We start from the raw sequence: 144,179 nt of genomic DNA, 5'->3' as shown, positions 1-144,179 counted from the left end.
TTCCGCTAATGGGTTTGAAGTTGATTCTTCCAAGGTGGAGGCCATCCACAATTGGCCTACTCCTATAAATGTTGGTCAAGTCCGAAGTTTTCATGGACTTGCCGGGTTCTACCGCCGCTTTGTGAAAGATTTTAGCACCATTGCTTTCCCTTTGAATGAGCTTACCAAAAAGAATGTTCCGTTTGTTTGGGACAAGGCCCAACAAAATGCTTTTGATGAGTTGAAGAAACGCCTTACCGAAGCTCCCCTTGTGCTTCCAAATTTTGCAAAAACATTTGAGATTGAATGTGATGCGAGTGGACTTGGTATTGGTGGTGGAGATCGCCGGAAGACGAGGTCGAAGGAGTGGGCGATTCTGCGCCCGGTCTGGGGCCCGGTTGGACCGGCTTCTGGACCGGCCCGGCCGGTTGTACGGCCGGTCGACCGGATTCTGGACCGGACCGGCCGGTCTGTAGCCCGGTTGACCGGTGCTCAACCGGATCGTGCGATTTCTCTCTCTTGTTCTTCACGAAAACCAAGCCAAATCGACCAAATCGAAGGGAAACGATGGAATTGGAGGCTAAAAGTTGGGGAAATAGTAGATCAAGCACAACAACACCAGATCCACGGACCAAAACCACTCAAAACGCAACCAAATCACAGATCGGTCAAGAGGCACTTTGTGGCTATTTTTGGGGATTTTTTGGAAAATTTTCTAGGGACGAAATCGAGTGGGTGGAAGGTCAAATCCGCGGTAACCAAGAGCTGCTGATACCATATGATGAGGTCTAAGACCCCGTTTGTGGCCCGATCTCACGGATTGACTTCGAAACCAAGAGGGGAGGTGGGAAAACGCGAGGAACACGAAGAACACGATGAACACGAGGAACTCCGAGACTCACGCACGCACACCAACCCGATACACCCGATACTTACCCCCGTGGCTCGATGGACCACGCCAATAGAATCACCTGGAAGAGGCACGCGGCAGAATTCCCGGTGAGAGATTGGTGTTGGAGAAAAGAGATTGGTGAGGGAGAGAGAGTAGCTTGTACTAGAATCTCACTCAACAATATCTAAATCAACAACAAGGATGGCCTTGATTACAGAGGGATGATACCCAAGGGAGACTAAGCTCAAAGGTAGGTTTGAGTTCAAAACAAGTCTAAGGAGCTAAAGGGGCGTCTGGGGTGCTTATATAGTCTTACAAGGCGTCACGGGCCGAAAAGGTACGAAGGAAACAAGTTCGGGCCGATTGGGTGACTTAAGTTGCGCAGGCCGGTCAGGGAGCCGGTCAGACCGGGCCTGGGACCGGGCAGGCCGGTCCAGACCGGGCCTGGGACCGGGCGGCAACCGGACGAGGTTCCGAGGCCCCGGGATGTTGCCCGGATGGCACGAGCGCAAATCCCGGTTTGGACCGGGCGGCCCGGTCAGGAGGCCGGTCAGACCGGATTCTGGACCGGGTGGCCCGGTCAGGAGGCCGGTCTGACCGGGTTCTGGACCGGCCGTCCAGCTTCTCTTCCTTGCGCTCTTCGGGCGACTTCCGGTCCGGCTCCATGTCCATCTTCGCGTCCATCTTCATGTCCAGCTGCTCCTCTCCTCCCTTTGACCATGGTGTGTCCTCCTCTTGGTGACCTTGATGTTCCTTGTACCTAATGACACATAACACGTCGGCATGAGGTAGCAATCCATCCAAAGGGGTACCAAGATCAAGGGTGGTGAGGAGCGAGTTCACCTCATCATGGAGAGCCTTGACTCGGGCTCGTGTCATCGGTCCACTTGGGGGACTTGTTGGTCTTGGTGTGGAGGTGACCGAAGGCCACCCCGCATCACTATATAAAGGAACGGAGGGAGTATTACTTATGTATGATCAGGTATGAAGAGGGAGCAAGCATCGCACGAGAAGGAGAGGAGCAGCTAGACGTGAAGCTGGACATGGAGCTGAACATGAAGCTGGACATGAAGACATCCCATGGACGCGCAAGGGAGGAGCGGGAGGCATGCGCGAGGGAAGAAGATGAAGTCCAGGCCGGCTCCAGGCCCGGTCTGACCTACCGGCGCGCCCGGTCGCAGGCCCGATCCAGCCGGCCACCACGTTGGCGCGCCCGGTTCCAGGACCAGGTCAACCGGGTGTCACGCCAGATCCGCCCGGCGCCGACCGGACCCCCAGTCGGTAAACACCGGGCCAATTCCAGGGTTTCTAGACCCTTAGCCAGGTCACCACCCGGCGCGAGGCCCGGTTTCGACCGGACTGGCCGATCCCAGACCCGGTCGACCGGCCCCCTAACCGGGCGACTCTGAGTCTGTCTCGACTAGATCCGATCTGGGTCAGTTTTCTATGTACCTTTTCGACCCCTTGTCATCCCGAACCCCTATATAAGTGCCCAGGATGTCCCCAGATTAGGTTTAGACCATGTTTAAGATAAACCCTAGTTCGTAGTTGTTTGCTACGCAAAACTATTGATACACTACTCTCCAATTCATTTCGATCTGGAGTTTTATGCTACTAAAAGTTTGTGTGATCTGGTGTTCCATTGGGGATTAGAAGATTGCAATTTACCGCTTCGTGGTCGGCGGCTACGTGCGCAAGTGTGTGGAGTTGCGACTATCTTGCAGGGTTGAGAGTTGTTGCATTGGCGACAGGGACCAATCGAGAGACTTCGTTGCGTCATACAAGTTATCTTCCATTTCATCATCGTGTTATTTCCGCTGTGTTCATCCCGTGATCATCATCACCACCGTTGCTGATGTGGGGTGGCCTTCGGACACCTCCACACCAAGACCAACAAGTCCCCCATGTGGACCGATGACGCGAGCTCGGGTTAAAGCGCTACACGATGAGGTGAACTCGCTCCTCACCACCCTTGATCTCGGTACCCCTTTGGATGGAATGCTACCTCATGCCGATGTGCTTTGTGTCATTAGGTACAAGGCGCATCAAGACCCCGGAGAGGAGGATACGCCATGGTCAAGGGAAGGAGAGGAGCAGCGGGACTTGGAGATGAGCACGAAGCTAGACCCGACGACACTCGAAGCGCACAAAGGAAGAAGAGGAAGATGGCCGGCCCAGGACCCGGTCAACCGGGCGCCCGACCGGATTTCCCTCAGTCGTGACCAGCCTCGTACCGGGAAGCAACCGGACGGAAACTTGCGAGGTTTCCGGTTGGCGCCCGGTCGACTGGCCCCATGACCGGACCACCCGGTCACAGGCCCGGTCTGACCGGCCCCAGACCGGATCCGACGGGGATGACTCACCAAACTGCCTAAGTTATCCACTTGTGTACCTTTTCGCCTTGCTGGCCATGTAGGCCTATATAAGTAACCTGAACCCCTTCTTTACCCCTTAGACTTGAATTGAGCTTAAACACTACTTTGAGCTTTGTCTCCCTAGGGTTAGCATCCCTTTGTAATCAAGGCATCCTTGTTGTTGATTTGGATATTGTTGAGTGAGATTCTAGTATAAGCTACTCTCTCCCTCACCAATCTCTTCTTCTCCAACACCAATCTCTCACCGGGAATTCTGCCGCGTGCCTCTTCCGGGTGATTCTATTGGCGTGGTCCATCGAGCCACGGGGGTAAGTATCGGGTGTATCGGGTTGTGTGCTTGCGTGAGTACCGGCGTTCTTCGTGTTCTTCGTGTTCCTCGCGTTCTCCCACCTCTTCCCTTGGATTTTGGGGTCAAATCGCGAGATCGGGTCAACCCCTAGATCTCAGATCTCATCATATGGTATCAACAGCTTTTGGTTACCGCGATTTTGACCCTCCACCCACCCGATTTCGTTTCTAGAAAATTTTCCACAAAATCCCCAAAAATAGCCCCAAATTGCCTTTGGACCGATCTATGATTTGGTTGCGTTTTGAGTGGTTTTGGTCCGTGGATTCGGTGTTGTTGTGCTTGATCTACCATTTCCCCAACTTTTAGCCTCCAATTCCATCGTTTCCCGTCGATTTGCTCTTTTGGTTTTGGTTTGGGGAAGAACAGGAGAGAGAAACCGCGAAATCCGGTTGAGAAAGCCGGTCAACCGGCCCCCAGACCGGACCAGCCGGCCCAGCACCCGCCCGACCGGGCGCCAACCGGACCAGCCGGTCCAGAGACCGGTCCAACCGGCCCCAGACCGGGCGCCACGCCGCGCCCTCCTCCTAACTCGATTTCGGCTACCACCACCACCACCACCATCGCAGGTATAACTTGCAGTTTTCCCTTGTAACCCTCTTCCTTTGGCGATCTATCCTATCGAGCATTGCTTGTTTAGTGTTGCGAGACATTGCACGTGGCCCCGATTGTGAGGTGTGCGTGTAGTGTGGAGTAAAGCTTCCAAGCAAACACTCGTGTGGCAAGATAGCAAAAGCGAGGCTAACGCTAACATAGTGCGTGAAAAAAGCCCCAAAAACACAAAAAGAGTGCAAGTAGCACCATACATCCATACATACATAAGAGTGCAAGTGCCACCGTAGATACAAAAGAGTGCAAGTGCCACCGTACACAAAAGAGTCATAAGCTTTTAAGCAAACGAGAGAAGAGAAGAGAGGCCACGTGTGAATCTTGTTGTCTCTTCATTTGCAACCAAAGCTTTGCCTCTCCTTGTGTTAGTGTGACACCGAGCACCTTTACATACACTTTTCCGCTCACTTTTGGTTGCACTAACCCCGTTTATCCCTTTGTGCGTTCCACAACTTTTCCGTGTTCATAGTGATCTTCACATTGACATTTGGATTTTTGGACCTCACCCACTTTTAACAACATACTTGATCTTGGATTTTGTCCTTTGGCTTTCCACCATACTCACCTAACACCATATTTGCTAGCTTTTGCGTGTGGTTTTGCGTGTGTCCCCGATACACTTGATCTTGCTTTTGGCTTGGTTGATTGCCTCAATACTATCTTACCTTGGTAAGAGTGCGAGGTAGTCTCCTTCCACTAACATACACAACATAGTTCTTGTCTTTCCATCATGGATAGGAACGGAGATGACCCAAGGGATGGAGAAGTCCTCCGCAACACCGAGAGGTTGGCTACTCAACACAACATATGGACGCAACGCCAAGAGTTCAAGGAGCAGCTCAGTCTCTTCGACACTCGCATCGATGAACAATACGACGAGGTGGCTCACAACTTCTCCGTTGTGAACCAAGACTTGTCTCTCCTTCGTGAAGCTACAGACAACTTGAATGGTCAAATGGTGGCCAATGATGCGAACATGGAGCGGCGCATGGATAGCCTCGAGCGCGCCATCACCAACTTGGGTCGTCATCGTCGACACCGCTCTACTTCATCATCATCAAGCTCGTCACAAGATTACTACTCTCATGGCGGCCATTCGTCCTCAAGCTCCACCTCAAGGCATGAAGACCATCCTAGACCTCATCGCACACATGTTCGTCATGAAGACTCTCGCTCCAACTCTAGGCGAGGAGAATTCCATCGCCATGCTCGCCCACATGAGCGTCCTCCACAAGATCAAGTTCTCCAACAAGATCGTCACCAAGCGGATCGCCATGCCCACCATGGGCGTGACGACCAACCCCAAGACCAAGGTCCTCAAGATCAACCTCGGCGAGATCTCCGACGTCACCCTCGCCATGACCAACGTGGAAGAGGAGATCCACCACATGATCAAGATGAAAGGGCCAACAATGAGCATCGTCAACAACCTCGACAAGATCTTCAACAACATCCTCACCGTGAATCAAGTGAAGCTAGTGTCCACCTTCAACACCAACCCAATGCTATGGTTGGCCGTGGAAGACCTCCTATTCCACCTCAAGCCGCAAGAGATGAAGGCATCCGTCCTCACCGAAGAAACTTGGAGGATGAAGAGAACATGTTTGGAAGGCTCAAGTTCACCATGCCGAAGTTCAAGGGTGAAGAGGATGCCGAGGCCTACCTCTCATGGGCACTCAAGGTTGACAAGATATTCCGCATCCACAACTACTCCGGTGCCAAGAAAGTGGCTATGGCGTCTCTTGAGTTTGAGGATTATGCCAACACTTGGTGGGAGCAAGTCCTCACTCTAAGGGAAGAAAAGGGTGAACCTCCAATTGACACTTGGGAAGAGATGAAGGAAGAGATGCACGCCCGCTTTGTCCCAACACACTACATGACCGACATCTTCAACAAGCTCCAAAAGTTGAAGCAAGGCACCAAGACCGTTGAGGAGTTCTTGATGAGGTCTCAGACCCCGTGTGTGGCCCGATCTCGCGGATTGACTTCGAAACCAAGAGGGGAAATGGGAAAACGCGAGGAACACGAAGAACACGACGAACACGAGGAACTCCGAGACTCACGCACGCACACCAACCCGATACACCCGATACTTACCCCCGTGGCTCGATGGACCACGCCAATAGAATCACCCGGAAGAGGCATGCGGCAGAATTCCCGGTGAGAGATTGGTGTTGGAGAAAAAGAGATTGGTGAGGGAGAGAGAGTAGCTTGTACTAGAATCTCACTCAACAATATCCCAATCAACAACAAGGATGGCCTTGATTACAGAGGGATGATACCCAAGGGAGACTAAGCTCAAAGTTAGGTTTGAGTTCAAAACAAGTCTAAAGAGCTAAAGGGGCGTCTGGGGTGCTTATATAGTCTTACAAGGTGTCACAGGCCGAAAAGGTACGAAGGAAACAAGTTCGGGCCGATTGGGTGACTTAAGTTACGCAGGCCGGTCAGGGAGCCAGTCAGACTGGGCCTGGGACCGGGCAGGCCGGTCCAGACCGGGCCTGTGACCGGGCGGCAACCGGACGAGGTTCCGAGGCCCCGGGATGTTGCCCGGATGGCACGAGCGCAAATCCCGGTTTGGACCGGGCGGCCCGGTCAGGGGGCCGGTCAGACCGGGTGGCCCGGTCAGGGAGCCGGTCTGACCGGGTTCTGGACCGGCCGTCCTTCTTCTCTTCCTTGCGCTCTTCGGGCGACTTCCGGTCCAGCTCCATGTCCATCTTCACGTCCATCTTCATGTCCAGCTGCTCCTCTCCTCCCTTTGACCACGGTGTGTCCTCCTCTTGGTGACCTTGATGCTCCTTGTACCTAATGACACATAACACGTCGGCATGAGGTAGCAATCCATCCAAAGGGGTACCAAGATCAAGGGTGGTGAGGAGCGAGTTCACCTCATCATGTAGAGCTTTGACTCGGGCTCGTGTCATCGGTCCACTTGGGGGACTTGTTGGTCTTGGTGTAGCGACGTCGGTGACCGGGGCTACATCATCTCCCCCCCCCCCTTGGGAAAGAGTCGTCCTCGACTCTTGCACCTCCTCATCTCCATGATAGGGTGACAAGTCCGAGACGTTGAACGTGTTGCTCACCAAGTACTTGGATGTTGGTATGTCGATGATGTAAGCGTTGTTGTTGATGCGTTTGAGGACCTTGAAGGGGCCATCTCCTCTTGGCTTGAGCTTGGAGTTGCGCTCATGAGGGAACCGTTCCTTCCGGAGGTGGATCCAAACGAGGTCTCCTTCTTCGAATATTCTTTCCTTCTTCTTGGCGTTGAGGCGGTTGGCTTGACGAAGAACATGTTCTTGTATGGTTGCCCTTGTCTCTTCATGTAGTTTCTTGACGGCGGCGGTGCGCTTGTCAAAGTCCATGTTGATGCGCTCGTGGAGGGGAAGCGGAAGTATGTCGAGTGCCGTGTAAGGTTTGAAGCCATAGACGACCATGAAGGGGCTCCTTGACGTAGTCTTGTGCTTGGCGCGATTGTAGGCGAACTCGGCGTGAGGAAGGCACTCCTCCCATGACTTCAAGTTCTTCTTCATGAGAATCCGTAGGAGGGTGGAGAGGCTTCGATTGACCACTTCCGTTTGGCCATCCGTTTGCGGGTGCGATGATGATGAGAACAAGAGCTTGACTCCAAACTTCGCCATGAGCGACTTCCAAAGATAACTCATGAACTTGACGTCTCGATCCGACACAATGCTTTGCGGTACTCCATGTAGGCGGACAATTTCCCTGAAAAACAATGAAGCAATGTGTGAAGCATCGTCGCTCTTATGGCAAGGTATGAAATGAGCCATCTTAGAGAATCTATCCACTACAACAAATATGGAATCATGACCATGCTTAGTGCGAGGTAAGCCTAGAACGAAATCCATGCTAATATCGGTCCATGGTGCATAAGGAATAGGCAATGGCATGTAAAGACCATAAGGGTTGGAGGTAGACTTAGCTTGTAAGCAAGTGGTGCACCGGCGGCAAAGGCGTTCCACATCTCGCTTCATCTTTGGCCAATAGTAGTGGGTTGAGAGCATGGCATATGTCTTGTCACGTCCAAAGTGACCCATAAGACCTCCTCCATGAGACTCTTGCAAAAGCAATTTTCGAAGCGAAGACTCGGGAATGCAAATCTTGTTAGCTTTAAACAAATAGCCATCATGCAAATAGAAATCATCCACTCCTCGCTCAACGGAGCACTTCTCAAAAATTGGAGCAAAGAAAGAATCGGAAGGATAGAGTTCTTTGATCTCTTCAAGTCCCAAAACATGAAAATCCAAACGAGTTAGCAAAAGGGTGTTTTTGCGGGAAAGAGCATCCGCCACGACATTGTCCTTGCCCTTCTTGTATTTGATCACATATGGGAAGGACTCAATGAACTCGACCCATTTTGCATGTCGTTTGTTCAAGTTGTGTTGGCTTTTCAAATATTTCAAGGACTCATGGTCAGAATGAATGATAAACTCTTTTGGCCAAAGATAGTGTTGCCAAACTTCAAGAACACGAACCAAAGCGTAGAGCTCCTTGTCATATATAGGATAGTTGAGGCGTGCGCCATCTAACTTCTCACTATAGTATGCCACGGGTTTGCCCTCTTGCATAAGAACACCACCAATACCAAGCCCACTTGCATCACACTCAATCTCAAAAGTTTTGGCAAAATTTGGAAGGACAAGAAGTGGAGCTTCGGTAAGGCGTTTCTTCAACTCATCAAAAGCATTTTGTTGGGCCTTGCCCCAAACAAACGGAACATTCTTCTTGGTAAGCTCATTCAAAGGGCAAGCAATGGTGCTAAAGTCTTTCACAAAGCGGCGGTAAAACCCGGCAAGTCCATGGAAGCTTCGGACTTGGCCAACATTTGTAGGGGTAGGCCAATTATGGATGGCCTCCACCTTGGAAGAATCAACTTCAATCCCACTAGCGGAAACCACAAAACCAAGAAAAACCAATTTGTTTTGAGCAAATGTGCACTTGGGGAGGTTAGCATAAAGCTTTTCATGGCGCAAGATGCACAAGACTTCTCTCACATGTTGCACATGGTCCTCGAGGTTTTTGCTATAAATAAGAATATCATCGAAGTAGACAACCACGCTCTTGCCAATGAGAGGACGCAAGATGTGATTCATGAGGTGCATGAAAGTTGATGGAGCATTGGAAAGACCGAAAGGCATAACGAGCCATTCATAGAGACCAAGTTTGGTCTTGAATGCCGTTTTCCATTCATCACCAATAGCCATGCGGATTTGATGGTAACCACTACGCAAATCGACTTTGGAGAAAATCGTGGCACCACTAAGTTCATCAAGCATGTCATCTAAACGCGGAATGGGATGGCGGTAACGGACGGTAATGGCATTGATGGGGCGACAATCCATACACATCCGTTGCGTCTCATCCGGTTTAGGCACAAGAATCACGGGAACCGCACAAGGGCTAAGGCTTTCGCGGACGTACCCTTTGGTGAGGAGATCTTGAATTTGGCGGTTGATCTCCTTGGTCTCTTTGGGGTTGGTGCGGTAGGCGGCACGGTTTGGGAGCGGAGCGCCGGGTATGAGGTCGATGCGGTGTTCTATGCCTCGGAGTGGTGGTAGTCCATGAGGGAGCTCGTCGGGGAAGACATCTTGGAATTCCTGCAAAAGAGACAACAAAGACGGAGGAATGTTGGTAAAGTCGTTAGTCGCCGACGAGGGTCCCTTGCATATGAGCACATAGTGCAATATGGTGGATGGGTTCTCTTGGAGCTCTCTCCACTCACTCTTGGTGGCTAGAAGGACACTCTTGGACTCACTCATGTATGGCTTGTGGCGCTCACTCTCTTTATGGTGGGTCGCTCCCTCTCCTCTCATCTCACTATGGGGGGTGTGGAGTTGTGCCCTCGCTAAAGCCTTCGCATTATCCGCGATGATTTGGCTAGGAGTCATCGGGCGCAACTCGAACTTCTTGGCGTTGACCTTGAAGGTGTATGTGTTGGAGAGTCCATCATGTATAGCCTTCTTGTCATATTGCCAAGGGCGGCCAAGCAACATGTGGCACACCGTCATGGGTACCACGTCACACTCGATAGTGTCCTCATAAGGTCCAATCTTGAAAGTGACGGTGACGGTATGTTGTATCTTGACGTTGCCCTTGTCACTCAACCATTGGATATGGTAAGGGTGAGGATGCTTGCGGAGAGTGAGGTGGAGCTTCTCACCCAACTCGGTGCTCGCAAGGTTATGGCAACTTCCACCATCGATGATGACCTTGATCGATTTTCCACCAATTCCGGCACGGGTTTGGAAGATGTTGCACCGTTGTTCTTCCATATCATGAGGTTGTGTGGTTAGCACCCTTGTGACCACAAGTGAGGGACTTGGGTCATGCTCACATAAGAGAGGATCTTCTCCACTTTCTTGCTCATAAGCTTCTTCACTTTCCACGGCGGCTTGCACAAGGGCTTCATATTCATCCTCATCAAGAGTCTCGATGTCACCATTCTCCATAGTGATCATGACCTTGGTGTTCTTGCACTCAAATGATTTGTGACCTTGGGTGCCACACTTGAAGCAAGTGACACTAGAGGGTCCCGTGGATGCCTTAGAGGAGGCGGTGGAGGAGACCGTTTGCTTCATGTGACTTTGGATAGTCGGTTTCTTGGATGGTGTAGAGGATGTGTCGGCCTTGGCACTTGTAGCATAAGGAGTTGATGTAGTAGGCGGAGTCGATGTAGCGAGCTTGGAGGAGAAATAGGACTTGGCCTTGGAGTACTTGATGTCCTCAATCACTTGGCGCTCGGCCTTCGACGCTTGGTGGACCAACTCAACCATGTTGGAGTAGGGTTGGAACTCGACAATCCTCTTGATGGGGTACGTGAGGCCATTGAAGAAACGAGCAATGGTTTGTTCCTCGGACTCTTGGATGTTCGCTCGCATCATAGTGAGCTCCATCTCCTTGTAGAACTCCTCAACGGTCTTGGTGCCTTGCTTCAACTTTTGGAGCTTGTTGAAGAGGTCGGTCATGTAGTGCGCGGGGACAAAGCGAGCATGCATCTCCTTCTTCATATCTTCCCAAGTGTCAATAGGAGGTTCACCCTTTTCTTCTCGAAGAGTGAGGACTTGCTCCCACCAAGTGTTGGCGTAGTCTTCAAACTCGAGTGATGCCATAGCCACTTTCTTGGCACCGGAGTAGTTGTGGATGCGGAAGATCTTGTCCACCTTGAGTGCCCATGAGAGGTAAGCTTCGGCGTCGTCTTCACCTTTGAACTTGGGCATGTTGAACTTGAGCTTGCCATACATGTTCTCTTCATCCTCCAAGTTTCTTCTACGAGGAGGGGCGTCGTCATCTCTTGCGGCTAGAGGTGGAATAGGAGGTCTTCTACGGCCAACCATAGCATTGGGTTGGCGTTGAAGATGAACGCTTGCTTCACTTGGCTCACGGTGAGGGTGTGGTTGAAGATCTTGTCGCGGTTGAGGACGATGCTCAATGTTGGGTCTCTCATCTTGATCATGGTGTAGCTCTCCTCGACCACGTTGGTCATGGCGAGGGTGGCGACGAAGATCTCGCCGAGGTGGATCTTGAGGATCTTGGTCTTGGGGATGGCCATCACGCCCATGGTGGGCATGGCGATCCGCTTGGTGACGATCTTGGTGAAGGACTTGGTCTTGTGGAGGACGCTCATGTGGACGAGCATGGCGATGTATTTCTCCACGCCTAGAGTTGGAGCGAGAGTCTTCATGACGAGCATGTGAGCGATGAGGGCGATGATGGTCTTCATGCCTTGAGGAGGAGCTTGAGGACGAAAGGCCACCATGAGAATAGTAATCTTGTGGCGAGCTTGATGAAGAGGAAGTAGAGCGGTGTCGACGGTGACGACCCAAGTTGGTGATGGCGCGCTCGAGGCTATCCATGCGCCGCTCCATGTTGGCATCATTAGCCGCAATTTGGCCATTCAAGTTGTCCGTAGCTTCACGAAGAAGAGCCAAGTCTTGGTTCACGGCGGAGAAGTTGTGAGCCACCTCATCGTATTGCTCATCGATGCGGGTCTCGAAGAGGGTGAGTTGCTCCTTGAACTCTTGTCGTTGCGTCCATACGTTGTGTTGAGTAGCCAACCTCTCGGTGTTGCGGAGGATCTCTTCATCCCTTGTGGTATCTCCGTTCCTATCCATGATGGAAAAACAAGAACTATGTTGTGTATGTTAGTGGAAGGAGACTACCTCGCACTCTTACCAAGGTAAGATAGTATTGAGGCAATCCACCAAACCGAAAGCAAGATCAAGTGTATCGGGAACACACGCAAAACCACACGCAAAAGCTAGCAAATATGGTGTTAGGCGAGTGTTGTGGAAAGCCAAAAGACAAATCCAAGATCGAGTATGTTGTTAAAAGTGGGTAAAGTCCAAAAATCCAAATGTCAATGTGAAGATCACTATAAACACGGAAAAAGTTGTGGAACACACACACGAGATAAGCGGGGTTAGTGCAACCAAAAGTGAGCGGAAAAGTGTATGTATAAGTGCTCGGTGTTACACTAACACAAGGAGAGCCAAAGCTTTGGTTGCAAAGGAAGAGACAACAAGATTCACACGTGGCCTCTCTTCTCCTATCTCTCTTTGCTTAAAAGCTTTTTCTCTTTTGTATATGGCGGCACTTGCACTCGTTTGTATCTTTGGTGGCACGTGGACACTTTGTATGTATGGGCGTATGGATGTATGGATGTATGGTGCTACTCGCACTCTTTTTGTGTTTTTGGGGCTTTTTCACGCACTATGTTAGCGTTAGCCTCGCTTTTGCTATCTTGCCACACGAGTGTTTGCTTGGGTGCCTTACTCAACGCGACACACACACCACACAATGCGGGGCCACGTGCAATGTCTCGCAACACTAGACAAGCAATGCTCGATGGGATAGATCGCAAAAGGAAGAGGGGTTACAAGGTGAAAGCTGCAAGTTATACCTGCGATGATGGTGGTGGTGGTGGTGGTGGTGGTGGAGATCGCCGGAAGACGAGGTCGAAGGAGGGGGTGTTGCTGCGCCCGGTCTGTGGCCCGGTTGGACCGGCTGCTGGACCGGCCCGGCCGGTTGTATGGCCGGTCGACCGGATTCTGGACCGGACCGGCCGGTTCAGATGCCCGTTGACCGGTGCTCAACCGGATCGCGTGATTTCTCTCTCTTGTTCTTCACGAAAACCAAGCCAAATCGACCAAATCGAAGGGAAACGATGGAATTGGAGGCTAAAAGTTGGGGAAATAGTAGATCAAGCACAACAACACCAGATCCACGGACCAAAACCACTCAAAACGCAACCAAATCACAGATCGGTCAAGAGGCAATTTGGGGCTTTTTTTGGGGATTTTTTTGGAAAATTTTCTAGGGACGAAATCGAGTGGGTGGAAGGTCAAATCCGCGGTAACCAAGAGCTGCTGATACCGTATGATGAGGTCTAAGACCCCGTGTGTGGCCCGATCTCGTGGATTGACTTCGAAACCAAGAGGGGAGATGGGAAAACGCGGGGAACACGAAGAACACGACGAACACGAGGAACTCCGAGACTCACGCACGCACACCAACCCGATACACCCGATACTTACCCCCGTGGCTCGATGGACCACGCCAATAGAATCACCCGGAAGAGGCACGCGGCAGAATTCCCGGTGAGAGATTGGTGTTGGAGAAAAAGAGATTGGTGAGGGAGAGAGAGTAGCTTGTACTAGAATCTCACTCAACAATATCCCAATCAACAACAAGGATGGCCTTGATTACAGAGGGATGATACCCAAGGGAGACTAAGCTCAAAGTTAGGTTTGAGTTCAAAACAAGTCTAAAGAGCTAAAGGGGCGTCTGGGGTGCTTATATAGTCTTACAAGGCGTCACAGGCCGAAAAGGTACGAAGGAAACAAGTTCGGGCCGATTGGGCGACTTAAGTTACGCAGGCCGGTCAGGGAGCCGGTCCAGACCGGGCCTGTGACCGGCAGGCAGTCCAGACCGGGCCGTGACCGGGCGGCAACCGGACGAGGTTCCGAGGCCCCGGGATGTTGCCCGGATGGCACGAGCGCAAATCCGGTTTGGACCGGCGCCTGGTCAGGGGCCGGTCGACCGGGTGGCCTTGGCCAGTGGAGCCGGTCGACCGGTTCGGGACAGTGTCGTCCTTCTTCTCTTCCTTGCGCTCTTCGGGCGACTTCCGGTCCAGCTCCATGTCCATCTTCACGTCCATCTTCATGTCCAGCTGCTCCTCTCCTCCCTTTGACCACGGTGTGTCCTCCTCTTGGTGACCTTGATGCTCCTTGTACCTAATGACACATAACACGTCGGCATGAGGTAGCAATCCATCCAAAGGGGTACCAAGATCAAGGGTGGTGAGGAGCGAGTTCACCTCATCATGTAGAGCTTTGACTCGGGCTCGTGTCATCGGTCCACTTGGGGGACTTGTTGGTCTTGGTGTAGCGACGTCGGTGACCGGGGCTACATCAGTTCTTCAAGGAGATGGAGCTAACTATGATGCGAGCCAACATCCAAGAATACGAGAGCCAAACCATTGCTCGTTTCTTCAATGGCCTCAACTACCCCATCAAGAGGATTGTGGAGTTCCAACCATACTCCAACATGGTTGAGTTGGTCCACCAAGCATCGAAGGCCGAGCGCCAAGTGATTGAGGACATCAAGTACTCCAAGTCCAAGTCATACTTCGCCTCCAAGCTCGCTACATCAACTCCTCCACCAAGTGTCAAGCCCGCCGTGTCCTCTACACCATCCAAGCAAACGACTACCCAAAGTCGCATGAAGCAAACGGTGTCTTCCACCGCCTCCTCTAAGGCATCTACGGGACCCTCTAATGTCACTTGTTTCAAGTGTGGCACCCAAGGCCACAAATCGTTTGAGTGCAAGAATACCAAGGTCATGATCACTATGGAGAACGGTGACATTGAGACGCTAAATGAGGATGAATATGAGGCCCTTGTGCAAGCCGCCGTTGAAAGTGAAGAAGCATGAGGAAGAAAGTGGAGAAGACCCTCTCTTATGTGAGCATGACCCAAGTCCCTCACTTGTGGTCACAAGGGTGCTAACAACTCAACCTCAAGCAATGGAAGACCAACGGTGCAACATCTTCCAAACCTGTGCCGGTATTGGTGGCAAGTCGATCAAGGTCATCATCGATGGAGGAAGTTGCCATAACCTTGCAAGCACCGAATTGTGTGGGAAGCTCAACCTCACCCTCCGCAAACATCCTCATCCTTACCATATCCAATGGTTGAGTGACAAGGGCAACGTCAAGATACAACATACCGTCACCGTCACCTTCAAGATTGGACCTTATGAGGACACTATTGAGTGTGACGTGGTGCCCATGACGGTGTGCCACATGTTGCTTGGCCGCCCTTGGCAATTTGACAAGAAGGCTATACATGATGGACACTCCAATGCATACACCTTCAAGGTCAAGGACAAGAAGTTTGAGTTACGCCCGATGACTCCTAGCCAAATCATCGCGGATAATGCGAAGGCTTTAGCGAGGGCACAACTCCGCACCCACCATAGTGAGATGAGAGGAGAGGGAGCGACCCACCATAAGCCATATATGAGCGAGACAAAGAGTGTCCTACTAGCCACCAAAAGTGACTGGAGAGAGGTCCAAGAGAACCCATCCACTATATTGCACTATGTGCTCATTTGCAAGGGACCATCGTCGGCGACTAACGACTTAACCAACATTCCTTCGTCTTTGTTGTCTCTTTTGAAGGAGTTTCAAGACGTCTTCCCCGACGAGCTCCCTCATGGACTTCCACCACTTCGAGGCATAGAACACCGCATCGACCTCATACCCGGCGCTCCGCTTCCAAACCGTGCCGCCTACCGCACCAACCCCAAAGACACAAAGGAGATCCAACGCCAAATTCAAGATCTCCTCGCCAAGGGTACGTTCGCGAAAGCCTTAGTCCTTGTGCGGTTCCCGTGATTCTTGTACCTAAACCGGATGAGACGCAACGAATGTGTATGGATTGTCGCCCCATCAATGCCATTACCGTTCGTTACCGCCATCCCATTCCGCGTTTAGATGACATGCTTGATGAGTTAAGTGGTGCCACGATTTTCTCTAAAGTCGATTTGCGTAGTGGCTACCACCAAATTCGCATGGCCATTGGTGATGAATGGAAAACGGCATTCAAGACCAAGCTTGGTCTCTATGAATGGCTCGTTATGCCTTTTGGTCTTTCCAATGCTCCATCCACTTTTATGCGTCTTATGAATCACATCTTGCGTCCTCTCATTGGCAAGAGTGTGGTTGTCTATTTTGATGATATTCTCATTTATAGCAAAAATCTCGAGGACCATGTGCAACATGTGATAGAGGTCTTATGAATCTTGCGTCTTGAGAAGCTTTATGCTAACCTCCCCAAGTGCACCTTTGCTCAAAACAAGTTGGTTTTCCTTGGATTTGTGGTTTCCGCTAATGGGTTTGAAGTTGATTCTTCCAAGGTGGAGGCCATCCACAATTGGCCTACTCCTATAAATGTTGGTCAAGTCCGAAGTTTTCATGGACTTGCCGGGTTCTACCGCCGCTTTGTGAAAGATTTTAGCACCATTGCTTTCCCTTTGAATGAGCTTACCAAAAAGAATGTTCCGTTTGTTTGGGACAAGGCCCAACAAAATGCTTTTGATGAGTTGAAGAAACGCCTTACCGAAGCTCCCCTTGTGCTTCCAAATTTTGCAAAAACATTTGAGATTGAATGTGATGCGAGTGGACTTGGTATTGGTGGCGTTCTTATGCAAGAGGGCAAACCCGTGGCATATTATAGTGAGAAGTTCGATGACGCACGCCTCAATTATCCTATTTATGACAAGGAGCTCTACGCTTTGGTTCGTTTTCTTGAAGTTTGGCAACACTATCTTTGGCCAAAAGAGTTTATCATTCATTCCGACCATGAATATTTGAAGTATTTGAAAAGCCAACACAACTTGAACAAACGACATGCAAAATGGGTCGAGTTCATTGAGTCCTTCCCATATGTAATCAAATACAAGAAGGGCAAGGACAATGTAGTGGCGGATGCTCTTTCCCGCAAAAACACCCTTTTGCTTACTCGCTTGGATTTTCATGTTTTGGGACTTTAATAGATCAAAGAACTCTATCCTTCCGATTCTTTCTTTGCACCGATATTTGAGAAGTGTTCCGTTCAAAGAGGAGTGGATGATTTCTATTTGCATGATGGCTACTTGTTTAAAGCTAACAAGATTTGCATTCCCGAGTCTTCTCTTCGAAAGTTGCTTTTGCAAGAGTCACATGGAGGTGGTCTTATGGGACACTTTGGACGAGAGAAGACATATGCCATGCTCTCAACCCACTACTATTGGCCAAGAATGTACCGCGACGTGGAACGCCTTTGCCGCCGGTGCACAACTTGCTTACAAGCTAAGTCTACCTCCAACCCTGATGGCCTTTATACACCATTGCCTATTCCTCATGCTCCTTGGTCGGATATTAGCATGGATTTCATCCTAGGATTGCCTCGCACTAAGCATGGTCATGATTCCATATTTGTGGTAGTGGATAGATTCTCTAAGATGGCTCATTTCATACCTTGCCATAAGAGCGACGATGCTTCACACATTGCTTCATTGTTTTTCAGGGAAATTGTTCGCCTACACGGAATACCGGCAAGCATTGTGTCGGATCGAGACGTCAAGTTCATGAGCTATCTATGGAAGTCGCTCATGGCAAAGTTTGGAGTGAAGCTCTTGTTCTCATCATCCTCGCACCCGCAAACGGACGGACGGACAAACGGAAGTGGTCAATCGAAGCCTCTCAACTCTCCTACGCATCCTAGTGAAGAAAAACTTGAAGTCATGGGAGGAGTGCCTCCCACACGCGGAGTTCGCCTACAACCGCGCCAAGCACTCGACAACATCAAGGAGTCCCTTCATGGTCGTCTACGGCTTCGAACCTCCCACGGCCCTCGACATACTACCACTTCCCCTTCATGAGCGGACGAACATGGACTTCGACAAGCGCACCGCCGCTATGAAGAAACTACATGAAGAAACAAGAGAAACCATTAAAGAACATGTGCTTCGTCAAGCTACCCGCCTCAACGCCAAGAAGAAGGAACGCATATTTGAAGAAGGCGACCTCGTTTGGATCCACCTCCGGAAGGAAAGGTTCCCCCATGAACGCAACTCAAAGCTCAAGCCAAGAGGAGATGGTCCCTTCATGGTCCTCAAACGCATCAACAACAACGCCTACGTCATCGACATCCCAACCTCCAAGTACTTGGTGAGCAACACGTTCAACGTTGCGGACTTATCGCCATATCATGAAGATGAGGAGGCACACGAGTCGAGGACGACTCTTTCCCAAGGGGGGAGATGGTGCGGGGTGGCCTTCGGACACCTCCACACCAAGACCAACAAGTCCCCCAAGTGGACCGATGACGCGAGCTCGGGTTAAAGCGCTACACGATGAGGTGAACTCGCTCCTCACCACCCTTGATCTCGGTACCCCTTTGGATGGAATGCTACCTCATGCCGATGTGCTTTGTGTCATTAGGTACAAGGCGCATCAAGACCCCGGAGAGGAGGATACGCCATGGTCAAGGGAAGGAGAGGAGCAGCGGGACTTGGAGATGAGCACGAAGCTAGACCCGACGACACTCGAAGCGCACAAAGGAAGAAGAGGAAGATGGCCGGCCCAGGACCCGGTCGGACCGGCCCCACGACCAGACCATCCGGTCCCAGGCCCGGTCAACCGGGCGCCCGACCGGATTTCCCTCGGTCCTGACCAGCCTCGTACCGGGAAGCAACCGGACGGAAACTTGCGAGGTTTCCGGTTGGCGCCCGGTCGACCGGCCCCATGACCGGACCACCCGGTCACAGGCCCGGTCTGACCGGCCCCAGACCGGATCCGACGGGGATGACTCACCAAACTGCCTAAGTTATCCACTTGTGTACCTTTTCGCCTTGCTGGCCATGTAGGCCTATATAAGTAACCTGGACCCCTCCTTTACCCCTTAGACTTGAATTGAGCTTAAACACTACTTTGAGCTTTGTCTCCCTAGGGTTAGCATCCCTTTGTAATCAAGGCATCCTTGTTGTTGATTTGGATATTGTTGAGTGAGATTCTAGTACAAGCTACTCTCTCTCCCTCACCAATCTCTTCTTCTCCAACACCAATCTCTCACCGGGAATTCTGCCGCGTGCCTCTTCCGGGTGATTCTATTGGCGTGGTCCATCGAGCCACGGGGGTAAGTATCGGGTGTATCGGGTTGTGTGTGTGCGTGAGTACCGGCGTTCTTCGTGTTCTTCGTGCTCCTCGCGTTCTCCCACCTCTTCCCTTGGATTTTGGGGTCAAATCGCGAGATCGGGCCAACCCCTAGATCTCAGATCTCATCAGTTGCTTAGTGAGAAGATCGGGCCAACCCATATCAAATACAGTATCAGATCCCCCGGTCGTCCCCACTATACAGGGGAAACTTCGGGCGAGCTGGACAGAACGTGAAAACGCGTCACGTCTCGTCGCGCATGGCCACGTGGCCATCCGCGCCGGCGTTATTACGGCCATCGCTCCCCGCTGCCGCTTCGCCTGCCGCCGTTGTATAAAGAGTCGTCCCCTCCTACCTTCGCGTCCCTTCCACATTCCATTCTTGTTGTGCCGCTCTCGATAGCGCCTCCTTCCTTCATGCACCTTCCTTGTTCTTGCAATGTCGTCGTCCCGCAAGAGCATGCTCGCCGCGAACGGCTTCGAGCGCGGCAGCCTCACGGTGGCGGAGACGTGGGCGATGTACGACACGGGCGCCTGGAGGAGCAACATTGACTAGGCGATCGCCATGTCCATCCGCGGCGCCGAAATGCCGCTCGTCCATCTCACCCACGGCGGCGAAGCTAGGCTCAACGGTGCGGTGAAGGAGGAGCTCATCGATGGCGACGCCAGTGGCGTGGTGAAAGACGAACCTGTCGACGAAAAGCAGGACGTCGTCGACGACAACATGTACAACTTCCACCAGTACTAGGACCCCTCTTGGCACCGCAAATACTACTAGATTAGTTTTAATTTAAATTTCATCAAATTTCATTTAAATCCATGTAATATAACAAAATTGAATGAATTCGTTTTCGATTCAATTTTGAAAATACTAGATTCCTGTTTTGGGGACATGGCTTGGTAGCGACGCGTCCCAAACGCGACATGAAGCAACAACATCCCCAAACAGCACGCTTTGGTGCACGGCGTGGGTTTCAAGGACAGCGCGAGGTTGGGCAGTAGAGGACGAGGTTGCCAGGTGGGCCTAGGGGCATCTGCCAGATGTTTTTGTGAAGGGGTTTTCTGTAAAAAAAATCATCGCCGAAGACTAGTCAAGGTATGCCACATCAGCAAGTACGACTCTTATGAATGAGCCAGTGACCTAGATGAAAAGCTAAAACGTATTTTGTTACCTAGCTTATTCACAAGCTCAGTGACCGTATCGATCTTGCACTCCAAGTTCACATACCATGAGTGCATTTTACTCAATTTTCTTTTGTTTTTCATCACGGCTCCTATGAACCAAAAGGCGATGCAATCCGTCAAACATCTTTTGGCCCAAGGGGATCAGGCGATCAGCGACTTCAGCTGGTGGCCAGAGAAAATACATTTGAAAGATATAAGCTACCTGAAATAGTAACACTAATCTACTGTCAAGTGAAATACTAACATTTGAAAAACAGACCCGCGCTTTGAAAATGTGCTTTAGGAACTGACAACCCTGCTTTAATAGTAAAGCCGGTGGGTCGCAATATATGAACGAAACATGGTCAAAACATGAGTACCTGAATTTCTCAGTAACCTATATCTGTATAATCTGCAGATAAAAACCCCAGGGAGTATTCCCAAAAAGTACTGTAGCTCATGAAATTTAGAAGTTGCATAGGGTTTATGCTTCACTAGATCTTGTTCTCATGTCATCAGCATGATCAGCTCTATCTTGGGTTTCATCTGCATCCACGCCACTATCTTGGGTTTCATCTGCATCCACGCCCTCGGCTGCAGCTATAGTTTTCTCTTCGGTAGTCGTAGGGGCATGGCTGTAACTGCCAGTTTCTGTTGCATTATCCTCAGCGTGTTTGTCCATCATGCCAGAAAGTGCTAATTTTGGGGACCACTCAAGGACATCATCAATTATATTAGAAACCTTCTTTTGGTACCTGACAATAAGGAAAATAAAATAGGTTACTGAACTAAAACAGAACATGCATCTGAATTTCATACCATTCATTACCAGACGTCCTTCCTGACAAGCATACTAACAGATATGCCCAGGCAAGACGTGTGGCCATTAAATGATTCGACAGATTTACCAAAGCTGAGTTTAGCAGAAAAACGATAAACCCACACCCTTGCCTTGACAGGCAATCTTGTGCACCAATAACATACCTAACTAATAGTTTTTCCACTTGCAAGGGACAAAAAAATGCAGTTTTGCAGACATCCTATAATGTCATCAGACATAAGTTGTATTTTCTGATCAATACACAAAAGAGAGAGCAAACCAACTAATACAAATTTGCTACCCATCATCACTTCAAGGTAGGATCGAGTCAGCTTCTAGTAAGACAAAATCCACTTAAATGCAATGACCGAACACTGTGCAAACCAAATGTGATTGATCCAATTCGAAAAATAATTGTGTTCAGTCAGAATAAGAATTACATAGGAGATACCGTGATAAGTAAACTACGTGCCAAAACAAATGGAAGGCAGGTGGCTGGAATAATTTGTTGAATGCACTGGACTCGTGTTTGATATAGCACTTCTATGACTGACTGTGTCACTCAGGAGACACTATGAGGCATGAGATAGGAAAATGTATCGTAGAAAAATATTTACCTGGCCCTAGCTGCTTCATCTGGAGCATGGTGTCTAAGCAGCAATATCACCAATACAGTAACAGTAGCATAGAAAAGTCTTGATGTCCACTTTGGTCGCTCTCCCTCGTCCTTGTCAGGCCAAAACCGAAGGAGTTCTCTAAATGTAGTCTCCTCTGCATTTATATTGGGGAAGAACCACACACGTTTTCCAAGAAGAACCCACAGAATGCCAAATATGGCAGCTCTTACTGCGATTCCATTGAACATACATGTAAGCAAGACATCACCATTGCCAAGTTAAAGCATCTAACAAAAGAATGCAAATGGTTTGTGGGGAAATCATGCAACATATAAAACAGTGTGGCAATAAAAGCAGCATTGAGATCAGTAAGTAGTAAAAGCAGGCTTGTAAATGATACTCCCTCCTTGCTAAAATGTAGTGCGTATTAGAATTTTTAAAAGTCAAACGATGTAAAGTTTGACCAACTATGTAGGAAAAATATCAATATCTAGAATACCAAATCAATACCTTTGAATTCCACATGATGTATATTTTCATGTGGTATACATCTGGTATGGTAGATGTAGATATTTTAATCAAAAAACTTGGTCAAAATTAACATCGTTTGACTTTTTAAAGATCTAATATGCACAACACTGTGGCAACGAGGGAGTATTGCACTAAGATGCATATGTGAATGTATTACTGAAACTGCAACGCTCAAACAATTCCTAGAGCCTAATTTTCTATGTTATCGCTAAGGAAAGTAAGAAAATGACATATTGCATGTGAAGATGAGGACTTCCAACTTTAACATATACAATACAAAAGACGAAAACTAATCGTAAGGAGACAAGGTAACAACTTGGTTTCCGAAACCACTATGAACCTGCCAGCAGTATTTGAAAAGGCACAAGGCAGTAGTAGTCACGCGGCAGGATCATGTGTAGCATTTAGTCAGGGCTAGGCAGCACCTTGGGTAGGTAGAAGTCTTTTAGAATAGTGTCTGCCAGGAAGAAGTTATGGGCACAAGCTATTAATCTCAGCTTTACAGTGTTTTTTGAGGAAGTGCACTGCCCTTAGGGCAGCGACAGTTGTGGGAAATGGAAAGTTGTTTAAAATAGCGTGCTAAACAAAATAGTGGCAGCTTCCTCCAAACGGTATGAACGCTATATCGTGGTAATAGCGTGCTATATTTCAAATAGCATTTTGAAAATATACATATAGTCTAAAAATAGAGGATTTTCGTCCAAAAGTGACAGATTTATGAATACATAACCACTTACAAAAATAGTTCTCCAATTTATTAGAAGCCTAACATCAACACTCCACGAGACAACAACATAGTATAAATTATTTATTAAGAATTCATCAGTATTAACAATATTATCTTCCGATTTAGAAAACAATTTCTTGTTTTCTTAAGGAGGAAAAATCAGATCCTTGTGCAAGTGGGCTGGAAAAAATAGTGCGCCAACAATATGACATTTTAGCGCGATATAGCATGTTATTTCGCAAATAGCGTCATAGCGAGAAAAAATACTTAAATTTAGCGTGGACTGTCCAGATATGCTATAGAGCGCTATTAACTAAAAAATAGCGCGCTATTTTAAACCTATGGAGGTGGATAAATAGCGCGCTATTTTAAACCTTGGTTGGGGTGGAAATTTATGTGAGCATATATAGTTCATAGTAACTTTCATTTATAGTGTTGGACAGACATTAGATGGAAGGAATAATTTAGCTAAGACATTAGATGGAAGGAATAATTTAGCTAATTTAAACTATGCCAGGCTAACTTAGCTGTGACTACCTCAGTATATTGTATTAGATGGTGAGATCTGTCAAAAGATATCACTTTTAACAATCATTATCATGCATGCAACTGGATTTGTATAGATAACTTGAGAAAAGTTATTAGAAGACTGAATTTCCCAGTTTAAATAGAAAGAATCAGTTTTTTGTTAACTTGAAATCAATGGGAGAAGTTACCATCCAATAGGAACTGAAATGCAAGTGGTAGGTGAACAGGTGTCAGCTAAATATCTATTTCTTTTTCCAAAACATGGCAATTATGTCATCTTCAAGGTACATATTATTGGCGCTGTCGACTTTGCAGTTCTGGATCATATAAGTGCAGCAGACACTGCTCATAGGGACAATTAGTTCTACTATCAACGGTGCCACTATTGACATCTTATAGGTTCGCAAGCAGCATGCAAAATTAATATTAGGGCGTGTTCGGCAAATTCCTGGCTTCCAGCTTCTCTATGCTCCACCGCGGAGCAGCACCAAACAGCCAAACTCCATGGAGCTAGATCCGAGAAGCTGAATCAATTTGATGTACAAAAATCGGAGCACCTCTTTTGCAAAGCGAATTTTTTTTAATAATTTTTTTCGTTAATTTCACATACTCCCTCCGTTCCTAAAAAGGCTTCTCAACTTTGTCTACATACGGAGGTACATAGACATGTTTTAGCTATAGGTACATCCGAATCTAGAAAAAAGATGCTTTTTTTGGAACGGAGGGAGTATAATACTCGATTTTGAACTTTTTCAAAAGTAATACTGCATCAGGGAAGCGTACCCCGATTGGGCCTCGTCGGGTTAGGCTTTCCCGAAAGGAGGATTTCTAAAGGCCTGGTCGGCTGGCAGCTCTGGTTGGCGCACTTTCCCCAAAAGGCCCCTGTCGGGTTGGGCTTTCCCGAAAAGCCAGGACCTGTCGGGTTAGCCTTTCCCAAAAGGTACATGTCAGGTTAGCCTTTCCCCAAAGGTTAGGCTTTCCCGACTTGTTCTGCAATAAGCGTGAAATTTTTTGGAAAAGTTCAAAAACAAGTATTATTCGTGAAATTTTCGAAGAACAATGTATTATTCAAAAAAAATCACGCTTTTGAAAATTCCCGGATTAGCTAAACGTGGAGCAGCCCAAAATTACAAAGGAATGCCACCACGAAGTGAAAAACGCGTCAATCCCAAAGCTTCTCTGTTTCCCCTCGCTCGCCCAAGACCCCCTTGCTCGCCCACAACTCCCTCCAGATCCCATCAGAGGCCTATCACCGCCCCATAGCCACTGGACCTTCCTAGCCAGCCACCCCAACCACGACAGCCACGACCACCCCAGCAGGTCATCCTCCCTGCCAGTCCCCCATCCCGGCGTCCTCACCTCGAGCCCCGCTCTAGCTCAAGCCGCGACCGCCTCATCCAACAGATCCCATCAATCAGCAGCGCCCCCTACCTGCTGCCTCAGATCGATTCCCTGGTCCAATTTCATGAATTGTTGGCCGCCAGCCAGATTCTTCCAGATCTGCTGGGAAGTGTTGTTAACTTGGTCTGTATGGGCTGCAAGATGTTGGTCGACTCCCTTCCCAATGGGCCACCACGGCTAAATGGTCCGCAAGCCCATCCAAAACCATCGAAGCTATGCCAAACGTTTTGAGCTCTGAACAAGACGCCAGATTCACGTTCGTGGAGCAGAATCTGCGGATTTGGAGAAACTGGACAAGTCCCGAACATGCCCTTAGATACTACAATTGTAATGTAACCATCTATAAAAGGGATATACAAGACTCTGCTTTTACAAAAATACTAAACGATGGCATAACTTTCATAACGGCAACATGCAGAATGTGCAATTTTAATGCATAAAAGCAATATATGCAACTCAGAATGCAAGGGTTAGCTGCCACTAAACAGAGTCAAAATATAGGGTGCATGAGATAGATTTGGGGATAGAACCTTACATAAAAGCAGGGATACGATGAACAGTAAAGCTCCAGCGCATGAGTACAGTACCACAATCTTGCATTGGTATGGATAAATTGGAAATAAGCACACTGCCAATGCGAAAAGAGGCCAAACAAATGAAAGAATTGTCTGCCACAAGGTCCGTCTTTTGAGAAACATCCAAGCATAAAAACCATCATTTTCAGTGAATACTTGTTCCTGCAAGTACAAATAAAGCTTAGTTCGACAAAAGAACAAACCCACCAAAGAGAATAACATTCTGAAAACAACCCATTCTGTAGCGGTCATTGATTAAATTGCAAGAAAGGGATACATTTGCTACACATAAATGGCTAAAAATACTCAAGGAACCCATACGTTCAACGACAGACAATGTAGACCGCCATATTAATCACCAATCACAACATTAGAAAGGAAAAAAAAACTTAACGTTATATCATATAACATTCTTCCTGAGCAGCAGACCTACCTGATGTATCTCCAAATGAGCAGGCCATGATGATAACTTTTTCTTTCCTGGTCTCACAGTTTTCCAAACTCTGTCACACCTTATTACGAGGTTTTTGCTCAGCAAAGTGTTAACAATTTCTTCAGCTTCCATATATTTATCTGGCCCTAAAATTTCCCCAACTTCTGGATGAGTCTTGATGAAGGTGGTAAAATCTTTTCCACGAAAATACTCAACACGAGTTTCTTGCATGATAGCCCATCTCGATTCCAGTTGCTTGTTATCCCTAACCTTCTCAGCAAATAATTGATAAACATCTTTCTTTGGAGCTGGCTGCTCCTACACAGCATCAAGTTATTTTTCATCAACATTATCCATTAGAGAAGAGTAATAATTTGTTATAATTTTGTTAAATATAAAATCATATGGATCATACTATCAAATATGTGAGAATCTTCTAGTGTTGAATACAAGTCATTTGGCTCATAGTATCAAAGCGAGGTGATCCCAAATTATTTAATCTGCTATCAATTCGAGCAAATAAAGGTGAACAAACGTGTGAGCTATTATATATGACATCCAGTCATGGGGAGAATCCATAGGCCGCAAAGAACAAGTAAAGTTGAGGCCACCAGAGCAACCAATATGATGCAGCCCGACCTACGGTCTTCGCTTCATCATGTGCATCAACGACAAGAACCACACTCAAGGCCGAGGTCACGGAGGCATGGAAGAGAAGAAGGAAGAAGAGGCGTCCGAGGTCGCCAAGAAGAGAAGGTGCAAGAAGCACGACTGCTAGGCCGGATTATCCGCCCCCACTAAGGCCGGACGATCCGCCCTCTAACCTGTGCATCCAACACTTGAGCTCAGCCCATACAACCCCCCATTATGCTATTTGTACGCCTAAACTACCCCTCCTTAGTGGCTCCCTATATACAGGCTTCCCCCTCCCCCCTTCAAGGGATAAGGAATGAACTTGAGAGAATTAGGCTCATGCCTCCACCATCCCTTTGGGATTAGGAAAAGCCCCTCCTTAGATTATCAAATCTATTGTATCAAGGCACTCCTTATATGATTAGTCTCTCACACTTGTGACTCTACCACCGGTCTCACTCGTGTGATTCTACCAATCGTATACTGATCTTTCTTTCGGGGATTCTACCTCGTGTCTCTCTCGAGAGAGATTCTATCGAGATAGTGGTTCGAGCTATCGGGAGTAAACCGGAATTGTATCGGGTTGGTGTGCGTTTGCGTGTGTTCATCGTGTTCTTCGTGTTCTTCCTCTCCCCCGCCTTTCCCTCGGTCAATTCGTGAGATCGGGCAACCCACGTGGCCTTAGGCCCCATCACAATATGGATGCAAGTGTGAGACCCACTACACCCGCAAACCGGTGTATTAGTACAAAATGCACCAGAGGCATCCATCTTTGGACCACTGCAAACCTAGTGACAACGTCCTCGCAGGTGGCACACAGTATTTCAACGGTCAGAATAAAGCCTACCAATAATCACAATTTGCGAAAGAAGAAATGAAACTTTTAGCACCATTGTATCCACAGAACGCAACTAGACAGACCGTGCACTTCTCCAGATCTATTTTGCTAAATCACAACGAAAATTCCAACCAACATCATCAAATGAATCTAGCGTGCCCTTCAGGAAACAAAATGCACATCAGAACAGCAACCTGAACCAAATCTATAGCCCACGTACGATGCGAAGAGCACATCAATCGAGCTGACCTGGGAACCTCCGCGGGACGAGCGGGACGCGGGGGCCTTCTTCCCCTTTTCCTTCTCCGCCGCCTTTCCGGACGTCGCCTTGGCTCCCTTCCCAGCCATCTCCGCCGGCTTGGCCCACTCCGTAGAGCGACGGCGGAACCCTAACCCCGGGATGAAGTCCAACCAAAGGGGATCGACGGATCTCACGTCCGATTCAGAAAGTGTGTTTTGGGGGTTGCCTGCGGGCTGGGCAAGGGCCGCAAGGCCCTGTTCGGTTTAGAGCAACCGTAGCCGTAGCATACGCTCATCCAGCCATCCGCATAATAACCGTCATTTTAGGTTTTAGAGGAGAAAAAAAAATTCTGGTTGAGACATCTATGGAGTCTCCACCCGGATTTTTTTCCAGTGTGCATCACGCAAACCCCAATTACGGGTTCGCGAGAGCGAACCCCATCCCGACTCCCGCATTAACGCGAAGGAAATTTCAGTCTGATGTAGCCCCAACAGGCGCGGTATAATCTGGTGCTGTAAACCCGCGATTCGGCGCGCTGTATACCGCTAGCGCGCGTGTTAGCGAATTTGCCCACGGCAGAGGTTCTATTTTGCAGCGCACGTTGCTGTGCGAAAAACGCACCTCCAGCAGAGGCTCTATTTTGCAGCGCGCGGCAGAAACTGCTAATCCGACAGTTTTTTTTCAAAATTTAAATCAAACAAACTATGAAAATTTGATCGAAAATACGAATATATTTAAAAGTTTAATGATACAATGCGGCACAAACTACTCGTCCGACTCCCAATCGAAGTCCGAGCTGCTCGGAGTCGTCTCCGACACCAGCGTCGTCGTCCACTCGAAGGAGGAGGAGGAGAGGACGATGGTCGACGGCCCTGTGCCGTTCTTCTTTTCCTCCTCCTTCCTCGCCGCCTTCGCGGCCCTCGCCGCGGACTCGGCGCGGCGCTTGTCGCGGCTAGCCTTTTTCTTCGCCTTCGCCGCCGCCTTCTGCTCCTCCTTCTGCCCCTTCTCCGCGTAGAAGGCCGCCGTGGCGGCGACGTCCTCCGGGAAGCAGCGCGCCCATTCAAGGAAGCGCCTCGTCGCGCTCGGCGATGAGAAGGCGCTGCTCCAGCTCCCGCTGTCGGCGCTGCTGCTCCCGCGTGATCATCGGCGGCGGCGGCGCGAGCATCTCCGCCTGGTCCCGCGTGAACACATCGTGGAAGTTCATCGCGCGGCGGGAGCGGCCCAGCCGCCACGCGACGGCGTCGTAGGCCCGCGCCGCCTCGTGCGCCGTGTCGAAGGTGCCGAGGCGGATCAGCTCCTTGCCGGAACGGATTTCCGCGTCAAATCGGCCGCTCGGCCGCGCCTGAACACCGTGGTAGCCGGAGGGAGGGCGGCGACGCGGAGGCATCTTCGCGCCGGGGCGGAGGGGAAGACGGCGCGTGGAGGCGGAACAGCCGGAGGAGGAGCGGCGCGGGAGGGAGAGAGGCGGGGAGAGAGACGGACAGAGGCGAAGACGCATGGGAGGAATGGCAGTTGGCTGCTTCGCGCTGATACGTCTCTAACGTATCCATAATTTCTGATGTTCCATGCTTGTTTTATGACAATACCTACATGTTTTGCTCACACTTTATAATGTTTTTATGCGTTTTCCGGAACTAACCTATTAACAAGATGTCATAGTGCCAGTTCCTGTTTTCTGTTGTTTTTGGTTCCAGAAAGGCTGTTCGGGCAATATTCTCGGAATTCGACGAAACAAAGACCCAACATCTTATTTTTCCCGGAACCTTCCAGAAAGTCAAAGGGGAACCAGAGGGGAGCCCTGGGGGCCCCACACGTGTGGGCGGCGCGGCCCAAGGGGGCGCGCTCCCCTACTGTGGGGAGGCCCCGTGGCCCCTCCGACTCCGTCTCTTCGCCTATATAAGCCCTTTCGACCTAAAAACGCGATACGAATTGACAAAACTCCAAAAAGACTCCAGGGGCGCCGCCGCCATCGTGAAACTCCAATTCGGGGGACAGAAGTCTCTGTTCCGGCACCCTGCCGGGACGGGGAAGTGCCCCCGGAAGCCATCTCCATCGACGCCACCGCCTCCATCATGCTCCGTGAGTAGTTCCCCCATGGACTACGGGTTCTATCAGTAGCTAGTTGGTACTCTCTCTCCCATGTACTTCAATACAATGATCTCATGAGCTGCCTTACATGATTGAGATCATCTGATGTAATCGGTGTTGTGTTTGTTGGGATCCGATGGATGATACATTATGATTAGTCTATCTATAAAGTTTGTGAAGTTATTGTTGCTGCAATCTTGTTATGCTTAATGCTTGTCACTAGGGCCCGAGTGGCATGATCTTAGATTTAAGCTCTATAATTATTGCTTAGATTGTATCTACAAGTTGTATGCACATGTCTATGTCCGGAACCAAAGGCCCCAAAGTGACAGAAATTGGGACAACTGGAGGGGAAGGCGTAGGTATGAGGATCACATGTTTTCACCAAGTGTTAATGCTTTGCTCCGGTGCTCTATTAAAAGGAGTACCTTAATAGCCAGTAGATTCCCTTGAGGCCCGGTTGCCACCGGCTGGTGGGACAAAAGATGTTGTACAAGTTTCTCATTGCGAGCACGTATGACTATATACGGAAAACATGCCTACATGATTAATAATCTTGATGTTCTGTCTTAATGCTTTCATTCCTATCAATTGCCCAACTGTAATTTGTTCACCCAACACTTGTCGCTTGTTATTGGAGAGTTACCACTAGTGTAGATCGCTGGGAACCCCGGTCCATCTCTCATCATCATATACTCGTTCTATATGTCATTGGAAGTAGTATCAACTATTTTCTGGTGCCATTGCCTACGTATTCGTGTTACACATTTCTTTGTATTCTTGTTACTATTGCTCTCATATTATCGCTGCTTTCACATCACCCCCGTTACTAGTGCTTTTCCAGTGTGCAAATGAATTGACAACTCAGTTGTTAAGGCTTATAAGTATTCTTTACCTCCCCTTGTGTCGAATCAATAAATTTGGGTTTTACTTCCCTCGAAGACTGTTGCGATCCTCTATACTTGTGGGTTATCAAGACTATTTTCTGGCGCTGTTGCCGGGGAGGCATAGCTCTACTCATAAGTTCACCTGGGGAGTACACTCTACCTCTCTCTCTGTTTTTATTTTATTTTATTTTATTTTTGCTTAGTTTACTTTTGTCTAGTTTATTTGTGCTTAGTTTATTTCTGTCTAGTATTATTTTACTTAGTTTACTTTTGTCTAGTTTCTTTTTGTCTTGTTTTACTTTTCCTATATACCCAAAAATCCATAAAAATTTGAAAAAACAAAAAATTAAAAACTGCTGTTATGGGAGAACCCGCAACCTATTTGGAGCTCGTAGAATTATATAATAATTATAGAGAATCAAGAACGGGTAAAGTCATGAGAACTGTGATAGAAAAATTGAATATAATTGCTAAAATTTTGCTTAAACGCCATGATATAAACTGTTGCTCTCAACAGGATACTAAACATCTGAAATTCCAATGTTGCTTTAGTGAGGAAGCTTTAATTAAGAACTACAATTGGAATAACTATATTCATCTTGGGTTCGAAGAGGTAGAACAATTTGTTTTATTTATGGGAGCCTCTGAGATCGAATCCTTCATGGTTAAGAATTATGAAACTTGTGTTGTTTGTAAGGACCTTAAAGATTATGTCTCTTCTATCCTTAATTTTTGCATAGAAGTTACAGTGATAATCCTTATATCATTGATTATAAAGAGAGACTCATTAATGCACAAGAATGCACTCACAATTTGCAGGAACCTGTGGAAGAAGAAATTGATGAACCTGAAAGCTCATTGGATGAAAAGGAGGAGGAAATTGATGAACCTGAAAGCTCATTGGATGAAAAAGAGGAGGAGAGTGATGAACAAAAGGAGGAAGAATTGATTAGCTACCCATGCCAACCTTCTAATGAGAGTAAATCTTCATCTCTTACACTATTTGATTGTCCTCCATGCTTACTGAAGAAGGATGAATGTTATGTTCCTGTGGATTCTCTTAAAATATTCCCTATGAGTAAAACTTGTGAAAATAATTATGCTACTGTTATCTATGATAATCCATGCTATTTTGATAAATCTTATGATAATGCTTCGTTTGTGCTTGATGTCGAAATGCATGGTACTAAAGAATGTTGCTTGGCAAATGTTTATGATAAAGCTCTAGATGATGGTCCTATGTTACTTGATAATACTAATTGTACTACTAATGAAAATGGGATTGGAGAGTTCTTGACTTTATGTAGGAGTCCCATATCTCTTGAGATTGATCAATCATCTTGTTATATTATTGATAAAAGTGGGTTTGAAAGTTTTAATCCCACTATTTTTGAGCTTGATAAAAATTATATGTTTGTGGATCATGAAAAGCATGCTTTATGTGATAGTTATATTGTTGAGTTTGTTCATGAAGCTACTGAAAATTATTATGAGAGAGGAAAATATGGTTGTACAAATTTTCATGGTACTAAAACACCTCTCTATATGCTGAAAATTTTGAAGTTACTCTTGTTTTATCTTCCTATGCTTGTCACTTTATTCTTCATGAATTTATTTGTGTACAAGATTCCTATGCATAGGAAGTGGGTTAGACTTAAATGTATTTTGAATTTGCTTCTTGATGCTCTCTTTTGCTTCATTTTCTATTTTCCATGTGAGCATTATTAAAATTGTTGAGCCCATCTTAATGGCTATAAAGAAAGCACTTCTTGGGAGATAACCCATGTCTTTATTTTGCTACTGTTTTGTTGTGTCTTGGAAGTTGTTACTACTATAGCAACCTCTCCTTATCTTTATTTTATTGCAATGTTGTGCCAAGTGAAGTCTCTAATAGGAAGTTGATACTAGATTTGGATTTCTGCGCAGAAACAGATTTCTATCTGTCACGAATTTGGGCAGGGCTCTCTGTAGATAACTCAGAAAAATCTGCCAATTTACGTGCGTGTTCCTCAGATATGTACGCAACTTTCATTAGTTTTGAGTTTTCTGATTTGAGCAACGGAAGTACCTCTTAAAAATTTGTGTTTACTGGCTGTTCTGTTTTGACAGATTTTGTCTCTGTTTTTTGCATTGTCTCTTGTGGACTTTAAGTGAGGCTTTCTAGACGTGGAGAGCTGTAGCTAATGTTTTATTGAGTACTTGCAATGTGTCACTACAGGACTAAAGTGAATTAAAGTTTTTTGAGTACTAACCCCTCTAATGAAGTTTATGAGAAGTTTGGTGTGAAGGAAGTTTTCAAGGGTCAAGAGAGGAGGATGATATATGATCAAGAAGAGTGAAAAGTCTAAGCTTGGGGATGCCCCCGTGGTTCATCCCTGCATATTTCAAGAAGACTCAAGCGTCTAAGTTTGGGGATGCCCAAGGCATCCCCTTCTTCATCAACAATTTATCAGGTCACTTCTATTGAAACTATATTTTTATTCGGTCACATCATATGTGCTTTACTTGGAGCGTCTGTGTGCTTTTATTTTTGTTTGAATAAGATCGGATCCTAGCATCCTTTGTTTGGGAGAGAGACACGCTCCGCTTTTTCATATGAACACTTGTGTTCTTCGTTTTATTTCTAATGTTCAATGGTAAAAGTTGGAAGCTATTGCACTTGTTGTTATTTGGTTGGAAACAGAAAATGCCTCATATTGTATTGAATAATTTGATACTTGGCAATTGTTTTGAGCTTTCAAGTAGATCATGATTAAGTTCTTGCATCATGTAGTTTAAACCTATTAGTGGAGAACTACCGTAGAGCTTGTTGAAATTGATTTGCATGATTGGTCTCTCTAAGGTCTAGATATTTTCTGGTAAAAGTGTTTGAGCAACAAGGAAGACAGTGTAGAGTCTTATAATGCTTGCAATATGTTCTTATGTAAGTTTTGCTGTACCGGTTCATACTTGTGTTTGCTTCAAACAACCTTGCTAGCCCAAAGCCTTGTACTGAGAGGAAATGCTTCTCGTGCATCCAAAACCTTGAGCCAAAACCTATGCCATGTGTGTCCACCATACCTACCTACTATGTGGTATTTCCTGCCATTCCAAGTAAATACTTCATGTGCTACCTTTAAACCTTCAAAATGCTTCTCAATTTGTGTTAATGTTTTATAGCTCATGAGGAAGTATGTGGTGTTTATCTTTCAACCTTGTCATTTACTCTTGACGGACTTTCATAATGGACTAGTGGCACATCCCCTATTCTAATAATTTTGCAAAAAGAGCTGGCAACGGGGTTCCCAGCCCCAATTAATCAAACTTCATTAATAATTCTCTTCACATGTTTTGCTCTGATTCATCAGTAAGCAACTTAATTTTGCAAATAGACACTGCTCCATGGTATGAGATTGATGGAAGGCACCCGAGGATTCGGTTAGCCATGGCTTGTGTAAGCAAAGGTTGGGGGGGAGTGTCACTCATAATAAAACTAAAATACGTGTGTAAATAAAAGAGAAGAGGGATGATCTACCTTGCTGGTAGAAATAACATCCTTCATGGGAGCCGCTCTTGAAAGTCTGGTTGGCGAGGTAGTTGGAGTACCCATTACCATTCGTTGACAACAACAAACACCTCTCAAAACTTTACTTTTATGCTCTCTATATGATTTCAAAACTTAGAAAGCTCTAGCACATGATTTAATCCCTGCTTCCCTCTGCGAAGAGCCTATCTTTTACTTTATGTTGAGTCAGTTTACCTACTTCCTTCCATCTTAGAAGCAAACACTTGTGTCAACTGTGCATTGATTCTTACATACTTGCTTATTGCACTTATTATTCTACTTTGTGTTGACAATTATCCATGAGATATGCATTTTGAAAGTTGAAAGCAACTGCTGAAACTTATATCTTCCTTTGTGTTGCTTCGATGCTTTTACTTTAAATCTATTGCTTTATGGGTTAACTCTTATGCAAGACTTTTGATACTTGTCTTGAAAGTACTATTCATGAAAAGTTTTGCTATATGTTATCTATTTGTTAGCAACTATAGATCATTGCCTTGGGTCACTTCATTCATCTCATATGCTTTACAATAGTATGATTAAGATCATGTTGGTAGCATGTCACTTCAGAAATTATCTTTTATCGTTTACCTACTCGAGGACGAGTAGGAACTAAGCTTGGGGATGCTGATACGTCTCCAACGTATCCATAATTTCTGATGTTCCATACTTGTTTTATGACAATACCTACATGTTTTGCTCACACTTTATAATGTTTTTATGCGTTTTCCGGAACTAACCTATTAACAAGATGCCACAGTGCCAGTTCCTGTTTTCTGTTGTTTTTGGTTCCAGAAAGGCTGTTCGGGCAATATTCTCAGAATTCGACGAAACAAAGACCCAACATCTTATTTTTCCTGGAACCTTCCAAAAAGTCAAAGGGGGACCAGAGGGGAGCCCTGGGGGCCCCACACGTGTGGGCGGCGCGACCCAAGGGGGGGCGCCCCCCTACTGTGGGGAGGCCCCGTGGCCCCTGCGACTCCGTCTCTTCGCCTATGTAAGCCCTTTCGACCTAAAAACGCGACACGAATTGACGAAACTCCAGAAAGACTCCAGGGGCACCACCGCCATCGCGAAACTCCAATTCGGGGGACAGAAGTCTCTGTTTCGGCACCCTGCCGGGACGGGGAAGTGCCCCCGGAAGCCATCTCCATCGACGCCACCGCCTCCATCATGCTCCGTGAGTAGTTCCCCCATGGACTACAGGTTCTAGCAGTAGCTAGTTGGTACTCTCTCTCCCATGTACTTCAATACAATGATCTCATGAGCTGCCTTACATGATTGAGATCCATCTGATGTAATCGGTGTTGTGTTTGTTGGGATCCGATGGATGATACATTATGATTAGTCTATCTATAAAGTTTGTGAAGTTATTGTTGCTGCAATCTTGTTATGCTTAATGCTTGTCACTAGGGCCCGAGTGGCATGATCTTAGATTAAGCTCTATAATTATTGCTTAGATTGTATCTACAAGTTGTATGCACATGTCTATGTCCGGAACCAAAGGCCCCAAAGTGACAAAAATTGGGACAACTGGAGGGGAAGGCGTAGGTATGAGGATCACATGTTTTCACCAAGTGTTAATGCTTTGCTCCGGTGCTCTATTAAAAGGAGTACCTTAATAGCCAGTAGATTCCCTTGAGGCCTGGTTGCCACCGGCTGGTAGGACAAAAGATGTTGTACAAGTTTCTCATTGCGAGCACGTATGACTATATACGGAAAAACATGCCTACATGATTAATAATCTTGATGTTCTGTCTTAATGCTTTCAATCCTATCAATTGCCCAACTGTAATTTGTTCACCCAACACTTGTCACTTGTTATTGGAGAGTTACCACTAGTGTAGATCGCTGGGAACCCCGGTCCATCTCTCATCATCATATACTCGTTCTATATGTCATTGGAAGTAGTATCAACTATTTTACGGTGCCATTGCCTACGTGTTCTTGTTACCGCCGCCGTGTTATTCTTGTTACTATTGCTCGCATATTACTGCTGCTTTCACATCACCCCTGTTACTAGTGCTTTTCAAGGTGCAGCTGAATTGACAACTCAATTGTTAAGGCTTATAAGTATTCTTTACCTCCCCTTGTGTCGAATCAATAAATTTGGGTTTTACTTCCCTCGAAGACTGTTGCGATCCCCTATACTTGTGGGTTATCACGCGCGTGTCGTGTTTATAGCGCGCGCGGCAGCGCACGCAGCAGATTTCCCGCGCGGGATAGCGCGAAAGTGCACGGGCGGCAAAAAATTTAGCCGGCGCGCCGTTTTCCCGCCTCCGCTGGAGCAGCGCCCGCGCGCGGCAAACCGGCGGTTTTTTTGCCGCGCGGGGCTTTTAGCGTGCCTGTTGGAGATGCTCTAAGGACAACACTACACCAAAGCCAACTACTTCCCCAAGCAGACCTATGACTCGAGCTCGGGTGAAAGCCCTACATGAAACGGTGATCTCAATCCTCTCGACGCTCAATCTTGGAACTACTTTGGATGGAATGCTACCTCATGCCAATGTTCTTTGTGTCATTAGTTATGAGCCTCAAGAGGAGTACGTCATGGGTGGCTTAACGCTGGACAAGGAAGAAGGAGAAGGAGAGCTTCAGCCGGAGGCCATCGCCCAGGACCGGCACTCTCGGCCTCACCAACCCGGAGCTGCCGCCCTCGACACCCCGGCATTGCCGGCCCCAGGCCGGTGGCACTGCCGGCCTGCTCACCCCGGCACTGCCGGCCTCAAGCCACCGGCACTGCCGACCCAACCTTCTGAAGACGCGACAGTGACCTAGGCCGGCACTGCCGGCCCCACCCGGGTAGACTTCATTCAGACCGTCTATTTATCATCTATGGCCAGAAATACTTATTTGTAATGCCCCTTTTACCCCTGGATGAATCTGAACCTATATGTATCTCATCCCACTCCTCAATTAGGGTTTAGATAAGATTTGGCTTAAAACTACTTGAGCTTTGTCTCCCTAGAACTATGTTCTTTATATCAAGGCACTCTTGAGGGATTTCTGCTCTTCATGGATGATTCAAGGCTACCACCTCTCTCATCCAAGTTCTAGTTGGATCTCCATCACCAATCTCCCACTTCTTAGATTCAACCCAAGGGTCTCTCTAATAAGTGGTTCTATTGGCTTCGTCTAACCTACCAATGGAGTAAATCTGGTTTGTGTTGGGTGTGTGTGTTTTGGTTTAGATCTTGTGTTCTTCTTCCTCTCCCACCTCTTCCATCCACAAACTTGGTCAAATTCGTGGGATCTGGGAACATCCTAGCCCTTAGGCCACATCAAATGGTATCAGCATCTCTTGGTTAGCCCAGATTTGACCCTCCACCCACCCAATTTCGCCTCAAAAAAAATTCCAAAAAATTCCCCAAAAATAGCCCTAAATTTTCTTTGGTCGGATCTGTGATTTTGTTGCGTTTTGAGTGGTTTTGGTCCATTGATTTAGTGTTCCTACGGTTGATCTACGTTTCCTGCACTTTCGACCACGACTTCACTCTTGTGTTTTGTATCTGGTTTGAGTGCCTTTGTTGTATCCTCTAACACCGCAGCAAAGACGCAAACGCGAAGACAACCTCGGCACCCCGGATCCTCAAACGTACCTTGACACCCACCACCACCACCATCGCAAGTTGAGTGATCATCACCTCCTACAAACCATCTAGGTATAACTTGCACAACCTTGTAGCCCCTCTTCCTTTTGCGACCTATCCTATCGAGCATTGCTTATCAAGTGTTGCGAGACATTGCACGTGGCCCCGATTGTGAGGTTGTGTGTGTATTGTGAAGTAAAGCTTATAAGCAAAGAGCTCGTGCGGAAACATAGCAAAAGCAAGGCTAACCCAACCAAAGAGTGATAAAAGCCGGAAAAGCACAAAAAGAGCAAAAGAGTGCAAGTGCCACCAAATACAAAAGAGTAAAAAGCTTTTAAGCAAGAGAGAAGAGAAGAGAGGCCGCGTGTGAATTTTGTTGTCTCTTCTTTGCAACCAAAGCTTTGCCTCTCCTTGTGTTAGTGTGACACCGAGCCGGTCTTTGTAGACCTTTTTGTTTTCCGCTCATTCCTTGGTTGCACTTACCCCAATCATCTCGTGTGTGTGTTCCACATCTTTCGCGTTTCCGTGATCACCATTTGGACATTTGATTTTTGGAACTTACCCACTTTTAACAATACACTTGATCTCGGATTTTATCATTTGGCTTTCCACCATCCTAACCTACCACCATATTTGCTAGCTTTCGCGTGTTTTTGTGTGAGTACCCCAACACAAATCATTTTTCTCTCGGTATCGTTAGTCGACCAAAACCCACACACGACGGTGACGGTATGTTGTATCTTGACGTTGCCCTTGTCACTCAACCATTGGATATGGTAAGGGTGAGGATGCTTGCGGAGAGTGAGGTTGAGCTTCTCACACAACTTGGTGCTTGCAAGGTTATGGCAACTTCCACCATCGATGATGACCTTGATCGATTTTCCACCAATTTCGGCACGGGTTTGGAAGATGTTGCAACGTTGTTCTTCCATAGCATGAGGTTGTGTGGTTAGCACCCTTGTGACCACAAGTGAGGGGCTTGGGTCATGCTCACATAAGAGAGGATCTTCTCCACTTTCTTGCTCATAAGCTTCTTCACTTTCCACGGCGGCTTGCACAAGGGCTTCATATTCATCCCCATCAAGAGTCTCGATGTCACCATTCTCCATAGTGATCATAACCTTGGTGTTCTTGCACTCAAACGATTTGTGACCTTGGGTGCCACATTTGAAGCAAGTGACACTAGAGGGTCCCGTGGATGCCTTAGAGGAGGCGGTGGAGGAGACCGTTTGCTTCATGCGACTTTGGATAGTCGGTTTCTTGGACGGTGTAGAGGATGCGTCGGCCTTGGCACTTGTAGCATGAGGATTTGATGAAGTAGGAGGAGTCGATGTAGCGAGCTTGGAGGAGAAATAGGTCTTGGCCTTGGAGTACTTGATGTCCTCAATCACTTGGCGCTCGGCCTTCGATGCTTGGTGGACCAACTCAACCATGTTGGAGTAGGGTTGGAACTCGACAATCCTCTTGATGGGGTAAGTAAGGCCATTGAAGAAGAGAGCAATGGTTTGTTCCTCGGACTCTTGGATGTTGGCTCGCATCATAGTGAGCTCCATCTCCTTGTAGAACTCCTCAACGGTCTTGGTGCCTTGCTTCAACTTTTGGAGCTTGTTGAAGAGGTCGGTCATGTAGTGCGTTGGGACAAAGCGAGCATGCATTTCTTTCTTCATGTCTTCTCAAGTGTCAATAGGAGGTTCACCCTTTTCTTCTCGAAGAGTGAGGACTTGCTCCCACCAAGTGTTGGCGTAGTCTTCAAACTCGAGTGATGCCATAGCCACTTTCTTGGCACCGGAGTAGTTGTGGATGCGGAAGATCTTGTCCACCTTGAGTGCCCATGAGAGGTAGGCCTCGGCGTCGTCTTCACCTTTGAACTTGGGCATGTTGAACTTGAGTTTGCCATACATGTTCTCTTCATCCTCCAAGGTTCTTCTACGAGGAGGGGCGACTTCATCTCTTGCGGCTTGAGGAGGAATAGGAGGTCTTCTACGGCCAACCATAGCATTGGGTTGGCGTTGAAGATGAACGCTTGCTTCACTTGGTTCACGGTGATGATGTGGTTGAAGATCTTGTCACGGTTGAGGACGATGCTCAATGTTGGGTCTCTCATCTTGATCATGGTGTAGCTCTCCTCGTCCACGTTGGTCATGGCGAGGGTGGCGATGGAGATCTCGCCGAGGTTGATCTTGAGGATCTTGGTCTTGGGGATGGCCATCACGCCCATGGTGGGCATGGCGATCCACTTGGTGACGATCTTGTTGAAGGTCTTGGTCTTGTGGAGGACGCTCATGTGGACGAGCATGGCGATGTATTTCTCCACGCCTAGAGTTGGAGCGAGAGTCTTCATGACGAGCATGTGGGCGATGAGGTCGATGATGGTCTTCATGCCTTGAAGAGGAGCTTGAGGACGAAAGGCCACCATGAGAATAGTAATCTTGTGGCGAGCTTGATGAAGAGGAAGTAGAGCGGTGTCGACGATGACGACCCAAGTTGGTGATGGCGCGCTCGAGGCTATCCATGCGCCGCTCCATGTTGGCATCATTGGCCGCCATTTGGCCATTCAAGTTGTCCGTAGCTTCACGAAGAAGAGCCAAGTCTTGGTTCACGGCGGAGAAGTTGTGAGCCACCTCATCGTATTGCTCATCGATGCGGGTCTCGAAGAGGGTGAGTTGCTCCTTGAACTCTTGTCGTTGCGTCCATAGGTTGTGTTGAGTAGCCAACCTCTCGGTGTTGCGGAGGATCTCTTCATCCCTATTGGTATCTCCGTTCCTATCCATGATGCAAAGACAAGAACTATGTTGTGTATGTTAGTGGAAGGAGACTACCTCGCACTCTTACCAAGGTAAGATAGTATTGAGGCAATCCACCAAACCGAAAGCAAGATCAAGTGTATCGGGAACACACGCAAAACCACACGCAAAAGCTAGCAAATATGGTGTTAGGCGAGTGTTGTGGAAAGCCAAAAGACAAATCCAAGATCGAGTATGTTGTTAAAAGTGGGTGAGGTCCAAAAATCCAAATGTCAATGTGAAGATCACTATAAACACGGAAAAGTTGTGGAACACACACACGAGATAAGCGGGGTTAGTGCAACCAAAAGTGAGCGGAAAAGTGTATGTATAAGTGCTCGGTGTTACACTAACACAAGGAGAGCCAAAGCTTTGGTTGCAAATGAAGAGACAACAAGATTCACACGCGGCCTCTCTTCTCCTATCTCTCTTTGCTTAAAAGCTTTTTCTCTTTTGTATATGGTGGCACTTGCACTCGTTTGTATGTATGAGGGTATGGATGTATGGATGTATGGATGTATGGTGCTACGCGCACTCTTTTTGTGTTTTTGGGGCTTTTTCACGCACTATGTTAGCGTTAGCCTCGCTTTTGCTATCTTGCCACACGAGTGTTTGCTTGGATGCCTTACTCAACGCGACACACACACCTCACAATGCGGGGCCACGTGCAATGTCTCGCAACACTAGACAAGCAATGCTCGATGGGATAAATCGCAAAAGGAAGAGGGGTTACAAGGTGAAAGCTGCAAGTTATACCTGCGATGATGGTGGTGGTGGTGGTGGTGGTGGTGTAGATCGCCGGAAAACGAGGTCGAAGGAGGGGGCGTTGCTGCGCCCGGTCTGGGGCCCGGTTGGACCGGCTCCTGGACCGGCCTGGCCGGTTGCACGGCCGGTCGACCGGGTTCTGGGCTGGCCCGGCCGGTCTGTAGCCCGGTTGACCGGCTGCTCAACCGGATCGCGCGATTTCTCTCTCCTGTTCTTCCCCAAACCAACTCCAAATCGACCAAAACGAAGGGAAACGATGGAATCGGAGGCTCAAAGTTGGGGAAATAGTAGATCAAGCACAACAACACCAGATCCATGGAACAAAACCACTCAAAACGCAACCAAATCACAAATCGGTCAAGAGGCAATTTAGGGCTATTTTTGGGGATTTTTTTGGAAAATTTTCTAGGAACGAAATCGGGTGGGTGGGAGGTCAAATCCGCGGTAACCAAGAGCTGCTGATACCATATGATGAGGTCTAAGACCCCGTGTGTGGCCCGATCTCGCGGATTGACTTCGAAACCAAGAGGGGAGATGGGAAAACGCGAGGAACACGAAGAACACGACGAACACGAGGAACTCCGAGACTCACGCACGCACACCAACCCAATACACCCGATACTTACCCCCGTCGCTCGATGGACCACGCCAATAGAATCACCCGGAAGAGGCACGCGGCAGAATTCCCGGTGAGAGATTGGTGTTGGAGAAGAAGAGATTGGTGAGGGAGAGAGAGTAGCTTGTACTAGAATCTCACTCAACAATATCCAAATCAACAACAAGGATGGCCTTGATTACAGAGGGATGATACCCAAGGGAGACTAAGCTCAAAGGTAGGTTTGAGTTCAAAACAAGTCTAAAGAGGTAAAGGGGCGTCTAGGGTGCTTATATAGTCTTACAAGGCGTCACGGGCCGAAAAGGTACGAAGGAAACAAGTTCGGGCCGATTTGGGCGACTTAAGTCGTGCAGGCCGGTCAGGAGGCCGGTCAGACCGGGCCTGGGACCGGGCAGGCCGGTCCAGACCGGGCCTGGGACCGGGCGGCAACCGGACGAGGTTCCGAGGCCCCGGGATAGTGCCCGGATGTCACAAGCGCAAAATCCGGTTTGGACCGGGTGGCCCGGTCAGGAGGCCGGTCAGACCGGATTCTGGACCGGGTGGCCCGGTCAGGAGGCCGGTCAGACCGGGTTCTGGACCGGCCGGCCAACTTCTCTTCGTTGTGCTCTTCGGGCGACTTCCGGTCCAGCTCCATGTCCATCTTCACGTCCAGCTGCTCCTCTCCTCCCTTTGACCATGGTGTGTCCTCCTCTCCGTGATCTTGATGCTCCTTGTACCTAATGACACATAGCACGTCGGCATGAGGTAGCAATCCATCCAAAGGGGTACCAAGATCAAGGGTGGTGAGGAGCGAGTTCACCTCATCATGAAGAGCTTTAACTCGGGCTCGCGTCATTGGTCCACTTGGGGGACTTGTTGGTCTTGGTGTGGGAGTGACCGAAGGCCACCCCGCATCAGTTCTTGTGAGGTCATCATGTATATGAATCACTAGGATAGGTGTATATGTATGGTGGAAGGAAAACTACAAGTATCTCACCTATCAAGAAAGTATCGGAAAATGGTTCAAGTCAAGAGCAAAGTCAAAATGTATCGGGGTTACTCACACACACACTCAAAGCACACACATAAGGCTAAGAACTCTATATGTGGTGGGTAAGGGGTGGATAGCAAACGAAAAAGATCAACGATAAAGTCTATTGTCAAATGTGGGTAAAATCCAAAGTCAAATGTCAAGAGTGGTGATCTACGTCAAGGAAACACAGAATCACACACGAGAAGATCAATGGGGTTAGCGCAACCAAGGAAGTGAGCAAGCGGTAAAAATGGTCCTAACGAAAACTATATGCTCGGTGTCACAAGCTTTGCACTTCACGATATCGGTGGACACACACTCTTTTCTATTTCCTTTTCTTTTCTCTTTTTTTCACTTTTTTTTTTATGCTTAGAAGCTTTTTTTTCTATGTATATGTCACACTTTTTCTTCTTTTGTGTACCTTTCTCACCGAGCTTGCTTCGGAGTGATATGGGGTTGCTCGATCTTCTCAGTAAGCGACGGGTGGTGGTGAACATGTGATGGTAGCAGCGGATGAAATCGATGATATGAGGAGGATAACTTGTATGACACCGACGAAGTCTCTCTATTGATTCTTGTCGCCAATGCAACAGCTCTCAACCCTGCAAGATATTCGCAACTCCACATACTTGCGCACGTAGCCACCAACCACGAAGCGGTAGATTGCAATCTTCTAATCCCCAATGGAACAACAGATCACACAAACTTTCAGTACCATAAAACTCCAGATCGCAACGAATTGGAGAGTTGGGATTCAATAGTTTTGCATAGCAATCAACTAAGAACTAGGGTTTATCTTAAACGTGGTCTAAAGCAGCTAGGGGGGCATCCTGGGCACTTATATAGGCGTCCGGGATGACCTCTGGTTGAAAAGATACAAAAATAACTGACCCATAATAGATCTGGTCAAGACAGACTCGGACTCGGCCGGCCTGGGGGCCGGTCGACCGGGTCTGGGACCGGCCAGTCCGGTTCAAACAACAAAGGACTAGGGTTTATCTAAAACGTGTTCTAAAGCAGCTAGGGGGTCGTCCAAGGCACTTATATAGGCATCCAGGACGAGTTCTGGTCGATAGATACAAGTAAAACCGACCCAGAATAGACCTGGTCGAGACAGACTCGGACTAATCCGGTCTGGAATCCGATCAACCGGGCCTGGGACCGGGCTGGCCGGTCCGGCATCCGGTCAACCGGGCGGCAACCGGAAAGTTCGCAAAACTTCGTTCGGTTTGGCCCTGGTACGACGCATCCGGTCTGCCGCCCGGTCAACCGTGCCAGGGACCGGGCGCGCCGATCTGGAGGCCGGTCTAACCGGGCGCTGGGCCGGCCTGGACGTCGACTTCTCCTCTCGCGCATGCCTCCCGCTCCTCCCTCGCGCGTCCATGAGATATCTTCATGTCCAGCTCCATGTCCAGCTTCACGTCCATCTTAACGTCCGTCTTCATGTCTGATAGAGCGATGATGAGGACATGATTACCTCCGATTTGAAGGCATATCTTGGTGAAAAAGATGAGACTACGTCGAGGACGACTTCAATTCAAGTAGGGGAGGATGATGAGGACATCTCTATGATAGATACAACCAATACTCCTACAACCACATCTCAGGTACATTCGTTACTACGAATCCTTCCTGATATATATGAGAATATGATGCTGCCTAAATCAAATGTATTTATATTATTTAGGAATGTAGCTAGCATGGACGCCAAGCATTGGATTAGGAACGTGCATGGAGATGGCAGCAAACCTGCAAGGATTCAGGATGGCGTTGCAAGCGAGGATTTCAGAACATTGAAGCCACCATAATGAAGCAACGATGGTTGGATGAATTATACAAGTTACTCCATCATAAAATTCGTCCAAAGAGTTATTTCTGGTGCTGCGTCACCTTATTTAATGGGCCAGGCCCATGTATTTTCGGATTAGGTATTTTAGGGGATTTTAAGAGGCCTTATAAGTGGAGGAAGGCCCATTTAGGGGTGTTTTTGGCCAAACCTAGCTGGTTGGACGAAAATCCCTTCACTTCCCCCATATATATCCCTCTGTAGCCGTCATTAGAACTTGGATTTTGATTAGATTAAAAGTTAGCCAATTGCTGCAACTTCATGTACTTCTTTTGAGGCCAACGCCCAGAATAAGACCGACTATTCGGAATCCCACCATTATCAATCAAGCTTTCATCTCTATTCGCAATATTCTGATTGCATCTTTAGTTCTTACTTGTTCTCGATTTTAGGTAGGAATTAAAACCCTTGCTGGTCAGGCTGATCGTGCTCCCGCAGGATCAGTAACTCCCGGAGATTGTCCTAGCGATTGCATTGGCGCACGAGCTTTGCATGTGTAGTCGGATCGTCAAGCACGAGCTCCACCAACAAATCGATTTATCCCCATCTCATCGAAAGATTGGACACCTTTGCCCTATCAAGTGGTATCAGAGCCAGGTTGCTCGGTGAGATTTACAGTTTTCCTAGTGTAGATTTCTTTTACCTATAACCCAGAAAAAGCCCCACAAAAATATATTAGGTTTAGATCATCCGTCCCATAACCCCTGCCAAGCCGTTGCATGATCTTTTCAGTTTTTGCTTTTTGAGTCTTCGTCTGCAATTGTCGTGTCGTGTGCTGGTCTTAGTGTTCTAGAGTCGTTAGAGTTTCGAGTTCTGGTCATAATAGTCACGTCGCCGCCGCACCATCTCCTCTTGCAGTCCTCACCATATCACCGCCACCATATGCTTCCGCCACATCTTCCATCAACTCTTTGTTGAGCCCCTTTGGTTCCCATCATAGTAGGGTATTTCTTGATCTTCGTTTCTGAGTTTTTTCGGGTTTTAGATCCGTTTTCTTGGTCAATTTCGCGTTTTCCGTCGGAATCCTGATAGCAGTCTAGCTGCAAAAAAAAACTAAGGTGTCCGATCTTTCGACGAGATGGGGATAATTCGATTTGTTGGTGGAGTTCGTGCTTGACGATCCGACTACACGTGCAAAGCTTGTGCGCCAATGCAATCGCTAGGACAATCTCCAGGAGTTACTGATCTTGCGGGAGCACGATCAGCCTGACCAGCGAGGGTCTTAATTCCTACCTGAAATCGAGAACAAGTAAGAACTAAAGATGCAATCAGAATATTGCGAATAGAGATGAAAGCTTTGATTGATAATGGTGGGATTCCGAATAGTCGGTCTTGTTCTGGGCGTTGGCCTCAAAAGAAGTACACGAAGTTGCAGCAATTGGCTAACTTTTAATCTAATCAAAATCCAAGTTCTAATGACGGCTACAGAGGGATATATATGGGGGAAGTGAAGGGATTTTCGTCCAACCAACTAGGGTTGGCCAAAAATACCCCTAAATGGGCCTTCCTCCACTTATATGGCATCTTAAAATCCCCTAAAATACCTAATCCGAAAATACACTGGCCTGGCACATTAAATAAGGTGACACAACCCCATAAATAACTCCTTGGACGAATTTTATGATGGAGTAACTTGTATAATTCAGCCAAGCATCATTGCTTCACTATGTTGGCTTCAGTGTTCTGAAATCCTCGCTTGCAACGCCATCCTGAATCCTTGCAGGTCTGCTGCCATCTCCTTGCACGTCCCTAATCCAATGCTTGGCGTCCATGCTGGATCCATTCCTAAATAATATAAATATATTTGATTTAGGCAACATCATATTCTCATATATATCAGGAAGGATTCCTAGTAACGAATGTACCTGAGATGTGGTTGTAGGAGTATTGGTTGTATCTATCATAGAGATGTCCTTATCATCCTCCCCTACTTGAATTGAAGTCGTCCTCGACGTAGTCTCATCTTTTTCACCAAAATATGCCTTCAAATCGGAGGTAATCATGTCCTCATCATCCTCCCTTTCTTGAAAGAAAAGTCGTCCTCGGTGATGTTTATTCTGTAAACATGCTAACAAAAGAGACAAGGTATATGCATGATATATGTATATGTCATCCGTTTTAACAGCTCTTTCATGTTTCCCATTTAGTTTTGTACATATACCAGTATTATAGTAGCTTAGAAGATCATTAGTCCCCATTACACATTTATCACAACTCAGTTTGCATATATAAGTGAAGAACATATTGACTCCTTTCAAATTATAATGCTCATCATTAAACCATCCCAATAGTGGTAAACCAAAATTTAGTATTTCCAAATTACATGCTACAGCTAGCTTAAATAAGCGAACATGCAACAAGCTATTTGGCATAAAGTCTATACCGTTATTGGAGGTCATATCAAAATGATTGAACATAGGTGGAATTTTACTTCCCATCAAACCAATAGTATATGGAACATCATCACATGTAATGCAAATTTTATTCACCAAAAATTCATTGTCTACGCCATACTCTCCAATTAAATTTAACGTATAACCATGGGCATAAACACTCTTCAAATGTTTGAGTTCAGCAATCTTATTTCTAGCATGTGATAAAGACATAGGAGGATCCATCACAACAGAAAACAAAGAATTAGCATGAGAAATCTTAGCCAACACTTCATTGTTCCTAACCAGTTTTATATGATCCATACTATAGTCATCTTTCAAATCACAAGGTGCATTATCAGGAGCAAGAATTTCAGTTTGTACACTCATAGATATGGAAGAATTAACTTGTACAGTAGGTGTACTCAACATAGTTGGTATATCAGTTCCACAATTTCCTAACACATGGTCATCCTTGGAAACAAAAGTCTCCGTTGGTACACTCATATCAATGCATGAATTAGAATCAACAATAGGTGCACTTAAACCATCATCTATCTGAGTTGTTTGATCACATAACATCAAATTAGCAGCACAATCCTCTAATATAGGTGGTGTGACCAAATTATTTTCTACCTCATCACATGGTATATTTAAGATAACCTTGCATTCACCAATCTCATGTGGAGGGACAACATGAGTACCTTCATTGTTACCTTGTGACTCCAACGTAGAAGATGTTCGCAGCGACGTGTCACAAGTCTGTGGCTGGGCGACTCGCACAACAATATTCATGTGTGGAACGTTGGAAGAAACAACCGGTGCGAGTGTGCATGACTTGAAGGAGTTGGAATGGTCCAACGTTTTCTCCTGTATGTGTTTCTCAAAAGCACAAGCTCGAACATATATACCAATAGTAGAATGAGGAATATACTTAAACATAACCTTAATATCAGGGTTCAAGCCATTAAAAAACATGTTTCTAGTACTTTCCTCAAATTCCTTTATATCACAACGGTACATGTAAAATTTAAATTCCTGATAGTAAACATGCACAGTATTACTACCTTGTTCTAATCGTTCAAGTTTGCGGAGCATTTCACGTTGATGAGAAAGAGGCACAAATCTACATCTCAAAACAGATTTTAAATCTACCCAAGTAGTAGGTTTATTATCGACATTTTCTTTATAATTCCAGTCCCACCAAATGGAAGCAAGATCAATAAAAGTTTAGCCGGCAATTCTTACTTTCTCATGTTCAGAAAAATCATGGCATCCAAAAATATTATCGACTTCAAACTCCCAATCAAAATAAGCATCCGTATTATATCTACCCTCATAAACTGGTAAAGATATAACCTCATCATGATCTCCTGTAAATGGTTGCACATGCATCTCCGTAGTCGTCATGGTACTTGGGTCGATGGCTTGGTCCTCAATTCCTGACATGGTTAGTACCTAAAAAGCACAAGTGTATATGCCTAGAGGCTACGCAAATATGGTGGTTCACGCGCAATTCGTCAAGCAACATACAAAGCTGTTACAAGTTCTTACCAAACAGGAGGAAGGCGATATGGCAACCAACAAAGATCAGCTTCTCCCCGAGATTGCACAAAGCGAGTACCAGGTGTCGACACAGTGCGCGTGGAGAAATCTGTGGAGCTCTGGGAAGGCAAAGTATAGTGATATGGTGGCACAATAATCAAATCAGCGATGCAAACTGAGAAAACGCTCAACGAAGGTACTGTGCTGGTCCTAGGCTAGATCGTATTAGAGACGCGAGCCTAAATCACCAACGAGGTCACGACGCAGCAAAAGATGCAAGGGGCAGCGAAACTGGCGCTGAAGGATAGAGCCACCTAAGGTAAGGCGCAATTTTTTTTGGGAATCTACCTTGGCGCTAGACCACAGAGGTCTCTATGGTCGGGCGACCAGAATTTTTTTTTCTTTTTTCGGGGAATCTGCCTTGGCGCTAGACCACAGAGGTCTCTATGGTCGGGCGACAGGAAATTTTTTTTTCAGGGAATCTACCTTGGCGCTAGACCACAGAGGTCTCTATGGTCGGGCGACCAGAAAAAAAAATTCAGCTAGATTGCTATCAGGATTCCGACGGAAAACGCGAAATTGACCAAGAAAACAGATCTAAAACCCGAAAAAACTCAGAAACAAAGATCAAGAAAGGCCCTATGATGATGGGAACCAAAGGGGCTCAACAAATAGTTGATGGCAGATGTGGCGGAAGTATATGGTGGCGGTGATATGGCGAGGACTGCAAGCGGAGATGGTGCGGCGGCGACGCAACTACTATGACCAGAACTCGAAACACTAACGAATCTAGACGCTAAGACCGGCACGCGACACGAAGATTGCAGACAAAGACTCAAAAAGCAAAAACTGAAAAGATCATGCAATGGCTTGTCGGGGGCTATGGGACGGATGATCTAAACCTAATATATTTATGTGGGGCTTTTTCTGGGTTATAGGTAAAAACAAATCTACACTAGGAAAACTGTAAATCTCACCGAGCAACCTGAAATCTGATACCACTTGATAGGGCAAAGGTGTCCGATCTTTCGATGAGATGGGGATAATTCGATTTGTTGGTGGAGTTCGTGCTTGATGATCCGACTACACGTGCAAAGCTCGTGCGCCAATGCAATCGCTAGGACAATCTCCGGGAGTTACTGATCTTGCGGGAGCACGATCAGCCTGACCAGCGAGGGTCTTAATTACTACCTGAAATCGAGAACAAGTAAGAACTAAAGATGCAATCAGAATATTGCGAATAGAGATGAGAGCTTTGATTGATAATGGTGGGATTCTGAATAGTCTGTCTTGTTCTGGGCGTTGGCCTCAAAAGAAGTACACGAAGTTGCAGCAATTGGCTAACTTTTAATCTAATCAAAATCCAAGTTCTAATGACGGCTACAGAGGGAGATATATGGGGGAAGTGAAGGGATTTTCGTCCAACCAGCTAGGGTTGGCCAAAAACACCCCTAAATGGGCCTTCCTCCACTTATATGGCCTCTTAAAATCCCCTAAAATACCTAATCCGAAAATACATGGGCCTGGCACATTAAATAAGGTGACGCAGCACCATAAATAACTCTTTGGACGAATTTTATGATGGAGTAACTTGTATAATTCATCCAAGCATCATTGCTTCACTATGGTGGCTTCAATGTTCTGAAATCCTCGCTTGCAACGCCATCCTGAATCCTTGCAGGTCTGCTGCCATCTCCATGCATGTCCCTAATCCAATGCTTGGCGTCCATGCTAGATCCATTCCTAAACAATATAAATACTGATGAGGTCTAAGACCCCGTGTGTGGCCCGATCTTGCGGTTGACCCAAAATCCAAAGGAAGGAGAGAGGGAGAGCGCGAAGAACACGAAGAACACGATGAACACGATGAACTCACGCACGCACACCAACCCGATACAATCGATACTTACCCCGTGGCTCGATGGACCACGCCAATAGAATCAACCCGGAAGAGACACGCGGTAGAATTCCGAGCGGAGAGATTGGTGAGGGAGATGAATCTAGGAGTGGGAGAGAGAGTGGGTAACACTAGAATCTCACACACCAAATCCAATCATCCAACATAGGTAGCCTTGATACAAAGGGGATGAAACCCTAGGGAGACAAAGCTCATCTTCATGTCTAAGCCTAAATCTTGTCTAAAGAGGTATGGGGGCGACCGGGGTGCTTATATAGGCATACAAGGCAGCATGGGTCGAAAAGGTACAAGTTGGTGGGTCAAACCCGACGAATCCGGTCACAGGGCCGGTCGGACCGGGCCTGTGACCGGCCCATCCGGTCCACAACCGGATCCTGGACCGGGCGGTGACCGGGCGAGGCTTCGGGAGCCCCGGGATTGCGTCCGGATGGCACCGGTCGTCGTTCCGGTCGAAAACCGCCGAGCCGGTCAGGGGGCCGGTCAGCGGGCCTGTGACCGGGTGGGCCGGTCAGGCCGATCAACCGGGCTCGTGACCGCCGGCCTCCCTCCTCCCGCTTCTTCTTCCTCTTCCTTCCTTCTTCCTTCATTCTTCCTTCCTTCTTCTTCTTCTTCCTTCTTCCTTGCACCATGATGAATGGCTCCTCTTCCCTTCCCTCGCTTCCTTGCACCATGGGTGTTCCTCCTCTCCGGTCCTCGATGACTCTTGTACCTAATGACATATAACATGCCGACATGAGGTAGCATTCCATTCAAGGTATCTACGAGGTCGAGTATCGAGAGGAAGGAGTTCACCTTGACGCGTGTAGCGTGGGTTAGGGTTGACGGTCCACTTGGGGGACTCTTTGGCCATGGTGTAGCGTCGACGATAGGCGGGGCGGCACTTGATGGTCTTGGTGTAGCGACGTCGGTGACCGGGGCTACATCATCTCCCCCCCCTTGGGGAAGAGTCGTCCTCGACTCTTGTTCCTCCTCATCGAAGAGGTAGTCCATGACGGGTGTCCCATGTTCTGGTAGAGGGATAAAGTCGCGGTCGAAGAAGAACTTGGAGAAAAACCACTTGCGAAGGGAAAGCTCCAAGAGGCATTTGGCAAAAATGGGAACCAAAAGAGTGTGGGTGTATCCAACATGTGGAAGGGCAAAATTTTGTGCATGTAAGAGTTGTATGGTGTCAAAAATGTGTGGTGTAGCCTTGTCCCAAACAAGTGGAACAAACAAAAGGCAAGTGTCGGCGGCAAAATTTGGGGCAAAATTGTTATGTGCAATGGCAAAGCGATGGAGACTTCCAACTTGGGAGAGTATGGTTGGCTTGAGCCGAGTATGAGTGTCCTCAAGTGTGAAAGAATCCATTGCAAATTCCAAAGATGAAATGAGAAATCCAAAGAAGAGCAACTTTTTGTGTGACATGTGGCACAAGATGCATAAGGTGTCTCTCACATGTATGATGAAAGTATCAAGACATACAACAATCATTGTGCCAACAAGATGTTTCAAGATAAGTTGCATAAGGGGCAAAAGGGGCGATGAGGAGTTGGACCAAACCGGAAACTCGACAAGGCAAGTCGGAAACACATGAGGGCGAAGGCTTGTGGGAACATACCCTTTGGTGTGATTCCCGCGGGTTAGGTCCTTGTTGGGGTAGCTCTCAATTGCGCGTTTCGTGAGCTCATGCTCCGTAGCGGTGGAAGTCGATGGTCGGGTACCTACACATGGAATGAGCAAAACAAAGAGCGTATGTGCATGGTAGAGGAACACATCATCCATCATGATGTTCCAAGACTTGTGCACATCACCATTAGTGTCAAGCAAGATAGTATGAAATGCATGGCGATAGTGCAAATGGCATGAAGGTGCATGTGTGGTATGTGGGTACTCATGATCATCAAAAATGGAGAAGGCTATGGGGGCCATCTCGTGGACAATGAAATAAGCATGTTTGCATACCAAGCATAAGAAAGGGGAATTGTTCACAATCTTGGATGCAACGATCATGGAGTAGTGCAAACATTTTGGGCAAAGCATGCGGAAGCTAATATCATCATTGTCATTGCAAGCAATACATGTGAAAGAGCAAGTAGGTAACATATTGCAAGCAATGGTAGGAAAATTGAAGCTCTCATAGCATGGCATGGTCATGGTATCACAAGCACTCAATTTCACATGATCAACAATGTTATCAAGCAAAGTATCACATGGGAAAGTGAAAGTAGCATGTGAAGTAGCAAATGGATCATCGATATCATGCATGCACTCATAAGTCATCATGTCCACTAGTGGGATCATGGCATCATCAACACCTATGTTGTTACCTTTGTAGGCCGACTCATTTGAAGTAGGTGTTGTGGAAGTAGGAGGATCCATGTGGTCGACATATCCATCTTGGAGCAAGCATGGTGAGATATCATCATCGTCATGCACCATGTACATCGTCTCCATGAGCGGGAACTCGTCCTCCGTGGACCCTAGGGCAACATAAGAAGACACAAATGAGGGAGAGGCTAATGTGTTAGCAAATGCGATGTCCTCCATGGACCTATCATCTACCGCTCTCAACTCACTTTGTGTGTCACTCATGTCCTCCAAACGGAAGCACTCAAACTCACATATGGGGTGGAAGTCACTCAACTCACTATCACTCTCGCTCAAGTGGGCTAAGTGGCTCTCATCCTCACATGGGATTGGTACCAACTCATCAATGAAGCATAGGGGAGTAGGCTCGACTTTCTCATCTCCATGTGCCTCCTTGGTTGAAGGGAAATTCCCATGCTCAACCATCTCAACTCCATGTGCCTCCATAGGTGAAGGGAGAATCCCATGGTCACCATGCTCAACTCCATCGCCTCCCAAGTCGTCCTCAAGTGGTGGCGTCGTGGTGTAGTAGAGAGCTAGGCTCGGATCCACATCAACCTTGAGTTGACCTTGGCGATCTTCATCTTGAAGTGTGGGCGCGATAGGCGTCTTGGAGACTTGTGTATTGAGCTCGTCGAAGTAGAGCTTCTTGGCGCTTGGCGTTGTGCATTGCCATGCCACGTGACCCTTGGCCTTGCACACCTCACATAGGAGATTGGGACATTCCCGTGGAGGGTGGCCTTGTTGCTTGCATTTGTAGCATCGGAGTCCGTAGGCACGTGACGAGGTAGAGGCCATTGTGGTGGTGGCACAAGAGGTGGAAGTCGCCTTATGAGGAAGGTATGCTCGATGTGCACTTGCTATCCTTGGAGTGGAAGGCATCCTATCATGGTGTTTGTCGCCGTCATGTCGAGGCTCTCGTCTTCGTGCATCATCACCATGGCTTGAGTGGTGTCGTCGAAGACTCGTGGAAGATGTTGGTCGATGGCGATCATGAAGTGGCTTGTGGCGGTGAAGCTCATGTGGTGACGTATGTCGATGACGGTCCTTGCCATGCCTAGATGATGGCTCATGCGACTTGGCATGTTGCTTGTGGCGCCTTGTGGAGCTTGGAGAAGAGTGTCGATTACGCTCATGATGGGGACGCTCTTGATGCTCCATATGGTGTACTTGAAGTCGACAATCTTGTGCATAAGCACTCTCATGGTGGCGCCTTGTGTAGCTCGTAGACGAGTGTCGATGGCGATCATGTAGGGGACACTCTTGATGATCCATATGATGGTGCCATCGTGGAGGTCCTCCATCTTCATATGTAGCTCCAATGGCCAAGTGGTGGTACTTGGGAGCATCGTCGTTGCTCCTTGTGGAGACTAGGTGAGGTTCCGCCATGGTGTCGATGTCGTAGGCGTGGCGTTGCTCCACCAAGTCGTCGATGTCGTACTCGTGGTATTGCTCCGCCATGTCGTCGATGTCGTAGTCGTGGCGTTGCTCCACCATGTCGTCCATGCTTGAGGAGCTATTGTCGATGTAGAGCTCCTCGATGTCGGTCATGTTGGCGATGCTCGCGGAGCCATAGTCGGTGTAGAGCTCCTCGGTGTCGGTCATGTTGGCGATGCTCGCGGAGCCATAGTCGGTGTCGAGCTCCACATGTTCCTCCACATCCGCGGTGCTTGAGGAGGTGTCCTCCTCGGAGTGCTCCGTGTACTCCTCCGTATCCTCATCTTTGCTATCCATGTTAGCACGATGGTATGTATATGGTGTATGTTAGTGGAAGAACACTACCTCGCAATCTTACCGTGGTATGATAAGATCGGGGCGATCCAACAAGCCGAGGTCAAAGTCAATTGTATCGGGCACTCACACAAAAAAACACACGCAAAAGCTAGCAAATATGGTGTTAGGTGAGTGTGGTGGAAAGCCAAAAGACGAAATCTGAAATCAAGTGTATTGTCAAGAGTGGGTGAAATCCAAAAATTCAAATGTCAAAGCGATGATCACTATAAACACGGAAAAAGATGTGGAACGCACACACGAGATGAACGGGGTTAGTGCGACCAAGGAATGAGCGGAAAAGTGTAAGAAGCCCTTAAGCAAGGGTGCTCGGTGTCACACTAACACAAGAAGAGATCAAAGCTTTGGTTGCAACGGAGAGACAACAAGATTTACACGCGGCCTCTCTTCTCTTTTCTCTCTTTTGCTTAAAAGCTTTTTTTCTTTTGTATATGGTGGCACTTGACACTCTTTTGTATCTATGGTGGCACTTTGTACACTTTTGTATGTATGATGGCACTTGCACTCTTTTTGTGCTTTTCTTTCTTTTCCACGCTCTATGTTAGCGTTAGCTCGCTCTTGCTATCTTGCCACACGAGTGTTGCTTAGAAGCTTGACTCCACACTACACACACACCTCACAATGCGGGGCCACGTGCAATGTCTCGCAACACTAGACAAGCAATGCTCGATAGGATAGATCGCAAAAGAAAAGGGGTTACAAGGTGGGGTGCAAGTTATACCTAGATGTTAGGCGGTGTCGGAACACACAACTTGCGATGAAGGCGGTGATGTCAAGAGTACGGTTGCAAGTCCGGGGTGCCGAGGATGTCGTCGCTTGCTTCGGAGCTGCGGGTTAGTTTCACACACAAGGCACTCAAACCGGAACAAGCAAACACAAGTTAGCGGAAGATGGGTCAAAGTAGCTTGGCGGTGGTGGCGGTGGTATGCCGGTGGTGGTGTTGTCGATGCTCTTGCGGATGCGGCGGTGTTTGATGGGGCCGCGGTGGTGTTTGCCGGTGGTTGGGGATGATGGCGGTGCTTGCCGGCGAAGGAGAGGAGTGGCGGTGGTCGGCGGTGGAGGTGGAGGGGTGGTGCCCGGTCCAGGGGCCGGTTGGGCCGGACCTGGGACCGGCCTGGCCGGTTACACGGCCGGTCGACCGGGTTCTGGGCTGGCCCGGCCGGTCTGCAGCCCGGTTGACCGGATTCTCAACCGGGACGCAGTTTCTCTCTCCTGTTCTTCACGAAAACCAAGCCAAAACGACCAAATCGGAGGGGAAACGATGGAATTGGGGGCTAAAAGTTGGGGAGATAGTAGATCAAGCACTCCAACACCAAATCCATGGACCAAAACCACTCAAAACGCAACGAAATCGCAGATCGGTCAAGAGGCAAATTAGGGCTATTTTTGGGGATTTTTGGGGAAAAATTTTAGAGACGAAATTGGATGGGTGGGGGGTCAAATCCGCGGAAACCAAAGGCTGCCGATACCATATGATGAGGTCTAAGACCCCGTGTGTGGCCCGATCTTGCGGTTGACCCGAAATCCAAAGGAAGGAGAGAGGGAGAGCGCGAAGAACACGAAGAACACGATGAACACGATGAACTCACGCACGCACACCAACCCGATACAATCGATACTTACCCCGTGGCTCGATGGACCACGCCAATAGAATCAACCCGGAAGAGACACGCGGTAGAATTCCGAGCGGAGAGATTGGTGAGGGAGATGAATCTAGGAGTGGGAGAGAGAGTGGGTAACACTAGAATCTCACACACCAAATCCAATCATCCAACATAGGTAGCCTTGATACAAAGGGGATGAAACCCTAGGGAGACAAAGCTCATCTTCATGTCTAAGCCTAAATCTTGTCTAAAGAGGTATGGGGGCGACCGGGGTGCTTATATAGGCATACAAGGCAGCATGGGTTGAAAAGGTACAAGTTGGTGGGTCAAACCCGACGAATCCGGTCACAGGGCCGGTCGGACCGGGCCTGTGACCGGCCCATCCGGTCCACAACCGGATCCTGGACCGGGCGGTGACCGGGCGAGGCTTCGGGAGCCCCGGGATTGCGTCCGGATGGCACCGGTCGTCGTTCCGGTCGAAAACCGGCCGAGCCGGTCAGGGGGCCGGTCAACCGGGCCTGTGACCGGGTGGGCCGGTCAGGGGGCCGGTCAACCGGGCCTGTGACCGGCCGGCCTCCCTCCTCCCGCTTCTTCTTCCTCTTCCTTCGTTCTTCCTTCATTCTTCCTTCCTTCTTCTTCTTCTTCCTTCTTCCTTGCACCATGATGAATGGCTCCTCTTCCCTTCCCTCGCTTCCTTGCACCATGGGTGTTCCTCCTCTCCGGTCCTCGATGACTCTTGTACCTAATGACATATAACATGCCGACATGAGGTAGCATTCCATTCAAGGTATCTACGAGGTCGAGTATCGAGAGGAAGGAGTTCACCTTGACGCGTGTAGCGTGGGTTAGGGTTGACGGTCCACTTGGGGGACTCTTTGGCCATGGTGTAGCGTCGACGATAGGCGGGGCTGCACTTGATGGTCTTGGTGTAGCGACGTCGGTGACCGGGGCTACATCAAATACATTTGATTTAGGCAACATCATATTCTCATATATATCAGGAAGGATTCCTAGTAACGAATGTACCTGAGATGTGGTTGTAGGAGTATTGGTTGTATCTATCATAGAGATGTCCTTATCATCCTCCCCTACTTGAATTGAAGTCGTCCTCGACGTAGTCTCATCTTTTTCACCAAAATATGCCTTCAAATCGGAGGTAATCATGTCCTCATCATCCTCCCTTTCTTGAAAGAAAAGTCGTCCTCGGCGATGTTTATTCTGTAAACATGCTAACAAAAGAGACAAGGTATATGCATGATATATGTATATGTCATCCGTTTTAACAGCTCTTTCATGTTTCCCATTTAGTTTTGTACATATACCAGTATTATAGTAGCTTAGAAGATCATTAGTCCCCATTACACATTTATCACAACTCAGTTTGCAGATATAAGTGAAGCACATATTGACTCCTTTCAAATTATAATGCTCATCATTAAACCATCCCAATAGTGGTAAACCAAAATTTAGTATTTCCAAATTACATGCTACAACTAGTGATGTGATCTAAGATCTAGGGTTTGGCCCGATCTCGCGATTTGACCCCGAAAACCAAGGGAAGAGGTGGGAGAACGCGAGGAACACGAAGAACACGAAGAACGCCGGTACTCACGCACGCACACCAACCCGATACACCCGATACTTACCCCCGTGGCTCGATGGACCACGCCAATAGAATCACCCGGAAGAGGCACGCGGCAGAATTCCGAGCGGAGAGATTGGTGAGGGAGATGAATCTAGGAGTGGGAGAGAGAGTGGGTAGCACTAGAATCTCACACTCACAAATCCATACATCCAACAAGGGTAGCCTTGATACAAAGGGGATGAAACCCTAGGGAGACAAAGCTCAACTTCATGTCTAAGCCTAAATCTTGTCTAAGGGGTAAAGGGGATGACCTAGGTGCTTATATAGAGGTACAAGGAGACTTGGGCCGAAAAGGTATGCGGTGGATCGACTCGGGCAGTTTCCGGTCGAGGCGGACCCGTGAAATCCGGTCAACCGGGCGCCAACCGGGCATGGGACCGGACGGCCTGGCGCCAGGGCCGGTCAACCGGGCGCCAGACCGGGAAGTTCGCAAAAGTTTCCCGGTTTGGTGTCGGTATGACGCCGGTTGTCGCCGGGATGGATCCGGTGCAGGGGCCGGTCTGGGGCCGGTCGGCCGACCCTGGACCGGCCAGCCGGCCTGGGGCCCGGTTTGGCCGGCCTCTGGGCCGGCTGGGCCTCTTCCTCCCGCCTCTTCTTCCTCTTCCTTCTTCTCTTCTTTCCTTCTACTTCTTCTCTCTTCCTTGCACCATGGGAGTTCCTTCTCTCTTGGTCCTTGTCGATGTCGGCACCTATAGACACAATGATGATAGGCATGAGGTAGCATACCATTCAAGTTGGTGTTGAGGTCAACCATAGAGAGGAAAGAGTTCACCTTGACATATATGGCGGGGGTTTGTGTTGTTGGTCCACTTGGGGGACTCCTTGGCCATGGTGTAGCGTCGATGATAGGCGGGGCTGCACTTGACGGTCTTGAGGTGGAGGTGTCCGAAAGCCACCTCGCATCATCTCCCCCCTGGGGAAGAGTCGTCCTCGACTCTTGCGTCTTCTCAACGATGATGTAGGCCATGACGGTTCTCCCATGTAGTAATGGATGGACAAAGTCGCGCTCGAAGAAGAACTTGGGGAAAAACAACTTGCGAATGGAAAGCTTGTGGATGCCAATTTGGTGATCGGCGAACAAGAGGCTCTCAATCAAATACGAAGCATCAAGTCGTTTCTCCAAGAGGCATTTGGCAAAAATGGGAACCAAAAGAGTGTCGATGTATCCAAAATTTGGTAGGGCAAAAATTTGTGCAAGTAAATGTTTCCTTTGTAAAGTGTCAAAAATGTGATGTGTAGCATTGTCCCAAACAAATGGAACAATCAAACGGCAAGTAGTGGCGGCAAAATTGTGGGAAAAATTGTTATGTGCAATGGCAAAGAGATGGAAACTTCTCGCTTGGGAAAGTGTGGTTGGCGTGAGCCGAGTATGAGTATCCTCAAGTGTCAAAGAATCCATTTCAATTGCCATAGATGAAAGGAGAAATCCAAAGAAGAGCAACTTGTTGTGTGACATGTGGCACAAGATGCATACGGTGTCTCTCACATGTATGACATGGTCCTTGATATTCTCGGAGTGTATGATGATAGCATCAAGACATACAACAACCATTGCGCCAACAAGATGTGTCAAGATATGTTGCATAAGAGGCAAAAGAGGTGACGAGGCATTGGTCCAAACCGGAAGCTCGACAAGACAAGCCGGAAACACACGAGGGCGAAGGCGTTTGGGAACATACCCTTTGGCGTGAATCCCATGGGTTGGATCATGTATCTCGTCCGTGTTGGGGTAGCTCTCAATTGCGCGTTTTGTGAGCTCATGCTCCATAGCGGTGGAAGTTGTCATTCGGGTACCTATACACACAAAAGAGAAAACAAAAAGCGTGTGTGCATGGTAGAGGAACACATCATCCATCATGATGTTCCATGTCTTGTGCACATCACCATTAGTGTCAATCAAGATAGTATGAAATGCATGGTGATGGTGCATATGGCAAGAAGGTGCATTCATGGCATGTGGTAACTCATGATCATCAAAAAGTGAGAAGGCTATGGGGGCCATCTCGTGGACAATGAAATAAGTACTCTTGCATACCAAACATAAGAAAGAGCAATTGTTCACAATCTTGGATGCAAGGATCATGGAATGGTGTAAACATTTGGGGCAAAGCATGCGTAAGCTAATGTCATCCTTATCATTATCATTGCAAGCAATACATGGGAAAGAGCAAGTGGTCGACATATTGCAAGCAATGGTAGAAAATTGAAGCTCTTATAGCATGGCATGGTCATGGTATCACAAGCATTCACTTACACATGATCAACAATGTTAACAAGCAAAGTATCGCATGGGAAAATGAAAGTAGCATGTGAAGTAGCAGATGGATCATCGAGATCATGCATGCACTCCAAAGGCATCATGTCCACTAGTGGGATCATGGCATCATCATCACCTATGTTGTTACCTTTGTAGGCCGACTCATTTGAGGTAGGTGTTGTGCAGTTAGGAAGATCCATGTGGTCGAAATGTCCGTCTTGAAGCAAGCATGGTGAGATATCATCATCTTCATGCACCATGTACATCGTCTCCAAGAGCGGGAACTCGTCCTCCGTGGAACCTAATGCAACATAAGAAGACACCAAAGAGGGAGAGGTTAATGTGTTAGCAAATGCGATGTCCTCCATGGACCTATCATCTACCTCTCTCAACTCACTTAGTGTATCACTCATGTCCTCCAAATGGAAGCACTCAAACTCACATATGGGGTGGGAGTCACTCAACTCACTATCACTCTCACTCAAGTGGCCTAGGTGGCTCTCATGCTCACATGGGATTGGTACCAACTCATCAATCAAGCATATAGGAGTAGGCTCGACTTTCTCATCTCCATGCGCCTCCTTGGTTGAAGGGAAATTCCCATGCTCAACCATCTCAACTCCATCGCCTCCCAAGTCATCCTCTATCGGTGGCGCCATGGTGTTGTTGAGAGCTAGGCTCGGCTCAACTTCACCCTTGAGTTCACCTTGGAGATTTTCATCTTGAAATGTTGGCGTCAAAGGCTTCTTGGTGGCTTGGGCTTGTAGCTCGTCGAAGTAGAGCGTCTTGGCGCTCGGCTTTGTGCATTGCCATGCCACGTGACCCTTGGCCTTGCACACCTCACATAGGAGATTGGGACATTCCCGTGGAGGGTGGCCTTGTTGCTTGCACTTGTAGCATCGGAGTCCATAGGCATGTGACGAGGTAGGGGCCATTGTGGTGGTGGCACAAGAGGGAGAAGTCGCCTTATGAGGAAGGTCCTTTTGATGTGCCCCCTCCATCCTTGGAGTGGTAGACACCCTATGATGGTGTTTGTCGCCTTCATGTCGAGGCTCTCGTAGTCGTGCTTTATCACCATGTCTTGATGAGTGTCGTCGAAGATCCTTGGGGGATGTTGGTCGATGGCGATCATGAAGTGGCTTGTGGCGGCGAAGCTCATGTGGTGACGTATGTCGATGTAGACCATGAGGTGGTAGTGGTCGACGACTATCATGAGATGGTGTGAGTCGATGACGGTCCTTGCCATGCCTAGATGATGGCTCATGCGACTTGGCATGTTGCTTGCGGCGCCTTGTGGAGCTTGGAGAAGAGTGTCGATGACGATCATGTTGTGGACGCTCTTGATGCTCCATATGATGTACTTGAAGTCGACGATCTTGTGCATAAGTACTCTCATGGTGGCGCCTAGTGGAGCTCGGAGAAGTGTGTCGATGACGCTCATGATGGGGACACTCTTGGTCCTCTATCTTCATATGTAGCTCCATTGGTCAAGTAGGGGTCCGTGGGAGCACCGACGTTGCTCATGGTGGAGTTGAGGTGAGGCTCCGTCACGGTGTCGATGTCGTAGGCATGGCGTTGCTCCACCATGTCGTCGATGTCGTAGTCGTGGTGTTGCTCCACCATGTCATCCATGCCTGGTGAGCCATTGTCGATGTAGAGCTCGTCGAAGTCGTCCTCAAGGTGCCGCTCCACCATGTCGTCCATGTCGATGATGCTTGGGGAGCTATGGACGTTGTCGAGCTCCTCGGTGTCGGACATGCCGATGATGCTTGCGGAGCCATGGTCGGAGTAGAGCTCCACATGTTCCTCCACATCCGCGGTGCTTGAAGAGGTATCCTCCTCGAAGTGCTCCGTGTACTCCTCCGTATCTTCTTCATCGCTATACATGTTAGCATGACAAGATCTATATGGTGTATGTTAGTGGAAGGAGACTACCTCGCACTCTTACCAAGGTAAGATAGTATTGAGGCAATCAACCAAGCCAAAAGCAAGATCAAGTGTATCGGGGACCCATGCAAAACCACAAACAAAAGCTAGCAAATATGGTGTTAGGTGAGTATTGTGGAAAGCCAAAAGACAAAATCCAAGATCGAGTATGTTGTTAAAAGTGGGTGAGGTCCAAAAATCCAAATGTCAATGTGAGGATCACTATGAACACGGAAAAGTTGTGGAACACACACACGGGATAAGCGGTGATGTAGCCCCGCCTAACGACGACGCTACACCATGGCCACGGAATCCCCCAAGTGGACCGACAACCCGAACCTACGCGATACATGACAAGGTGAACTCATTCCTTTCGACACTCGACGTCGACAATACATTGAATGGTATACTACCTCATACAAGTGTGTTATGTGTCATTAGGTATAAGTCTCATCAAGGACAGGAGGAGGAGGACACACCATTGAAGAAGGAAGAAGAAGAAAGAAGGAAGAAGAAGAAAGAAGGAAGGAAGAAGAAGAGAGAAGAGGGAAAGAGAGAAGGAGGCCGGAGCCTCTACACATGGGGAGGCCGGAGCCTCCACCCATGGAGGGGGTCGGAGCCTCCAGGCTTACATGGCCGGTACCACCTCCTGGTGGTGGCCATGCGCGGGAAAGTCCAGGCCGGTACTACCGGCCATGCATGGCCGGTACTACCGGGCAGAGGCTGGGCGGCACCTCCTGGCCGCGGGAGAAGAAGGGAGGCCGGTACCTCCGGCCATGGCTCCGGCCAAGGTACCGCTGGGCCGCCCCGAGCCCCAGTAACATGTTCTGCAGCTCCCCGGTACCTTGGGCGGTACCTCCGGCCGTGGTACCGCCCAGAGGCCCCGTCTCCCAGTAACTCTTCGACCAAACTGATGCTCTCCCCGGTACCTTGACCGGTACCTCCGCCAGTGGTACCGCTCGCAGGCGTTTTAGCTCAGATCTGAACCATCCATTCACCATCTAGCGGCTGTAACTTAAGTTGCTCTTTACCTAAACTACCCTTGCACGAATCTGAGCTATATGTATCTCCCGTATCCCCACTTGTTAGGGTTAGACAAGATTTGGCTTAGAATAGATTTTGAGCTTTGTCTCCCTAGGGTATCATCCCTCTGTAATCAAGGCCACCCTTGTTGTTGATTGGATTTGTGAGTGAGATTCTAGTGTGGTGCACTCTCTCTCCCTCACCGATCTCCGTCTCCAACACCGGTCTCTCACCTCGGAATTCTACCGCGGTCTCTTCCGTGGGTGATTCTGTTGGCGTGGTCCATCGAGCCACGGGGGTAAGTATCGATTGTATCGGGTTGGTGTGCGTGCGTGTGTCCTCGTGTTCTTCGCGTTCATCGTGTTCGTCGTGTTCTTCGTTTCCCCTCTTTTCCCCTTTCGATTCCGGGTCAATTCGCGAGATCGGGCCACAAACGGGGTCTTAGACCGCATCATATGGTATCAGAGCAAACGTTGCCACGAATTTGACCCCTCAATTTCACCAATTTCGCGCAAAAAAATTCCCAAAAAAATTGCCCCAAAAAATAGCTCGAAAATTGATCTCCGAATTTGTTGCGTTTTTTGTGGTTTTGATCCACGGATCTGATGTTATAGTGGTTGATCTACACTTCTCCAAATTTTCACTGCCAAATTCCATCAATTTTGACCTAGATCTGAGATTTTCCAAGCAGCATCAATTTTGACCTAGATCTGAGATTTTCCAAGCAGTTTTCGTGGCCATTATCGCTGTGTTCATCATCGCTGTGAAGAACAGCTTCCTCTTCCTTGTGCGGGTCAACGTTCGCCCCGCGCCTCCTCCCTACGTAACTCCCGCCCCACCACGCCTGCCGGCCTCGCTCCAGCTCCTGGCCCCGCCCGACCTGCAGCATCGCCACCAGTGCCGCGCTGCCAGCCCACCCGCACGCAGGCTGCTCCTCCCCTTGCCGCTCGCTGCACGCGCACTCCACCTCCACTCGCTGCAGCTCACTCCAGCCGCTGCTCGCCCGCGCCCCGAGCCGCACCAACCGCCCCTAGCCACCAGCTCGACCCGCCTCGCTGCTCTGCGCGCGCAAGCCACGACGCCGCGCAGCTCGCCCACAGCTTCCGCCCGCGCTGCAGCATCTACTGAACCTTACCCGCGCTATCCTACCCACACGCAGCAGCCACGCGCAGAACTGCTCGCCTCCGCCCGCCTTGGCCGCACCAGCAGCCGCACGCGCTCGCCACCATCCGCTGCTCCGCTTTGCAATTCCTCTGCCAAAGTCCATGCGCGAGCAGCAAATTCCATCGCCTTCTGCTCCATTTTCCATTGCTCCATCTAGTTTGCAATTTTGCATCGCTCCAATCCTTACTCAGGAAGAAAATCTTCTTTGACCGGTACCTCCACCCAATATCTGCCCGGAGCCTCCACCCGCGCTACCGCCCGTACTACCGCTCAGCCAGTATACTTACGGTATATGCTGCGCATTTAACCGGTACCTCTTCCGGTACCTCCGCCGGTACTACCGCACAGCCACATTTCTGTGCAGTTTCAGTTTCGCTCAGTTTTGACTTCACTTTTTGCCTCAAATTTTGATAACTTTCCGGCGCCCGTTTGACTCCAAATTTTAACAACATCCTCCAAATATTCTACATAATCCACCTCTAATTTTTGACGATTTTTGGAGCCCAACTTTTGACCGCTCGTTTCGACCCAACTTTTCGGGCATTGACTTAATTTGCTCGGTTTCCGATTTGGAGTGCATTGGTTGTCTCTTACGCTTCCGCGCCTACATCAACACCGCGGCGACACCTTTGGCACCCCGGTTTCCGGCGCAACTCGACACCATCGTCGACACCACCTCAACATCATCGCAAGTTCGAGTGTTTGACACCGCCTAACGTCAATAGGTACAACTTGCCTCCTCATACTTGTAGCCCCGTTTCTTTCTTTGTGTACCTATCCCATTGAGAGTGGCTTTCCGAGCGTTGCGAAGCATTGCACAAGTGTCACGACCGTGAGAGGGTGTGTGTGCGTTGTGTTGAGCAAAACCCCGAAGCAAGCTCGGTGAGAAAGATACACAAAACAAGAAAAGTGTGACATATACATAGAAAAAAAAAGCTTCTATGCATAGAAAAAAAAGTGAAAAAAAAGATATAGAAAAAGAGTGTGTGTCCACCGATACAAAGGAGAAGTGCAAAGCTTGTGAGCACTAAGAGAGAAAAGAGAAGAGTGACATCTTGTGCAAATCTTGTTGCTTCTCTCATATGCAACCGAGCTACCGTCTCTCTTGTATTGGCATGACACCGAGCTTATAGTCTTCGTTAGGACCATCTTGTTACTTAGCTCACTTCCTTGGTCGCGCTAACCCCATTGTTCTCCTTTGTGTGTGTTTCCGTGTTTCCTTGACATAGATCACCACTTTTGACATTTGACTTTGGATCTTACCCATATTTTACAATAGACTTTTCCGTTGATCTTTTTCGTTTGCTATCCACCCCTTACCCACCACATATAGAGTTCTTAGCCTTTTGCGTGTTCTTTGAGTGTGTGTGTGAGTAACCCCAGTACAATTTTGACTTTGCTCTTGACTTGAACCACTTTTCCGATACTTTCTTGATACCTTAGATACTTGTGTTGATGAGGACATCCCTACTACACCATTACCTCCGTCATTGATGAATGAAGATGAACCTGCTGTGAAGCTCAAGTCCGATGAAGTTCGGATTGGTCCAATTACAAGAGCTCGTGCGAAGCTACTTAAACAACATGTGAACTTGTTCCTAAACGATACTTTGATTGATGAGAACTTTATACTACCTAAGTCCTATTACTTATGTATCATCAGGTATCAAGAGGAGACGAGCATTGCACGAGGAGTAGAGAAGCAGCTGGACATGAAGACGGACGTCAAGATGGACGTGAAGCTGGACATGGAGCTGGACGTGAAGATATCTCATGGTCGCGCGAGGGAGGAGCGGGAGGAAGGCGCGAGAGGAGAAGACGATGTCCAGGCCGGTCCAGCACCCGGTTAGACCGGCCTCCGGACCGGCCCGCCCGGTCCCTGGCCCGGTTGACCGGGCACCAACCGGATGGGATTTATCGTACCGGGCAAAAACCGGATTTTTGCGAACTTTCCGGTTTGCCGCCCGGTTGACCGGGTTCTATGCCAGGCAGCCCGGTCACTGGCCCGGTTGACCGGATTCCAGACCGGATCTGTCCGAGTCTGTCTCGACCAGAACTATTCTGGGTCGGTTTTACTTGTATTTTTCGACCAGAACTCGTCCCGGACGCCTATATAAGTGCCTTGGACGACCCCCTAGCTGCTTTAGACCAAGTTTAAGATAAACCCTAGTTCATAGTTGTTTGCTAAGCAAAACTATTGTTCCCCAACTCTCCAATTCGTTGCGATCTGGAGTTTTATGCTACTGAAAGTTTGTGTGATCTGCTGTTCCATTGGGAATTAGAAGATTGCAATCTACCGCTTCGTGGTCGGCGGCTACGTGCGCAAGTGTGTGGAGTTGCGAATATCTTGCAGGGTTGAGAGCTGTTGCATTGGCATCAGGAATCAATCGAGAGACTTCGTCGGCATCATACAAGTTATCCTCCTCATCATCATCGATTTCATCCGCTGCTACCATCACGTGTTCATCACCACCGTCGCTTACTGAGAAGATCGGGCCACCCCATATCATCTTGGTATCAGATTTCCAGTTTTCCTCGGTAAGCCATCCACAATCCACCCCATAGTTGAGTTGTGAGTGTTTTCCTATCCAGAAAAAGCCATAAAAAGTTAGGGTTAGGGTTTGCCATAGCCTTAGATTGCACTAATTTCGAGTTTTAGTTGCTTTTCGTAGTTGTTTTTGCGTATCTTTATATTTCTTATAGTAGAATTGTTAGGGTTTGTGTTTTCTCTATCATCTAGTTTATCATAGTGTGTCAGTTTTTGTTACTCCGAGTCCACATAGCGTACAGTGTGCTTGTTCCCAACCATAGACACAGCCTATCGATATAAAGTGACTAGGAACTTCCCCAGAAGAGACTAGTTTTACCGCTCGACAGGCTGCTCATGAGGGTTTTGGTGCTTTGCATATCTTGTTGGCCGTGTTATCAAGGAGTTGAGTCATAAAAAAAAATGAGAAAATAGAAAAGAAGCAAAAAGAGCTACATAGCTGCGTGTATTACAAAAAGAAAAATCCAAAAAGAAAAGTGTTGTGCTAGTTGAATCAAGTGAAGGCCTAAGTTTACTTTACTGCACCCGTAGTTGAGCAATCTTGTGCCTGTCTCGTTGAGCTTTGCTAGCGTCTCTCTTGTGCACTGCAACCTTTTCCCACATATAGTTGCATTGCCCCATTATATCGCCTTGTGTGAGTATCATTGGTTGTCTACGGTCAGCGCTAGAGCTTGTTATTGGTGCACATAGGTAGCCCACCTACAGCCCCACATATATCCTGCTTTGTCGTGTGATTGTTCTTATACCCTTGATATTCGCTTCGCTACATCCGTGCACTAGTCCGTCAATCCAAGTTGGTAAGCAATACTAATTCACTTTGGAGCGGTAAGATTTACCTTTCTTATCAGTTTTGAGTGAGTTGTGAGAGTACCACCAAAGATTTTTGTTTAGTGCACTAACCTACTAATCATGTCTTCTACCGAGAATGTTGATGTGATGCAGAAAAAGGACGCCGCTACACCAGTTACTTGGCGTGATTATGAGGCACTTCGTGATCACATGCAACGTGAAATACGAGTTGCTAGTGATGTGTTGGACAAGGATATTCAGAGTGTACACTTGAAGGTCGACGAGGCTACTACAGCGGTTAATACCGTTCAAACATCCGTGACGACTCTTCAAGCATCCATACAAACGTTGACTAACGCCGTTGCTGAGATACGTACTATGGTGCAACCACAACAACCACCGCATGATGACGATGGCAGTGTGCAAGGCGACAATGCTGAAGCTGCTAATGCTCAAGGGCGTGGTATGGGTCGTGGTATTGGCCGTGGTGTTGGTGATTTCTGTGGTCGTGGTTTTGTCCCCGTCGGAGCCCAACGTGTTCCTCAACAACAAGACGATGGTTTGGGTAAGCCCAAGTTCTCAATTCCCAGATTTGAAGGAGGTACTGATGTTGAAGAATATCTTACATGGGAGCTGAAAATTGAGAGATTATGGCGTTTACATCCTGACTATACTAAAGATAGGAAGATCAAACTTGCTTCCTCTGAGTTTGATGGCTATGCATTGCGTTGGTGGGATGGACTTGTGAGTGCTCGAGAAGAAGATGGTGAGCTGCCTATTATCACATGGCGTGCTATGAAGGCGGCAATGAGAGCTCGTTTTGTTCCTACCAATTATTTGCGCTCAGTTTTTGACAAGTTGACCCAATTGAAACAAGGTGTGTTGACAGTTGATGCTTACTACATGGAGATGGAGATGCTTATGCAGCGTGCCCGTGTCCGTGAGTCTCTTGAGATGACACTACAGCGATTTCTGAATGGTCTCCGATTTAACATCAAGGGCATTGTGCGTCATCACACTTATGCTACAATGAATGAGTTGCTACATCATGCAAGAGAAGCTGAGTCACAGTTGGCTGAAGAACTGCAAATGAAGGGCCGTGCTACAGGCGCTGGGCGTTACACACCCCGCGCGCCGCCCTCCATGGCGCCATCTACGCGCCCTGCGGATGTCCCTACTTCGTCTAGCAAGCCGGTCTCCAATGTGTCTACCACAAAGAAGCCCGTTCCTGCAGCAAGTGGAACTAGTTCTAACATGTCAACAGCGCGCAATCGCGATATGGCTTGTCATACATGTGGTGGCAAGGGTCACTTCAAGCGAGATTGTCCTAACCGCAAAGTTATGATCATTAATGAGGACAATGAGTATGAAACTGGAGATGATGTTGATCCAAATGCTCCAGATGAGGATGATTATGACAGTGATGGGTTTGATGCTTTCCCTTCTGAAGCTCAAACTATTGTTGTCTCGCAGCGTGTTCTTAATGTGCAGTCAAGTGCATCTACACAGCGCTGTAATTTGTTCCAAACAAAGGCACTAGTTGGTCCTGATAAAGCTTGCAAGGTCATTATTGATGGTGGAAGTTGTCGCAATTTAGCAAGCAAAGAGTTATGTGCCAAGCTGAAACTGAAGTATCTACCGCACCCGCATCCATATTATATTCAGTGGTTGAGCAATAATGGAGAGATGAAGGTGAGCCACATGGTGCGTGTTGATTTTGAGATTGGACCATATAAGGATTCCATTGATTTTGATGTGGTTCCTATGACGGTTTGTCACCTGCTGTTGGGCCGGCCATGGCTCTATGACCGTTCTGTGCAACACAATGGCCGCGCCAATACATATCACTTGGAGTTCAAGGGCAAGAAAATTAACTTACAGCCTATGTCACCGCAGCAAATTGTCAATGAGTCTCGTCAAAAGATTGAAGTAAACTTGGAGGATGCATCCATAGATAGACGAGAGAATTGTAATGCCGTGAGTGATATAACGAAAAGTGAGAGAGTGAATTCCTTAGTCTCATTAGCCACCAAACAAGACATGAGAGAATTTTGTGAGGATCCTACAGCCATGCCTATTGTGCTCATGTACAAGGGTACGGTTTTGGTTTCTAACGACATGACCCCTCTTCCTCTTGGTGTTTCTAATGTTTTGCAGGAATTCAGCGACGTGTTTCCGGAAGAGGTACCCGCAGGACTTCCACCATTGCGAGGTATTGAGCATCAAATTGACTTGATCCCCGGAGCATCGCTGCCCAATAGGGCGCCATATAGAACGAATCCCGAAGAAACGAAGGAGATACAGAAGCAAGTACAAGCGCTACTCGACAAAGGTTATATCCGCATAAGCCTTAGTCCTTGTGCTGTTCCTGTTATTCTTGTTCCTAAGAAAGATGGTACATGGCGTATGTGCATAGATTGTAGAGCGATAAACAACATTACTATTCGATATCGTCATCCTATTCCCCGCTTAGAGGATATGCTAGATGAATTGAGTGGTGCTGCTGTTTTCACTAAAATTGATTTGCGTAGTGGTTATCATCAAATTAGGATGAAAGAAGGGGATGAGTGGAAAACCGCCTTTAAAACAAAATTTGGTTTATATGAGTGGTTAGTAATGCCTTTTGGTTTGACTAATGCACCTAGCACTTTCATGAGACTGATGAACCATGTTTTGCGTGATTTTATTGGCAAGTTTGTGGTTGTGTATTTTGATGATATATTAATTTACAGCCGCAATGAATCTGATCATATTATACATATTCGACATGTTTTGCAAGTGTTGCGTGATAGTAAACTCTATGGTAATCTTGAGAAGTGCACATTTTGCAAAGATAAGGTCATATTTCTGGGTTATGTTGTCTCTAAGCATGGAGTAGAAGTAGATGTGTCTAAAATTGAAGCTATTCAAAATTGGCCTACTCCCATGAATGTGAGTCAAGTAAGAAGTTTTCATGGTCTAGCTGGGTTTTATCGCCGTTTTGTGCCCAATTTTTCTACTATTGCTGCACCTGTGAATGAATTGACTAAAAAGGGTGTTGCTTTTGAGTGGGGCGTTGCCCAAGATCATGCTTTTGATGAACTGAAACGATTGTTAACTTCTGCACCGTTGCTTGCACTTCCTGATTTCAATAAGCAATTTGAGATTGAATGTGATGCTAGTGGTATTGGAATTGGTGGTGTGTTGATGCAAGAGGGTCGCCCAATTGCATATTTTTCTGAGAAACTTTCTGGTGCTAAGTTGAACTATCCTATATATGATAAAGAATTGTATGCTTTAATTAGAGTTCTTGAGGTTTGGCAACATTATTTGTGGCCAAAAGAATTTATCATACATTCTGATCATGAAGCTTTGAAATATCTGAAAGCCCAATCTACTTTGCATAGGCGTCTTGCTAAGTGGGTTGAGTTTATTGAGTCTTTTCCGTACATTATTAAGCATAAGAAGGGAAAAGATAATATTGTTGCTGATGCTCTATCTAGGAAAACTATGCTATTAACCCATCTTGATGTTAAAATTCCTGGATTAGAGGTGTTATGTGATTTATATGCGACTGATCATGATTTTGCTGAACCATACCGCTTATGTGTTATTGGTAAAGCATGGGAAAAATATCACATACACGATGGGTTCTTGTTTAGAGCTAACAAACTATGTGTTCCAGAATCGTCTGTGCGTTTGCTCTTATTGCAGGAATCTCATGCTGGAGGTTTGATGGGTCACTTTGGGCGTGAGAAGACGCTACTCATGCTCGCTGATCATTTTTATTGGCCAAAGATGAGGCGGGACGTGGACAGGTATGTGAAGAGGTGCATTACTTGCAACAAGTCCAAGTCCAAGCTGAAGCCTCACGGTTTGTATACTCCTTTACCGGCACCTACTACACCTTGGGAGGATATTAGTATGGATTTTGTGTTGGGTTTGCCGCGTACTAAAAGAGGCCATGATTCTATATTTGTGGTAGTGGACAGATTTTCTAAAATGTCACACTTTATTGCCTGCCACAAAAGCGACGATGCGTCGCATGTTGCTAACCTGTTTTTCAGGGAGATTGTTCGACTACATGGAGTCCCGAAGACTATTGTTTCTGATCGTGATGTGAAGTTCATGAGCTACTTCTGGAAGACACTTTGGTGAAAGCTGGGGACAAAGCTACTGTTCAGTACTACTTGTCATCCCCAAACTGATGGTCAAACTGAAGTGGTGAATCGAACCTTGTCACAACTGTTGAGATCCATGATCAAGAAGAACCTGAAGGAGTGGGAAGAGTGTTTGCCGCATGTGGAGTTTGCTTACAACAGGGCGGTACACTCTACCACAGAGCTGTGTCCTTTTGAGGTGGTGTATGGTTTCAAACCCATTACTCCACTTGACTTGTTGCCTTTGCCCATACATGAGAGAGTTAATATGGAGGCATCCAAGAGGGCAGATTTTGTGAAGAAAATACATGTGAAGACTAAAGAGTTGATAGAAAAGAAAGGCAAGAGCAATGCTGCAAGGATGAACAAGAAGCGCAAAGAGATGTTGTTCAAGCCTGGTGATATGGTCTGGGTACATTTTCGCAAGGATAGGTTCCCGAAGCTACGGAAGTCTAAGTTGAAGCCTCGTGGTGCTGGTCCTTACAAAGTGCTTGCCAAGATCAATGATAATGCATACTCGATAGATCTTCCAGTTGATGAGTTTGGTGTCAGTAATTCTTTCAATGTTGCTGATTTGACACCATATGACGGAGAAGACCTTGGAGCGTCGAGGTCGACGCCTTTTGAAGGGGGGGGGGAGATGATGAGGACATCCCTACTACACCATTACCTCCGTCATTGATGAATGAAGATGAACCTGCTGTGAAGCTCAAGTCCGATGAAGTTCGGATTGGTCCAATTACAAGAGCTCGTGCGAAGCTACTTAAACAACAGGTGAACTTGTTCCTAAACGATACTTTGATTGATGAGAACTTTATACTACCTAAGTCCTATTACTTATGTATCATCAGGTATCAAGAGGAGACGAGCATTGCACGAGGAGTAGAGAAGCAGCTGGACATGAAGACGGACGTCAAGATGGACGTGAAGCTGGACATGGAGCTGGACGTGAAGATATCTCATGGTCGCGCGAGGGAGGAGCGGGAGGAAGGCGCGAGAGGAGAAGACGACGTCCAGGCCGGTCCAGCACCCGGTTAGACCGGCCTCCGGACCGGCCCGCCCGGTCCCTGGCCCGGTTGACCGGGCGCCAACCGGATGGGATTTATCGTACCGGGCAAAAACCGGATTTTTGCGAACTTTCCGGTTTGCCGCCCGGTTGACCGGGTTCTATGCCAGGCAGCCCGGTCACTGGCCCGGTTGACCGGATTCCAGACCGGATCTGTCCGAGTCTGTCTCGACCAGAACTATTCTGGGTCGGTTTTACTTGTATTTTTCGACCAGAACTCGTCCCGGACGCCTATATAAGTGCCTTGGACGACCCCCTAGCTGCTTTAGACCAAGTTTAAGATAAACCCTAGTTCATAGTTGTTTGCTAAGAAAAACTATTGTTCCCCAACTCTCCAATTCGTTGCGATCTGGAGTTTTATGCTACTGAAAGTTTGTGTGATCTGCTGTTCCATTGGGAATTAGAAGATTGCAATCTACCGCTTCGTGGTCGGCGGCTACGTGCGCAAGTGTGTGGAGTTGCGAATATCTTGCAGGGTTGAGAGCTGTTGCATTGGCATCAGGAATCAATCGAGAGACTTCGTCGGCATCATACAAGTTATCCTCCTCATCATCATCGATTTCATCCGCTGCTACCATCACGTGTTCATCACCACCATCGCTTACTGAGAAGATCGGGCCACCCCATATCATGTGTAGTTTTCCTTCCACCATACATATACACCTATCAGAGTGAGAGATACACATGATGACCCCACTAGAGCAAGCCGAGATGAGAGCATACTTCGCCGAGCTAGATGCTCGAGAAGCCCAAATGACACCCAAATATAAAGCCGAGTGCAACGCATACTTTAAACACCTTGAGAGCAAGAGTGATACACCCCATGAGTCGAGTGAGGATGTTTCGATTTCTAAAAACTTAACCTCTACTCCTCTTGTGTTGTCTTCCTCATTGCTAGGTTGCTCGGACATCGACGACGCCATTGCCATGGAGATGAGGGACTCCACTATATGTGAGATGAGCGACTCCACTATATGTGAGATGAGCGACTCCACTATATGTGAGCTTGATGAGCGCCTCCACTTCGAGAGCATGAGTGATACACCAAGTGAGATGAGAGTGGTAGTTGATAGGTCATGTGAGGCCATTTCGAATTCTAACAACTTACACTCTACCTCTAGTGTGTATCCTTGTGTCTCATTAGGTCCCATGGATGACGAGACGCCGATCATGGAGAAGATGTACATGGTGCATGAAGATGATGCTATCACACCATGCTTGATTGAAGATGAACATGGAGGCCACATCGAGCCTACCTCTTCCACAACACCTACCTCATATGAGTGGGACTACAAAGGTACCTATATGGGTGTTGATGATGCCATGATCCCACTAGTGGACATGATGATTTGTGAGTTCTTTCATGAGTTGGATGATCCTATTGCTATGTCATATGATTCTTTCACTTTCCCTTGTGATACTTGTGATACCACCATTGTTGATCATGTGGAAATAGTTGCTTGTGACAATTTGACCATGCCATGCTATGATACAAACTTGAACATGTTTTATGCTACATGCTTGCAATATTCTCCCATTAATGCAACCAAAGTATTGAACACTTGCTCTTTCCAATGCTTGGTTTGCAATGATGTTAATATGCTTGTGAATGAGATTGTCCCCATAGCTCTCTCACCTTTTGGAGACTTTGCATATATCCATGTTGAGCATGTTCCCATGTTTACTCCGCATATTCACCATCTCAATTATGTTGCTTGGCTTAATGCTAATGGTGATGTGCAAAAGAAATGGACCATCATGATGGATGATGTGTTCATATACCATGCACACACGTTCTTTGCTTTGCCTATTGTGTGTGTAGGTACACGGAAGACAAGGTCAACCTCGATTGAGCACGAGTTGACCAAACGAGCTCTTGAGAGCATAATACAAGTGAGTACAAGATCGAACCCGGCTCTAATACCTTTCCCATGCTTTGCATTTAACATGCCGAACAATTTCTCTTTCTTACGGTTCTTTTGCAAGCATGATGATGTGATTCTTACCATTGGTGTTGCCACAAATATGAGGACCAATTTCTCTTTCCAATGGTTTGTGTGCACACATGATACCATATGATGAGGTCTAAGACCCCGTTTGTGGCCCGATCTCGCGAATTGACCCGGAATCGAAAGGGGAAAAGAGGGGAAACGAAGAACACGATGAACACGACGAACGCGAAGAACACGAGGACACACGCACGCACACCAACCCGATACAACCGATGCTTACCCTCGTGGCTCGATGGACCACGCCGAATAGAATCACCCACGGAAGAGACCGCGGTAGAATTTCGAGGTGAGAGACCGGTGTTGGAGACGGAGATCGGTGAGGGAGAGAGAGTGCACCACACTAGAATCTCACTCACAAATCCAATCAAAAACAAGGGTGGCCTTGATTACAGAGGGATGATACCCTAGGGAGACAAAGCTCAAAATCTATTCTAAGCCAAATCTTGTCTAACCCTAACAAATGGGGATACGGGAGATACATATAGCTCAGATTCGTGCAAGGGTAGTTTAGGTAAAGAGCAACTTAAGTTACAGCCGCTAGATGGTGAATGGAGGGTTCGAATCTGAGCTAAAACGCCTGCGAGCGGTACCACTGGCGGAGGTACCGGTCAAGATACCGGGGAGAGCATCAGTTTGGTCGAAGAGTTACTGGGAGACGGGACCTCTGGGCGGTACCACGGCCGGAGGTACCGCCCAAGGTACCGGGGAGCTGCAGCACATGTTACTGGGGCTCGGGGCGGCCCAGCGGTACCTTGGCCGGAGCCATGGCCGGAGGTACCGGCCTCCCTTCTTCTCCCGCGGCCAGGAGGTGCCGCCCAGCCTCTGCCCGGTAGTACCGGCCATGCATGGCCGGTAGTACCGGCCTGGCCTTTCCCGCGCATGGCCACCACCAGGAGGTGGTACCGGCCATGTAACCCTGGAGGCTCCGGCCCCCTCCATGGGTGGAGGCTCCGGCCTCCCCATGTGTAGAGGCTCCGGCCTCCTTCTCTATTTCCCTCTTCTCTCTTCTTCTTCCTTCCTTCTTTCTTCTTCTTCCTTCTTTCTTCTTCTTCCTTCTTCAATGGTGTGTCCTCCTCCTCCTCCTGTCCTTGATGAGACTTATACCTAATGACACATAACACACTTGTATGAGGTAGTATACCATTCAATGTATTGTCGACGTCGAGTGTCGAAAGGAATGAGTTCACCTTGTCATGTATCGCGTAGGTTCGGGTTGTCGGTCCACTTGGGGGATTCCGTGGCCATGGTGTAGCGTCGTCGTTAGGCGGGGCTACATCATGATGATGAAGTCTAAGACCCTGTTTGTGGCCCGATCTCGCGAATTGACCCGGAATCGAAAGGGGAAAAGAGGGGAAACGAAGAACACGATGAACACGACGAACGCGAAGAACACGAGGACACACGCACGCACACCAAACCGATACAACCGATGCTTACCCTCGTGGCTTGATGGACCACGCCGAATAGAATCACCCACGGAAGAGACCGCGGTAGAATTCCGAGGTGAGAGACCGGTGTTGGAGACGGAGATCGGTGAGGGAGAGAGAGTGCACCACACTAGAATCTCACTCACAAATCCAATCAACAACAAGGGTGGCCTTGATTACAGAGGGATGATACCCTAGGGAGACAAAGCTCAAAATCTATTCTAAGCCAAATCTTTTCTAACCCTAACAAATGGGGATACGGGAGATATATATAGCTCAGATTCGTGCAAGGGTAGTTTAGGTAAAGAGCAACTTAAGTTAGAGCCGCTAGATGGTGAATGGATGGTTCGGATCTGAGCTAAAACGCCTGCGAGCGGTACCACTGGCGGAGGTACCGGTCAAGATACCGGGGAGAGCATCAGTTTGGTCGAAGAGTTACTGGGAGACGGGGCCTCTGGGCGGTACCACGGCCGGAGGTACCGCCCAAGGTACCGGGGAGCTGCAGCACATGTTACTGGGGCTCGGGGCGGCCCAGCGGTACCTTGGCCGGAGCCATGGCCGGAGGTACCGGCCTCCCTTCTACTCCCGCGGCCAGGAGGTGCCGCCCAGCCTCTGCCCGGTAGTACCGGCCATGCATGGCCGGTAGTACCGGCCTGGCCTTTCCCGCGCATGGCCACCACCAGGAGGTGGTACCGGCCATGTAAGCCTGGAGGCTCCGCCCCCCTCCATGGGTGGAGGCTCCGGCCTCCCCATGTGTAGAGGCTCCGGCCTCCTTCTCTCTTTCCCTCTTCTCTCTTCTTCTTCCTTCCTTCTTTCTTCTTCTTCCTTCTTTCTTCTTCTTCCTTCTTCAATGGTGTGTCCTCCTCCTCCTCCTGTCCTTGATGAGACTTATACCTAATGACACATAACACACTTGTACGAGGTAGTATACCATTCAATGTATTGTCGACGTCGAGTGTCGAAAGGAATGAGTTCACCTTGTCATGTATCGCGTAGGTTCGGGTTGTCGGTCCACTTGGGGGATTCCGTGGCCATGGTGTAGCGTCGTCGTTAGGCGGGGCTACATCATCTCCCCCCCTTGGGGAAGAGTCGTCCTCGACTCTTGTTCCTCCTCATCTCCATGTTGTGGCGAGAGGTTCGAGATGGTGAACGTCTTGCTCACCAAGTACTTGGGAGTTTGTTTGTCGATGAAGCGGTCGAAGAAGAACTTGGGGAAAAACAACTTGCGAAGGGAAAACTTGTGGATGCCAATTTGTTGATCGGCGAACAAAAGGCTCTTAAGCGAATACGAAGCATCAAGTCGTTTCTCCAAGAGGCGTTTGGCAAAAATGGGAACCAAAAGAGTGTCGATGTATCCAAAATTTGGTGGGGCAAAAGTTTGTGCATGTAAAAGTTTGGTTCGTAAAGTGTCAATAATGTGATGTGTAGCATTGTCCCACACAAATGGAACAATCAAAAGGCAAGTATCGGCGGCAAAATTTTGGGCAAAATTGTTATGTGCAATGGCAAAGGGGTGGAAGCTTCTAGCTTGGGAAAGTATGGTTGGCGTGAGCCAAGTATGGGTATCCTCAAGTGTCAAAGCATCCATGTCAAATGCCAAAGATGAAACGAGAAATCCAAAGAAGAGCAACTTTATGAGTGACATGTGGCACAAGATGCATAAGGTGTCTCTCACATGTATGACATGGTCCTTGAGATTCTCAGAGTGTATGATGATAATATCAAGACATACAACAATCATTGTGCCAATAAGATGTTTCACGATATGTTGCAAAAGAAGCAAAAGAGGTGACGAGGCATTGGACCAAACCGGAAGCTCGACAAGACAAGCCGGAAACACACGAGGGCGAAGGCGTTTGGGAACATACCCTTTGGCGTGAATCCCATGGGTTGGATCATGTATCTCGTCCGTGTTGGGGTAGCTCTCAATTGCGCGTTTCGTGAGCTCATGCTCCGTAGCGGTGGAAGTTGTCATTCGGGTACCTATACACACAAAAGAGAAAACAAAAAAGCGTGTGTGCATGGTAGAGGAACACATCATCCATCATGATGTTCCATGTCTTGTGCACATCACCATTAGTGTCAATCAAGATAGTATGAAATGCATGGCAATGGTGCATATGGCAAGAAGGTGCATTCATGGCATGTGGTAACTCATGATCATCAAAAATAGAGAAGGCTATGGGGGCCATCTCATGGACAATGAAATAAGCATTTTTGCATACCAAGCATAAGAAAGAGCAATTGTTCACAATCTTGGATGCAAGGATCATGGAGTAGTGCAAACATTTTGGGCAAATCATGTTCAACATGTTATCATTGTTGTCGACAACCCTATGTAAAGAGCAAGTGTTCATCAAGGGTGTCACAACACAAGCATGATCATTATCGTTATCATTGCAAGTAAGCGGGGAAAAAGTGAAGCTCTCATAGCATGGCATGAACATATTGTCACAAGCAAGGGATTCCACATGATCAACAATGTTATGAAGCAAAGCATCACATGGGAAAGTGAAAGTAGCATGTGAAGTAGCAAATGGATCATCGAGATCATGCATGCACTCAAAATTCATCATGTCCACTAGTGGGATCATGGCATCATCAACACCTATTTTGTTACCTTTGTAAGCCGACTCATTTGAAGTAGGTGTTGTGGAAGTAGGAGGATCCATGTGGTCGACATGTCCATCTTGGAGCAAGCATGGTGAGATATCATCATCTTCATGCACCATGTACATCGTCTCCATGAGCGGGAACTCGTCCTCCGTGGAACCTAGTGCAACATAGAAGACACAAACGAGGGAGAGGTTAATGTGTTAGCAAATGCGATGTCCTCCATGGACCTATCATCTACCTCTCTCAACTCACTTAGTGTATCACTCATGTCCTCCAAATGGAAGCACTCTGATGAGGTCTAAGACCCCGTGTGTGGCCCGATCTTGCGGTTGACCCGAAATCCAAAGGAGGGAGAGAGGGAGAACGCGAAGAACACGATGAACACGAAGAACACGATGAACTCACGCACGCACACCAACCCGATACAATCGATACTTACCCCGTGGCTCGATGGACCACGCCAATAGAATCAACCCGGAAGAGACACGCGGTAGAATTCCGAGCGGAGAGATTGGTGAGGGAGATGAATCTAGGAGTGGGAGAGAGAGAGAGTGGGTAACACTAGAATCTCACACACCAAATCCAATCATCCAACATGGGTTGCCTTGATACAAAGGGGATGAAACCCTAGGGAGACAAAGCTCATCTTCATGTTTAAGCTATCATCTTGTCTAAGGGGTAAAGGAGGGGTCCTAGGTGCTTATATAGAGGTACAAGCCAGCTTGGGCCGAAAAGGTACGCAAGTGGATAACTTAGGCAGCTTGGGGAGTCATTCCCGTCGGATCCGGTTTGGGGCCGGTCAGACCGGGCCTGGGACCGGGTGGTCCGGTCCTAGGGCCGGTCGACCGGGCGGCAACCGGACAGTCCGGTCGTGGGGCCGGTCCAACCGGGTTCTGGGCCGGCCAGCCTTCTTCTCCTCTTTCCTTCTTCTTCTTCTTCTTCTTCTTCTTCTCTTCTTCTTCTCTCTTCCTTGCACCATGATGAATGGCTCCTCTTCCCTTCCCTCGCTTACGTGCACCATGGGTGTTCCTCCTCTCCGGTCCTCGATGACTCTTGTACCTAATGACATATAACATGTCGACATAAGGTAGCATTCCATTCAAGGTATCTACGAGGTCGAGTATCGAGAGGAAGGAGTTCACCTTGTCGCGTGTAGCGTGGGTGAGGGTTGAAGGTCCCCTTGGGGGACTCTTTGGCCATGGTGTAGCGTCGACGATAGGCGGGGTTGCACTTGATGGTCTTGGTGTAGCGACGTCGGTGACCGGGGCTACATCATCCCCCCCCCCTTGGGGAAGAGTCGTCCTCGACTCTTGTTCCTCCTCATCGAAGAGGTAGTCCATGACGGATGTCCCATGTAGAGTTGGGTAGTCGCGGTCGAAGAAGAACTTGGAGAAAAACCACTTGCGAAGGGAAAGCTCCAAGAGGCATTTGGCAAAAGTGGGAACCAAAAGAGTGTGGGTGTATCCAACATGTGGAAGGGCAAAAATTTGTGCATGTAAGAGTTGTATGGTGTCAAAAATGTGTGGTGTAGCATTGTCCCAAACAAGTGGAACAAACAAAAGGCAAGTGTCGGCGGCAAAATTTGGGGCAAAATTGTTATGTGCAATGGCAAAGCGGTGGAAACTTCTAGCTTGGGAAAGTATGGTTGGCGTGAGCCTAGTATGGGTATCCTCAAGTGTCAAAGAATCCAATGCAAATGCCAAAGATGAAATGAAAAATCCAAAGAAGGGCAACTTTTTGTGTGACATGTGGCACAAGGTGCATAAGGTGTCTCTCACATGTATGACATGGTCCTTGAGAATCTCGGAGTGTATGATGAAAGCATCAAGACATACAACAATCATTGTGCCAACAAGATGTTTCAAGATAAGTTGCATAAGAGGCAAAAGGGGCGACGAGGAGTTGGACCAAACCGGAAACTCGACAAGACAAGCCGGAAACACACGAGGGCGAAGGCGTTTGGGAACATACCCTTTGGCGTGAATCCCATGGGTTGGATCATGTATCTCGTCCATGTTGGGGTAGCTCTCAATTGCGCGTTTCGTGAGCTCATGCTCCGTAGCGGTGGAAGTTGATGGTCGGGTACCTACACATGGAATGAGCAAAACAAAGAGTGTATGTGCATGGTAGAGGAACACATCATCCATCATGATGTTCCAAGACTTGTGCACATCACCATTAGTGTCAAGCAAGATAGTATGAAATGCATGGCGATAGTGCAAATGGCATGAAGGTGCATGTGTGGTATGTGGCAACTCATGATCATCAAAAATGGAGAAGGCTATGGGGGCCATCTCGTGGACAATGAAATAAGCATTCTTGCATACCAAGCATAAGAAAGGGGAATTGTTCACTATCTTGGATGCAACGATCATGGAGTAGTGCAAACATGTGGGGCAAAGCATGCGGAAGCTAATGTCATCCTTTTCATTATCATTGCAAGCAATACATGGTAAAGAGCAAGTGGTCGACATATTGCAAGCAATGGTGGAAAAGTTGAAGCTCTCATAGCATGGCATGGTCATGGTATCACAAGCATTCACTTCCACATGATCAACAATGTTATCAAGCAAAGCATCGCATGGGAATATGAAAGAAGCATGTGACGTAGCAAATGTATCATCAAGATCATGCATGCACTCATAAGTCATCATGTCCACTAGTGGGATCATGGCATCATCAACACCTATGTTGTTACCTTTGTAGGCCGACTCATTTGAAGTAGGTGTTGTGGAAGTAGGAGGATCCATGTGGTCGACACGTCCATCTTGGAGCAAGCATGGTGAGATATCATCATCTTCATGCACCATGTACATCGTCTCCATGAGCGGGAACTCATCCTCCGTGGAACCTAGTGCAACATAAGAAGACACAAACGAGGGAGAGGTTAATGTGTTAGCAAATGCGATGTCCTCCATGGACCTATCATCTACCTCTCTCAACTCACTTTGTGTATCACTCATGTCCTCCAAATGGAAGCACTCAAACTCACATATGGGGTGGAAGTCACTCAACTCACTATCATTCTCACTCAAGTGGGCTAAGTGGCTCTCATTCTCACATGGGATTGGTACTAACTCATCAATGAAGCATAGGGGAGTAGGCTCGACTTTCTCATCTCCATGCGCCTCCTTGGTTGAAGGGAAATTCCCATGCTCAACCATCTCAACTCCATGCGCCTCCATAGGTGAAGGGGAGAATCCCATGGTCACCATGCTCAACTCCATTGCCTCCCAAGTCATCCTCAAGCGGTGGCGTCGTGGTGTAGTAGAGAGCTAGGCTCGGATCCACATCAACCTTGAGTTGACCTTGGCGATCTTCATCTTGAAGTGTGGGCGCGATAGGCATCTTGGAGACTTGTGCATTGAGCTCGTCGAAGTAGAGCTTCTTGGCGCTTGGCGTTGTGCATTGCCATGCCACGTGACCCTTGGCCTTGCACACCTCACATAGGAGATTGGGACATTCCCTTGGAGGGTGGCCTTGTTGCTTGCATTTGTAGCAGCGGAGTCCATAGGCACGTGACGAGGTAGAGGCCATTGTGGTGGTGGCACAAGAGGTGGAAGTCGCCTTATGAGGAAGGTATGCTCGATGTGCACTTGCCATCCTTGGAGTGGTGGACACCCTATCATGGTGTTTGTCGCCTTCATGTCGAGGCTCTCGTCTTCGGGCATCATCACCATGGCTTGAGTGGTGTCGTCGAAGACTCGTGGAAGATGTTGGTTGATGGCGATCATGAAGTGGCTTGTGGCGGCGAAGCTCATGTGTTGACGTATGTCGATGACGGTCCTTGCCATGCCTAGATGATGGCTCATGCGACTTGGCATGTTGCTTGCGGCGCCTTGTGGAGCTTGGAGAAGAGTGTCGATGACGATCATGTTGAGGACGCTCTTGATGCTCCATATGATGTACTTGAAGTCGACGATCTTGTGCATAAGCACTCTCATGGTGGCGCCTTGTGGAGCTCGAAGAAGTGTGTCGATGGCGATCATGTTGGGGACGCTCTTGATGATCCTTATGATGGTGCCATCGTGGAGGTCCTCCATCTTCATATGTAGCTCCAATGGCCAAGTGGTGGTACTTGGGAGCATCGTCGTTGCTCCTTGTGGAGACTAGGTGAGGTTCCGCCATGGTGTCGATGTCGTAGGCGTGGCGTTGCTCCACCATGTCGTCCATGCTTGAGGAGCCATTGTCGATGTAGGGCTCGTCGAAGTTGTCCGCAAGGTGGCGCTCCACCATGTCGTCCATGTTTGAGGAGCCATTGTCGATGTAGAGCTCCTCGATGTCGGTCATGTCGGTGATGCTTGCGGAGCCAAAGTCGGTGTAGAGCTCCTCGATGTTGGTCATGTTGGCGATGCTCGCGGAGCCATAGTCGGTGTCGAGCTCCACATGTTCCTCCACATCCGCGGTGCTTGAGGAGGTGTCCTCCTCGGAGTGCTCCGTGTACTCCTCCGTATCCTCATCTTCGCTATCCATGCTAGCACGATGGTATGTATATGGTGTATGTTAGTGGAAGAACACTACCTCGCAATCTTACCGTGGTATGATAAGATCGAGGCGATCCAACAAGCCGAGGGTTAGAACAATTGTATCGGGCACTCACACAAAGACACACGCAAAAGCTAGCAAGTATGGTGGTAGGTGAGTGTGGTGGAAAGCCAAAAGACGAAATCTGAAATCAAGTATGTTGTCAAGAGTGGGTGAAATCCAAAAATTCAAATGTCAAAGCGATGATCACTATAAACACGGAAAAGATGTGGAACGCACACACGAGATGAACGGGGTTAGTGCGACCAAGGAATGAGCGGAAAAGTGTAAGAAGCCCTTAAACAAGGGTGCTCGGTGTCACACTAACACAAGAAGAGATCAAAGCTTTGGTTGCAAAGGAAGAGACAACAAGATTCACACGTGGCCTCTCTTCTCTTATCTCTCTTTTGCTTAAAAGCTTATGACACTCTTTTGTACACGGTGACACTTGCACTCTTTTGTATCTATGGTGGCACTTTCACACTTTTGTATGTATGGGTGTATGGTGCTACTTGCACTCTTTTTGTGCTTTTCTTTCTTTTTCACGCTCTATGTTAGCGTTAGCTCACTCTTGCTATCTTGCCACACGAGTTTTGCTTAGAAGCTTGACTCCACACTACACACACACCTCACAATCGGGGCCACGTGCAATGTCTCGCAACACTAGGTAAGCAATGCTCGATAGGATAGATCGCAAAAGAAGAGGGGTTACAAGGTGGGGTGCAAGTTATACCTAGATGTTAGGCGGTGTCGGAACACACAACTTGCGATGAAGACGGTGATGTCAAGAGTACGTTTGCAAGTCCGGTGCCGAGGATGTCGTCGCTTGCTTCGGAGCTGCGGGTTAGTTTCACAAACAAGGCACTCAAACCGGAACAAGCAAACACAAGTTAGCGGAAGAAAACGGTCAAAGTAGCTTGGCGGTGGTGGCGGTGGTATGCTGGCCGGTGGTGGTGGTGTCGATGCCCTTGCGGTTGCGGCGGAGGTTATGGAGCCGCGGTGATGTGTCCCGGTGGTTTGGGGAGGGTGGCGGTGCTTGCCGGCGGCGGAGAGGGTGGCGGTGGTTGGCGGAGGTGGTGGTGGAGGTGGCGCCCGGTTGGCGCCCGGTTGACCAGGCCCTGGACCGGCCTGTCCGGTCTACAGCCCGGTTGACCGGGTTCTGGCCCGGTTTGCGCCCGGTTGGCGCCCGGTTGGCGCTCTGCGCGCCCGGCTCTGCCGCCCGGTTGACCGGCCCTGGTGCCGAGCTGTCCGGTCACCGGCCCGGTTGGCGCCGGTCGACCGGATTTCGCGGGCGCAGATTTTCTCTCTCTGTTCTTGAGCGAAAACCAAGCCAAATCGACCAAAACGAAGGGAAATGATGGAATTGGGGGCTAAAAGTTGGGGAGATAGTAGATCAAGCACTCCAACACCAAATCCATGGACCAAAACCACTCAAAACGCAACCAAATCGCAGATCGGTCAAGAGGCAAAATAGGGCTATTTTTGGGGATTTTTGGGGAAAATTTTTAGAGACGAAATTGGATGGGTGGGGGGTCAAATCCGCGGAAACCAAAGGCTGCTGATACCATATGATGAGGTATCTCTGGCTCTGATACCATATGATGAGGTCTAAGACCCCGTGTGTGGCCCGATCTTGCGGTTGACCCGAAATCCAAAGGAGGGAGAGAGGGAGAACGCGAAGAACACGATGAACACGAAGAACACGATGAACTCACGCACGCACACCAACCCGATACAATCGATACTTACCCCGTGGCTCGATGGACCACGCCAATAGAATCAACCCGGAAGAGACACGCGGTAGAATTCCGAGCGGAGAGATTGGTGAGGGAGATGAATCTAGGAGTGGGAGAGAGAGAGTGGGTAACACTAGAATCTCACACACCAAATCCAATCATCCAACATGGGTTGCCTTGATACAAAGGGGATGAAACCCTAGGGAGACAAAGCTCATCTTCATGTTTAAGCTATCATCTTGTCTAAGGGGTAAAGGAGGGGTCCTAGGTGCTTATATAGAGGTACAAGCCAGCTTGGGCCGAAAAGGTACGCAAGTGGATAACTTAGGCAGCTTGGGGAGTCATTCCCGTCGGATCCGGTTTGGGGCCGGTCAGACCGGGCCTGGGACCGGGTGGTCCGGTCCTAGGGCCGGTCGACCGGGCGGCAACCGGACAGTCCGGTCGTGGGGCCGGTCCAACCGGGTTCTGGGCCGGCCAGCCTTCTTCTCCTCTTTCCTTCTTCTTCTTCTTCTTCTTCTTCTCTTCTTCTTCTCTCTTCCTTGCACCATGATGAATGGCTCCTCTTCCCTTCCCTCGCTTACGTGCACCATGGGTGTTCCTCCTCTCCGGTCCTCGATGACTCTTGTACCTAATGACATATAACATGTCGACATAAGGTAGCATTCCATTCAAGGTATCTACGAGGTCGAGTATCGAGAGGAAGGAGTTCACCTTGTCGCGTGTAGCGTGGGTGAGGGTTGAAGGTCCCCTTGGGGGACTCTTTGGCCATGGTGTAGCGTCGACGATAGGCGGGGTTGCACTTGATGGTCTTGGTGTAGCGACGTCGGTGACCGGGGCTACATCACACTCAAACTCACATATGGGGTGGGAGGCACTCAACTCACTATCACTCTCACTCAAGTGGGCTAAGTGGCTCTCATGCTCACATGGGATTGGTACCAACTCATCAATCAAGCATAGGGGAGTAGGCTCGACTTTCTCATATCCATGCGCCTCCTTGGTTGAAGGGAAATTCCCATGCTCAACCATCTCAACTCCATCGCCTCCCAAGTCATCCTCTATCGGTGGCGCCATGGTGTTGTAGAGAGCTAGGCTCGGCTCAACTTCACCATTGAGTTCACCTTGTCGATCTTCATCATGAAGTGTTGGCGTAAAAGGCTTCTTGGTGGCTTGGGCTTGTAGCTCGTCGAAGTAGAGCGTCTTGGCGCTTGGCTTTGTGCATTGCCATGCCTCGTGACCCCTGGCCTTGCATACCTCACATAGGAGATTGGGACATTCCCGTGGGCGGTGGCCTTGTTGCTTGCACTTGTAGCATCGGAGTCCATAGGCATGTGATGAGCTAGGGGCCATTGTGGTGGTGGCGCGAGAGGTGGAAGTCGCCTTATGAGGAAGGTATGCGCAATGTGCACTTGCCATCCTTGGAGTGGTAGGCACCCTATCATGGTGTTTGTCGCCTTCATGTCGAGGCTCTCGTCTTCGTGCATCATCACCATGGCTTGAGTGGTGTCGTCGAAGACTCGTGGAAGATGTTGGTCGATGGCGATCATGAAGTGGCTTGTGGCGGCGAAGCTCATGTGGTGACGTATGTCGATGTAGACCATGAGGTGGTAGTGGTCGACGACTATCATGAGATGGTGTGTGTCGATGACGATCCTCGACACGCCTAGATAATGGCTCATGCGACTTGGCATGTTGCTTGTGGCGCCTTGTGGAGCTTGGAGGAGAGTGTCGATGACGATCATTTGGGGACGCTCTTGATGCTCCATATGATGTACTTGAGGTTGACGATCTTGTGGTGGCGCCTTGTGGAGGTCGGAGAAGTGTGTCGATGACGCTCATGATGGGGACGCTCTTGATGATCCACATGATGGTGCCATCGTGGAGGTCCTCCATCTTCATATGTAGCTCCATTGGCCAAGTAGGGGTATGTGGGAGCACCGGCGTTGTTCATGGTGAAGTCGAGGTGAGGCTCCGCCATGGTGTCGATGTCGTACTCGTGGTGTTGCTCCACCATGTCGTCGATGCTTGGTGAGCCATTGTTGATGTAGAGCTCGTCGAAGTCGTCCTCAAGGTGGCGCTCCACCATGTAGTCCATGTCGATGATGCTTGGGGAACCATGGTCGTTGTCGACCTCCTCGATGTCGGAGATGTCGGTGATGCTTGGGGAGCTATGGTGGTTGTCGAGCTCCACATGTTCCTCCACATCCGCGGTGCTTGAAGAGGTATCCTCCCCGAAGTGCTCCGTGTACTCCTCCGTGTCGTCTTCTTCGCTATCCATGTTAGCACGATAAGATCTATATGGTGGGTGTTAGTGGAAGAACACTACCTCGCAACCTTACCGTGGTATGATAAGATCGGGGTGATCCAACAAAACCGAGAGTTAGAACAACTGTATCGGGTACTCACACAAAAGCACACGCAAAAGCTAGCAAATATGGTGTTAGGTGAGTATGGTGGAAAGCCAAAAGACGAAATCCGAAATCAAGTGTATTGTCAAGAGTGGGTGAAATCCAAAAATTCAAATGTCAAAGCGATGATCACTATAAACACGGAAAAGATATGGAACACACACACGAGATGAACGGGGTTAGTGCGACCAAGGAATGAGCGGAAAAGTGTAAGAAGCCCTTAAGCAAGGGTGCTCGGTGTCACACTAACACAAGAAGAGATCAAAGCTTTGGTTGCAAATGAAGAGACAACAAGATTCACACGTAGCCTCTCTTCTCTTATCTCTCTTTTGCTTAAAAGCTTTTTCTCTTTTGTATATGGTGGCACTTGCACTCTTTTGTATCTATGGTGGCACTTTGTACACTTTTGTATGTATGATGGCACTTGCACTCTTTTTGTGATTTTCTTTCTTTTTCACGCTCTATGTTAGCGTTAGCTCGCCTTTGCTATTTTGTCACACGAGTTTTGCTTAGAAGCTTGACTCCACACTACACACACACCTCACAATCGGGGCCACGTGCAATGTCTCGCAACACTTGATAAGCAATGCTCGATAGGATAGATCGCAAAAGAAGAGGGGTTACAAGGTGGGGAGCAAGTTATACCTAGATGAAAATGTTAGGCGATGTCGGAACACACAACTTGCGATGAAGGCGGTGGTGTCAAGAGTATGTTTGCAAGTTCGGGGTGCCGAGGATGTCGTCGCTTGCTTCGGAGCTGCGGGTTAGTTTCACAAACAAGGCACTCAAACCGGAACAAGCAAACACAAGTTAAGAGGAAAAGTCGGGTCAAAGTAGCTTGGCGTCGATGGCGGTGGTATGCCGGTGGTGATATCAGTGAGCTAGCGGCGGCGGTGGTGGTGGTGGGGCAGCGGCGGTGTTTGCCGGTGGTATGCCGATGGCGGTAACGGTGAGCTTGCGGTGGCGGCGGCGGTGGTGGTTTGCCGCGGCGGTGTTTCCCGATGGTTTGGGAGGGTGGCGGTGTTTGCCGGTGATTTAGGGGGGTGGCGGTGTTTGCCGATGATTAAGGGGGGGTGGCGGTGCTTGCCGGCTGCGGAGAGGAGTGGTGGTGGTCGTTGGTGGTCGGTGGTGGTGGGGTGGAGATGGTGGTGGTGGTGGCCGGCCTTGGGGGAGGAGGGGCGGTAGTGGAGGGTGGAGCCTCCACCCGGAGGTACCGCTCGTGCACGGGTGGAGGCTCCACCCGGAGGTACCGCTCAGCCCTTCTTCCTCACGTGCACGCACACACGAGCCACTCTTTCTCTCTCCTGTTCTTCCCCAAATCCAAATCCAATTGACCCAAATCTCGAAAATCGAAGGAATTTGTGGATAGAAAGTGGGGGAATTAGTAGATCAACACTAGAGACACCAAATCCATGGATCAAAACCACTCAAAACGCAACCAAATCACAGATCGGTCCAAAGGCAATTTGGGGATATTTTTTGGAAAATTTTCTAGAAACGAAATTGGGTGGGTGGAGGGTCAAATCCGCGGAAACCAAAGGCTGCTGATACCATATGATGCGGCCTAAGGCCACGTGGGTTGCCTGATCTCACGAATTGACCGAGGGAAAGGCGGGGGAAGAGGAAGAACACGAAGAACACGGCGATGAACACGATGAACACACGCAAACACACACCAACCCGATACAATTCCGGTTTACTCCCGATAGCCCGAACCACTATCCCGATAGAATCTCTCAAGGGAGAGACACGCGGTAGAATCCCCGAGAGGAAGATCGGTATACGATCGGTGGAATCACACGAGTGAGAGACCGGTGGTAGGATCACAAGTGTGAGAGACTAATCATATAAGGAGTGCCTTGTACAATAGATTTTGGTAATCTAAGGAGGGGGTTACCCTTATCCCAAAGGGATGGTGGAGGCATGAGCCTAATTCTCTCAAGTTCATTCCTTCCCTCATGAAGGGGGAGGTGGGAGCCTATATATAGGGAGCCACTAAGGAGGGGTAGTTTAGGCATAGAAGGGGGTACATGGGCCTTGGCCCTAATTGACTTGTGGCTAGCGCTTCACATAGTCTGGAGACTCTCGTGTATGTAGGCCGGAGACTCCGGTCTTGATCTTCATGGGTCGGAGACTCCGTTGTGAGTTGGCGAGGCCGGCGACTCCGGTGTAGCTACGCCTGGAGCTTCTTCCATGCTTCCACGACCTCGGCCTTGAGTCCTCGAGCATCCATGGCATCCTCCACTTCCTCCGTATTTGGCGATGTATTCCTATCATGGTCATATGACGGAGGATGAAGTAGCATACCATTCCACATAGGTAATTGTACGCACGCATAAAGGAGAAGATTCACCTTTGCGTGACATGTCGGCGTCGATGCATATGATGTGGCGAAGACCGAAGGTCGGGCTACATCATCTCCCCCCACTTGAAAAAGAGTCGCCCTCGATGATAACTCATCATGAATGGGTAGAGGTGGGAGATGACAACAACTCTTGACTGTGGCATCACTTATCATGAACCCTATCAATAGCACAAGACAAGCAACACAACACTCAAAGAGTAGCCGAAGTTCCATGGGTATATCAAGAGAGCGCAAGTTGAAGGAGGTCACCACATCGAAGTGTCGTTGTGCTCTCATTGGGAGATCTTGTGTAGTCGAAGTGTGTGGGCGAAACCACTCATTGGAGCTCACTTGTATCATGCTCTCAAGAGCTCGTTTGGTCAACTCGTGCTCTATCGAGGTTGACCTTGGAGTTTGGGTACCTACACACATGTTAGACAACAAGAACAACGTGTGTGCATGGTATATGAACACATCATCCAACATGATGCGCCATTTCTTTTGCACATCACCATTAGCTGTTGGGGGGATAACCCCCGGTATGCCAAAGGCATGCCAAACCGGATGGTTTAAGCCATCAAGATACCGGTTTAATGTTCTTACCGGAAGCCTAGTAGGAATCCGGGAGAGCAAGGCTAAACCGGTATCCCCAAAGGGGTATGCCGGAACCCGGTATAGAAGATACCGGAAAGGAGAGCCTGTCGGCAGGACTGGTCAAAGATTCTCTTCAGAGCAAGAAGACAAGGATGAGCTAAGCAAAGTAACTTTATTCAGAGCCCTGGCGCCAAAGAGAGAGGTGACGTCCAAAGAAGCCGGAGGACATCAGCAGCCCTGATAAAAGAAGGCCCCGGTGTCATCTATGATTAAAGTAGCTTTGTACAGTAACTCTGTAAAGTAGTTTGTCCAGTCAAAGATGCCATTAGGGTTTCTTGCAGTGTAAGCCACCCTCTCCCCTATATAAGGAGAGGGGGCAGCCCATCTTCACGGGCAAGTATGTACGCGCGTGTGTAGGAAGGCAGAGCCTGTAACTTGTGTGAATCTATGAACATGGTGATCTAGAGGGAGTTCTTCCTTGTGTCTTTCTTCTTCAACCTCTGGCCTTGGCCAAGTTCTTGAGGAAACCATCCGGAATCTCTTCCCACCTGATCGCAAACCCTCCCCCGAATCCTCTTGCGTCCATTCGGCCCCAATCTAAGCCATCCTATGGCATCTGCTCGTTCACCACGACGACAGTTGGTGCCCACCGTGGGGCATGAAGTGGCGCTTGATGGAGTTCACATTCGGGCGGGCGTCCTCGAGGTCTCCGGCGAGCGTACGGTGTCCGCGTTGGTGCAGAGCATCTACGCCATGGACTTCATCAACGACAACGCGGGCTGCTTCGCCAACGGCGGCGTCTTCCCCAAGAACGGCCGCATCATCGAGTTCGGCAGCCACCGCGTCTACTTCGGCACCGTCCCCGTGCGCCAGCGCCTCTCGCCGGTGCTGGTGGCACCGGACCCGCCAAGATGGCTCTGTGCTGGTCGCGCCGCCGGCAGCGTCGAGGTAATGATGACCGGTGTGGCTGGTGCAGGAAAGGAGGTTGCGGCGGAAGGTGCCGGTCGCGCGGTTTCGACCCGTGCGGCTAAACCACCGCTGGAGCGTGGCGCAGGCGCAGCGGGAGCATCATCCGCGCCACCGGAGACACCGCTCCAGGCGGCGATGAACGTCCTCGCCACCCCCATCGCGCAGAACATCGATCCGGCAGCGGCTCAGGCGGAGCTGGAGGCGCAGCGCCAGAAGATGCTGGAGAGCGGCAAGGACATCGTCAGGGCGCAGCGCGAGCTGAACCTAACCGTACGTGAGTATAACGCTGCCCATGGCTTTGCTTCTGTTAGCGCGCATGCTGCTAGGATGCCGGAAAACCGGCTAAAAGCTCGCAACCTAGATCAAGATTTGCGCAAAGAGATTCTTACCGGCAAGAGCGCCTCTGCATCTGTTAGCATCGTGGAAAAGCCTAAGTATAGCAGCCCGGATAAAACTATGAAAGCTGCTAAGGCTGCAGTAGAGCTGTGCGAGTCGCTTTCCGGAGAGGCTTTGGTAAAGCAGCAAGAGCGTGTCAGAGAGCTGCTGGAAACCATAGAGCAGCAAAATGCTGAGCAGCTGGCTAAGCTGAACAAGGCAGCGGCCTCAAAATCCGCGCGTTCAACAAAGAATGCCGGTAGCAAGTCCCATGGGCAGGCTTCGTCCCCCCATCCGGATAGAAGGAGAGAAAAAGAAGTGAATGCGCAGCAGATGACTGTGTACGATCCGGTTCTTGCCGGAAAGCAACAAGCCGGGCAACACGATGCCGGAAGAAAAAGCCAAGGGGCAGAGCGAGGCTACGCCAGAGGCTATGCCGGAAACAATCACGCCGGTAGGTATGAGACCGGGCAAAACTATCGAGCTGCAAGGGCAGCGTACGAGGAGGAGGAAATAGATCCCCCAAGGTACCGGCAGGCAAGGGCCGCGGTACCGGAATGTTACGATGAAGCCGATTCCACGAGACCGGCAGCATACCGGAACCCATTGGGAGAGCGCCTGGGAGAGAGATACTTACCGGAACGGGATGCGAGGCACCGTCTGGATAGAGTGTACTTGTCAGAAATGATCGAGGAGGAAGGTCCTCCGGGTCCGAAGTGTTTTGGCCCAAGGATCATGAAAGAAAAACCACCAGTTCGCAACTTTATGTTGCCCCGTGACACAAAAACATATGATGGCACCACAAAGCCGGAAGATTGGCTCGCGGATTACGTGACCGCGGTATACGTTGCAGGCGGTGGAGGAACCGTAGCAGGAGGAGGAAACCGGCGTTGGGCCGTGAGGATCATACCATCGTTTTTGGTTGGACCGGCAAGAATCTGGCTAAACAACTTGCCGGCAGGGAGCATAAATGGCTGGCTGGATTTTGAGGAGGCCTTTGTGAGCAATTTCAGCAGCACCTATCAGAGGCCAAACAGGCCGCAGCAACTTGCTCTGTGTGTGCAGCGTCCGAACGAAACAGACCGGGATTATCTGGCCCGGTGGAACACCACAATGAACTCCTGTGAAGGGGTAATCGAGGCACAAGCCATTGCTTGGTTTAGCAGTGGATGCAGAAGAGGTTCACCGTTGTGGCAAAAGTTGCAGCGCAACATGCCGACAACGTTGGCAGAAATGATACGTGTGGCGGATAGCTATGCGTTGGGAGACCCAACGCAGCCGGCGAAAGGCAAACCGAGCCGGAACAGCTGCGCCACGAACAAAGACCGGGACAACCGGAATAACAAAAGAAGAGAAGATTTTCCGGATCGAAGGTACGGTCCGCAGCAAGTTCTTCTTGTGCGGGAAAACTTTGAGGCCGGCGACAGCCAGAGGCAAAAAACCGGATCGCAGCCATGGGCGGGTCCTAAGAAACAATGGGTGGAAAAGAAACCTTGGGTCCAGAAGAAGAATTGGCAAGAACCCGCAAAATACACCATGGAAGCTGCCATGGATCAACCTTGCCGGTGGCACACGCCGAATCCGGCACATCCGTCAAACCATCTGACGAAGGATTGTACCTGGACCAAGTACTTGATGCAAAAAGGAACAGTGAAAGATGCGCGGCCACCGCAAGACATGCCGCAGCAGCAACAACAGCTACCGCCACCACCACCACTTACCGGGGCAAACGCCTTACCGGTGCAGCCAAACCGGCAGCAGTACCAGCAAGTTAACCGGGTGGAGCAAAATGATAACCAGCCACCTCCACCGGCACCTTTAGGCCGGAATGTTTACGAAGATCCGCATCTGTCTTTGTGTTGTCTTTGTCACTGAGCCAACAGACCGGCAAAGTGTACACCGGCGCTCCATGGAGGTCAATCTGTGATGCCGGCGGTTCCCAAGTACATGATGTGGTCCAATCAGGAAATTACCTGGTCATCCAAGGATCACCCAAAGATCATGCCGAATCCGGGTGGATATGCTCTTGTTGTGGACCCGATCATGAAAGGGCCGCAAACTCGAGTGAAGTTCAGCAAGGTGCTGATAGACAATGGCAGTAGCATCAACATCATGTACAAGCACACCATGCAAACGCTGGGCATAACAGAAAACATGCTTCAGCCAACGCGCACAACGTTCCATGGGATCGTTCCTGGCTTGTCCTGTGCCCCGATAGGAAAAGTTCGGGTGGACGTGGCATTTGGAGGACGTGACAATTGCCGGGTGGAAAATCTGGAGTTTGAGGTGGTGGATCTAGACAGTCCCTACCATGCATTCTTTGGGGAGACCGGCGTTGGCTGCTTTCATGGCCACCACTCATACGGCTTACCTCAAGATGAAGATGCCGGCACCTCGTGGGCCATTGACTGTGGTGGGAAACTATAAGATCTCACTGGAAACTGCATCTGCCGGATCGAACCTAGCGGAATCGCTGGTGATCGCGGAGGAAAAGAAAAGAATGCAGACAGCTGTTGCGCTGGCTCAATCCTCACAAATGAGCTTAGCGGCAATGAGTGAAAACATGGGCACACCGGCATTCAAGCCAACCAATGAAACAAAGAACATTGTGCTGGATCCGGCTTACCCAGAGCGCACCGTTCGTATCGGTGCCGGCCTTGACCAAGCATAGGAAAGCGCGCTCGTCAGCTTCCTCCGTGAGAATCGGAATATCTTTGCCTGGTCAACTGATGATTTGGTAGGTGTTCCGAGGGAGCTGGCTGAGCACTCTCTAAACGTCCGGAAAGATGCCAAGCCGGTGCGGCAACCACTGCGCCGGTTCGCTGAAGACAGAAGAAAGATCATAGGAGAAGAGGTAACCAAGCTGCTCGTGGCCGGATTCATTGTGGAGGTCACGCACACAGAGTGGCTGGCCAATCCGGTAATGGTTGAAAAGAAGAAAGATGAAAACCTGGAGGCAAAAGCTCCGAAGGTGTGGCGCATGTGCATCGACTACACCAACCTGAACAAGGCTTGCCCAAGAGATCCTTTTCCTTTGCCACGAATCGATCAAGTGATTGATTCAACTGCCGGGTGTGAGTTGTTGTCCTTCCTGGATGCCTATTCCGGTTTCCACCAGATTCCCTTGAAAAAGGAAGATCAAATAAAAACTGCGTTCATTACCCCGCACGGGGCTTATTGCTATGTCACTATGCCTTTTGGGTTGCGCAACGCTGGTGCAACGTACCAGCGCTGTATGCAAAAATGCTTGTTTGATCAAATTGGAAAAAATGTACAAGTCTATGTGGATGACATCGTGATAAAAACTAAGGTAAAGAACACTTTAATCGATGACATCCGGCAAACATTCGATAACCTAAGGCGGTTCCGGATGAAACTCAATCTGGCAAAATGTACCTTTGGTGTCCCCGCCGGCAAGCTGCTCGGTTTCCTGGTTTCAAGCCGGGGCATAGAGGTTAATCCGGTAAAGATCCGGGCAATAGAAAGAATGGCTATCCCTCGAGAGTTAAAAGATGTGCAGAAGTTTACCGGAAGCTTGGCATCGCTAAGCCGGTTTGTAAGCAGGTTGGGAGAAAAAGCTCTGCCACTCTATGCTCTCATGAAAAAATCCGACACGTTCGTCTGGACCCCTCAGGCAGACGCAGCGTTTAAGGAGCTAAAAACGATGCTAGCCACAGCACCTATACTGGCTTCACCTCTAGAAAGAGAGCCTATGCTGTTATACATAGCAGCAACAAACCGGGTTGTGAGTGTAGTGGTTGTGGTTGAAAGAGAAGAGGAAGAAAAAACCGTCCAGAGGCCGGTATACTACTTGAGCGAGGTGCTCTCCCTATCAAAACAAAACTACCCTCACTTCCAAAAAATGACTTATGGCGTGTACATGGCCGCCACAAAACTCAAGCATTACTTTGAGGAGCACCCCATGAAGGTGGTAAGTGAAGCACCAATTTCCGACATCATGTGCAACAAAGATGCCAGCGGCCGGATTGCGAAATGGGCAATCCAGATATCACCATACGTGCCGGTGTATGAAAGAAGAGATGCCATAAAATCACAGGCTTTGGCTGATTTCCTTGTTGATTGGGCGGAGATGCAGTACAAACCGCCAGATCAGAGGATAGAATACTGGAAGATGCACTTTGATGGATCCAAGCTCAAGGAAGGTCTAGGTGCCGGTGTGGTGCTCACTTCCCCAAAAGGAGATCACCTCCGCTATGTTTTGCAAGTGCATTTCAGGGCATCAAACAATGTCGCTGAATATGAAGCTTTGATCCATGGGCTTAAGGTCGCAAAAGAAATCGGTGCACACCGGATCATTTGCTATGGAGATTCAGACCTTGTGGTACAGCAGTGTTCCGGAGATTGGGATGCAAAAGATGCCAACATGGCCTCGTACCGGTTTCACGTGCAAAAGATTGCCGGATTCTTCGAAGGGTGTGAGTTTCACCATGTGCCGCGAGCAGAAAATGAGGCCGCGGATGCCTTGTCCAAGCTGGGCTCATCTAGGCAAGAAATTCCTCCCGGAATAGCTTTGGCTCACCTAAGAGTGCCATCGATCAAGCCGAGCCCGGAATCAGAATCAATTTTTGTACCAGAGTCACACGTAGTACCCATGGATATCGATGAAGGGAACCCGGGGACTGCTCCGGCAAGCTCGGGGACTGCTCCGGTAGGCTCGGGGACTGCTGTACCCATACCGGAAGAAACGATGCTGGTAGATAGCATGGAGATAGATGCACCGGTGTTTTTGGTTCGAGAAATACCATCATGGGTTAAACCTATTAAGGAATTCCTGATCAGCGGCACCTTGCCGGCTGACGAAAATGAATCAAGGAGGATACAAAGAAGGTCCAAAGCTTACACATTCATCAATGGTGAGGTGTACAAGAGAAGCGTTACCGGTGTCCTTCAAAGATGTGTGGAACCGGAGGAAGGAAAAGAAATGCTTGAGGAAATTCACCAAGGAGAATGTGGGCATCATGCTTCATCAAGGGCTTTGGTAGCAAAAGTATTCCGGCATGGGTTCTATTGGCCCACTGCTTTGGAGGACGCTGAGGATTTGGTAAGAAAATGCAACGGCTGCCAGAGGTACGCCAAGCAAAACCATACCCCAGCATCCAGTTTAAAGACAATACCGCTAACATGGCCATTCGCTGTTTGGTGCCTTGACATGGTTGGACCATTCAAAACGGCAAGAAGCAGCATGACTCACATCTTGGTCATGGTGGATAAGTTCACCAAGTGGCTGGAAGTAAAACCTATCGCAAAGTGTGATGGGCATACAGCTGTGAAATTCTTGAAAGATGTCATTTTGCGGTATGGATACCCGCATGACATCATCACTGATAACGGAACCAACTTTGCTCAAGGTGAGTTCAAAAGGTTCTGTGAAGAAAAGAACATCCGGTTGGATTTGTGCTCAGTGGCACACCCACAAGGCAATGGCCAAGTGGAAAGAATGAATGCCTTGGTGCTTTCCGGTATCAAGCCTAGACTCATTGATGCGGTGGAAAAGTCACCGGGATGTTGGCTCGATGAGCTACCATCAGTACTGTGGAGTATAAGAACAACTCCAAACCGGTCTACCGGATACACTCCCTTCTTCATGGTTTATGGAGCAGAAGCGGTGATACCAACCGATATCATTCATGATTCACCAAGGGTACAGCTCTATACTGAACAAGAGGTCAAGGAGGCCAGAGAAAATGATGTCGACTTGCTGGAAGAAGCAAGAGAGCTGGCTTTGGCAAGAACAGCCATTTACCAGCAAAACCTAAGACGCTATCATAACCGGAAGGTTAACCCAAGAGTTTTCCGGGAAGGAGATCTGGTACTTCGCCTAGTGCAGCGCACTGAAGGCCGGCATAAGCTCTTGCCACCATGGGAAGGTCCCTTCATTGTAAGCAAGGTGCTTCACAATGATGCATACTACTTGATCGATGCACAGGAGTGGAAGAAAGGAAAGGCGGACAGGTCCGGAGAGGAGAGCAAGCGTCCATGGAACGTAGCTCTGTTACGTCCTTTCTACTCGTGAAGTGGTGGTGTAAGAAGTTCCTTTTTGTACCTTATATGCTATGAATAAAAGATGCCGGAACCTTGAGTGAATCTCGGGGACTACCCCAACTTAAGTTGCATGTAACTTGTTTATTTTTTCAGTTTACCGGTTGCTTATTGAATGTTTTTTCTTTCCGGTTTAGTAGTGTGCTAAATCCTACCGGAGTCTTCGACTCTGCTGCTGTCCGCAAACCGGCTTCATGGCAAGCAAGATAAACCGGTAGGAGATAAGCACATGAACTGCGAAAAGGGAGAGCAGCAAAGAAAAATCCGGAAAGTTTAACTAACCCCGGTTAAACCGGTTTTTTGCAAAATTTCAAAGTTATTTCTAAGTTCAAGAAGATGCTTGTTTGGTGAAAGAACCTTGTGCTCATACGCCAAAGAACGCCCAGAGAAGGCAGGCAGAGCCAAGGCAAAAGAACCAAGTATGCATCAAATTGGATGCGGAAGCAATTGAGAAATCTTTGCAGTGCAGGATAAAATCAAAACCAAAAGCAAATTATGCTAAGGCAAACTCATAAATACTTAGCTACCGGTATAACTTACCGGCAGGAAATGTTGTAGCACAACCACAGGCAAACTTAAGTTTTACCTCATAAGCCCCGGCATTCCGGGGCAGAATTTAACAGATATTGTCTTAAAGCAACAGGACCAACAGATATAATGAGCAAACACTTCAAAGGAAATCATCATGCAGCAGGGGCTTCCGGAGGAGCAGCACCGGCATCAGCATCGCCCAGGACCTCTTCTTCGGCTTCACCCTCCTCCTCGTCGAGATAGTCCGTGACGCCAGGAGGGGGAGGGATGAAGGTGCGCATGTCGGCATACTCCGCGATGCGGTACGCGCGATCCTGCCGCTTGGCGGAGAGGATCGGGTCCAGATCCGTTTCTGCGCCTTCGCGCACGCCGGTAAGGGCGTCCAGATTGAGCTCCGGGTACCAGGAGCAGGCGACGCGGAGGGCGGAGTCCGCTCCAGCGCGGGCAGCGAGCACCGCCACTCGCGGATCCTCTTGCCGGCACCTTCGGACGGTCGGCGATGAGGGAGAAGGTGTCCGGCACCACCTCGCCAGGCCATAAAGTCTGTATAGCTGGGTAGCTACATCAGGGATGTCCGAAAGATTGCGGTCTATGCAGCGCATATGGGACACCCGCGCGTTAAGCGCGACCAGATGGTCCTTGGGCGTCCATGGCACGGTAAGATCCGCTTGGCCTTTGTCCTTGCGCTGCGCGTCGACCTTCTTGACGGCATACCTCTGCGAGTCCGGAAAGAGGCCTGTGCAAAGAAGGAAAAAGCTTAAGGAAAAGAGTCCGGAAGAAAAAGAGACCGGAAGAAAAAGAGACCGGAAGAAAAAGAGACCGGAAGAAAAGAATCCGGAAGAAGAGAGACCGGACGGAAAGATAGCGGAAAGAAAAATGGGGTTGAAGGAAAAAAGGCCCGTATGCAGTAGTCAAAGTGTAAAAGAAAACAACTTACGGAGGGCAAGAGTGTCGGTCTGCAGGATCAGCTGATCGCACTCCTTGTGCCCCTCCTCCAGCCGCGCGGCCTTCTCCTCGGCACCCTTCCGGGCCTTGGCCATCTCCTCCAGCTCTGCCCGCAACACCACAGTGGCATTGCAGGCATTCTCCAGAGCCTCGTCCAACTTGGCCGCTGCGGTCACTTCAGCGGCCTTGAGGGCCTTGGCGTGGTCAAGCCCCAGCTGAATCAGCTGAGACTTGAGCTCCTGGTAGCTGGTCTTGAGGGCGTTCAGCTCCTCCTGGTGCTGCCGGCTGAGCTCATCCTTCTCCCCTGTAACCGGAAAAATGAGTGTTAGCAAGGTTACACTAGTAAAACTGAAAAGAAACCAAGTTCAAAGGAGAAAGGAAAAAATAATACGTTGGGCCGTGGCGAGCTGCTCCTTGAGAGCGTCGATGGAAGCTTCCGGGATCACTGTTGAACAGAAATTGTAAGCGTCACAAGGAGAAAAGGTTTCCGGTAGCAAAGATGCCGGTAGAATAAAAAACTTACCTTGGCACTTGTCGTGTGCCTCAGCGAGCTCCCGGTGCTCCCATAAAAGCTCCTCGAAGAGGGCCTTCCGAGTGTCAGCGGTAACCTGTTCAAGAAAAAGAAGAAATGAGTTAAGTTTTGCGCTAAGAACAAAGTTCTTAACCCGAAACTCGGGGACTGGCAGTGCCGGTTTTGCGCGTTTTTAAGATAAAGTTTTGCGCTAAGAACAAAGTTCTTAACCCGAAACTCGGGGACTGGGCAAAGGCCGGTTTTGCGCGTTTCTAAAGTAAATTATGTGTTAAGGAGAAGATGTTTAACCCGAAACTCGGGGGACTGGCGATGCGGTTTCACGCTTAAAAATTAAGTTAAGTTTTGCGCTAAGATCTGCGCTCTCACCACCAAACTCGGGGACTGGGAAGATAGACAAGAGAGAAACCGGCATGAAACTAAGGAAAAGATAAAAGCGAATCCGGAAACAAAGAAACCGGCAAAGGATGAAAGTTAGTAGAACATACCGTCAGATTGTTCGTGGAGTCATACCACGCGCTGTCAAGCTCTTTTACGGCAGCCCGGAGCCGCATGAAGTGCTCCTCAGAACACCGATCCCCGACAGGATCAGGTGCCGGCAGCCGGTCCTTGCCCATTCCGCGGGTCGCCGGAGTGATGTCCGCGGCATTCCATTTTTGAGCATACGGCAGGAGGTGCCCCAGGTCCCGGCCTTGGCGCTGGAACTCCGTAATGCGGCCGAGGAGGCCGGTGGCCTTCATGCTGGTGCTTTTGGCAGCCTTGGAGACGTGCAGCACCAAGGGCTGCTGGCCGCCCGAAGGGGCGCTGGAGGCCGTCGCCTTCCCCTTGATGAGCTTAGAGGGCTTGGGCGGCGGCGCGGTAGAAGAGGCCCCGGAAGTCTTGGCCGGCGGCGCGCCGGAGCGGCCTTGGAGGGCTGGGCGCGAGGAGCCTCGGGCGGAGGCATGAGGATGGTGCGTGGAGAAGGGGAGCGCTAGGAGCGTCACCCGTCTTGGAGCCTTCCGGCGCGGAAGATTCCGGCGCGGAAGTTGTCTTTCGAGGACGGGAGGAGCAAAGGCTCCGCCCGCCCGGCAGCTTCTTCTTCTCCGGCGCCGGTGTTGCGGCGCCGGTGTCTTGGTGTTCGGGAGGAAGGAAAGATCCTCCTCCGTGCGGTGATACGACGGTGAAGGGGCAGCACGCCCGAATTTGTTGTGCCCCGAAAGGGAGGCGGAGGTGTTGCCGGCACCGGATGGTGCCGGGCTTGAACGAGGAGGAGGGGTTGAGGTCCTTGCGGATCCCTCGAGCCCGATGGCCTTGGGCCAAGCTTGAGAGCGGGCTGAGAAAAGAGAAAAGACAAGTGGTTGAGAAAAAGCAACCGGAAAAGGAACTTAGCAAAAAGGAGGCAAGCCGGAAAATGAAATTACCGGAAGCGGTTGGCATCGCTTTGCGCCGTTAGGGGCGAACGCCCACTTCTTTCTCCCCCATGGGCTCCGTCCGGAAGCGCTTGGAGGGAGGAGCATGGCTGGAGCCGGCGGTAGATGCCGGCTGCTTGTTCTTACGGCCCTGGGCCATGAGTTTGTCCACAAACTCGGTGCCGGCCTCGGCGCGCGAGGGCGGCACGCGCTCGTGGATCTGTGAGTTGGATATGGCTAAGAAGCAATTTGCAAGAAAGCGATAATGGCAAAGTATAAGAAGCCGGAAAAGAAAATACCTCGAGCACAACCAGCTCCTCGGGGTTTCCGGTGGGCTCCGGCGGGTCCCGGCCAAGGCGCGCAGCCGGGGTCTTCCCCATCTTCAGATCCTTCCAAAAGATGTAGGGATCCGGGTCGAAGGAGTCAAAGGCACGCTTCCGGAGAGGTCCTCGCGGCTCTGCTGGATAGAGGGGAAGCGGTCCACGGCCTTGAAACAAGGTAAAAAAGAAGGTTAGCAAAAGCGAGAAACTTACCGGCAAAGACAACCCCAAGTTGCGCAATCTCTTACTTCTTGGGTCGGACGGTTAGAGGAACCGAGGGGAAGGAGGCCCCATTCCCAAGTAAAAGGCATAGCGGTTTGACAAATCTGCTTAGCCTTGAGAACAACATCTTTCTTGCCGAGAGCACGGCCTGTGATCTTGGTAGGATCGCACAGGCCATACATCTCGCTCATCCTATGTGCGCGGCGCTTAAGAGGAAGCACCCGGCGCGATATGAAAGTCCGGATGACATCGTCGGGACAGATGTTGGTCTCCTTCTTCAAAGAGGCCAAGAAGCGCACTACCCGATTGGTTTCGGCATGTTCTGTCTTCGGGTTGTAGCTCCAGTTGGCTCTGGCGGGGGCCCCTCTTGGTATGGAGGAAGATTGATGCGATCGGCGCGGCCGGTGTTCTTCACGTAGAAGAAAGTTCCTTGCCAGGTGCGGCAAGACTCGAGGCCGGTAAACTTAAGAAAAGTGCTCCCTTGGCGGGAGCCGACGATGCAGGAGCCGCACTGCACGGGCGGCTTGGGCTTAGGAATTTCCTTGCCCTGGACGGAGTTGATCCGCAAGTTGAAGAAGCGGGCAAACGTCTCACGAGTGGGACGAATGCCGATGTAAGCCTCCATGAAGGTGGCATAGCAAGAAAGATAGAAAATGGCGTTGCCAGGAAGGTGGTGAGGTTGGAGTTCGTAAAAATCTAGGAACTCCCGGAAAAAAGTAGAGCGGGAAGGCCGAAGCCACGCTCAAAGTGAGCAAGAAAAACAACAAACTCGTCGTCTTCCGGATCCGGTTCGATCTCGTCATCCGAATCCGACAGGAAACTCCTTCCGGAATCCTTCGAGACCGGTACAGCCAATCAATCTCGAACTCAGTAACGTTGGAGCCCATCCAGGCTCCGCGAGTGGGTGGGGAAGGCTCCTCGCCGGAAGATTGGCTGGAGCTGCTAGAGGCTTGGCCAGAGCTGCTGGCCTCTTGGCTACCGGAAGCTTGGCTAAAGCTACCGGATTCTAGGTTGCCGCCGGACTCTTGGGGGTTACCGGATTCCTGCTGGTTGCCGGAATCGGTTTCCATTGGATCTGAGGCCGTAGATTCACCGGGAGAAGGTCTACGGCGCTTAAGAGAAAGGGAAGAAGAGGATGCGGAGGAGGATTCCTCGTCGGACATCGCGAGGGTAGGTGGAGAAACAGAAATCCCAGACTCGAACCCCGCGTGAAGATCTACGAGTAAGAGGAAAACCAAAGAAAAAGGAGCAAATAAGAACACCAAAGGCTCAAGATCTGGAAAGCAAGCGAACGGCGAGTAAAGTGAAATTAGTACCAACCTTGAGCGGCGCGGTCGCTGGGGAAGGAGTTTGCTGGCGGTGAAGCGGGTCTGCAGCCGCCTGCGAGCACCGTCGACGGCGAGGCGGAGAAGCTCGCGAAGAAGCACAAATGCGGCGGACGCGAAGAAGTTGCTGCCGAAGGTCTCCGCACAGCGAAGTCCGGCGGCGGCACGGCGTGAGTTCGCCGGGCGCCGGAGCTTGAACGGGCGACGGCGGACGGAGAGCGGCGGAGGCGCAAAGGCGTGAAGCTCTGTGCGCGAAGGAGGAGAATGCGAAGAAGATGAAGAGGAACGGGCAGTTGCGTTTATATAAGAGAGAGAAAGTGGGTGTGGAACCGCTGGGCCGCGGCGGTTCGCCTCACGGCCCGCGACGGTTCGCGCCTTGGGCCGCCACGTGGCGAACGGATACACGCAAGAGAGGGAGGCCACACGGAGGCGCACACAGGATCCCGAAGAAGTAGTGGGATCCGCTGCGGTGCATTAAATGCGTGCGCGGGAGTCGAAACGATGTGACAGCGGACACTGGCGCGTCAGTTACAGTGCGCATGTCACTGACAGGCGCGGGGCCCGATATATTCTCGACTTCGCCGAGGAAGGAGTAAAGACACATGGTGCCGGAAAAAAGAGGTGCCGGAACAAGCCTTGCAAAGAGAAGAAAAGGAACAAGGGTAAAGGTGCCGGAACTAAGCTCAAGACATGAGTAATTAAACCGGTATCTTAAAAAAGATGAAAACCTGGCATGGTCTGTAGGATAGAATCCTCCAGGCTATACCAGCTTCGGGGACTAATGTTGGGGGGATAACCCCTGGTATGCCAAAGGCATGCCAAACCGGATGGTTTAAGCCATCAAGATACCGGTTTAATGTTCTTACCGGAAGCCTAGTAGGAATCCGGGAGAGCAAGGCTAAACCGGTATCCCCAAAGGGGTATGCCGGAACCCGGTATAGAAGATACCGGAAAGGAGAGCCTGTCGGCAGGACTGGTCAAAGATTCTCTTCAGAGCAAGAAGACAAGGATGAGCTAAGCAAAGTAACTTTATTCAGAGCCCTGGCGCCAAAGAGAGAGGTGACGTCCAAAGAAGCCGGAGGACATCAGCAGCCCTGATAAAAGAAGGCCCCGGTGTCATCTATGATTAAAGTAGCTTTGTACAGTAACTCTGTAAAGTAGTTTGTCCAGTCAAAGATGCCATTAGGGTTTCTTGCAGTGTAAGCCACCCTCTCCCCTATATAAGGAGAGGGGGCAGCCCATCTTCACGGGCAAGTATGTACGCGCGTGTGTAGGAAGGCAGAGCCTGTAACTTGTGTGAATCTATGAACATGGTGATCTAGAGGGAGTTCTTCCTTGTGTCTTTCTTCTTCAACCTCTGGCCTTGGCCAAGTTCTTGAGGAAACCATCCGGAATCTCTTCCCACCTGATCGCAAACCCTCCCCCGAATCCTCTTGCGTCCATTCGGCCCCAATCTAAGCCATCCTATGGCATCTGCTCGTTCACCACGACGACATTAGCGGTAAGCAAGAAATTATAGTACACATGGTGAATATGCGGGGAAAACTTAGGAACATGCTCAACATGGATATATGCAAAGTCTCCAAAATTTGAGAGAGCTATGGGTGCAATCTCATTTACAAGCATATTAACACTATTGCAAGCCAAGCATTGGAAAGAGAAATTGTTCATCATTTTGGTTGCATTAATGGGAGAATATTGCAAGCATGTAGCACAAAACGCGCAATTGAGAGCTACCCCAACACGGACGAGATACATGATCCAACCCATGGGATTCACGCCAAAGGGTATGTTCCCAAACGCCTTCGCCCTCGTGTGTTTCCGGCTTGTCTTGTCGAGCTTCCGGTTTGGTCCAATGCCTCGTCACCTCTTTTGCTTCTTTTGCAACATATCGTGAAACATCTTGTTGGCACAATGATTGTTGTATGTCTTGATATTATCATTATACACTCCGAGAATCTCAAGGACCATGTCATACATGTGAGAGACACCTTATGCATCTTGTGCCACATGTCACTCATAAAGTTGCTCTTCTTTGGATTTCTCGTTTCATCTTTGGCATTTGACATGGATGCTTTGACACTTGAGGATACCCATACTTGGCTCACGCCAACCATACTTTCCCAAGCTAGAAGCTTCTACCCCTTTGCCATTGCACATAACAATTTTGCCCAAAATTTTGCCGCCGATACTTGCCTTTTGATTGTTCCATTTGTGTGGGACAATGCTACACATCACATTTTTGACACTTTACAAACCAAACTTTTACATGCACAAACTTTTGCCCCACCAAATTTTGGATACATCGACACTCTTTTGGTTCCCATTTTTGCCAAACGCCTTTTGGAGAAACGACTTGATGCTTCGTATTCGCTTAAGAGCCTTTTGTTCGCCGATCAACAAATTGGCATCCACAAGTTTTCCCTTTGCAAGTTGTTTTTCCCCAAGTTCTTCTTCGACCGCTTCATCGACAAACAAACTCCCAAGTACTTGGTGAGCAAGACGTTCACCATCTCGAACCTCTCGCCACAACATGGAGATGAGGAGGAACAAGAGTCGAGGACGACTCTTCCCCAAGGGGGGGAGATGATGTAGCCCCGCCTAACGACGATGCTACACCATGGCCACGGAATCCCCCAAGTGGACCGACAACCCGAACCTACGCGATACATGACAAGGTGAACTCATTCCTTTCGACACTCGACGTCGACAATACATTGAATGGTATACTACCTCATACAAGTGTGTTATGTGTCATTAGGTATAAGTCTCATCAAGGACAGGAGGAGGAGGAGGACACACCATTGAAGAAGGAAGAAGAAGAAAGAAGGAAGAAGAAGAAAGAAGGAAGGAAGAAAAAGAGAGAAGAGGGAAAGAGAGACGGAGGCCGGAGCCTCCAGGCTTACATGGCTGGTACCACCTCCTGGTGGTGGCCATGCGCGGGAAAGGCCAGGCCGGTACTACCGGCCATGCATGGCTGGTACTACCGGGCAGAGGCTGGGCGGCACCTCCTGGCCGCGGGAGAAGAAGGGAGGCCGGTACCTCCGGCCATGGCTCTGGCCAAGGTACCGCTGGGCCGCCCCGAGCCCCAGTAACATGTGCTGCAGCTCCCCGGTACCTTGGGCGGTACCTCCGGCCGTGGTACCGCCCAGAGGCCCCGTCTCCCAGTAACTCTTCGACCAAACTGATGCTCTCCCCGGTACCTTGACCGGTACCTCCGCCAGTGGTACCGCTCGCAGGCGTTTTAGCTCAGATCTGAACCATCCATTCACCATCTAGCGGCTGTAACTTAAGTTGCTCTTTACCTAAACTACCCTTGCACGAATCTGAGCTATATGTATCTCCCGTATCCCCATTTGTTAGGGTTAGACAAGATTTGGCTTAGAATAGATTTTGAGCATTGTCTCCCTAGGGTATCATCCCTCTGTAATCATGGCCACCCTTGTTGTTGATTGGATTTGTGATTGAGATTCTAGTGTGGTGCACTCTCTCTCCCTCACTGATCTCCGTCTCCAACACCGGTCTCTCACCTCGGAATTCTACCGCGGTCTCTTCCGTGGGTGATTCTATTGGCGTGGTCCATCGAGCCACGGGGGTAAGTATCGATTGTATCGGGTTGGTGTGCGTGCGTGTGTCCTCGTGTTCTTCGCGTTCATCGTGTTCATCGCGTTCTTCGTTTCCCCTCTTTTCCCCTTTCGATTCCGGATCAATTCGCGAGATCGGGCCACAAACGGGGTCTTAGACCTCATCAAGCGGGGTTAGTGCAACCAAAAGTGAGCGGAAAAATGTATGTAAAGGTGCTCGGTGTCACATTAACACAAGGAGAGCCAAAGCTTTGGTTGCAAAAGAAGAGACAACAAGATTCACACGCGGCCTCTCTTCTCTTCTCTCGTTTGCTTAAAAGCTTATGACTCTTTTGTACACGGTGGCAGTTGCACTCTTTTGTATCTATGGTGTCACTTGCACACTTTTGTATGTATGGATGTATGGTGCGACTTGCGCTCTTTTTTTATTATTTGGGGCTTTTTGATGCACTATGTTAGCGTTAGCTTCGCTTTTGCTATCTTACCACACGAGTGTTTGCTTGTATGTTTTACTCCACACGACACACACACCTCACAATCGGGGCCACGTGCAATGTCTCGCAACACTAAACAAGCAATGCTCGATAGGATAGACCGCAAAAGGAAGAGGGTTACAAGGGAAAACTGCAAGTTATACCTGCGATGATGGTGGTGGTGGTGGTGGTAGCCGAAATTGAGCTCGGAGGAGGGCGCGGAGTGGCGCCCGGTCTGGGGGCCGGTTGGACCGATCTCTGGACCGGCTGGTCCGGTTGGCGCCCGGTCGGCCGGGTGCTGGGCCGGCTGGTCCGGTCTGGGGGCCGGTTGACCGGATTTCTCAACCGGATTTCGCAGTTTCTCTCTCCTGTTCTTCCCCAAACCAAAACCAAAAGAGCAAATCGACGAGAAACGATTGAATTGGAGGCTAAAAGTTGGGGAAATAGTAGATCAAGCACAACAACACCGAATCCACGGACCAAAACCACTCAAAACGCAACCAAATCACAGATCGGTCAAGAGGCAATTTGGGGCTATTTTTGGGGATTTTGTGGAAAATTTTCTAGAAACGAAATCGGGTGGGTGGAGGGTCAAAATCGCGCTAACCAAGAGCTGCTGATACCATATGATGTGACCTGAGATTTAGGGTTTGGCCCGATCTCGCGATTTGACCCCGAAAACCAAGGGAAGAGGTGGGAGAACGCGAGGAACACGAAGAACACGAAGAACGCCTGTACTCACGCATGCACACCAACCCGATACACCCGATACTTACCCCCGTGGCTCGATGGACCATGCCAATAGAATCACCCGGAAGAGGCACGCGGCAGAATTCCGAGCGGAGAGATTGGTGAGGGAGATGAATCTAGGAGTGGAAGAGAGAGTGGGTAGCACTAGAATCTCACACTCACAAATCCATACATCCAACAAGGGTAGCCTTGATACAAAGGGGATGAAACCCTAGGGAGACAAAGCTCAACTTCATGTCTAAGCCTAAATCTTGTCTAAGGGGTAAAGGGGATGACCTAGGTGCTTATATAGAGGTACAAGGCGACTTGGGCCGAAAAGGTATGCGGTGGATCGACTCGGGCAGTTTCCGGTCGAGTCGGACCCGTGAAATCCGGTCAACCGGGCGCCAACCGGGCCTGGGACCGGACGGCCTGGCGCCAGGGCCGGTCAACCGGGCGCCAGACCGGGAAGTTCGCAAAAGTTTCCCGGTTTGGTGTCGGTACGACGCCGGTTGTCGCCGGGATGGATCCGGTCTGGGGCCCGGTCTGACCGGCCCTGGGACCGGCCTGGCCGGCCTGGGGCCCGGTTTGGCCGGCCTCTGTGCCGGCTGGGCCTCTTCCTCCCGCCTCTTCTTCCTCTTCCTTCTTCTCTTCTTTCCTTCTTCTTCTTCTCTCTTCCTTGCACCATGGGAGTTCCTTCTCTCTTGGTCCTTGTCGATGTCGGCACCTATTCGTGCCCTCGGTTCCTTAGTTGTGCTCAGTTTTCCCCAGCTCCTTAGTTTTTCCTCAGTATTCCCCAAGTCCTTGTTTGAAACCCGCAGAAGCAGCTCAGACGGCAGGATTCCCGTTAAGTTGACCATTCCGTGTTGTGCTGACGTGTGGGGCCGCGTCGTGTGGGCCCTCGTCGCGTGGAGCTGGTAGAAAGGGACCGCGTGGGACAGGACGAGATAGCGTTTGGTTGCACGTGAGCAGGAGCTCAGTTTTGTCTCTCTCGGCCCAAATTGGCATTTTCCCTTTTAAGAGCACCTTTTCCCCTCTTTCTCTCTCTGTCTTTTTCACCAAATTAGTATCAAATCTAGAGAAGCTTCTCTATTTCTGCCTTTTGACCCTCGTTTTTTGCCCAATATGGCAGCAAATCTAGAAGCTAGTATATGATAAATTCACAGCAGCATAATCAGAAAACTAAGTATAATACATAAACTGCATACAGCAGCCAAAAGCAGCCAATAACATTGTTAATGTTCACGGCAAACTAAGATGAAAAAAAATACAAGACGCACGCAATGTATGGCCAGCTAGAAAATTCCTCATTGCTCATATATTTCTTCGTCGCCCCATCCGTGCATTATCCCAAGGAAATATTCATTGAACTCCTTCCGTCTGCAGTGTGCGGCCAATACATCCTCCAGGCGGTATGGCCTGTGTTCATTTCTCAGACCGTAGTTTCCCATTCTATCCACATATCGTGGCCACTCATCCCAGGCCTTTGTATCATGAATGTACTCTCTGATATAACCCAAATCGGCGTAGTAGATGCAGCCAGGTAGAAGTGTCGGGTGCACTCTGGTGTCGATGGAGATACACCGGATATAATGCACGAAGAAGGCATGACTGCCAATGTTACTGACCGGATGGAGAGAGCGGCTCTGAGTGTCCACACGGTACACCAATGGTTGGTCCTCCAAAAGCATGTTGTCCAACAACACAAGCAGCAGATCACCATCCGACTTCACAAGATAGAACTTGTCATTTCCAAGTTGTGGAAATGAAATTTGTGTCTCCATCTTGACAGTGCTCGCGCGCTGCTGCAACTGTACATTGGTGCACACTATTCTTCCGGACTCAAAATTATCCATAGCTATTGCATACAGTTCACCATTGAACGGGGTAATGCAACGCAAACTATGGTTCTCCATCGAAAAACTACCATCTCCCCAATCTTCATATATATCCTTAGTTGGAGTGCTCTCATCGACCCAACTAATTTCGTTCGGGTAATGTGAGCAAACGAAGACCATAGTCGGGGATTTGATTACAGCGACTGAATTCAGAAAAATAGATGGCATCTGCGCCTCAAACATAGTGTTCGATGCCTTTGTGAGTGGGTTCAGAAGCCGTATCTTGTGCGGCGGGTTCTTCTGGGCAAGCACGATGACACCACGGCAAAAGCCGACGAAGTAGTATCTAAAATATATTGATGAAGATAACATTCAACACTAAGATTGAAAATAAGAATATATTAACCCTAAAGATATGGAGGAATTTGGAGGAATTTGAACCTTGCACGAACTTCCGATAGATCTATGGTGACGTAGCGGGATGTGCCGAGTTGGAGGAAGGTGAACTCAGCGGCGCGTGGAAGGGCGTGGTCTACCATGATCCATTCGTGCAGGTGCACGTCGGGCTCGGGTAAACCTGAGCGCTAATTTCTACAGACTTGCCTCATAGCAGAGTAGGCGTCCACGTACTCATTCGCCAGTAAGCATTCGCCGATCTTGTGAAGTGGTCCGTCACCCACGAGAGAGGCCCAGCTCACGGAGGCGCCGCGCTTGGATGCGCCGCCCTCGGAGGCGACGGGCTCGGCGGCGACGGGCTTGGAGGCGACGGGCTCGGTGGCGACGGGCTTGGAGGCGACGGGCTCGGCGGCGACGGGCTTGGAGGCGATGGGCTAGGAGGCGACGGGCTCGGAGGCGACGGGCTCGGCGGCGACGGGCTCGGCGGCGACGGGCTCGGATGCGATGGGCTCAGATGCGACGGGCTCAGATGCGACGGGCTCGGCGGCGATGGGCTCGGATGCGACGGGCTCGGCGGCGACGGGCTCGGATGCGACGGGCTCGGAGGCGACGGGCTCGGGGGCGATGGCCGCCGGCGCATTCTTCTTCTCCATCGCCGGCAGGGCTCGTACGGCGGTTGGGGTTTTTTCCTCCGATTTGGAGAAGTTGATGGGACGTGAGAGGCGTGGTTTCGTGCGTGAGCGAGAATGAGACGTACTGTGTGCAGAGGGAGGGAGAGAGGGGCTTACGCGTCCTAAATGCGACCCGCGTCCACTAGTGCACGTTTGCACCGCGACACGCGTCAACAATGGCACGTCTTCCACTTCTGCACCGCAACACGCGTCCTCGAGTCTAACCTTGGAAATTTAGATATACTCAGGTATACCCTCGAGTCATATACTAGCATTTTTTGTGTGCTCAGTTTTCCCCTTGGGTGCTAATACTGGCTAGTGCAATATACTCAGTTTTACCCTCAAGTGGCTGGTCAACAGAGAGTCAACAAATGGGATTAACCAGTTAAATGAGTTATTTAATGTGCAAAAAATTCCGAAAAAGAGTGGCACTTACTCATGGAGTCTTTACCACAAGTTGCCACTTCTCAAATCATAGATAAATCATAGATAAATCAAGTTTTACCACAAATTGCCACTTCTCAAATCACCTAGTAGCTATGAAGGTGCATGGTTTTCCACAATAAGCCCTACCCAAAACAGCTTTCCCCAAAACATACTTTGTCTGAATGAGGCCATAATTTTCACACTCATGTATATTTGTATTGCAAATAGTTTGAGGTAGGCCAAGATGGGTTTCATTGTACAAAACACGCAATTTTCATTTTTTAAATCTCATATTTGAATCCCTTAGTCTGTTTACTACTCACTTGCCCTTGGTTTCTTGATACTACTCAGTTTTGCCCTCTCCCTTCACAAATTCTCACAGACGCCCAACATTGCCCTAATTGGTCTAGCCCATGTCACGCGGATCGTGCCCGCCGACCGTTGATCGTATGATTTAACGGGCAGGATAACCCCTATCTCTCTCTGGTCGGGGCCACCATCCTCTCTCTCTCTGTCGGCGGTTAGCTTCCACCCTCTATGTATGCTAAAGGGCGGTTACCCAGTACGCTAAAGTTTGGTTTTCTGTATTATTTTTCACGAGATAAATTATAAACACTTTTAGGTATTATTTTTCACGCAAAAAATGATAAACCATCACCGATTTGTACTTTTCACGCAAAAAATGATACACCATCACCCATTTGTTGTAGCCATTACTTTTCACGCAAAAAATGATACACCATCACCAATTTATTGTAGCCATTACTTTCCACGCAAAAAATGATACACCATCACCCATTTCTTGTAGCCATTACTTTCCACACAAAAAATGATGAACAATCACCGATTTCTTGTAGCCATTACGGTAAAATGATAAACTATCATGAATTACCATGTCGTTTAGGCATTACTTTTCACGGTAAAATGATGAACAATCACCCATTTCTTGTAGCCATTACGGTAAAATGATAAACTATCATGAATTACCATTTGAAGGGATCTCGGGATACTAAATTAGTGTCATAAATGCTACTACTTTTTCCTATATATGTGGTCAAAGTTTAAAGGGAAGTTTGACTAAACACAAAACCTAGATGACTACCCCCACAACGATCATGTCCTCCTTAATTTATTGTGTAAACCCCCACAAGGCCACAACTGTCACCTCCTCCTTAATTTATTGTGTAAACCCCTACAACGGTCATCTCTCCCTTATAAACACCCACAACGGCCATCCCTTGTGTCAATAGGTTCTGCCTCTCTCTTCTTCGTTCACATACACTTGATCCATTGCCATGGCTTCCACGTCTCGGACGCGGACCGGAAGGGGAAGGGGAAGGGGCGGCCGGGGTGGTGGATCATCATCATTGCCACCACCACCGTCAACACTGCCATTGATCATAGAGGAGTTCTTCATCGTCGTCTATGAAGATCCTTTGATCAAGAAGGTACGTCCGTGTTCCCACATATATGATGCATGTGATTAATTATGGGCATGTTCTAAAAAACCTTTAATTTCAAACGGATCGGCGCTCGATCTCTTTGCAGGCACTCCCAAAAAAGTTTGCGGACTATCTTGACGGCCAGGAGCCAGCTAAGGTGTATCTGCGAGCAGCTGACTGTGGTCCTCGTCTCTGGACCGTGGAGGTCCTATTTGACGGTCAAGGCCGGATGTACCTCGACAAGGGCTGGGAGAATTTCGCCATCGCACACGGTGTGGATTTCGGCTGCTTCGTACACTTCAAATATGAAGGCGATGATGTGCTCACAGTGAAGGTGTTTGACGGAACAATGTGCAGGAAGTACTACTACTCGGACGACGAAGATACTGACGATGAAAGTGACGACGACGTGAAGCCATGCATCCATCCCCTTTAGATAAGGGAATTATGACCAAGAATATATATGTAGCTTCATATGCATCGATTTAGAGATCTAGCTATATATTATGCATTTAAAAAATTATATCGCAATTTCCACCATGATTCGAGCACCACAGCCTCCAAACGATGCCGATATCGGCATGGTCAGAACGGCTATGCTCGCCGCCACTGCTAGGTCACCGTCGGGAAGCACCATGTTTAGCATAAGATTCACTTTAGATTAAGCTGCGAAAATAGTCACCTGCCATTGGCTGAGGCGGCCCCACAGAGCGGCTCTATATGATATTCTCTAAATAAATAGACGACCCCAGCGGTCATTGGCTGCGGAGGCCCCACAGAGCGGGAATATATAATTTTCTCTAAATAAATAGAAGACCCCACTGGTCATTGGCTTCGGCAGCCCCACAGAGCGGTAATATATGTCTTTTCCTGAAAAATAGACGACCCCACTGGTCATTGGCTGCGGCAGCCACACAGAGCGGTTATATATGTATTTTCTTGAAAAATAGACGACCCCACTGGTCATTGGCTGCGGCAGCCCTATAGAGCGGCCCCATTTGTCATTGGCAGCACCGCGTATACAATCAGGAAATAAAACCGCCCACGCGTCAGCGACAAATGGATGGCTACCCGTCAGCACAAGACGGTCAGAGAGGAACTGCCCTCTGTGTAGCCCCACCTCGATCTGTGCAGCCCCACCCGTCAGAACGGTAACGGTAAGGCCTCTGACCTGACGGCAACCCTCCCGTCCGAGGGGTTTCAAACTAGAGGGAGGAGAAAACTGAGGAAAAGTTAAGAGGCTGGGGAAAACTGAGCACAACTAAGGAACCAGGGGCACGAAAATAGAAATCCCTAGACACAATGATGATAGGCATGAGGTAGCATACCATTCAAGTTGGTGTTGAGGTCAACCATAGAGAGGAAAGAGTTCACCTTGACATATATGGCGGGGGTTTGTGTTGTTGGTCCACTTGGGGACTCCTTGGCCATGGTGTAGCGTCGACGATAGGCGGGGCTGCACTTGACGGTCTTGAGGTGGAGGTGTCCGAAAGCCACCCCGCATCAGCTAGCTTAAATAAGCGAACATGCAACAAGCTATTTGGCATAAAGTCTATACCGTTATTGGAGGTCATATCAAAATGATTGAACATAGGTGGAATTTGACTTCCACATCATCACATGTAATGCAAATTTTATTCACCAAAAATTCATTGTCTACGCCATACTCTCCAATTAAATTTAACGTATAACCATGGGCATAAACACTCTTCAAATGTTTGAGTTCAGCAATCTTATTTCTAGCATGTGATAAAGACATAGGAGGATCCATCACAACAGAAAACAAAGAATTAGCATGAGAAATCTTAGCCAACACTTCATTGTTCCTAACCAGTTTTATATGATCCATACTATAGTCATCTTTCAAATCACAAGGTGCATTATCAGGAGCAAGAATTTCAGTTTTTACACTCATAGATATGGAAGAATTAACTTGTACAGTAGGTGTACTCAACATAGTTGGTATATCAGTTCCACAATTTCCTAACACATGGTCATCCTTGGAAACAAAAGTCTCCGTTGGTACACTCATATCAATGCATGAATTAGAATCAACAATAGGTGCACTTAAACCATCATCTATCTGAGTTGTTTGATCACATAACATCAAATTAGCAGCACAATCCTCTAATATAGGTGGCGTGACCAAATTATTTTCTACCTCATCACATGGTATATTTAAGATAACCTTGCATTCACCAATCTCATGTGGAGGGACAACATCAGTACCTTCATTGTTACCTTGTGACTCCAACGTGGAAGATGTTCGCTGCGACGTGTCACAAGTCTGTGGCTAGGCGACTCGCACAACAATATTCATGCGTGGAACGTTGGAAGAAACAACCGGTGCTAGTGTGCATGACTTGAAGGAGTTGGAATGGTCCAACGTTTTCTCCTGTATGTGTTTCTCAAAAGCACAAGCTCGAACATATATACCAATAGTAGAATGAGGAATATACTTAAACATAACCTTAATATCAGGGTTCAAGCCATTAAAAAACATGTTTCTAGTACTTTCCTCAAATTCCTTTATATCACAACGGTACATGTAAAATTTAAATTCCTGATAGTAAACATGCACAGTATCACTACCTTGTTCTAATCGTTCAAGTTTGCGGAGCATTTCACGTTGATGAGAAATAGGCACAAATCTACGTCTCAAAACAGATTTTAAATCTACCCAAGTAGTAGGTTTATTATCGACATTTTCTTTATAATTCCAGTCCCACCAAATGGAAGCAAGATCAATAAAAGTTTGGCCGGCAATTCTTACTTTCTCATGTCAGAAAAATCATGGCATCCAAAAATATTGTCGACTTCTAACTCCCTATCAAAATAAGCATCCGTATTATATCTACCCTCATAAACTGGTAAATATATAACCTGATCATGATCTCCTGTAAATGGTTGCACATGCATCTCCGTAGTCGTCATGGTACTCGGGTCGATGGCTTGGTCCTCAATTCCTGACATGGTTAGTACCTAAAAAGCACAAGTGTATATGCCTAGAAGCTACACAAATATGGTGGTTCACGCGCAATTCGTCAAGCAACATACAAAGCTCTTACAAGTTCTTACCAAACAGGAGGAAGGCGATATGGCAACCAACAAAGATCAGCTTCTCCCCGAGATTGCACAAAGCGAGTACCAGGTGTCGACACAGTGCACGTGGAGAAATCTGTGGAGCTCTGGGAAGACAAAGTATAGTGATATGGTGGCACAATAATCAAATCAGCGATGCAAATTGAGAAAATGCTCAACGAAGGTACTGTGTTGGTCCTAGGCTAGATCGTATTAGAGACGCGAGCCTAAATCACCAACTAGGTCACGACGCGGCACAAGATGCAAGGGGCAGCTGATGTGATCTGAGATCTAGGGATTGGCCCGATCTCGCGATTTGACCCCGAAAACCAAGGGAAGAGGTGGGAGAACGCGAGGAACACGAAGAACACGAAGAACGCCGGTACTCACGCATGCACACCAACCCGATACACCCGATACTTACCCCTGTGGCTCGATGGACCACACCAATAGAATCACCCGGAAGAGGCACGCGGCAGAATTCCCGGTGAGAGATTGGGGTTGGAGAAGAAGAGATTGATGAGGGAGAGAGAGTAACTTGTACTAGAATCTCACTCAACAATATCCAAATCAACAACCAGGATGCCTTGATTACAAAGGGATGCTAACCCTAGGGAGACAAAGCTCAAAGTTGTGTTTAAGCTCAATTCAAGTCTAAGGGGTAAAGGAGGGGTCCAGGCTCCTTATATAGGCATACAGGGCCAGCAAGGCAAAAAGGTACGCAAGGGGATAACTTAGGCAGTTTGGTGAGTCATTCCCGTCGGATCCGGTTTGGGGCCGGTCAGACCGGGCCTGTGACCGGGTGGTCCGGTCCTGGGGCCGGTCGACCGGGCGCCAACCGGAAACCTCGCAAGTTTCCGTCCGGTTGCTTCCCGGTACGATGCAGGGAAATCCGGTTGGGCGCCCGGTTGACCGGGCCTGGGACCGGATGGTCCGGTTGTGGGGCCGGTCCGACCGGTTCCTGGGCCGGCCAGCATTCTTCTCTTCCTTTGAGTGCTTCGAGCGACGTCGGGTCCAGCTTCGTGATCATCTCCATGTTCCGCTGCTCCTCTCCTTCCCTTGACCATGGCGTGTCCTCCTCTCTGGGGTCTTGATGCGCCTTGTACCTAATGACACATAGCACATCGGCATGAGGTAGCATTCCATCCAAAGGGGTGCCGAGATCAAGGGTGGTGAGGAGCGAGTTCACCTCATCATGTAGAGCTTTAACTCGAGCTCGCGTCATTGGTCCACTTGGGGGACTTGTTGGTCTTGGTGTAGAGTCGTCGGTGAGCGGGGCTACATCATCTCCCCCCCTTGGAAAAGAGTCATCCTCGACTCGTGCTCCTCCTCATCTCCATGATAGGGTGACAAGTCCGAGACGTTGAACGTGTTGCTCACCAAGTACTTGGAGGTCGGGATGTCGATGACGTAGGCGTTGTTGTTGATGCGCTTGAGGACCTTGAAGGGGCCATCTCCTCTTGGTTTGAGCTTGGAGTTGCGCTCATGAGGGAATTTTTCCTTCCGGAGGTGGATCCAAACGAGGTCTCCTTCTTGAAATATTCTTTCCTTCTTCTTGGCGTTGAGGCGGTTGGCTTGACAAAGCACATGTTCTTGTATGGTCGCTCTTGTGTCTTCATGTAGTTTCTTCATGGCGGCAGTGCGCTTGTCGAAGTCCATGTTCGTCCTTTCATGAAGGGAGAGTGGTAGTATGTCGAGTGCCGTGGAAGGTTCGAAGCCATAGACGATCATGAAGGGGCTCCGTGATGTTGTCTTGTGCTTGGCTCGGTTGTAGGCGAACTCCACGTGCGGGAGGCACTCTTCCTATGACTTCAAGTTTTTCTTCACTAGAATGCGTAGGAGAGTGGAGAGGCTTCGATTGACCACTTCCGTTTGTCCGTCCGTTTGCGGGTGGGAGGATGATGAGAACAAGAGCTTCACTCCAAACTTTGCCATGAGCGACTTCCATAGATAGCTCATGAACTTGACGTCTCGATCCAACACAATGCTTGCCGGTATTCCGTGTAGGCGAACAATTTCCCTGAAAAACAATGAAGCAATGTGTGAAGCATCATCGCTCTTATGGCAAGGTATGAAATGAGCCATCTTAGAGAATCTATCCACTACCACAAATATGGAATCATGACCATGCTTGGTGCGAGGCAATCCTAAGATGAAATCCATGCTAATATCGGTCCACGGTGCATATGGAATAGGAAATGGTGTGTAAAGACCATAAGGGTTGGTGGTGGACTTAGCTTGAAGGCATGTAGTGCAACGGTTGCATAGGCGCTCCACATCCCGCTTCATCTTTGGCCAATAGTAATGAGTGGATAACATCGCGAGTGTCTTGTCACGTCCAAAGTGTCCCATAAGACCACCTCCATGTGACTCTTGCAAAAGCAACTTTCGAAGAGAAGACTCGGGAATGCAAATCTTGTTAGCTTTAAACAAGTAGCCATCATGCAAATAGAAATCATCCACTCCTCGTTCAACGGAACACTTCTCAAATATCGGTGCAAAGAAAGAATCGGAAGGATAGAGTTCTTTGATCTCTTCAAGTCCCAAAACATGAAAATCCAAGCGAGTAAGCAAAAGGGTGTTTTTGCGGGAAAGAGCATCCGCCACAACATTGTCCTTGCCCTTCTTGTATTTGATTACATATGGGAAGGACTCAATGAACTTGACCCACTTTGCATGTCGTTTGTTCAAGTTGTGTTGGCTTTTCAAATACTTCAAGGACTCGTGGTCGGAATGAATGATAAACTCTTTTGGCCAAAGATAGTGTTGCGAAACTTCAAGAACACGAACCAAAGCAGAGAGCTCCTTGTCATAAATAGGATAGTTGAGGCGTGCGCCATCCAACTTCTCACTATAATATGCCACGGGTTTGCCCTCTTGCATAAGAACGCCACCAATACCAAGTCCACTCGCATCACACTCAATCTCAAAAGTTTTTGCAAAGTTTGGAAGCACAAGAAGGGGAGCTTCGGTAAGGCGTTTCTTCAACTCATCAAAAGCATTTTGTTGGGCCTTGCCCCAAACAAACGAAACATTCTTTTTGGTAAGCTCATTCAAAGGGCAAGCAATGGTGCTAAAATCTTTCACAAAGCGGCGGTAGAAACCGGCAAGTCCATGAAAACTTCGGACTTGACCAACATTTGTAGGAGTAGGCCAATTGTGGATGGCCTCCACCTTGGAAGAATCAACTTCAATCCCATTAGCGGAAACCACAAATCCAAGGAAAACCAATTTGTTTTGAGCATAGGTGCACTTGGGGAGGTTGGCATAAAGCTTCTCAAGGCGCAAGATGCATAAGACCTCTCTCACATGTTGCACATGTTCCTCGAGATTTTTGCTATAAATGAGAATATCATCAAAATAGACAACCACACTCTTGCCAATGAGAGGATGCAAGATGTGATTCATAAGACGCATAAAAGTGGATGGAGCATTTGAGAGACCAAAAGGCATAACGAGCCATTCATAGAGACCAAGCTTGGTCTTGAATGCCGTTTTCCATTCATCACCAATGGCCATGCGAATTTGGTGGTAGCCACTACGCAAATCGACTTTAGAGAAAATCGTAGCACCACTTAACTCATCAAGCATGTCATCTAAACGCGGAATGGGATGGCGGTAACGAACGGTAATGGCATTGATGGGGCGACAATCCATACACATTCGTTGCGTCTCATCCGGTTTAGGCACAAGAATCGCGGGAACCGCACAAGGGCTAAGGCTTTCGCGAACGTACCCTTTGGCGAGGAGATCTTGTATTTGGCGTTGGATCTCTTTCGTGTCTTGGGGGTTGGTGCGGTAGGCGGCACGGTTTGGAAGCGGAGCGCCGGGTATGAGGTCGATGCGGTGTTCTATGCCTCGAAGTGGTGGAAGTCCATGAGGGAGCTCATCGAGGAAGACGTCTTGAAACTCCTTCAAAAGAGACAACAAAGACGAAGGAATGTTGGTTAAGTCGTTAGTCGCCGACGATGGTTCCTTGCAAATGAGCACATAGTGCAATATGGTGGATGGGTTCTCTTGGACCTCTCTCCACTCACTCTTGGTGGCTAGTAGGACACTCTTTGTCTCACTCATATATGGCTTGTGGCGCTCACTATCTTTGTGGTGGGTCGCTCCCTCTCCTCTTATCTCACTATGGTGGGTGCGGAGTTGTGCCCTCGCTAAAGCCTTCGCATTATCCGCGATGATTTGGCTAGGAGCCATCAGGCGTAACTCGAACTTCTTGTCCTTGACCTTGAAGGTGTATGCATTGGAGTGTCCATCATGTATAGCTTTCTTGTCATATTGCCAAGGGCGGCCAAGCAACATGTGGCACACCGTCATGGGTACCACGTCACACTCAATAGTGTCCTCATAAGGTCCAATCTTGAAGGTGACGATGACGGTATGTTGTATCTTGACGTTGCCCTTGTCACTCAACCATTGGATATGGTAAGGGTGAGGATGCTTGCGGAGAGTGAGGTTGAGCTTCTCACACAACTCGGTGCTTGCAAGGTTATGGCAACTACCACCATCGATGATGACCTTGATCGACTTGCCACCAATACCGGCACGGGTTTGGAAGATGTTGCACCATTGGTCTTCCATAGCTTGAGGTTGAGTTGTTAGCACCCTTGTGACCACAAGTGAGGGACTTGGGTCATGCTCACATAAGAGAGGGTCTTCTCCACTTTCTTCCTCATCAGCTTCTTCATTTGCAACGGCGGCTTGCACAAGGGCTTCATATTCATCCTCACTTAGCGTCTCTATGTCACCGTTCTCCATAGTGATCATGACCTTGGTGTTCTTGCACTCAAACGATTTGTGGCCTTGGGTGCCACACTTGAAGCAAGTGACATTAGAGGGTCCCGTAGATGCCTTAGATGAGGCGGTGGAGGACACCATTTGCTTCATGCGACTTTGGGTAGTCGTTTGCTTGGATGGTGTAGAGGACACGATGGGCTTGACACTTGGTGGAGAAGTTGATGTGGCGAGCTTGGAGGCGAAGTATGACTTGGACTTGGAGTACTTGATGTCTTCAATCACTTGGCGCTCGGCCTTCGATGCTTGGTGGACCAACTCAACCATGTTGGAGTATGGTTGGAACTCCACAATTCTCTTGATGGGGTAGTTGAGGCCATTGAAGAAACGAGCAATGGTTTGGCTCTCGAATTCTTGGATGTTGGCTCGCATCATAGTTAGCTCCATCTCCTTGAAGAACTCCTCAATGGTCTTGGTGCCTTGCTTCAACTTTTGGAGCTTGTTGAAGAGGTCGGTCATGTAGTGTGTTGGGACAAAGCGAGCATGCATCTCTTCCTTCATCTCTTCCCAAGTGTCAATAGGAGTGATGAGGTCTAAGACCCCGTGTGTGGCCCGATCTTGCGGTTGACCCGAAATCCAAAGGAGGGAGAGAGGGAGAACGCGAAGAACACGATGAACACGAAGAACACGATGAACTCACGCACTCACACCAACCCGATACAATCGATACTTACCCCGTGGCTCGATGGACCACGCCAATAGAATCAACCCGGAAGAGACACGCGGTAGAATTCCGAGCGGAGAGATTGGTGAGGGAGATGAATCTAGGAGTGGGAGAGAGAGTGGGTAACACTAGAATCTCACACACCAAATCCAATCATCCAACATGGGTTGCCTTGATACAAAGGGGATGAAACCCTAGGGAGACAAAGCTCATCTTCATGTAAGGGGGCGACCTGGGGGCTTATATAGGCATACAAGGCAGCATGGGTCGAAAAGGTACAAGTTGGTGGGTCAAACCCGACGAATCCGGTCACAGGGCCGGTCTGACCGGGCCTGGGACCGGCCCATCCGGTCCACAACCGGATTCTAGACCGGGCGGTGACCGGGCGAGGCTTCGGGAGCCCCGGAATTGCGTCCGGATGGCACCGGTCGTCGTTCCGGTCGAAAACCGGCCGGGCCGGTCAGGGGGCCGGTCAACCGGGCCTGTGACCGGGTGGGCCGGTCAGGGGGCCGGTCAACCGGGCCTGTGACCGGCCGGCCTCCCTCCTCCCGCTTCTTCTTCCTCTTCCTTCCTTCTTCCTTCATTCTTCCTTCCTTCTTCTTCTTCCTTCTTCCTTGCACCATGATGAATGGCTCCTCTTCCCTTCCCTCGCTTCCTTGCACCATGGGTGTTCCTCCTCTCCGGTCCTCGATGACTCTTGTACCTAATGACATATAACATGCCGACATGAGGTAGCATTCCATTCAAGGTATCTACGAGGTCGAGTATCGAGAGGAAGGGGTTCACCTTGACGCGTGTAGCGTGGGTTAGGGTTGAAGGTCCACTTGGGGGACTCTTTGGCCATGGTGTAGCGTCGACGATAGCCGGGGTTGCACTAGATGGTCTTGAGGCGTAGGTGTCCGAAGGCCACCCCGCATCATCTCCCCCCCCTTGGGGAAGAGTCGTCCTCGACTCTTGTTCCTCCTCATCTCCATGATGTGGCGAGAGATCCGAGATGGATTGGTGAAGGACTTGTATAGTTGCCCTTGTATCCTTATGGATGCTCGTCGTGGTGCGGGCGTCCTTGTTGTAGTCCATGACGGTTTTCCCATGTAGTGGTGGAGGGACAAAGTCTCGGTCGAAGAAGAGCGTGGGGAAAAACAACTTGCGAAAGGAAAACTTGTGGATGCCATTTTGGTGAGCGGTGAACAAGAGGCTTTCAATCAAATACGAAGCATCAAGTCGTTTCTCCAAGAGGCATTTGGCAAAAATGGGAACCAAAATAGTGTCGATGTATCCAAAATTTGGTGGGGCAAAAATTTGTGCATGTAAGAGTTGTAAGGTGTCAAAAATGTGGTGTAGCATTGTCCCAAACAAGTGGAACAAACAAAAGGCAAGTATCGTCGGCAAAATTTGGGACAAAATTGTTATGTGCAATGGCAAAGCGATGGAGACTTCGAACTTGGGAGAGTATGGTTGGCTTGAGCCGAGTATGAGTGTCCTCAAGTGTGAAAGAATCCATTGCAAATGCCAAAGATGAAATGAGAAATCCAAAGAAGAGCAACTTTTTGTGTGACATGTGGCACAAGATGCATAAGGTGTCTCTCACATGTATGACATGGTCCTTGAGATTCTCGGATTGTATGATGAAAGCATCAAAACATACAACAATCATTGTGCCAACAAGATGTGTCAAGATATGTTGCAAAAGAGGCAAAAGAGGCGACGAGGAGTTGGACGAAACCGGAAACTCGACAAGGCAAGCCGGAAACACACGAGGTCGAAGGCTTGTGGGAACATACCCTTTGGTGTGATTCCCGTGGGTTAGGTCCTTGTTGGGGTAGCTCTCAATTGCGCGTTTCGTGAGCTCATGCTCCGTAGCGGTGGAGGTAGTCATTCGGGTACCTATACACACAAAAGAGAAAACAAAAAGCGTGTGTGCATGGTAAAGGAACACATCATCCATCATGATGTTCCAAGACTTGTGCACATCACCATTAGTGTCAAGCAAGATAGTATGAAATGCATGGCGATAGTGCAAATGGCATGAAGGTGCATGTGTGGTATGTGGGTACTCATGATCATCAAACATGGAGAAGGCTATGGGGGCCATCTCGTGGACAATGAAATAAGCATGTTTGCATACCAAGCATAAGAAAGGGGAATTGTTCACAATCTTGGATGCAACGATCATGGAGTAGTGCAAACATTTTGGGCAAAGCATGCGGAAGCTAATATCATCATTGTCATTGCAAGCAATACATGTGAAAGAGCAAGTAGGTAACATATTGCAAGCAATGGTAGGAAAATTGAAGCTCTCATAGCATGGCATGGTCATGGTATCACAAACAGTCAATTCCACATGATCAACAATGTTATCAAGCAAAGCATCACATGGGAAAGTGAAAGTAGCATGTGACGTAGCAAATGGGTCATCAAGATCATGCATGCATTCATGAGTCATCATGTCCACTAGTGGGATCATGGCATCACCAACACCTATGTTGTTACCTTTGTAGGCCGACTCATGTGAAGTAGGTGTGGTGGAAGTAGGAGGATCCATGTTGTCGACTTGTCCATCTTGGAGCAAGCATGGTGAGATATCATCATCTTCATGCACCATGTACATCGTCTCCATGAGCGGGAACTCGTCCTCCGTGGAACCTAGTGCAACATAAGAAGACACAAACGAGGGAGAGGTTAATGTGTTAGCAAGTGCGATGTCCTCCATGGACCTATCATCTACCTCTCTCAACTCACTTAGTGTATCACTCATGTCCTTCAAACGGAAGCACTCAAACTCACATATGGGGTGGAAGTCACTCATCTCACTATCACTCTCACTCAAGTGGGCTAAGTGGCTCTCATTCTCACATGGGATTGGTACCAACTCATCAATCAAGCATATAGGAGTAGGCTCGACTTTCGCATCTCCATGCGCCTCCTTGGTCGAAGGGAGGTTCCCATGCTCAACCATCTCAACTCCATGCGCCTCCTTAGGTGAAGGGAGAATCCCATGGTCACCATGCTCAACTCCATCGCCTCCCAAGTCGTCCTCAAGTGGTGGCGTCGTGGTGTAGTAGAGAGCTAGGCTCGAATCCACATCAACCTTGAGTTGACCTTGGCGATCTTCATCTTGAAGTGTGGGCGCGATAGGCATCTTGGAGACTTGTGCATTGAGCTCGTCAAAGTAGAGCTTCTTGGCGCTTGGCGTTGTGCATTGCCATGCCACGTGACCCTTAGCCTTGCACACCTCACATAGGAGATTGGGACATTCCCGTGGAGGGTGGCCTTGTTGCTTGCACTTGTAGCATCGGAGTCCATAGGCACGTGACGAGGTAGAGGCCATTGTGGTGGTGGCACAAGAGGTGGAAGTCGCCTTATGAGGAAGGTATGCTCGATGTGCACTTGCCATCCTTGGAGTGGTAGGCACCCTATCATGGTGTTTGTCGCCTTCATGTCGAGGCTCTCGTCTTCGTGCATCATCACCATGGCTTGAGTGGTGTCGTCGAAGACTCGTGGAAGATGTTGGTCGATGACGGTCCTTGCCATGCCTAGATGATGGCTCATGCGACTTGGCATGTTGCTTGCGGCGCCTTGTGGAGCTTAGAGAAGAGTGTCGATGGCGATCATGTTGGGGACGCTCTTGATGATCCATATGATGGTGCCATCGTGGAGGTCCTCCATCTTCATATGTAGCTCCAATGGCCAAGTGGTGGTACTTGGGAGCATCGTCGTTGCTCCTTGTGGAGACTAGGTGAGGTTCCGCCATGGTGTCGATGTCGTAGGCGTGGCGTTGCTTCACCAAGTCGTCGATGTCGTACTCGTGGTGTTGCTCTGCCATGTCGTCGATGTCGTAGTCGTGGCGTTGCTCCACCATGTCGTCCATGCTTGACGAGCCATTGTCGATGTAGAGCTCGTCGATGTCGTCCTCAAGGTGGTGCTCCACCATGTCGTCCATGCGTGAGGAGCCATTGTCGATGTAGAGCTCCTCGATGTCGGTCATGTCGGTGATGCTCGCGGAGCCATAGTCGGTGTCGAGCTCCACATGTTCCTCCACATCCGCGGTGCTTGAGGAGGTGTCCTCCTCGGAGTTCTCCATGTACTCCTCCGTATCCTCATCTTCGCTATCCATGTTAGCACGATGGTATGTATATGGTGTATGTTAGTGGAAGAACACTACCTCGCAATCTTACCGTGGTATGACAAGATTGGGGTGATCCAACAAACCGAGAGTTAGAACAATTGTATCGGGCACTCACACAAAGACACACGCAAAAGCTAGCAAATATGGTGGTAGGTGAGTGTGGTGGAAAGCCAAAAGACGAAATCCGAAATCAAGTGTATTGTCAAGAGTGGTGGAAATCCAAAAATTCAAATGTCAAAGCGATGATCACTATAAACACGGAAAAGATGTGGAACGCACACACGAGATGAACGGGGTTAGTGCGACCAAGGAATGAGCGGAAAAGTGTAAGAAGCCCTTAAGCAAGGGTGCTCGGTGTCACACTAACACAAGAAGAGATCAAAGCTTCGGTTGCAAAGGAAGAGACAACAAGATTCACACGTGGCCTCTCTTCTCTTATCTCTCTTTTGCTTAAAAGCTTATGACACTCTTTTGTACACGGTGATACTTGCACTCTTTTGTATCTATGGTGGCACTTTCACACTTTTGTATGTATGGGTGTATGGTGCTACTTGCACTCTTTTTGTGCTTTTCTTTCTTTTTTCACGCTCTATGTTAGCGTTAGCTCGCTCTTGCTATCTTGCCACACGAGTTTTGCTTAGAAGCTTGACTCCACACTACACACACACCTCACAATCGGGGCCACGTGCAATGTCTCGCAACACTAGATAAGCAATGCTCCATAGGATAGATCGCAAAAGAAGAGGGGTTACAAGGTGGGGTGCAAGTTATACCTAGATGTTAGGCGGTGTCGGAACACACAACTTGCGATGAAGGCGGTGATGTCAAGAGTACGTTTGCAAGTCCGGGGTGCCGAGGATGTCGTCGCTTGCTTCGGAGCTGCGGGTTAGTTTCACAAACAAGGCACTCAAACCGGAACAAGCAAACACAAGTTAGCGGAAGAAAACGGTCAAAGTAGCTTGGCGGTGGTGGCGGTGGTATGCCGGTGGTGGTGGTGTCGATGCTCTTGCGGATGCGGCGGTGTTTGTTGGGGCCGCGGTGGTGTTTGCCGGTGGTTGGGGATGATGGCGGTGCTTGCCGGCGGAGGAGAGGAGTGGCGGTGGTTGGCGGTGGAGGTGGAAGGGTGGCGCCCGGTCCAGGGGCCGGTTGGGCCGGACCTGGGACCGGCCTGGCCGGTCACACGGCCGGTCGACCGGGTTCTGGGCTGGCCCGGCCGGTCTGCAGCCCGGTTGACCGGATTCTCAACCGGGACGCAGTTTCTCTCTCCTGTTCTTCACGAAAACCAAGCCAAAACGACCAAATCGGAGGGGAAACGATGGAATTGGGGGCTAAAAGTTGGGGAGATAGTAGATCAAGCACTCCAACACCAAATCCATGGACCAAAACCACTCAAAACGCAACGAAATCGCAGATCTGTCAAGAGGCAAATTAGGGCTATTTTTGGGGAAAAATTTTAGAGACGAAATTGGATGGGTGGGGGGTCAAATCCGCGGAAACCAAAGGCTCTGATACCATATGATGAGGTCTAAGACCCCGTGTGTGGCCCGATCTTGCGGTTGACCCGAAATCCAAAGGAGGGAGAGAGGGAGAACGCGAAGAACACGATGAACACGAAGAACACGATGAACTCACGCACTCACACCAACCCGATACAATCGATACTTACCCCGTGGCTCGATGGACCACGCCAATAGAATCAACCCGGAAGAGACACGCGGTAGAATTCCGAGCGGAGAGATTGGTGAGGGAGATGAATCTAGGAGTGGGAGAGAGAGTGGGTAACACTAGAATCTCACACACCAAATCCAATCATCCAACATGGGTTGCCTTGATACAAAGGGGATGAAACCCTAGGGAGACAAAGCTCATCTTCATGTTTAAGCTATCATCTTGTCTAAAGAGGTAAGGGGGCGACCTGGGGGCTTATATAGGCATACAAGGCAGCATGGGTCGAAAAGGTACAAGTTGGTGGGTCAAACCCGACGAATCCGGTCACAGGGCCGGTCTGACCGGGCCTGGGACCGGCCCATCCGGTCCACAACCGGATTCTAGACCGGGCGGTGACCGGGCGAGGCTTCGGGAGCCCCGGGATTGCGTCCGGATGGCACCGGTCGTCGTTCCGGTCGAAAACCGGCCGGGCCGGTCAGGGGGCCGGTCAACCGGGCCTGTGACCGGAGGGGGCCGGTCAACCGGGCCTGTGACCGGCCGGCCTCCCTCCTCCCGCTTCTTCTTCCTCTTCCTTCCTTCTTCCTTCATTCTTCCTTCCTTCTTCTTCTTCTTCCTTCTTCCTTGCACCATGATGAATGGCTCCTCTTCCCTTCCCTCGCTTCCTTGCACCATGGGTGTTCCTCCTCTCCGGTCCTCGATGACTCTTGTTCCTAATGACATATAACATGCCGACATGAGGTAGCATTCCATTCAAGGTATCTACGAGGTCGAGTATCGAGAGGAAGGGGTTCACCTTGACGCGTGTAGCGTGGGTTAGGGTTGAAGGTCCACTTGGGGGACGCTTTGGCCATGGTGTAGCGTCGACGATAGGCGGGGTTGCACTTGATGGTCTTGAGGCGTAGGTGTCCGAAGGCCACCCCGCATCAAGGAGGTTCACCCTTTTCTTCCCTTAGAGTAAGGACTTGCTCCCACCAAGTGTTGGCATAATCCACAAACTCAAGAGACGCCATAGCCACTTTCTTGGCACCGGAGTAGTTGTGGATGCGGAATATCTTGTCAACCTTGAGTGCCCATGAGAGGTAGGCCTCGGCATCCTCTTCACCCTTGAACTTTGGCATGGTGAACTTGAGTCTTCCAAACATGTTCTCTTCATCCTCCAAGTTTCTTCGGCGAGGAAGGATGCCTTCATCTCTTGCGGCTTGAGGTGGGATAGGAGGTCTTCCACGGCCAACCATAGCATTGGGTTGGCGTTGAAGGTGGACACTAGCTTCACTTGGTTTACGGTGAGGATGTTGTTGAAGATCTTGTCGAGGTTGTTGACGATGCTCATTGTTGGCCCTTTCATCTTGATCATGTGGTGGATATCCTCTTCCACGTTGGTCATGGAGAGGGTGGCGTTGGAGATCTCGCCGAGGTTGATCTTGAGGACCTTGGTCTTGGGGTTGGTCGTCACGCCCATGGTGGCATGGCGATCCGCTTGGTGACGATCTTGTTGGATGACTTGATCTTGTGGAGGACGTTCATGTGGACGAGCATGGCGATGGATTTCTCCTCGCCTAGAGTTGGAGCGAGAGTCTTCATGACGAACATGTGGGCGATGAGGTCGATGATGGTCTTCATGCCTTGAGGAAGAGCTTGAGGACGAAAGGCCACCATGAGAGTAGTAATCTTGTGGCGAGCTTGAGGATGATGATGTAGAGCGGTGTCGGCGATGACGACCCAAGTTGGTGATGGCGCGCTCGAGGCTATCCATGCGCCGCTCCATGTTTGCATCATTGGCCGCCATTTGGCCATTCAAGTTGTCCGTAGCTTCACGAAGGAGAGCCAAGTCTTGGTTCACGGCGGAGAAGTTGTGTGCCACTTCATCGTATTGCTCATCGATGCACGTCTCGAAGAGGGTGAGTTGCTCCTTGAACTCTTGGCGTTGTGTCCATAGGTTGTGTTGAGTAACCAACCTTTCGGTGTTGCGGAGGACTTCTCCATCCCTTGGGTCATCTCCATTCCTATCCATGATGGAAAGACAAGAACTATGTTGTGTATGTTAGTGGAAGGAGAATACCTCGCACTCTTACCAAGGTAAGATAGTTTTGAGGCAATCAACCAAGCCAAAAGCAAGATCAAGTGTATCGGGGACACACGCAAAACCACACGCAAAAGCTAGCAAATATGGTGTTAGGTGAGTGTTGTGGAAAGCCAAATAACAAAATCCAAGATCGAGTATGTTGTTAAAAGTGGGTGAGGTCCAAAAATCCAAATGTCAATGTGAAGATCACTATGAACACGGAAAAGTTGTGGAACACACACACGGGATAAACGGGGTTAGTGCAACCAAAAGTGAGCGGAAATAAAGTATGTAAAGGTGCTCGGTGTCACACTAACACAAGGAGAGCCAAAGCTTTGGTTGCAAAATGAAGAGACAACAAGATTCACACGTGGCCTCTCTTCTCTTCTCTCGTTTGCTTAAAGCTTATGACTCTTTTGTACACGGTGGCACTTGCACTCTTTTGTATCTATGGTGGCACTTGTACACTTTTGTATGTATGGATGTATGGTGCGACTTGCACTCTTTTTGTGTTTTTGGGGCTTTTTCACGTACTATGTTAGCGTTAGCCTCGCTTTTGCTATCTTGCCACACGAGTGTTTGCTTGGATGTTTTACTCCACACGACACACACACCTCACAATCGGGGCCACGTGCAATATCTCGCAACACTAGACAAGCAATGCTCGATAGGATAGATCGCAAAAGGAAGAGGGTTACAAGGGAAAACTGCAAGTTATACCTGCGATGATGGTGGTGGTGGTGGTGGTGGTAGCCGAAATCGAGCTCGGAGGAGGGCGCGGAGCTGCGCCCGGTCTGGGGCCGGTTGGACCGGACTGTGGACCGGCTGGTCCGGTTGGCGCCCGGTCGGCCGGGTGCTGGGCCGGCTGGTCCGGTCTGGGGGCCGGTCAACCAGGTTTCTCAACCGGGTTTCGCAGTTTCTCTCTCCTGTTCTTCCCCAAGCCAAAACCAAAAGAGGAAATCGACGGGAAACGATGGAATTGGAGGCTACAAGTTGGGGAAATAGTAGATCAAGCACAACAACACCAAATCCATGGACCAAAACCACTCAAAACGCAACCAAATCACAGATCGGTCAAGAGGCAATTTAGGGCTATTTTTGGGGAATTTGTGGAAAATTTTCTAGAAACGAAATCGGGTGGGTGGAGGGTCAAAATCGCGCTAACCAAGAGCTGCTGATACCATATGATGTGATCTGAGATCTAGGGATTGGCCCGATCTCGCGATTTGACCCCGAAAACCAAGGGAAGAGGTGGGAGAACGCGAGGAACACGAAGAACACGAAGAACGCCGGTACTCACGCACGCACACCAACCCGATACACCCGATACTTACTGTTGTGGGTATACTTCATGGGTGTACCATCGACAGTGCCTAGATCCAGCAAGCCCGGGTGGCCCACAGACGGTGATGAGGCATGTGGCCCATCGGGCGGCCCAGTTGCTGTTGATCATGAAGGAAGAAGTCCGGCCCAGGATCAGTAAGCCGGATCCGTACCGACATTAGGAGTAACCCGGATCCACGGAGGCCCATGAGGAACCCGGATCCAGTACGACGTATATGGAAGGCGGATCCGTGACGTGCACGGCAAGATATTGTACCGTAGCTAGGCTGTCTGTAATCCGGCTAGGACTCTCCATGTAAACCCTAGATCCGTGCGCCTTTATAAGCCGGATCCCGGGAGCCCTAGAGGCACAACCACAACTCATTGTAACAACGCGAAAGTGCCCAGATAATTCCAGACAAGCAGCAGTAGGCCCTGTCATCTTGCAGGTGTTCCGAAGCTGGGTAACTCGCGTACCACCGTCCCGTGTGCACTCCGCCCTATGGCCCCTACTTCTTCTCCCCCTCGTGAGGATCCCTCCTCCGAGGTACCGTCGATTAGGCAACGACAGTTGGCGCCCACCGTGGGGCCTGTGGCGTCTGGAGGCCGGAACCGGGAGGGTTCCGCCATGGGAAGCTTCGATGACACCATCGCTGTGGGGCACGTCCTCTACGCCTGAAATCTGCCGATCGTCCCTCCGGATGAGTGCTGGATTCCGGCTAGGACAAACCCCGTCAAGCTCTCCATCGTCCCAATAGGCGGCATACACATCTTCATCGGGGAAACCGTCGATTCCGACGGAAACCCACTGGTAAGTAACGCAGACGCGACCGCCGCAGAGCTGGATGCTGTCGCGAAGATCCGATCTGAGATGCAGGAGCTTCCCAAGGAAGATTCCGCCTCGGATCCGGAATTTTCAAAGACCACCCAATCCGCCCCTGAGCAGCAAACAACGGTGGAAGACCAATGCAGATCCGCCTGGGTCTCCCAGGTGTTAGAAAAGCAGAGGTGCCACTTCGTACACTTCTTGGCCCATACCGCCGGAACCGCCCCTGAAGAAGCCGGAGCTGGTCCTGAGTAGGTAGAGGCACCGGAAAACGGCGTAGATCCGGATCAGGCTGAGCCTGTCGGAGAAAGCGAAGCTCCGGTTGAAGAGTCGATTTTGGGCAATCTGAGCCCAATTTCCGGAGACACCCCCTCCATGGATACTGACGAGTTTAACCGCAAGCTAGGGGAGTACGGTTTCGGTGATCAGCCTGAATTTCCGGAGACTCCGCCCAGCCTAAGCAGGTTCTCGCAACGGTAGCAGCGCTGGGGCAAACTGGATCTGAAGAGCCAACCAGCCAATCCGACCCCCAGCTATCCCACCAAGGATCTCCAATGTCACGGGAGCGACCTCGCAGGGATTCTTCCTCGGAGGAAATCCTGCCGGCTGAAGAGATGGTTGCGCGAGCAGTTCTTAACACACCTATAACCCCGGGCGACGCCGTAGATCTGGGGGCTCTAGAAGCCACTAGACAGGAAATGCTGGCCACTGCCAAGAAGCTCGCCGAGACCGAAGCCGCGTTAAGGGAAGAGAGGGCAGAAGCTGCAGGATTGGCGGAAAACTTCGACGGACAGGATCGCGAGATTACTGCCACGCTCGAGCAGGTCAAGAGCATGAGGGCAGAGTGGGAAGTAAAGATGATTTATGCGCAGGCGGAGGCCGATCGAATTGTTAGAGAAGCAATTCCGCCTCGCAGAATACCCTTCAACACGCCCGCAGATCACCAGCCGCTGGAAACCCCAAAGGACAACATGCAAAAAGCTGCGGAACTGTTGAAGAAGAAGGACGAAGAGGTTGATATCAACTACCTCCGCACACTTGTCGCTTCAGCAATGCAGCAGCAAAGCAAGGCAGATACTTCGCGCAGGTTGGAATCCAATCCGGATAATTGTGTATCTACCGCACAGAAGGACGCCCGCGCTGATCGGCATCCCGACGATGAATCACACACCGGATCCTCGGAGCGCAGAAGAAGGACCAGGGATAACCCAAATCCGATCCCTGTTCCGTCAAAGACGCCTTCCTCAGATCCAAGAAAGGGAAAGGATGCTATGTACTCCGGACGAGACAAATATCGCAACCCTTCTCCTCCGCCCAATGGTTACCCGCGACCCCCTCGCCGCCGTAGTCCAGCCGGAAACACCAGGCCCCCAGGGCATGGTGGGATTGTTATCCGCGACAACGTGCTGCCAAGAAACAGAAACAGGGAGCGCTCGCCGGAACCACGCCGGAACCAGAACAATGTTCGTGAGCCCGAGCCCAGGAGGGGTCGGAATGAGGACCGCGGCCCGGAGCCTCGCCGGAACCGCGACCCAGAGCCTCGTCGGAGCCGTGACCCGGAGCCTCGTCGGAGCCGTGACCCAGAGCCTCGCCGGAGCCGTGACCCGGAGCCTCGCCGGAACGACCAGGGCAGCCAGCGCCAGGGCGAAGGCAGCCACAGGAGCCGGAGCCAGCACCAGGAAGGCCGAGGAGAATCAGATGGCGGAAGCAAGAAATCGGACCGCCCACCTCGCAGGTCTCCCTCACCACCACCTAGCGGTGGCGGTGGAGGTGGAGGCGGAGGCGACGGCCGGAGATCTCGCTCGCGCTCACAATCCCCTCGCCACGGCCCGCGCGATGCACGGGATCGCCTTAACGAATACATAACCGACTACATTGGTCCGAAGTGCTTTGGCAGGATGATTCGAGAGGAACCAAAGCCAAGGATGAACCTCAAGCTACCCGGAAATCTGAAGCATTATGATGGCACCGAAAGGCCGAATACCTGGATTGAGGATTACTATAATGTAGTAACCTTTGCCGGAGGAACCCCTAACATCGCCTGCCGCATGCTCCAGTTGTACCTTGTAGGTCCAGCCCGGATCTGGCTCAGTGACCTCGAGAAGAACTCCATCTTTTGCTGGTTCGACCTGAAGAACGCTTTCGAGAAACACTTCAGAGGCACCTACAAAAGACCTGCCACGGCAAGCGACCTGCAAGCCTGCATCCATAAGAAGGGAGAAACCTCAAGAAACTACCTCACACGATGGTTGGCATGCAGGAACGAGTGCGAAAACGTCGACCACACCACTGCCATGTACGCTTTCATTGGTGGACTGCAGAGGGGAGGATTGCTGAGGCATACGCTCACTCGTTTGGCTAACTCAAGCAAGCTGACTTTGGATGAGATGATCTCCATTGCCGGTGATCATACTGCCGCCGATGATGACGCAGGCGGTGATCTCGCAGCTACAGCAATCCCCCTGCATCAACAAAAGAAGAACCGTGATAACGGCAGCAGCAGCAGCTATAAGCGCAAGAACCCTGATGACCAGAAGAGTGGCGGATCCGAGATGGTCGCCATGGCGTTTCAACGCGGAGGTTCAGGAGGTGGAAGAGGACGCGGACGTGGAGGCGGAGCCGGCAGGGTCGGCCGGCATACCTCTGAGGTCACGGCTGGCGGATCCCGCGCTCCGCAAACCTACGAGGAGTACAGAGACATGCCCTGCCTGGCCCACCTGGATCCGGTTACAGGGAAGTCCACTCATACCAACCGCAACTGCAAGTGGGTCAATGATTTAAAGAACGATCCGGAGGCAGGATACAAGCGCGCCCGGAAGCACCGCCCGCGCGGCAAAGGTGGCAAGGGCAAGAACAAAGACAAGGAGGAAGATAGTTCCGAGGCGATGGATGAGGAAGATAACTCGCCGGATCCCAAGGCAGGATCCGCAGGTAAATCCAACCCATTCGACAAAAAGAGCGTGGGGGCTTACCACACTTTCCTCGGGACCCCAACAGTACGCGCCTCCAAGTCAGCTACCCGGATCCTGAACGCCATAGTTCCGGTTGTGCCGCAGTACGTCAGGTGGTCGGAAATCCCGTGCACATTTGATAGGAAGGATCACCCCGCAATTGTGCCAAAAGAATGCTACGCCTTGGTTGTAAGTCCCCGCATAGATGGGTATGACTTCTCCAAGTGCCTCATGGATGGCGGAGCTAGCCTGAACATCATGTACCTGGAGACTCTAGAGCGGATGAACCTCACCAAGGAGCAGCTGAAACACAGCAACACTGAGTTTCATGGCGTGGTTCCGGGTAAGAAGGCGAATTCCCTCGGCAGCATCACACTTCCCGTGGCTTTTGGCGATGTTCATAATTTCCGCGAAGAGAAGATCACGTTTGAAGTTGTGCCCTTCAAGAGCTCCTACCACGTCATCTTCGGCAGGCCCACCTACCACAAGTTCCACGCAAGAGCGTGCTACATCTACAACAAGCTCAAGATTCCGGGTCCTAAAGGTATGATTACCGTATCCGGAGACTACAAAAAGGCTCATGAGTGCGAGTTAGGCGAAGCCGCCTTCGCAGAGTCTGTGATATCTGGAGAAGAGCTGAAAGGCTACAGAGCCGCGGTGGATCCGACTGAGATGCATACCACCAAGAAGCAGATCTCCGAGCAAAAAACCTCCTTCAAGGCCGCGATAGAAACCAAGAGGCACGACCTCATCAAAGGCGACTCTTCCAAGCAGGTTTCAGTCGGAGCCAACATGGACCCCAAATAGGAAGACGCGCTCGTCGAGTTCCTCCGCGCTAACATGGATATCTTCGCATGGCAACCTTCTGACATGTCCGGAGTACCTAGGGAACTCGCCGAGCACTACCTCAACATAAATCCGGGGGCTAAACCGGTGAAGCAAGCTATGCGACGCTTTGGAGATAAGAAGCGCCGCGCCATAGGAATGGAACTAGCAAAGTTACTAGAAGCAGGTTTTGTAATAGAAGTTATCCACACCGATTGGGTCACGAATCCCGTCCTTGTACCCAAAAAGAACACTAAAATACTAAGAATGTGCATCGATTACTCTGGCTTGAACAAGCATTGCCCGAAGGATCCGTTTCCCTTGCCGCGCATTGACCAAGTCATTGATTCGACGGCAGGGGCGGAACTTCTGTGTTTTCTTGATGCGTATTCCGGGTATCATCAGATCCGGATGAAGGAATCCGACCAAAAGGCGACTTCATTCATAACCCCGTTCGGTACTTACTGCTATGTTACTATGCCTTTTGGTTTGAAAAATGCAGGTGCCACCTACCAACGTACGATGCAGCGATGCCTGAAGGACCAAATTGGCCGGAACGTGCACGCTTACGTCGACGACATCGCGGTCATGACCCGGAAAGGATCCGACTTGATCAGCGACCTCACAGAAACCTTCGACAACCTCCGCAGGTACAAGATGATGTTGAATCCGCTGAAGTGCGTCTTTGGCGTGCCAGCCGGAAAACTCCTTGGCTTCATAGTCTCTCACAGAGGCATTGAGGTTAACCCGGAAAAGATCAAGGCAATCCTGTGCATCAAAAGGCCAACTTGTCTCAAAGATGTGCAACGACTAACTGGTTGTGTTGCAGCAATCAGTAGGTTTGTTAGCCGTCTTGGCGAGAAGGCGCTACCTCTGTACAAGCTGCTGAAGAAAACAGACAAATTTGTCTGGAACGACGCAGCTGACGCAGCTCTTCGAGGGTTGAAGGAAATACTCACCTCCCCACCTATCTTGGCAGCTCCAGCAGAGTCAGAGCCAATGCTCCTTTATCTGGCAGCTACCAACAAAGTCATCAGCCTCGTCATCGTGGTGGAGCGAAAGGAAGAAGGTCATGAATATGACGTCCAAAGACCTGTCTACTACATTAGCGAGGTGCTGACAGAGTCAAAACAAAGATACCCTCACTTTCAGAAGCTAGCCTATGGAGTGTTTCTAGGCAGCAGGAAGCTGAGACACTACTTCCAAGAGCACCCAGTAACAGTTGTGAGCAAGGCTCCGCTGTCAACAATTCTCAACAACGCTGACGCAACAGGACGTACGGCTAAATGGGGCATCGAATTATCCACCTTCGACATCGCTTACAAGCCTAGGACTGAGGTAAAATCCCAAGTCTTGGCAGATTTCGTCGCAGATTGGACAGAAGCTCCGGATGCAAGTCTGGAGCCGGAACCAGAGACATGGGTCATGCACTTCGATGGATCCAAGCAGCATCAAGGCTCAGGAGCCGGAGTCACCCTGAAGTCCCCTACCGGAGAAGAACTGCAGTACGTTCTGCAGATCCACTTCGAAGCCACAAATAACATGGCGGAATATGAGGCTCTACTACACGGTCTGCGCATCGCTAAGGAAATTGGGATCAAACACATCATATGCTGTGGAGATTCCGACCTGGTGGCACAACAAGTAGCCGGAACCTGGAACGCCAGAAACTCTGGCGGCCTACAGAGACGAAGTTGATGAGATCGCCAAGAGCTTCCTCGGATACGAAGTCAAGTACGTCAGGAGAGACGATAACACAGCGGCAGACATGCTATCCAAGCTCGGATCCGGCAGGAAGCAAATTCCACCTGGCATTTTCCTGGAGCATCTCCGGATACCCTCGGTAAAGGGCGCTAACCCGGAAAACCCAGAGGTGGCAGTGTCTCCGGCTAGGGAGGTGATGGCTATCATTCCGGCTTGGACACAGCCTTTCCTGGACTACCTCATCGATCAGAAGTTGCCAGAGGACGAGGTCCTCGCAAGACAGATCGTCAGACGAGCGAGATCCTACACAATTGTTGATGGACAGCTCTACAAACGAAGTGCAGCAGGGGTATTTCTCAAATGCGTCTCCAATCAAGACGGCATTGAAATCCTTAGAGAGATCCACGCAGGGGACCGCGGGCATCATGCCGCCCCCAGATCGCTCGTTGCGAAAGCTTTTCGGTTAGGTTTCTACTGGCTCACAGCTAAAGAAGACGCTGACAAAATAGTCAAGACCTGCCGAGGTTGTCAGTACTACGCTACTCAACCAAACGCTCCAGCCCAAGAGCTGAAGACCATACCTATCACCTGGCCATTTGCGGTCTGGGGGCTCGATATGGTTGGTAAGTTAAAAAGATCATCTCCTGGCGGTTTTGAATACCTCCTGGTCGCTGTTGACAAGTTCAGCAAATGGATCGAGGCTAAGCCAGTGAGAAAAGCCGATGGTGCTACGGCACTAAAATTCGTCTGCAGCCTCGTGATGAGATTCGGCATCCCACACAGCATAATCACAGATAATGGCACAAACTTCGCTCAAGGAGAGTTGAGGGATTATTGTGACACAATGGGGATACGGCTGGACCTTGCATCTGTGGCTCACCCACAATCCAATGGTCAGGTTGAAAGGGCTAACGGCCTAATATTATCAGGAATTAAACCGCGCCTTGAAGGACTGCTGTGACGAGCAGCTGGAGCTTGGGCTGATGAGTTGGAAGCTGTTCTGTGGAGTTTACGAACTACCCCTAACAGATCAACAGGGTTTACCCCATTTTTCCTGGTATACGGATCCGAAGCCGTGCTTCCCTCCGACATCATCCACGATTCACCGCGAGTTTCCACCTACAATGAAGAAACAGCTGATGAGGCCAGACAGCTATCTGTGGACCTGATCGAGGAAGCTCGGAACTTAGCTGACCAGCGCTCCGCCATCTACCAGCAGAAGCTCAGACGTTATCACAGTCGTCGAGTTCGGAATCGCTCCTTTATGGCAGGAGACCTGGTCCTCCGCCTTCGACAGGTGAAAGACCATAAGCTGCAATCTCCATGGGAAGGACCCTTCGTCGTTAGCAAAGTGCTTCATAACGGGTCGTACTACCTTGTTGATTTCCGCGAGCTGAGGGATAGACCTGCTAATTGGCACCGGAAACGCAAGCGTGAGGATCTGGATGATATCTACGACGAGACAGATCGCCCTTGGAACATCGCACAGCTACGTCCTTTCTACACTTAGCATATTTTTTCCGAGTTGCAAACTCTGTAATAGTTATACATGATCAATGAAATAAAGCTTATGGTTCACTCTCTGAGTCTTTTACCTCCTTTACTTGTTCATTTTTAGATCATGTATGTTTTCCGACTAAAACCGCAGAGCTGGATTTTTTCCGCCTAGGCGTGTATAAAAGTTGTGATTTTCAAAAATCGTCCTTTAGGACGAGAGCTTAAGTTTTCTGATTAAGTTGTTGTCTGTTGCGAACTCGTGGATTCCTAGTAGCGATTTCCGGCACCTATGCTTGGGGGCTTGTTTCCGCGGTTATTGACGGATTGCCATTGGGCTTTGTCGCCGCTGGCAAGCGTTTCCGGCTAAGGTCTTCCGGCTCGCGGAAGGTCAAGCGGGCAAGCCGGAAAACAACGAAATCAGCACTTGCTTTCCGACACAAAACGAAACATGCACATAACATTAACGGATAGCAGGATAAGTGTTTCCGCCCCATGCATAATCGTTTCGTTCCTAGCTACTTAAGAATTTAAAGTCTTATTACAAACCCACTCCGGGGCCAAAATGATGCAATTTGTTTCATTGTCTAAAACAGGAACTCTACTCGGAGTCCTCCTCTTCAGATTGCTGGTAGGTGGAGCCGTCGTCGCTGTCACCAGATCCGGCTTCGGAGTCGTCACCAGAGTTTCCTCCGGAATGCTCGCCGCTTGACCCGGATCCTTCCCCATAATACTCCGGCTCGCCTGCCTCCTCCTCTGCATCGGAAAATCCTTCGGGCAGATCGTGCTTGTTATACCAGAACGAGTGATCCACTCGCCTGACAAACAGCTGCTCATAGCCTTTGGTTTCCGCGAGGAGGGCACCCATGTCGGAATCCTTGGGGGCTCCGCGTGCAACATCCGCCAGGTTGAGTGAGGGGAAGTGAGCCTTGCAGGTGGCCAGGACTAAGGAGGCGGCTCCGCGTGCTGAAGATTTTTGCCAGTCTTTGATGAAATCCGGCACCTGTTGCATAAGTTTGGTCATCGTGTCGATGATCGTGGTTTTGGCCTTCTTCAGAGACATAGTCTTGGCAATTCCGCGACAGGCTTCGAATAACGCGTCGATTGAAATCCGCGCTTCATCGTATGCCTCCGTCCTCTTCAGGTTTGACTCTTTTGACCACTCAAAGCCAAGGCTTGCTGTGGAAGAAGGAGGTTCAGTTCCGTTAGAGAGAAAGCATACAAGATAGTCGGAGCAACGACACGGAAAAACGCTTACGGAAGATAAGTTTGTCAATGGCCTCCGCCTCCGCTTCCAGAACTCTGTTCTTGGCTATCACGGAAAGCACGCGACCCTGGCTTTTCTCCAGTTTATCATTCAGCTCCGCCAGGTCGCGGGCATGCTTCTCGGAGAGCTCTTTCTTTGCCTCAGTCTCCTTACTGGAGGATTCTTGGATGAAGGCTTTGAGGGACTCATTCTCCGCCTCAAGCACCTTGACCTTGGCGGAAAGCTCATCGAACGAGGAGTGCTTGGCAGTTTCTTCTGAAGGCAGAAAGTTGAACATATTATGCATCTTGACAAACTATGTCAGCACAAAAAGTAAATACCCGGATCTCGTACCTTGAAGGCGGGTCTCAAGCAGCTGGATATCTTTTTTGCTATTTTCCGCGTGCTGGCGCAGCCCCTCGATTTCCGCGATCTGCTCCAGCACGTGCACGCGCAGATCTTCGTGCAGTTTCCGCGTGGTCTGCGAAGCAGCAAAGAGTTAGTCGGATATTAAAATCTGGGGGGCTAGCGAAGAATTCAAAGTCTTGGGATAAAAATTTCAAGTTTCCGCCTAAAAGTACATTTTGGGAAAAGCATCGGCTGATACATGTTACACGGAAATATATCACCCAATGCTTGGGGGCTAGTATTACCTGCCGCACTTCCTTGTGCTTGGCGAAAAAATCCTTCAGGCTGTCCTCCAGGTCGGCGAGCTCTCGCATCTCCTCGTCCGGTTTTCCCCACACCTTGTTCAGCATGGCGGAAACTTCCGCGTGACGTTGTGCAAGGGTAAGCTTTTGGAGGGACGGAGTTGGTTGGAGGTTGACTCGAGTCGCGTTGGTGACTTGGAGGAGCTTAGCCTTTTGCTCCTGTTCTTCTCCAGTGGGCCTCGCGAAAGCGGAGCTTGGCTGATCTGGTGGAGGAACGGGTGAGGAGGTCCCCTTGGCGGAGTCGCCATGGTGGGCGGGATCCTCAGGAAGGTCATCAAGGTCGATGACGTCTTTCGGATCCGGCTTGGTGGCGGATGAAGCTTTGGGCGGAACTTCAACCTCAGGAGTAATAGGAAAGGAAGCCGGAGATGGCCTGGCTCTCTTTTCTGGGACCCTTGGGGCCTTGGGGGGCTGGCTTCCGGAGCTTCAGAAAAAACATAAGTGTAAGAGTGAGCGTGAAACCAGAGCTTGGATCTCGGAAGTAGAAGCTTACCCGGAAGGCTTGAAGAAATGCTGGATGGCAGGCTGCCCCTTGTTGCTGGTATTAATCAGCGAAAGGCGCTTCTTCTCCGCCTCCGCTTTCCGGGTGGCCGCAGTGCTGAGCACTTCGCGGGCGCGTTTCGCATGGGGGCTGGAAGGAGCCGGCTTCTTCCTCTTAGCAGGGCGAGGGGCTTCGGGAGCTTCCGCCTCCGATGCAGCTTCCGGATCCGCGTTGCCGGTGGATGGGACTCGGAGGAGAGTTCTGAGTTCATTTTCTTCAAGAGCCTCGAGCTAATGCAAAGTTAAACACTTAGACAAAAAAGTTTGCAGAGAAGCAATAGACTAAAAGTCAAGGCGACGTACCGCGGTTCCGGATCCATTCGTATGGATGTCTTTGTTGCATACGTGAACATGGAGTTCACGTGGGATTTTGATGAGGACCCGGATCCTCTTGTCGATGGCGTCGGTGGATAGATTGTCTTTGGTGGCGCGCATTGGGTCGTCGCGCCCTGTGTATTCAAACATCAGGCGGTCCCTGTGTTGCAGCGGCTGGATCCGCTTGGTGAACCAGGAGAGGGTTAAATCCTTCCCCGTCAGCCCGTCCTCCGTGAGCTTGCAGATCCGCCTAACAGCGCGGGTCAGTTGAGGCGAGTCGGAGAAGTGGGGGCACTGTGTCCATGCCGGAGTTTCACTGGCGGGGCTGTTCTTGAATGATGGAAATGTCCTGTTGCCCGCCGGGTCGGAGACGTCCTTCAGGTAGAAGAAGCCTCCGGACCAGTACCGCGCGGATTCGTGGCGGTCGGTGTGGGGGTAGACGCGGCCGGGGCGGAGCATGAAGGTGATGGATCCGCAAGTCGCCAACTCGGAAGTCTGGCGGATCTTCTCCTTCTTGACAGAGAAATAATATTGGAAGAGGGGAAGCTCGGGAGTTACCCGGAGGTGGCCCTCGCAGAGAGTGACGTGGTTGCTAATCGCCAGGATGCTGTTCGGCGATATGTTGTGGGGTTGAAGCCCGTACGCCTTCAGGATTTCCGAGAAGAAATCCGATGGCGGAAAAGAGAAGCCTCGCTCCACCAGCGCCTTCGTTACCACCATCTCGCCATCCTGTGGGGCTGGAGCCAGGGAACCCGGAACTGTTCGCCAGCTTCCGGGGAGCAGAAAACCTTCTGTCTCCAGGTTCTTCAGCTCCATCTCAGTGGTGGTACAGGGCCACCATTTCCCTTTGGCTTCCGCGTCTCGCTGACGAGCTTTGGATTTCCTGGCGGCGATTTCTTCCGCCTTTTGTTCCGCCTTTTCCTCCCCGGAGGCTTTCTCCGGGTTAGCAGAAGTTCCTTCGGTGTCCTTGCCGGAATCCTTGAGGGGATCCAAGTGGACCGGAGCGAAGGGTGGAGGGGCGGAGGAGATGGGAGTTGCCATGATGGGCTCGGAGGCTGGAGGCGGAGTCACAGAAGACATCTGAAGAGAAAAACAGTGGCGGAAAATGTAATTTAGCCGGATCTTCATCGTCAACCTAGCGATCATCCCTACCAACTACGGCAAAGGTCGAAGCTCGGAGAACTTACTGTAATGGACGTCACGGTGGTCGGAGTCGCCGGCGACGAGGTTTTTCGTGCGGTGGCTCGCCGGAGTTAAGAACACGAAGAACACCACGGTGGTGAACTCGCTCCGGTGATGCTCCGGCGACTTCTCCGGTGGGTTCCGGCACGGCGGAGGAAGAGCTCACGGGCGGCGCTGCGTGGAGAGGTGAGAAAGGGGGGTGAATGAGGAGTTAGGTCGACGGTGGATATTTATAGGCTGAGGGACGAGATTCGTACTCCGCATCCTGTGGTCGGAACGCAAGCGTCGCGCCGTTGGATGCATGACACATGTCCAAAACCCTAACAGTAAAAATGGCTAGAGATAAGTTACCGCACAAATCGCGCGAAAATGGCGCCAGAATTGGCGGAACCGTTTGAGTCTGTTAAGATTCCGGGTAAAATCGTGAAGATAAGCAATTCTCATTCGCAAGCAGGGGAGTAACCCGGAGACATGTTTGAAACTGTCGATGGATGAAGTCCCGCAGGATGGGGGATTTTCTGACTAAAGGTTAGGAAAGAAGAAAATGTGAAGTTGGAGTTCTTCAAGTTTCTCCGCGTCACCAACGATGCCGGAAACCTAAGGTGCAAGCATGGCGGAAACTGCAGGCGAAACTCGAAGAACTCTGGGGGCTACTGTTGTGGGTATACTTCATGGGTGTACCATCGACAGTGCCTAGATCCGGCAAGCCCGGGTGGCCCACAGACGGTGATGAGGCATGTGGCCCATCGGGCGGCCCAGTTGCTGTTGATCATGAAGGAAGAAGTCCGGCCCAGGATCAGTAAGCCGGATCCGTACCGACATTAGGAGTAACCCGGATCCACGGAGGCCCATGAGGAACCCGGATCCAGTACGACGTATATGGAAGGCGGATCCGTGACGTGCACGGCAAGATATTGTACCGTAGCTAGGCTGTCTGTAATCCGGCTAGGACTCTCCATGTAAACCCTAGATCCGTGCGCCTTTATAAGCCGGATCCCGGGAGCCCTAGAGGCACAACCACAACTCATTGTAACAACGCGAAAGCGCCCAGATAATTCCAGACAAGCAGCAGTAGGCCCTGTCATCTTGCAGGTGTTCCGAAGCTGGGTAACTCGCGTACCACCGTCCCGTGTGCACTCCGCCCTATGGCCCCTACTTCTTCTCCCCCTCGTGAGGATCCCTCCTCCGAGGTACCGTCGATTAGGCAACGACACTTACCCCGTGGCTCGATGGACCACGCCAATAGAATCACCCGGAAGAGGCACGCGGCAGAATTCCCGGTGAGAGATTGGGGTTGGAGAAGAAGAGATTGATGAGGGAGAGAGAGTAACTTGTACTAGAATCTCACTCAACAATATCCAAATCAACAACCAGGATGCCTTGATTACAAAGGGATGCTAACCCTAGGGAGACAAAGCTCAAAGTTGTGTTTAAGCTCAATTCAAGTCTAAGGGGTAAAGGAGGGGTCCAGGCTCCTTATATAGGCATACAGGGCCAGCAAGGCAAAAAGGTACGCAAGGGGATAACTTAGGCAGTTTGGTGAGTCATTCCCGTCGGATCCGGTTTGGGGCCGGTCAGACCGGGCCTGTGACCG

The 144,179-nt window shown here is 49.4% G+C and overlaps 2 protein-coding genes across 3 annotated transcripts; both read right to left on the bottom strand.

Moving 5' to 3' along the window:
* Window positions 1-20,862: 20,862 nt before the first annotated feature.
* Window positions 20,863-28,212, bottom strand: LOC127333434 (uncharacterized). Of its 2 annotated transcripts, none has more exons than XM_051359822.2 (5): window positions 27,929-28,212; window positions 26,209-26,520; window positions 25,736-25,937; window positions 22,014-22,242; window positions 20,863-21,331 (listed from the first exon to the last, which is right to left on the bottom strand). In XM_051359822.2, the coding sequence occupies exons 1-5, from the start codon at window positions 28,025-28,027 to the stop codon at window positions 21,061-21,063; spliced, it is 1,113 nt and encodes a 370-aa protein (XP_051215782.1). In that variant the 5' UTR covers window positions 28,028-28,212; the 3' UTR covers window positions 20,863-21,060. The 2 variants fall into 2 exon arrangements, with proteins under 2 accessions (XP_051215782.1, XP_051215781.1); XM_051359821.2 differs by having other exon boundaries at window positions 26,209-26,526; window positions 27,929-28,211.
* A 71,479-nt stretch (window positions 28,213-99,691) lies between these two features.
* LOC127330161 (uncharacterized) lies at window positions 99,692-142,219 on the bottom strand. Its single transcript, XM_071825466.1, has 4 exons — window positions 141,962-142,219; window positions 100,249-100,333; window positions 100,117-100,170; window positions 99,692-100,029 (listed from the first exon to the last, which is right to left on the bottom strand). The coding sequence occupies exons 1-4, from the start codon at window positions 142,217-142,219 to the stop codon at window positions 99,692-99,694; spliced, it is 735 nt and encodes a 244-aa protein (XP_071681567.1).
* Between the last annotated feature and the right edge of the window lie 1,960 nt (window positions 142,220-144,179).

Source organism: Lolium perenne, chromosome 2 (genome assembly GCF_019359855.2).
Source record: "Lolium perenne isolate Kyuss_39 chromosome 2, Kyuss_2.0, whole genome shotgun sequence".
NCBI lineage: Eukaryota > Viridiplantae > Streptophyta > Magnoliopsida > Poales > Poaceae > Lolium > Lolium perenne.
The sequence above is the reverse complement of the archived record's forward strand: the minus strand, read 5'-3'. Positions and strand labels throughout refer to the sequence as shown.

Excerpts from the sequence above, each read along its gene's own strand:
- LOC127333434 (XM_051359821.2), bottom strand. The coding sequence starts at position 28,027 with ATGGCTGGGAAGGGAGCCAAGGCGACGTCCGGAAAGGCGGCGGAGAAG. Across the intron at positions 26,527-27,928 it reads CGTCCCGCGGAGGTTCCCAG|GAGCAGCCAGCTCCAAAGAA; the intron begins GTCAGCTCGATT and ends GATGCTGTGTAG. Across the intron at positions 25,938-26,208 it reads CTCATTTGGAGATACATCAG|GAACAAGTATTCACTGAAAA; the intron begins GTAGGTCTGCTG and ends TTGTACTTGCAG.
- LOC127330161 (XM_071825466.1), bottom strand. The coding sequence starts at position 142,219 with ATGGAGCTGAAGAACCTGGAGACAGAAGGTTTTCTGCTCCCCGGAAGC. Across the intron at positions 100,334-141,961 it reads TCTGCGAGGGCCACCTCCGG|GTTACCGCTGACACTCGGAA; the intron begins GTAACTCCCGAG and ends TTTCTTGAACAG. Across the intron at positions 100,171-100,248 it reads GGCACACGACAAGTGCCAAG|TGATCCCGGAAGCTTCCATC; the intron begins GTAAGTTTTTTA and ends TCTGTTCAACAG.